At 41.4% G+C, this 121,896-nt stretch overlaps 2 protein-coding genes across 2 annotated transcripts; one reads left to right on the forward strand and one right to left on the reverse strand.

Annotated features, from left to right (window-relative positions):
• The first annotated feature begins 14,416 nt into the window (after nucleotides 1–14,416).
• Nucleotides 14,417–78,163, forward strand: TMEM255B (transmembrane protein 255B). Its single transcript, XM_034074580.1, has 10 exons — nucleotides 14,417–14,516; nucleotides 16,829–16,882; nucleotides 21,442–21,584; nucleotides 26,192–26,254; nucleotides 43,841–43,930; nucleotides 61,836–61,916; nucleotides 65,705–65,790; nucleotides 68,769–68,928; nucleotides 74,221–74,367; nucleotides 77,569–78,163. Exons 1-10 carry the CDS (start codon nucleotides 14,456–14,458, stop codon nucleotides 77,734–77,736), a joined length of 1,053 nt encoding a protein of 350 aa, XP_033930471.1. The 5' UTR covers nucleotides 14,417–14,455; the 3' UTR covers nucleotides 77,737–78,163.
• Nucleotides 78,164–82,919: 4,756 nt separating this feature from the next.
• On the reverse strand, nucleotides 82,920–121,503 carry GAS6 (growth arrest specific 6). Its single transcript, XM_034060170.1, has 15 exons — nucleotides 121,377–121,503; nucleotides 120,791–120,957; nucleotides 108,003–108,027; nucleotides 107,150–107,212; nucleotides 103,240–103,362; nucleotides 101,590–101,709; nucleotides 99,372–99,497; nucleotides 98,112–98,233; nucleotides 96,971–97,089; nucleotides 96,377–96,566; nucleotides 91,163–91,327; nucleotides 89,490–89,658; nucleotides 87,695–87,867; nucleotides 86,768–86,996; nucleotides 82,920–83,506 (listed from the first exon to the last, which is right to left on the reverse strand). The coding sequence occupies exons 1-15, from the start codon at nucleotides 121,444–121,446 to the stop codon at nucleotides 83,355–83,357; spliced, it is 2,013 nt and encodes a 670-aa protein (XP_033916061.1). The 5' UTR covers nucleotides 121,447–121,503; the 3' UTR covers nucleotides 82,920–83,354.
• Nucleotides 121,504–121,896: the final 393 nt, after the last annotated feature.

Consider the following 121,896-nt stretch of genomic DNA (forward strand, 5'->3'; position numbering starts at 1 on the left):
GCATACATGTGAGTTGTTTGCTGATAAATAGAAGTCTCTGAAGGCTGGGTTATATTAATGGTCAATACACGGCCACAATCTTCCAGACTGATAAGACAGTTTTGTTCAACTGCATGGAAGTCCTCTAGATTTATGAGGATTCACTATAGGACACTTTCACTATAGGAGGAATCTTGGTCTCAGCTCTTGTTTTACTCCCATTATTTATGCTGCTTTATTATATTTTTTTAAATTAAACATCCTTTACTTTTTTTTCCAGTGAGGTGGAAAGTGTTCCTGTTTCTGTGTTTATCATGAATAAATGCCATACACACAGGCAAGGCAGGAATCTGATAGATATGATATTTAAACTCTAGTTAAAGGCATACTAAAAAAGGCATACTAAAGGCATACTAAACAAGGGCATTTGCCTAGAAGCTGAAAATCCTGCAAGTTCTGTTCAAATTTAATTCAGATCTCTAAAACAGAGAGCCCAGGGACTGTTACGGAGAGTGTATGGAGTTTGACTGCCTCATATGGGATCTGAAGTCCTGAGCTTGTTGAGGAGGGACTGTGAAGGGTAGTTTATAGTAATCCTATACTGTAAGATTTAGATACATCCCAAAAGGTAACAGGTGGATGCCTCTCTATATTTAGTCTCCTTTATAGGGAAAATCCACCCTGCCTTTGCTTCCAAAGCATCAGTGGAGCTATCACTTTTCTATAAAGGCTTGGCTGAACATGTGGAGACTGTGGGAGAGATAGAGTACCTTGCAGCAGGTGTTTTAGTGATCAGAATACTTCCCTGACATAGGGCAGTTGAGTCTCATATGCCAAGAGCTATTTGTGCATTTTTCAGTAAATACTGTCAGGATAAGAAATGAAATCAGTGCCTCCTTTCTGACTGAAGCACTAACGACAGTCCACCTTCATTATCAAATGTTAAGAGCAGCAAATGTACTCCTCCCAGAGTACTGCTGGCCTAGTGAACGCAGGCTATCCTCAGACAGAGACTTCCCACTGCCTGAATGAGCGCAGTTGCCATGAAACTGTTAAATAAAACGTGGTTACAACCATATTTTCCAAAGGCACTTGGGCTGAGGAGAGGTGCTCAGCTGCTGAGCCTGGCAATGGCCCTGGAGGCTCGTGGAGCTGGCATGCTGCTGCTGGAGTCAAGGAGGGAGGTGCTTCCAGTATTATTTGGCAGCTGCATGGGGGTTTTTTTAGGTCACAGGTTTGACCATCAGCTAGCCTCAGTGCAATTTCAATTCCACCCCTTGAGCTGTTTCTTCACACCCTAAAAGACTGTGGCATCTCATACTGAGAATAAACACAACCTAAAATGGCCAAAGGAACAAAAAGAACTTGGCTTTGCAGGCTGGAGTTTGCAGTCACTGACTCAGATGTAGCATGTAACAGCCCCAGTGGTATTTCTCTTCTTTCATCCTACAAATGAACAGAAATGGGACAAAGTTTCAGCCCGGGGATATTTGTGCCAGACAGACGTTCCAAAGGCATACAGGAGAGGGAAGCTTTTGTATTTCTCTATCCCATCGTAGTCAAGGGAAGCTGAGGACCTGGATAAATGGTATGCCTGATGTTAATGGTGAATACAAGCCATAGCCCTGTGACACTTGGCTATCTGCTGCTAACAGCATAAGGTTTGAGGGAATAATTGGCAGTAACTTGTGGGGAGAGTTAATGTAGAGGTATGAAATGATGCCTGGCAAAAGGACTTTTTCCAATATTAGGTCTTTAAGGAAACTTTGTCCTATATGTTGATATCAAATAACTCTCATATTCATACTGAAGTTTGAATGAGTTCTGTTGGTGTTTCAGCTGGGTTCTATCCGAGTGTGCTCAGGAAACCTGTGTTCAGTTTGAACCTGGAATACCACCAATACTTCTCTTGTTTTGTTCTGAGCTGTGTGAAGTTCTGGTTTCCAAAGATTGTGACTTAGTTCATTCGACTGTGCTAAGTTGAACTATGCCAGATCCTGACATCATGTATAAAAGCTTCAGTACAGATGTAGGAGGGGCCAGGCTGAAAATCTTAAATTACCCTAAGCGTACTGTCAGGGCAGAAAGCCTTTGGGTCTGATGCCACTTACCTTATACATGCCAGCTTGTCATGATGCTTAGCAAAAATTTGGATGCAAAGGAAATACAAAATCAAGGTAATCCATAAAAGCTTATTTGGTTTAGGACATAAATGGTCCCGAGTGACTAAAAAGTGACACTGGAAATGTGTATCTTTAATCTGCTCAGAAAGCCTTCCAGGGGCAACAGCCAAGTAGACCAGTAAACTTAGTCATTACTAAAGGTGTTATTTAAGAGAAGAATGCCTTTATTTGAACCTAAATCAAAATGTAACAGCCAAATGAAGGCCTTTTTTTGAAAGTTCTATTAAAGGATAAAGCAGTAAGTACCTGTAAGCACGCAAAACAAGCTACTATATACTACCAGCTGTGGTCTCATCTACTGACTCATTTGGACCTTGGGGTAAGTAGTATTTAAAAAGAAAGACAGACATAGTGTGTGCACAGCTGATTATTCAAATGCAGAAACCAGCTATTTTTAGCTACATCCTCTATCTCCTTTGTGTCTTGCGTAGCCCAACAAGTACAGGGAACCACAAAACTACTCCCTTGACCAAAGCCACGGCTCTCTTGTGAACATTGATCCAATTCAAATTTACCATGAAGTCCTGGTTTCAAGGTCTGTTGGTTTGGATTTACTATAATGAACCCAGTACTAAACTAGATTCACAAGCATATCTTCTTAATAACTGCTAAATGTGTAAATTTTGTTACATGTTGTTCATAACCTTTGTATGGATAAGGTTTTTTGTTTGCATAGATGCTCAAGAAATGGCCATTATATACTGATGAGCAAACAGTACTGTATGGAGTATGTAAAATTGTTATGCTAGTTTATCTTAAAAGGTTTGTTTTCCTCAGCAAGGTGCAGAGGCACTGGGACAGGACAGGTACATTTGTGCAATGAAGGTTGAAACCTTGTGTTTGGGAGCCATCAGGTCTCCCTCCATCATGGTGAGAAAGACTCATGTCTCCTTGTTCCTTGGTGGGCATAATGTGAGGCTGAGGGTATACAACAACACTGAGGGAGTATTCTGAGAGCAAATCCTTCATTTCTTCCCTCTGGGGAAATCCCATATCATGACGATAGGAAAGCCTTGGAGGTAGATGTCTGATTGCACACAAGAGAGAAACAACAAATAGACCAAGTGAACAGCTTATTTCTCATGTTATATTATGTCCTTAGGATTAATTACAATAACAAGTAAATGTGTAACTCTTAGCATCAATTCACAATGAGTCAAAGTAAATTCAAAGACTTACAATCAGCTAAAAAAGTTAAAAAAATGTTAAAAAAAGATAAATCCTACTGGTTCTGAGCCCCACTGAGGACTTATGGTATGGCTCATAAATTTATGAATCGGACAACATGTTTTAATGGGACACATCAGCATGTCTGTACACATATTTAAATAGGAATAGATATGCCTATATAAGGGAGTTATGGAAATGTTACAGCTTTAGCTATGTCAATTACATTTCATTCACTGGGCACTTTTTAAAGCCTCACCTGCACCTTGTCCTGCTAATTTGTATCTTTTGGGCCCAGTTTGCACACTATAAATCACTGATATTTTCAAACTGCTTCTGCCGCAGAGGATGAATAAGTGATGCCTCCCATTAGCATGAGCTCTTAGCAAATGTTCCCTTTCCAAAGATGGGTGTTTCACTGACTCCATCTCCACAGTGTTTCTATGCCTGTCCTCATACCCTTCGCTATCCTTCCCAGTGACCCAGGCAACAAGGCAATGAAGTATCTGTTCCTGAAGCAGCCAGGCTTAAAACTTAAAATCTCAACATGCAACAAAGCCAGGACTGAAGGCTTTGTGCAAATTAAAATGGAGATTCACACCTTTATAGCTGATCTCCTGACAGATAGCCCAGCTCCTAAAACTGATGTATTATTGCAAATTGAAAAGCAGTTTTAAATAACAGTCAGAGAAGCCAGAAACTTACTAGTTAGCTTCTCACTCTCTTTTGAGTCTGGTACCTCTGCAGGGCAGATGGATACAGAGTCATGTGAAAACTGTCAGCAGTGCTGTTTTTTAAATATCTTTGCAAAGAAGTACCTACATCAAGTTTTCTACTTTGGCGTGATATACATCTTGTACCCTTTAGGTACTGCTTAGAGGTGGTATGTGTTCTGAATGGCCTAAATCCTTCAGGCCTTTACCATATAGCAGTTGCTCAGGCAACAGAATAATCTTTATTACTGCACTTCTATTAGTTATTTCTCTATATCTTAGGAAAATATAAGCTTATAAGTTTAGAGGACCCAATCCTGCACTTACTGTGTGCAAAGGGCATTTATATGTTTTAAAGACCCTCTGAAGCTCACAGGCCACGCAGAAGTTAGAATTTGCCTGTGGGTTTGTAGGATCTATCTGCTTCATGGCAGGACCACAGTAGAGGTCCTGAGAATGACTATGGAAGCCAAAAGGATGAATTATAGAGCAGGATATTAATCAGATGTCTTCTAGGTTGCTGCATCATGATTTTCATTATCTATTTCAATGGCTTCATTGCTAACAACAATTATTTTTTAAAAAAAACACTTTCAGATGTGATCTGGAAAAAAAGAAAAAAGGAAATCAAGATGTTACAGAACTGTGCTAAGAGGTATTTTCCATTTTATCTACTGGAAGTTTCACAGAAGACGGGAAAATGCAGCTAAGCATAAAGACATGCTGTTGACATGGCACTTGTGACTTGGTTATAATAACTGGATAATATCAAGGTTGATCTTGGAAAAGGAAAGAGAAGTGAATATTCGCATAAATAAATATTCAATATTGTTTTTTTGTTGGAAGTAGCCAGCACCTTTTTCTAAAAGTTCCTTGTATTATTTGAATAACACATCCATTGAGAAAAACACAGGCATTTGAAGATTGTTTATGAAAAAAATAGGTTTATTACATCTTCATTTATCTTATCAACATAAATGAATGCTCAATTTGCAGATAACTGATCACAGTCTCATAGATCCCCAAGAAAAAAGGCCAGGAATTCGTGAATCATCTGTTGCTGTTGCATCTGTGTGGAACCATGTAGATGCTGTGAATAAAGGGAGCAACCTGAAAAATAGTGTCTTGATCAGAATCTGGAAAGGAACTGTAAGAGACCTTGGAAGCAAACCTGTAACAATTACTTACCACTTTAGGTCTACAATTGTTCAAATAAACAGTGATGCAAGAGGACAAAATTAATGTAATATCAGATGTAAATCATCATTCATAGTCTGCGAGGCAAAAGAATGGCTTCATTTATCAAGGTATCTGTTTACCATGAACATTTAGCTCATCTCTAAATATAACCTATTTTTGTTTCTAAAAGCCTATGAAATGAAGAATGATGCTGGGCTCCATTTGCACATTTACCTCCATAGCTGTTTCAGTGCATGCCGCCTACAGAAGCTGATTGATTTCACCTCTCACACTACTTTTTCCCCACCCATAGTTCAGTGACATTTATTTTTTGCTGTCACTGAAAAAGTGCATGACACGGAGACTGTTTTCCTGCTCTCATTCTAATTCTCTTACCTACCTGCTTTCATCTGTGCATAGGCAATGAGCATGTTTCTGGTTTTGCTATCCAGGGTTGTAGCTTGTGCTGCCTTCAGTGCCTGCACTTCAGGAGTCTGAAACACTTCTTGTGTAACTGCATTTTGTCATCTTTTTAAGTGCTTCCTTGGGCTGCCACACTTCAAATCCCCTGTACCACTGCCAACATCAGCAGGGCTTTCTTCCAGGGTAGCAGGCAGTTCTGCATGAAGGAGAACTAGAAAGACAGAAGGGCTTTGATTTTGTCCTACTCCTGAAGCACCCTCTTCATCTCTGCACAACTTGCATCGTGCAATTTAAGGCTCTGTCTGTCGGGTTCCACAGACAGGAAAGACAGAGGTTTAGTACCAGGCATGCGGTCCTTGCAAATACCAGCCTGACACATGGTTGTCTTAATCCAGCCTCAACATTTATTCATGGCTTGAATCTTTTCAGCCTAGAGAGATTTCTCTTGGGTTCTTGTGGATGTTGTCCTTCACTGTGGAAAAAATGGTGTCAAGGCACAAGAATTCTGCTGCTTAAGTGACAGCTTTGAGGTCAGGAGAAATGTCTATGACTGATAACTAAAGGGAACAATAGTTAGGACAGGAGAAACCTAAAAGTGATGTGTGCTTCCTAGACTGAGTTTATTGCTATCATTAGCATCAGAATATGATGACTTCACAGAACACTTTGTTTGGTCAATGAGGTTGGAGGGAAAAAGAACAACATGTAATGTGTTCCCCTTAACCACTATGCATATGAGGGCCTCAAAGCTGAAAAACACAGGGGGGCGGGGACTAGTAAAACACATTTTAAAATCTCCAAATGTAGTTTTCTTCTGTACACTTCTTCCTTTGTGAAACACTTCGGGCTACAGTGGCTCTGCATCTTTTGTCTTCTACTTGGATATCTAAATCTTCGTGGCAGCAAGCCATAGTCCATCTCTTGATGGTTAAACCTTCCCATAAGGAAGCTGTGGTCCACCAGCTACTTTTAATGCTTTTTCCATTATTGCCAATTTGATATTTTACAAAACAAAGTGCCTGTAAGACTCTAAACTACTGCTGAAAGTGCCTTGGCCCTGAGGGTAGAGAATGCATTTTAAAACCTGTCACCTTTCTTTATTTCAACCCTATATCTCCTTTTTATCTCTCCAAGTAGCCCATGTCACCACATGCACCATTAATTCTGGTACTTTCAAATCAAGTAGAAGAAATAAACCAGGCTATAACCCTTCCTTTGTGCTACCATAATGAGCCAAGCTAGGAATTTGGAAGATAAAGTGCTGACATTTTAACTTTTAATTGAAGAATTTCTTCCCCACAGAGCTATCAGCAGTGAATGGAGCATCATCCTCCCTTTTAAAATCAAAGGCCAAGTTCCCCAGCTGTTTTTGAACCAGTATAGACACAGCTACAAGTGGGATGGTGTAAAGGCAACCCCTTCTAGGGCTGAAAGGTGCAGCTGGCCTAAAGTGGTGGCCACTAGTGAGCTAGTGCTAGTTAGTGAGACTTGGTGGAGAGCCAACTCACTTGCTGCTTGCACATCCTGTGCTGTCTACAGCTAAATGTGATTTACCCTGTTCACTGCCTTATTCTGCCAAGTAGCCAGGAATCCTTATTTATCCAGCATCACACAACATCCTGCAGGAGGACCCAGCCTTTAAGCCAGGTTTTACAGCCTTCTTTCTGTTACACCTTCACATCTTTATGGAATCCTAAACACAAGCTTTTAAGAATTGGCAAGCTGCTTCTCTCCTGTGTGAAATAAATGTTGCAGTTGTGATATTTTCAATGGCTGTGAGCATTGTAAAACTGATGAGACACTGTACTACAGTAAGAGCCCATGGTCTTACCTCTCTTTAAACACCAGGGTGGTTCCTAAGGCATGTTTTGGGGGGCAGAAAGAGACCTGCTCTATATTACTGGGACACCTCTCTATGACTGGTGCACTGACACACTTGTCTCTGTTCACCTTCTTCTTCTGCTCCGTTCTTCCAGTTGAGCCACTTTGCCGTACCGCTTACTAACACATTTTTGATGTAGGAGAAATGGCAGTGCATGTCAGAATATTATTCTAATTTCATATTTTGTTGTTCAGAGTTTCTGAAGAGTACTGTAAGTTATTTAAGGAGTACATCAGTAAATACTGTTAATAGTAAAACTATTAGAAGATCAGTCTGACAAATGTTGCCATAGATTACAACTCTCGAGGGGGTTCTCAGCGTGGAATTTGGCTCTTGACTCTCCTTAGTTTCCATTAAGCTGTAAATTAGTCTGTCAAGGGAAAGGAAGAAAACCTCATGACTAAGACTTTGAACTCAGCAAAGGTGGTCAGCATACACTGAGGAAACAACATTGCATGGGGAGAGAGAGGTGCAAAGAACTCCCACCTCACAGAGACTGTCCTTGACTTCAACAGTGTCCAGTAGAGCAGACGTGAAGGGCACCTGAGTAAATTAGGAAGCAGCTGATGTGTGGAAAGGTACAGGATGCCTCACTTATTTCTGGGCTTTAAAAAAAAATTATAATTTAAATGGTGGGTATAATTCACTCTGCTACCAAAGGAATTTCTGAAGATGCCTTCAGGTGGGCAAACTAACCAAACTTTATGTTTACTGCTTAGAAGTGTAACTGAAATTATGCTTGGTGTAATAATATCATTACCACATCTGTATTTCAGGTTGATAGCATATTTTTGAAATTCAAGCTCCATTTTCCAGAGCAGTTTCCTCATGCATTCCAAAACCTGACAACCTGTTCTTGTTTGGACTAGTATAAATAGCTCTGTATATACATTTTTTCTTATGTAAAAGTTAATGTTACCAGTTCACAACACAAATAGGGGTTGGGTTTTTTTGTTCAGTCACACTACTGATGTATTATTGTTGATGCATTTCAATGCACCCAGAAGAACACATACAGTTTATATAGACTTAGCTCTATCAATGTAAGAATACTTCAAAATAACTAAAAAAAAACCAAACCTTTTTTTACTTTAGTTTTCAGAGTAGTTTGGGTTTTTTTTTTCAATAAAAAGGCTTTCTGCTGTACAGTCTGCACTGTAACACTAGCTAATTCCTACCAATGGGAACGTCCTGACAAAGGTCGGATATGTTATTTCTTTATGTCTCAGTCGTTGACCTACGTCTACATGAAGAAAGTCACATTAATCTATCAAAGGAAGAATTCTATTTTCAGCGATTTTGTTTCTATATTGGAAGGCACCTCTGAAAAAGCAGACATTCTCGTGCTTTACTAAGACTATGGTTACTGTTCCATGAAGTAAGGTTAAGGTACAGTGACTTCATTTAGTTGTTACAGATTTATGCAAATCCTAAGCATGTTTTCTTTCTGTAATAGCACATTCACATCATGGGTTGTACATCTTCTGATATTTCATGTCTTCATAGTCTGTGTTAATGGAGACATAATTAATAGGACTGTGAATCCTTTATATCTGACATATTAATTTTTTATACCTGTCTCCAAACTTCTGCTGAAGACTTTCATCTCTGCCTTTTGGTTACCCCTTGAATTTTGTTTTGTCTTCCTTTCTGAGATCCTTTGAAAGCAATAAATTCGTTTCTTTGTCTGAGTGATAAGATTTTCCTGAAGGAAGCAACGTTGCCATCAGCCCAGCTAAAATACACTTTCAGTCTTCAGCAAAGTCAAGCCCATTTCTCACAATACCGCTTCCTTGACATAGTTATCAGCTACACCACAAGAATGATCTCCAGAGCACTGTACATAGGACTTATTATCTAGCTTTATTAAGAGATAAGTAACATGATGACTTTTGAGATCATATAGCAATTGTGGTGCTTTTTAACAGCATGTACATTTCTGCAGATGTCTTATCCTAAATGTACCTGACATTTAACTTGACTTTTGGCTTGCTCTTTTCAGTTTGCCTCTTGCTCCCCCTGGGATATCCCACTTCTTCACATGGCACACAGGTATCCCTGGAGCTCCTTGTCACAACATGTTGAGACTCCTTAAAGTCTGTAGAGTAAAAAAACTGACTACACAAATTAATGGGTGAAAAGTCTACTGAAGTCAATTAAGGACTTTAAACCTGATTTTAGCAAATATGTGCCTGTGTGTCATTCATTTCTCTTGGATGCCTCTGAGCAATGTTATGTATCTTCTCATGTCCCCTTTTAAGCTGGCAGACAGTGTCTTTTAAATCTTCTGCTAATAAAACCACACCACACCTTGGAAACTGGCTGGCGCCAGGAAGGAGAATTTTTGAAGTGAATTGTCCAGCAATTGTCTTTTAATAGCCAAGCAGTCAGTGGCCATTAACCTCAACCTCATGACTACTCTTGTTCCTTTCACTTCCTGCATGATTTCCTTATAAGGCCCAGCTGTACTAAGGCAGTGTATTCCTAGGGGGATTGTACCAGTAACCATGCCAATAAATACTGTTTATAAATTACGAACAAAGGAAATCTAATTACCTCATTGTCATGACCTTGTGTGACTGGGCAAGCTTGCTCAGTTCTTCTATTAAGAATCCCAAGCTTATCCTCAGTAGTGACTAGGTTATCTTTCTGTTGGGGGCTCAAATACTGGGAGAAGAAGATCCAAACTTTTTGTGGAATACAAAAGCAGTTCAAACACTATGGTGAAGAGCTAAGAGCATTGGGGCCATTCAAGCTGCTTCACACTGACAGTCTCTGTGACTGCATCTCTGCGCCTGGGCGTGGAAAACAAACCACTGCTGAGAGCAGGTGCCATGGAGAAGGGCTGGAAAGAATGGTGATTTTGCTTTGAATTTTACTAAAAGTAAACAACCCACCTTCCCCCAAAGACAACATCACCACCACTGAAATCCCACGATGGATGCCCAAAAGGCGTTGCTGAGAAAATAACTCTTGCAAGGGAATGAAGCCAGTATAGCAGGACTTAGTGCCAGACCTGACCCTTCCACAGAGAGACAGTGTAAATGACAATACAATAGAAAGGATGAAAAAGGTAACTGGAGAGTCACGCATATCAATGGTCCTGGAAGACAAAGTGCTGAGGTTCTACCATTGCCTGGTACATTGTCACTGGTGGCCTTGGGGTATAAAGTGTATTAAATTTGCTTAGGACATAATGTTGGGAGAAACTGTTGAGTAACTTGGAGTATGTATGCTGGTAGACAGACTACGATTTCAAAATAACTGCATATTGCCCAGCCACTGGTTATCACCCTTTAAGAAAGATGTGGCCCATGCAGAGTGCAATGACACAGTGATGAGAGGGAGGCCATGGGAATATCCACTAGCCCAGAAAACACAGCCTTTGAGGAATGACCAAACATATCGGTCTTGTTTAAAACAAAGAAAAAAAGACTTCAGGGACACACAGGATACAAATTTCACATGTGATCAACCTCAGCTCCAAAGCATTCACCACCACAATGGTGACCTGTAGGACAAAATACAAACCCTTCAAAGCTGCAGTGTGCCCTAGGAAAGGAACAAGAGAGATCGAAAGAGCACCATGGAGGCCTTAAAGCCCAGTGCTGACAGGGGACTTTTCAGGTGAGAATACAAAGATTATCCTGACATACACCATGTTCCATGCAACACTCACAGTTAACAGTCTTGTCAGCCTAACTTAGAATGTGGGGACTCCTGGGCACAAATCTAGCAAATGATTTAATTTTTACACATGAGCAAGGTACATGAACCAAGCATCTGAGAAGCAAAGGCCTCAAAAATATTAAGAAAATTTAGATTCAAGTTACACATCAAAATGGTCAAAAAAAATCCTTGTGGCTTTAGAGAAAATAAAAAACATAAATATAAAATGAAGTTCTACCAGACTTACAATGCATTGAGCTAATTATCAAGTATTAAATAATGCATCCTAGAACACATCTGTTCAGCAGTCTTTGCGCTGGCATTGCGCAAGCACTGCCTGTGATACACAGATCCCTTCTCAATGACACTGAACTGGGAAGGCTCCAAAGTTACAATAAGAAACCTCACTGTTAGTTTTTAAGCGTACAAGCTCCACCTCAATCCATTTCTAATATGCTAGTATGCTCCTGCTCCTGTAGTAATAGCAATGTCTACCAGCTCTGTGATGGTCACACACTTCATAACCAGACATACACACCTTAAACACAGCACCACTGGTGATGGTGCCTCCAGACTGGTCCCTGAGGTGTACCTCAGCCTGCCTCATTCAGTATCTTGGCTTCCGTTTATCAATCTCCACACCTGATGGTGACCCATACTTGCAGCTGTCTGCTCCATGTTAAGTAATTTTCTCTGAAGAACTCTATTAAATGTGTAGCATAATCCAGACAGATTTGCTTCACTGCACTGCTTTTGCTCAGGAATCACCTTACCTGTCAAAGATCTTGATAGTCTGACGTGATCTAGCTTTGATGAACCACACTGTAGTTGAACCTATTTTTCACTTACCTCTAAAACTTTCCACAGCTAACTTAATGGAGCAAGGAGCTGCCATTCCACTTACTCCCTCTCCCTTTTGAAGACAGGTTGCCTATTTTCCAGTAGTAGCTCTTTGCCTCCAACATGGCTGATATGTCGAAAACATTGCTCAGGACTTAAAAGACAGCTACTAATTCCTTCAACATTTGGGGTGTAATTTTCCTGGGCCTGACACAAGAAACATTATAAGTTATGCTTCCACGTCACATCTGCTATGGTCATCCTCACTTGCTTTAGGTACTCTGCCAATACACTCATATAAATTCTTCTTTTAGTGAAAACTGAGGCAATGTATTCATTCAAGATTTGGAGCAGTCTCAATCTTTATCCCATCCCTGGCATTTATCTTCCTTCTTTGAATTATTTTAACTCATATAGTCTAAGAATTCTACCTGTTATCCTTTTCTTCGCCACGTCTGCCTTGGCTATATTTGTATCCATCCTTTCTCTCTGGTCCTGCAGTTTCTCACCCTGCAAACTGTGGCTCTCCTTTCCCATAGGGTTACTCCCTACTTTAATATCCTCTTTCAGGTTGCTACTTATTCACTATGTCTACATTTGTTCTTGACCTATTCTAATATCTTTTAGGGGATGAAAGTGCTATACAGGTTTTTTAAATTTTGGACTTAAAGTAAATCCATGATTTTTCAACATCCAAATGCTTGGGTTTTTAGGTCCAGGAAGCCTCACCAATCATTTTTCCATAGTTTCTTAATGCTTACCCTCTCATATCCAGGACTGTAGGACCAGGTCTACTTTTTACTCTACTGAAATTTGCAGTAAAAAATGAGTCATACATCAAAGGTTATTTTCTATAATAAACTTAGTTTTAAAAGGACTTACAACTTCCTTTTTGTTTACTGAAAAGAAATCCAGAGCAGTTTCCCTTTGTCCTGTAATGTCTGTTTGGTGGCTGCTGGTAGAAAAAAGTTATTGCCCATCATACCCAAGAATACATGCTGCATATGGTATTTGTTTTCCAAATGGTCTGAGGGACTAAAAGTCTTCTTCAGCCCTCCCTGTCCATTACAATTGATGGAAGTCTTTGTCTATAGCTATTCCTGAACCTGAGGCTCTATACCAGATTTTGAGGCTTTTTTAGCACACCTATCTATTGTCACTTTTGAATAAATGTTTTATTTGTACCATCACCTTGTCTGTCTTCTCAATCTACTACATAATTAAATTATGTTAATAATTAGTAATTAATAGTACAGAAACTACCTCCATTGTCATTTGTCTCTTCAACCCCTCCAGGTTAAAGGCTGCAAAGACAAAAAAGTGTCTTTGTGCTTGGCCTTACATCCTGGCTTACTTTGCTTCATAAACTAGAGCTGGTATTGGAGAGAGTGGTCTCTTTCCATTTTCTACTATCCTATCAATCTTACAATTTTCTGGGGAAATCAACCAAAGACTAAAGAAATTATTATGAAAGTTAAATACATACACATGTATCCACTTGCAGGTTTGAGCAAAAGAGAAATAAGAATGTGAAATAAGAGTTGTATTTGTCACAAATAGGACAAGACACTCCAGTTTACATGAAGTGCTTGGCAGCCTATCAAAAACATTGTCCACAAAAAAATGTTCTTCTGCTCTTTGTATAGAGAAGCCTGCAAAAGGAACAGCAGGCACCAAACCAGCATACCTGTTGACTGTTGGTTGTTTCTTCTTGGTCGTTCCCAGACTCAGACAGAAGTCACATATCCAGGCAGCTGGTAGCACTAGCAGCTCCAGGGTAGCAGCAAGACAAGTGGCAGGATCTGCTGTGGGAATGAAAACTGAGACAGGAGAGAGAAATAGTGAGGTTGAGAAACTGATAGACACCACACAAGAAAAACAATGGCCCTACGGAATCTCCTGAGTATTGATGCTGCCTGTCATAGCCCTTGCATTCCATAACCTATGTCTCTGAGATGCCTGGCTTTGCTACAAATTTTATTAGTATTTCTGGTTGTGGTAGCATTTGACTTCTGATTGGTATCGATATTTTAAAAAAAGGGGAAGCAGAAAGCTGAAAGGAAAGCTTCATCTCCACCGGGTGACGAATTGGTCCCCTGCCTTAGGCCAAGAACAGATCAAGAAGACAAACCAAACCCGGAACGTAAAATGAATGAAGCTATTGATCACTGGGCAAACAGTGACCTAGGCTGTGCTCCTCCGTCCCCCCACCCGCCCAAAGGTCAGCCTGGAGATGACAGCACAAGCAGAACGAGCTGCCGGTCCGGCGCCACGAAGCGATCGCCGCCGCGGGCAGCGCCGCTCGCCCCGCCCCGGCCCCAGCTGAGCTCCCCCGCGGGGCGGACCCGCCGGCAGCCCGCACCCCGCGGCCAGCACCGGCCGTGGTGAGGCGCGCAGCGGCGCGGAGGTGTCCGCGGACGATGATGGCGCCGCAGCCCGCAGCCGCGGTGTCGGGTCCGCTGGCAGCGCTGGACCCTACAGGTGAGCCCCGACACCTGCCCCGCGGCAACTTCCCTGCCCCGCCGAGGGCGTGAGCACCCGGGATGCGGCGGCAGAGCGAGAGCCGGCTGCGGGGGGCGGGCGGGAGAGGCTGCAGGGGAGCAGTGGCTTCACCCGCCCCGGGAGGCGAAGCTGCCGCGGGTCCGGCTGCTGGGCTGGAAAGGCGCAAGCGGGGACTTTGCCCGGGCTGTGTCCTCAGAGTGGGACACTGGGAGGTTTCAGATCGAGATTGCTAGTGCGGGTCGTGCTGTCTCTCTGACTCACTGGGGTGTTTTTAAACACCAGCTCTCTGGAGCTGTCTGCCACGCTTTATGAGCTGCTGTGCTGATGGTTTAACGATAGTACGAATAACCGCACATGGGGCGTTAACAGAAAAATTAATGTGAGAGATGCCCTTATGTGCTGGATAAGAAAGGGCAGGTGCTGTGCTGGAGCAGGTGGCAGTGTGAGCAGGTGCAGAACTGGCTGGGTCAGGCAGGGGCTGTCGAGGGGCTGTAGCCCTTCAGTGGGTTCTCATCCGGCTTGGGTTTCTTTCCTCCTGCTTGTACTCATGTAGTGGTTTGCTGCTAAAGCGGTGTGCTGGTTGTATTTACAGTGTACCGCCTGGAAAATAAAGACATGCGCAAAAGAAAGGACAAGTATTTCATTTTTCCAATGAAATTCATTAAAGTTGAAAAATACAAAGTTTATTGATAGGAATTACTCTGTGTAGTGTTTGGAAGGATAAACACAGACTTTGCCATGTACCCAAGTATCTTTACAGCCAGTTAAGATAATGCATTAGGTCTTACCTTTTTCCCTTCCAAGTTTAAGAAAAAAAAAGTATTGATGTTGAAAAGGTAGCAGTGGAAGATATGCTTTTAAAATACAGTCAGCAGAAAAAGAAGAATCTGTATGCTAGCTTTAAACTAGTAATTAGCTGCTCTTTCAATTATTTATTAGAGAAACAATTGCTGCCGAAGCAATGAAGTCATAGTGATACTCCACAGTATCACTTACTATGGCTACACTACGTAACAAGGCTTGGGGAATTAGTTTTTTGTTTGGTTGGGTTGTTTGGGTTTTTTTAAATGGAGTTGTGAAAGAGCACAGTAGTGTTTCCTATGGTCTTGAATGTGTAACACACTCATAGATTCTTCATCAACAAATTCATAATAAAGATAAGACATGGGCCTGATAAAACCTGTGGTCTTGTGGCTTGAAACAAATGCTGTTGCATCTGGTGTAATTAGTTCAGCACTCTGGACAAGTCAGGCATTTAATCAGAAAAGTGAAACCAGTCACCACCAGCAGGTATGAATATCTCTTTCAAATACCTCAGTCCATCACATTTAATTTTGGGATGCAATGTAGGATTAATTAAATCTTGCTGGCATAAACCATTTTTGAAAATACACAATGAAAACTGTAGCTGAGAGAGGTGGCACTGAAGTGAGCACTGCAGCAATAAAAAATTATTAATTTAGCTCCAAAGATCTTCCCTTAAATATTTTTCTCAATAGAAGCAAAGCAATGGATGCTTTTTGTACTACACTCCTCTGTTTATAGTGAATTACGGCTGAAATTGTCTTATATGTGGTTAATGCCACTCCTTGAAATATGTCAATACTTTCAAATAATATTCATTAGGTAATAAAAATGCACTGTGCTTTCTGCTACAAAACTTTCCTCCCTCTTCTCATATTAGGATGCTAATTTACATTGGGCTGGGGCACTTATTTGAAATGAGTGTTTCCATTTAGATCACCTTAACTAGATCAAAGAGGAAGGTATGAAACTGTGTGGTGTTATTATTCAGCAAATGTGATTGTGATCCCTGCAAACTGCTACACCCTGCAACAATTCTTTCCTTGTCAAACATCATTCCACACTTTTTAACAAACTTTATGATGTTTAAAGCTGGATTTTAAAAGGAGTGGTGAAGTTAGCAAAGCATAGTTGCCTTGGTTTAAATGTAGACCTTTTTTTTACTTAAATTGCAGGCCATAATGTAAGTTTTTCTCCAAGGCTGAGAGATGCTCATTCACTCTATTCTTTCTTTCCCTTGAACCCTGGATGCATTCCATACCATGTTTCACCATGAACTTGTTCATTCTCCTTTTAAATTCACCCTTTGCTTCATTCAAATCCAGGCCCTACCATTCATCATTAGATCCACCACTTTGCTTTTTACCAGCAGTCTGATCTGTCCCCTCCCCACAAAACCATTCATTTTCCATAGTCTTCCTACAAATTGAATTTATCCCCCAGCTATCATGAACAGAGCATTGTAAATGTAATTTTGTCTCCTGCAGCTGATGAGCGAACACGAGATTTTGCTGAGTCCAGCAGAACTTGGTCTTCAGCAGGTATTTTTTTTCTTTTTTACTCTCTAGAGGGTGATCTCAGTGTCTCTCCTCATGTGCCTTTCTCTGTCCCAAGGAGGCAGCAGTCTGGTGTCTCCTTGTTCTAACAGTATTCTCTTTCCTTTCTTTGGGGTAGCAGGGCTGAGTGGGTTGAGCAGGTACTTTGCCTGACAAAAGCAAAGCAGGGAGTGTTTCTGTGACTGTTCTTTTTCATGCACAATTTAAGTCTATGCCACGCACAGCACAAGCCAGTGATGTGGAAGCAACTTTACCTCTCTAATTTATCTCCCAGTTTTTACTGTAGTGCCCATTGCTACCGCATCAAAACTCAGTTAATACTTTACTGACAAAACTGCTGAAGAATATTGCCAATAGAAGGTAATAGCATGTTCACATCCTCTGCTGACCTCAGCCTCAAGCTAATGCTAATAAGGGTATGACAAGAAGTTTTCTTCCTACATGCTTGATTTTTGGCATGCTAGAGATAAGAATTTGAAGCTATAACTAAACTGGATTAAGGTCCAAACTAGAAGTTTATAATGTTCATCCTGAATCATTATTAAAGAAGTTAAGGGGCATAAATGTCAAAATTATTCAGAGACACACTTCAGTATTGAAAAATTGGAAAGTCAATAGCCTGCATTAACTGTTGCCTGCATTACAGAAGCATCAGCCTACAGGAAGGAAATTCAGCCTAGAAATACTGACAGCAACATTTCCTCTGTTCTTAATTTAACTGCTATTCTTGTGTATGGTCAGCCTTCTGTCCAAGCCCTGTCACAGGGAGTGTCAGGGAAAAAGGTTGGGCCAGCCCCCCCGGCCTGTGCTGTCAAGAGGGCTCCTGAGGGAATAGTCTGGCATTGGGTTTTGGATGGGAGATGTATTAAAAACAAATCTAAAAAGCTGCATGGCAACTGCTACAAACATCAGTAAACAAAGACTGGACAGATCTTGGGAGCCAACATGACCAAAATAGCAGAAGGAAGCTAGTAGCAGGAACGCTTTGCAGCTGTAGCCTTTTTCATCTGATTTACAAATATTCCTTAGGCCTCGCAATATACTGGTGACGTATGTAAATGCAATTATACACAGTTTGATACACAGCAAAGATTTTTATTGACATGATTAAGGAAAGTCTGACAGCTAGAGCAGAAATCAATTTAGTCCCAGTTTCTACTGTCTTCTCAAGAATATGGCAACCCTTGAGAGCAAGGTCTTGCGTTTGCTCCAGAAGGGGCCTTTTCTACACTCCTGCCTGTAAGTTATCTCTCCTAAGGGTGGAGTTTATAGCTAACTACATGTAGCTATGAGTTTCCAAATGAGTATGAAAAAGAAGAGATGTGGTTTGATGTTTGCCTCTGATTTGAGATGCAGGTGGTAAAACACTGTTGAATGTAAGAACTGAAGGGTATCACATACATAAACGTCTTCTGGCATGGTTAAATTTCAAAATCAAAATGTAGTTCAGTAAAAAAAAATTACCCTATAAATAATGACTTTCTTTTCTGGTCTAGCTCACTAAATCCACATCTGATTTACTCCAGTTATATACTAAGAACATGCTTTATCCAAGATAATTTGAAGCAAACTCAGTCTGGGCAATCAGACTCATGTCTTTCTTTTCTACACATCATTGCTGATAATCAAAACTCTAGAGGACAGGTTGCACCCTTAATCTATCTCCATGCAATCTGATTAACATTTTCCAGTACAGGTGTTAATTTGAGAAAGATGTGGAGGCTTAGCTCCTCCAGCACTTTTCATAAAAACATTCAGTGGTTTCAGAAACGCTTGGCTGAGAATCATCTGTCCCATTGGCTTTCAGAAGGTTTGTGTTCCTACTTCCTTTTAGAGTATGTCTACACTGCAGTTGTAGTTTCATAATCAATATGAGCATACATACCCAAGCCACCTCTAGCCTAACCTTGATTATCATAGAACCCTAGAGTCTTAGAATAATTAGGGTGGGAAGGTTCCTCAGGAGGTTGCTCAAAGCAAGGTTGACTGTGAAGTCAGACCAGGTTTCTTGGGGCTTTTTTGATTGATCAAGGATGGAGACAGCACAACCTCTTTGGGCTCCCTGTTCCAATGCTCGACTGTCCTCATGTTGATTTTTAATTTTTTTCTCCTCCTATAACCAGTCTGAAGTTCTTTGTATTTCAGTTTATGTCACTGTCTTCTGTCTTCCTGCCGTGCACTACTGTGAAAAGCCTGAGTCTGTCTTGACAGCCACCTCTGGTAGCCCAGCCAAAAGCCCTATCATCTCCAGGCTGAGCAAACCCTGTTCCTTCAGCCTCTTGCCATACAGGGAGTGCACCAGGCCCTGACCTTTTCTGATGTCCTCTGTTGAATTTGCTTCACTTGATTTCCCTCTGAACCCAGCAATCTAGCTAATTTTTTTAACCATGTGCTTGTCCGCCCATCCAGGCCATGATATCCCAACTGGTTTATGAGAATGTTATGGCATAGCACGTTAAAAACGTGGCTACATTTAAAATAAAAGACATCCATGGCTCCAAAAGTCCAGTCATTTTGTCATAGCGGGCAGCTGGGTTGATCAGACATGATTTTGCTCTATTAAATCCATGGTGATTGTTGCTAGTCACCTTTCCCTTATGTGCCCAGAAATATCTTACAAGAGAATTTGCTCCATGTTTTTGGTTCCAGCTTCCCAGGATCCAAAGTGAGGTTGATAGGGTTGTAATTCCCCAAAATATCATTTGGGCTTCTTTTAAAGATAGGTAGAGCATTTGCCCTTCTTCAGTTATTGGGGATTTTCTGATCTCCATGAATTTTCAAAGATGATAGTGTGGTAAGTGCGTCAGATTTTACTTAAAGTTCCGTAGAGATATTGAATGAATCTTTTTAGGCTTTGGGAAGGGCAACTGATCTGTGGAGTTACAAGTCTGAAGTCTGCTTTCCCCTCTTGGCCGTGTGAACTGGCTTCTTTGAAAGAACTGCCTTTAACCCCATACACTTGATGAACTGATTAATAATGATGATCCTCTCTGTTTCCATGTCCCAAGTGACCTTCCATGGATTAACAGGGAATTGCCAGAGGCAGACAGCTGGGACACAGGCTAGAGGGGAGATGTCTGGAGAGTCTTATGAATTATTTCTTGATCTTTAGCTGGAAGACTTTGTACATTACTTGCATAAGCTCAACATATGATATTTATCTTCAGCAAAGATGCTTGCATTTCACACTGAAAGACTGGAATCATTTTGTTTGGTTGTTCTACTGGGGAAATGTCAACAAATAGAGATTTTTATTATAAATGCATTTATTAATTGAAATTACTTGAGTTGGTTTGCAAATATGACTAATCTAGCCTGGCTTTTGAACTGTAACAAAGTTACCTGACTTTAAACTCAAGTGACTCATTGCAAATGGTTTGTGCTTGCTTTTTTACTTTCCTGCATTGCCCCTGCTTTTGGTTACAGCAGCACCCTCAGAGTCTGATCCACACAAGGCTGCCTTCCCCTGTCACCTACTGCTCCCTGGTGAGGGCTGTTCCCTCCAGGATTCAGTGTAGCATCACAGCCTCTGCCTCATCCTGAGATATACCCTCAGCTTCATGAGGCCACAAAGGGGAGAGACATTGCCACTGTTCTCTTGTGTTCTTTATGGAGCTCCATGCTGCCCACTTACAGCCTGGGGTGGGATGGATCCCATGGCCCAGTGCTCCAGGGGTGATCCTGCACACTCCTGCCTTACCATTCAAAGCAAAAACACCAGAAAGGGGGACTATAGTTTGAGTCATTGGGTGCCTGTTGTTAGTTAGGGTCATGTAGCATAGAATCACAGAATGTTTTTGGGTTAGAAGAGAACTTAAAGCTCATCCAGTTCCAACCCCCCTGCCACGGGCAGGGATACCTTCCGCTAGACCAAGTTGCACAAAGCCCTGTCCAGCCTGGCCTTGAACACTGCCAAGATTCTGTTTTGGATATCTGAATCCAAATCCCACTGATACTGAATGTATTTCACTAAGCAGCTACTGGTTTTAAAAGGTCATCCCATGTATCACTCCCTGGTCAAATTTGTTACAGCTTTCCCTCAGAGATAGATTGGCTTGCTTACTTCAGTGAGTATGAAGATCACGTTCGTTTTCATGAGGGTGTGCAGAGCTTCTACTCATCTTGTCTAAAATATGAATTTTTATGTTCTGTCCAGGCAGAGTCACATTGGTGCTTCATGTAGGTAACCACCTAGGGCCTGCAGGATCTGACTTACGGATGTGAGCAATACTTAATTATAGATGTTGCTGAAGATAAGGTGTAATTATCATTGTCACTGACTTTCAGTTCAGCTTAATAAAATCTCTTCTCATGCATGTACTCGATGCGTGTGCATTAAGCTATGCTGAGCTCTATCTAACTGTGTTTTTTAATTCCTTCTGTTGTCTGCCAGCAATTTTCCTTAGTGGGAGAACAAAAGCAGGTTACCAACAGAAAAGATTAAAAAAGGAGATCTTTTGGTATTTTGTATTTATTCTGCCATGATCACAATGAAAATCTCTTCTATTTTTTTTTATTTCTTTTTTCCTCCCCACTTCCTACAGGACAATTTGCAAAAAGGAAGAAGACTTCGCTTTGGTTCACAGTCTCTCTGCTGGTAGTGTCTGTTTTCATACTGACCATAGGTCTGGCAGCTACTACAAGAACAGAAAACGTTACTGTGGGAGGCTACTACCCAGGCATTGTTGTGAGTACAGAAACCTATTTTAGATTATTATGTACAGAGATAATAGGTAATAATTCAGAGAAATTATTATCAGTTAGATATGGGAAGCTCTGATAAAAAAGACCAAATCAACAACCAAACAAAAACCCCAACCCTGAACAGTCCTGTTGCATTTCACAGGAGAGACATGTGTCTCTGTTTTGATCTCTTTCTAGTGTGTGTGATAAGGTAGGGGGTTAAAGTCTGTTCTTTTGAAGTGCCAGAGGGGGAAGGCTGTTAAGGGGCAGAAGTGGGGCAAGGCTGCACTGCACAGCAGTATGCTTGGTACAGCGTACCTGTGCTTGACTTCCCACTGGTCTCTATTGGGTGTATAATTTACTGGGCAGGAGGCATGGGATAAATTCAAACAACCTTTTAGAGGTTTACTGTTTTGATTGCAGAAAGATCCACTGTGCTCTCTTGTCCATTTGCCCAGAATTTTGCTGGGTTTATCACAGGGAAAGCCCTGTGGATGGACATGTGGAAACTTCTCCCTGGAGCCTGCCTAACATCCTCTTGCACAGTCTTGCTGCTAGTCCTCTTGTACAAGATCCTCTTTCAAAATCTTTAGTCTTGGTTTTGCCTCGGGAACTGGCCATTTAAACATGTTCCTTCACTGGGCACAAGATATGAGTTGCATCTACTTTGCCCTGTGGTGCCTCTATGACTTCTGATGAGGGCTAGCCCTGTCAGATTCTTGTCAATTCAACCCCCATGGCCCATTTTGATCTCAGAACAAGGGACTGTTCATATCCAAAAGCATGAAACCCCCCAGAATCAAAACCCCCAACATTTTAAATACCCAGGCAGTGATGTGAAAAAGACAGTATGGGCAGCAAATTAAGAAAGGCCCATCTGCATCATTTGGTCTCCCCAAGCTAGCCAAGAGGCAGAGTGCAAGGGGAAGAAAGAAATTAGTGTAGTTAGGAGCCTGCTTAGGTATGTGACTTTACCACTACCAAAGAGTGTTGTAAAGTACTGTTATGTCTTGTTCTCTCTGGAATGAAATGCACAGAGAAGATGGATATGTGTATTTTAATACTGTGCATACATTTTGCATTTCCATTAATAACTGGTGAGTTACAACTGTTCCTCTTGAGCAAGTCCTCTTCTATCTTAGTGTCATGTTAGAACTGTTCCTCCTAAGCAAGTTCTCTTATATCTTAGTGTCATGCTGAGAATAGGTCTTTCAGAAAGATAATTTTGGAATAATGATCTATAAGGAGTCGTGTTTTAAAAATAGAACAAGAAGTAGTTCCAAGAATAAAACCTTGAAAGAATGAATTTTCCTTTCATTAAGCTAAAATAGATTAATTTGAATTAAAATCATTTAGAAGACTGTACTACCTGCATTTGTTCCCTAGAAAGAAGTTTGGTTTTTAAACTGTTGCCTTTAATAAGTGTAATAGGTAATAAACCCATGTGCACAGACCAGGTTATTTCAGCATTTAACTTCTTTTAGGAATAACAAAATGTCATTAATAACCAGATAGAATAGCTAGAATGTATCGGAATGCTTTGAAAACAAAACCTTTTCTTAATCATCCCCCCTCAAAAGATTGTGAGGGCTAAATAATTTTCATGCAATTCAGAATGTTTGTGCACATGAGGGGTTATTGAAGTAACTGAGAAAGGGTGATGGGTGTTGTCAGTTTAAACTTCATTAATCCACTAATACTACAAACCTTTAGCAGGAGTTAAAGGTGCTATGCAGACCTTGCATGATATCTTGCCAAAAGCCTTGACAATGGTCTCTGACGGCACTGCTACGTTCGTGCCTCATTGCATGTGGCCTCCAACGCAGCGTTGGCAGATGGACCATGGGATGACCTCTCCTTTGCCAGTCAGCAATCAGCCGCCTCTTTCGGGATGAGCTGACCCTCAAAAGGTGCTTCTCTTTGCTGGTGACAGCAGGGGGAGCTTAGAAAAGCAAGACAGAGCTGATCACGCACTTTCAGATACCTAAAGCTGGGGGCGAGAATGTGACACTATATATTTAACTACTGGGCTCAAAGAAAGGAAAGATGATGAGGTCAGACTGTTAATTACAGTTGAAAATAAGATCTAGTTCTCATGGAATCCAGTAGCAAAATATTAACTTCAGGGGTGGCAGGTGAGATCTAAATCACCACTGACCTTAGGTAAAGGATCTTTGTCTTAAAACCCATGCAGAATTAGGGTGTACCTTGCAAAGCCCTACACAGGTGAATAAGACTATCCACTTGCATAGATTTACTTGCATGTAGAAGCATTTGCAGAGCAGGGCTTCAGGGCTACGTCCATAATATAATTTGGGCTTCTGCTTCCTTCCCACTGGCTTTAAGAAATAGGTGCCTTAATTTCTTTGCATACGTGGTCACTTGCTATTTGTTTTGGAAAAGCCATTTTTATAAATGCATCTTTATAGTGCTAGGTATTATCTGCATTTATGCATCTAAAATAATTGAACATAAAATATTTCTGTGTGTAGATGAGTTAGTGTAATGTTCCGCTTGGGAAAGTGTCTGCATTTAGTAGGTTATTGCTTGATCATCTGTTTGGGTTTAGGAATGTCTTTGTGGAATGGACTGCAAAGCCAGACAGAGTTGGATCTTCTTCAGCCTCACTTCCTTATAAATATTGTTTATACTTTCATGTCACTTCTCTATGACCACTGCTTTTATTATTTTCATTTGCTATTTTTATAGTGCTTCAACCAGGAGTCTACAGGGTCCAGTTGTCCTAGTCACCATACTGATCTGGACTCCCATTCCCAACCCGAATAGCCTATTGTCTAAACAGACAAAAAAAGGAGTGCACATGACTCTAAACCAATCTCAGCAATGCCATGGCTTACATTGTGATCTCTATGGTTCTGTTTCTTCTGATTTAATTGTCATTGTTCAGAATTTTCTCATTTTTTCTTCACATAGGTAATATTAACCTGTTCTGTGTCCCCTGCATCAGCCATAAATGGGGCTTTATGGATTGCTCCCATTGGCATGAGAAATGGGGCTTAGAACCACGTGTCATTTTGATGTAGTTATCTTAATTTACAAAGTTGCTGTCCCCTGAACAAAGTGGCCTTCTTCATAGTTCCAAGTGTCTCTCTTATTCAGCTGTCAGCATGGATATTCTTGCTCACTCTTTCAAAGTCTCTGATTTTAGTCCTTGTGCCTCCCTTTCACATAAATCTTCCCAAAGCATTCAAAAGCAGCTCTCTTTTCCCTTCATTTGCTTTCTTGAGAGGGTATGATGGATTCCTGTTGTGATACTGAGCAAGTAAAGTGCTTCCAGAGGATGTTCTTTCTGCTGTGAGCAGTTGTGCATAACAGCAAGGAGTTACAGACATTGCTTAAGCCCTTGGCTGGGACATGTTGTCCTTAAAAACTTAACTTGTACTTGGAGGAAAGGTTCTGAACCATACTTGGGGATCTTGTTCCAGAAAGGGCCTTAGGTTCCTCAGCCCCATCATGCCCCATCCATGGATAGGTTGGGTGGGAGCTGAGGAGGTGACTAGGAGTGAGTCTGGGAATGTCAGCCCTAGTGAAGAGCACAGCAAGGAGTGTGGAAGTGAAGTGTGGCTGATACTGAGGTTACCGTGGGGCACTGTGTGGCCAGATAAGTCAATGTTTTTTCCTGTTGACGCCTGCGCTCCTGCTGCGGCTGTTTCTGAGTCTGTGGCCAGTCACCTCTCAGGTGTGTGGCACCAGGAAGACCCTTTTTCTCCAGCCCACATACGCCTAGTGGGAGTGCTGTCTGCAGGAAAGTCTAATGAATGGCTGGTCTTGTCTGTTGCCAATTTACCTCATGTTAACCATGAGTCCAAGGAGTTTCTACCTCTTCCAGCTTTCATGGGCCCATCATAAGGAGGGCACTTTTCCTGTCAGCGTGGTGCTGAAGCAGTACTTGTAGGAACAACAAGGCCAGCTTACTCCAGTGTCCCTTCCTTTCCTCTCTCCTGTGGCTGTTGGTGCTGCAGCTGACTCATGCTGAAATTAACTGTACCAGTCCTTTTGCCATTGTAGTGAGGACTTTTGCTGGAATATGTGATAGTGTTTAGTCATTAAAGTCAAACAAAAACAGTCCTAAGGGTCTGAACTTGGGTTACCTGCATGACAGAAACATGTACATTTTTCGAGGAAAACACGTTGCCTCCGGTTGCCTAAAGCTTTTCAATTTTCCAAAATAATGATATATGGGCTAAATGTAAGTGTTCTTTTCTCTCACCTTGCTTAATTTTTAAAAAGAGCTTAAAACTATGTGACTATGGTTAACAGTAGACAGGTTATAGAAACATGTCTCTGCAGGCTTCTGTTTAGTTCATGGAATCATAGAATAGTTAGAGTCAGAAAAGACCATAAGAACCTCTAGTTCCAACCCCGCTGCCATGGGCATGATGAGTTTTGCTCTGAATTAAAGAGCTGCAGTTGTGGTCATTCCCCATTACATTACATGATTTATGTCCTGCAGTAACTTCCACCCGTTCCCTTGACTCACCCAAGTTATCTCATCTGTATGATGCATCAGCTCAGATATCAACGTAATGCATTTGTATCTTGACCAGATAAGCTGACCTCATGTTTCTGTTGGTTTTGTTCTTGCCTTAGCTTGGCTTTGGATCTTTCCTAGGGATTGTTGGCATCTACCTGGTAGAGAACAGACGACAAATAGTAAGTAACAGCACTTTTCATTTTCTTTTTTTTTTTCATGTCAGCATGCCTTGAAAAGGACAAAAGCAGGGATTTCCCGTTGACTAAAAACGGCTGTATCTGACTTAAAATGTTAGTTTTTGTTTCACCATTTCTGAGACGTTTCAGAGAAGTATGAGTTGCCCACTGACTACATCTGTACAAGGCAAGGGATAGTCTGACTGCTGACAGAAGCAGCCTGCTCTTTTTTACTGAAGTACTTTGCTGCTGGCTTAGTGAGTTGAATCAACCAGGCAGGATCACATGTACCAGAGCTTGGCCAGGACCATGTAGCTGGGAAAAAGATGGAGAGAGAGACATAGAGCGCAGGTCATGTCAATTTTGGCAGGAACAAGCCCAACACAATCATATCAACAGTAACAGGTGACCTCTTCCTCTGCAATTTTAAGTCCGTAACACTTTCCTGAAACTGTATGTGTCAAAAAGAACTAAAAACCTGACAGCTCTGGCTGTCAAGATTCCCTGGCTAGGTCAGACATGATCTGACAATGCTGTGTAATTTGTATTTAGATTTAGCTTGGCTTTGCAAACCCCTTGCTTTTATTTATGTGAGGAAGTCTTTCTTGTGATTTCCAGTATTCTTCTTCATGAATGCAGCCTTATTCTCACTATTTGTAGACAGGTTTCTTTCATAATACCACTTTTTTTTGCATTGCCTTTAACTTTCAGCAATGTATTAGCAAGGATTCCCCTCTTCTAATATTTGTTTCTAGCTGGGTTTCCCAGAGGAATGATATTAAAAAAAGCCATGATGTTTGTGTCTTTCTCTGTTCCCTCTTCCATTTTTTGAATGTGTTGACCAGTGTCAGGTGAATTCAGCAGGGCAACAGGTTGTTCAAAGGTGTGCAATCCCTTCAAATTTCATGAAAATTCATAGGTGGATAGAGCAGAGACTAATTAATTAGTTGTCATATGGTGGTAAAGGCTGCAATGTCAGCTCACCTCTTATTAAACACTACAGAATCCAAATGGGACATGACCTGTGAGACAAAAATCTGCATCAGGCCAGGCCTCATTAATTTTGCTACTGACAAAACAGCTTACTTATTTTTAGGAATTATTGCCCTGATGTCTACATCAGAGACCAGGACAAACAGCAGGCTTTAAGTCGCAGACCCAGTGGTGGGCAGATGAAAATAGCTTTGTTTTTCACATCATTCATGCTACTTTACTAACAGGCATAACATTTTAGGGTTGTTTTATCTTTCAGCTTTCTTCTACTCAGCTTTAGTTTTCTATCACTTCTGTCCTTAGCAGAAAGTAAAATGACTGAAAAACACGTTAGGTGGGTAAGCAGTGGTTAAACTATGTAATACTCAATATTTTGTGTCATTTACACAAGGACTATGGAGAAATACGTGCCTGGTATGTTTGGTATTAGTACCTGTTTGCACATCCCAGCATGAAACAAGGAAAACTGCTTCCTACTAATTACACTTAGTGATGATCTGACTATTGAAAGATTGAGTTTCTAGGGAACAGACCAAGAAAATAACTAGAAAGCTTAATTGTGTGTCTTGCCTTGAGTACTATCCACAATGGGCTAAGCTTTTTAACACTGTCTTTGCAGAGGCTAAGCTGCTTGTTCTCAAAAGTTACAGAAATTAGATTGAAAGGGTTCATGTCATACTGAACTGAGGGCGGTAATTATTCCCTGGGGTGTAACTCTGTATATTTGCTTGAAAGGGTTTAGGGCAGCTTTACAAATTTGCAGTCATCAATAAGATTGTAAAGATTTATAGAAGCACAGAAATGTAACAGGAATATTGTAGTCCTGTAACTAAAAATTCTATGCACTGCAGCAGGACAAAAGAGGGTGGGAAGGAAAGGAAATTGTTTATTCAGTTGCTTCTATTTTAATGTGACTTTCTTTGAATAGTTACTGCAACATAATTTGAGTTTAACCCAGTGTAGCTCTGACAATTTTCTGGCTTTTTTTTCTTTTTTTTTTTTTTAATTTAAGATGAATGTAGATTCAGTTGCACTGGAAAAATATCTATTTTAAATTGACCTTTTCTTCCTTAAATATATTTATCTTTTTTGTCTTGAAGTTCTGTTTCCTTGTCACCTGTCCTCTGTAAATCCAGATATGTTTGTGGGTGATGAAATGCAAAGTGCAATATCAAATATGTAATGACTAGAAGAACTAGTACAGCAAAACCCCAGCACTCAATAAATGCGGGTACATGGTTTGAGAAAGAACAACAGCACAGTTAGGCAGAATGGACAATGTTCTGTTCTTAAAACACAACATTAATAATATTGCACCTCTTTGACCTCATTCTTGGCATCCTAGGGCCCACCTTGGAAGTTCAATGTGCTGACCAAGGTATAACCCTTAATTCAAAGGAACTTCTGCTTGCAGAAGCAGGCTCTGCCTCATTGACTAGCATGATTTCACTTCAGCTCTTAGCATTTGTGCTTTGCTCTGCTATGCAAAACTTGGCACCAGAAGAACAAAATTTCCCCTTGATTAAAGATTTGCACTGATTTGGTATGTTTTTAACTGGCAAACAGCAAAAATTGAAGAATTATATGTTGTTGTCCCTTTTTGCTTCCCTGTTTCCTGCAAAGCAGGTCATGGATTGAAGAACAGAGTACATATGCTGTTTTGTTCCAAAAGCACACTTAGTGCTAGATGGGTGGAAAATGTGATACTGCTCAAATTAAATAGATTTCATTGTAAAACATGAAGTGTCCTTGCTTGTTTCCTTGCTTGCCATCTCTTTACATTACAGTAAAAAGTATCTCCAATTAGAAAATGAGATGCTGAATATAAGTATAAAGGGGACAGAGAGGACAGGGAGGGGTTAGAGAAGCAGAAGTGACCCCTCAAAAGGTGTGAGTTAGCTCAGTGAGTTAGCTCACTATTTAGGATGAAGACAGTGGTCTGTAAAAGGTCTGAGACCTGAATTCATCCATTGCTGAGTCTTACTTGTTTTTTCTTCGTGCTAAGACACAGATAATTTTCTTTCTGACATATCTAGGAGATACTAGGATAAAAATCTACTGCTTAACTGGCTCAAACTGGTCCTTGACTTGTTTAGAGAGATGACTGTTGTGATTTTAGCGGAGAAGACACTGCATCTGACAAAAACAGAATGTGAAGACATGAGCGAAGTTAAAACATGGAGCTCTGCACACAAACAGAAAAGGCAAAGCTATTTCTTCAGACTTCTCAAGGGATGCTAAGCCTACATGCCTAAGTTTGCTTGCTTCCTTATCCCTGTCAACAATAATTGGATTTCAAATTAAGTGCTGAAAACCAACTATAGCAGAAGTTGGAGAAATACAGCAGTAATTTCCCCTCCTGTTTTTAATGGTAGACTTCCCTGACAGTGCATGCATTCCTACCCTGTGTTGAAAGGTGTGTGAGGTAGTATTTCAGTATTATCTCTGATTATTTTCTTGCCACTAGACTTTCATCTGTTTCTGAAGAAAAGCCTTGTTTTTAAAGGAGTTACATGTGTGAGCCAGTTTTCAGAAAAGCCAAACCCCTTTTTCTTTTCAAAATAGAAAATCTTATAAATAGATTAAGTCCATCATAAAGCGCCCAATGGACATTTTGTGTAAAGATAGGTGTTATTAATATGTACACCAAAAAAGGATACTGGTATGTATATACCTGTTCAAATTGTGTGCTTCATCTACCTCTCTAGGCAAATCAAACATCTGGAAGAAACTGAATTTAGTGCAGATTTTGATCAGAGATGCTAATTGCTGATGGATTCCATATTGCATATTAAGCTAATTAAATCAGCTTGTTCACATGGAGAGAAAAAACATTGAAATTCTGTAGATCTCCTGAGACTATCTTTGATGTTCTTGCACAAATAAATGGTGGAAGTCTTTACTGTAGTGCAGGGGAGATGCAGATAAAGTAAAGGCAATCTTGTCATTACCAAAGTAATGGTATTTCTCCTGTGAATTCAAGTGTCTGAGAAAGTCAACATCACTTCTTTTTTCCAATGAGTATCTTCTGTGTGCTCATATTTCATATAGTTCAGAAGAAAACAACACTGATGTAAAAATGATAATAATGGAACAAATGAGCAGTCATCCTTGTCTTTTTTAACACCTTTAACATCATTAAAATTGAAAAGACCTGCTACTGTATTTTCAGTCATAAATGTATGCTAGATTTTGTGGTGTGATCTAACTGCGCATTTCAGAAACAGACAAGGAGATTTATATAAAAATAATTCATAGGTTGACACACATGCTTAACTGAGGTTAAGATTGCCTCTTGTTTAGGTATTTGCATTCCTTTCAAAATACAACAGAATCTTATTAGCTGGTGTGATCAAGCAGCTTATTCTTTGAAAGTATCTTCCTGGTCTCTTATGCCTACTTCTCAGATCTCTGTAATGCGATGCCCTTTGGAGACAGTTCTTTCCTTAGGCTCTGGAGGGAGCCTTGAAGGGTGTTTTAGACTAGATTCTGGAGTTTCAGATAGCTAAAGTGTAGTAAGGAGAATCCTGTGTAAAGTGATTATTATATTGTTCTTTAATACTGAGGAGATTATAAAAGAGATCATACTATAACTCTCTGACTGTGAGTTTAGAGCAGAGCAGCCTATGTGTAGACTGTCTAGTCTCCTTTTGCGCTGTAAACATGGAGCAGTCTTTGTAATTAGCTGCCTTATTTGGCAGGAATCAGCTTTGTGATCCCTTTTTAATCCTTTTTGGGAAGGATTTTGAATGTGGTCTACCCATGGTATGGCTGGGAATTCTGAGTTATTCCTTGTAATGCAGGACAGCATTTAGCAAAAGTCATAGGTAGAAGTGAGATGAATAACTGGAGATGTTTTGAAGGCTGAGTTATTTCAGCTGAAGAGGAGGACAGGTGTACGTCTGTAGGTGTGAAAGCACCATCCAAAGTGAAAGCAAGTGAAATTCAAAGAAGAAAGTTTTATGGACAATAAAAATGTCAATGGTTGAAAAGTTTTTTGCTTTGTTTAATTATTTTACTGGGTATAACATTATGAGAGACATTTTACTTTTATTAGTATTACATATTCCATGAATGAAGGACTAAGTAAAATGTTTTGGAATTTCTTTTATGCAGTTCTTTGACCTTTTGGATTTAAAGTGAGGATTTTCAGTTTATAATAAATATGAATATGAATATCCACTGACACAGAGAAATCTTCCTTTCTCCTCTTCCCTCCTTTCCTTCTTCTTCTGTCTTGCCTGTTCCTCCTTCTCCTCTTCCTTGCCCCAGCCAAAACCAGTTTGTACTGGATTAGTGAGTTGAAATATTCATAGCAAAGTGAGCATCAGGCACAGCAAAAGTAACTGGGGGGGCTGCATGGCTGAGAGAGCAGTTTGTGGGAGGAGGGAACAAGACTTATCTCTTTTGCTAGGAATAAAGTGTTACATCAACTCACTATGCCATGACAACATTGTCTAAATGCTGTCAGTGAGTTAAATGCTGGAAGTATAAGTTTCCCCACAGTGTCTTGAGGGCTTTAAAGTTCAGGGTCTCAAAGACAAAAATAAATGCTCTCACTGTGTGAAGAAGGAAGTCTGAGGGATATTTCAGCTCCTGTCTGCCTCGTTCTTTATGGATCAGTATTTCGTATCACATATCTACAGGTCTATGCTTTCAGGTTTTAACGGTGCAGATTCATCACCTAGTCATGCAAATATATATATGTAAATATTATAACACATAAAAGTACTATGACATAACCATGTGTATATAACATGTAATATATGCTTACACACACATATATGTGCTTACAGCTGACATGAGCTGGCAAATAACCTGTCATAATGACAAAAACAACTATGCCACTATGCCACTCACACTATGCTGTATTGTGCAAAGTGCATTTTGCACTCCTTATAGGTGTGTCTATCAGGATGGTTTAGTTAGTAAAGCTATGATGGGAAATACAGTCATGTCTGTAGTGTTCTTTCTATTCCATTGTCAAGGCTGTGTCTTTTTTACATACCTAGACTGATGCCACCAACTTCATCCAGCTGTAGCCTAGCACAGTAGCTCTTTTCCTCTCATGCAATGCTATGCTGGTCTATTGGTTGTACCAGTCCCAGGTCTTACCTAGCCCAGGCTCTCCAGCCTGTGGCCTAACACAGCATTAGCCCAATCTTGGATGAGAAACTACCATGTTTTCATTGTCATCACTGGTAGAAAGAAATGGAGAATTTATTACAAAGGGAAAAAATAGGACAGAGAGTTTGGCTCCTATTTGAAGAGTTTTCTTGGCAAGCAGAATGGCTTTTTTTTTTTTGCTTCTGGAAGCTTAAATCCTATAGAAACAGAAGGTGTATGTGTGTGTGTATATATATATATGTATATATATACACATACACACACATATGTATGTGTGTGCATATATGAAAACACTCATGCACCAGCACAGCTTATTTTTGACACTCCATTTTTGTAAAGGCTGACACTGTTCTTTTGAGCCAGAGACTAGAGCCACAGATTCAATTTAAGTAAGTCCTCTCTCATAGTAAGTGGAAGTCTTTTGGGATGTGGTTCCTTTAAGATTTGTGTTTGGAAACAGCACGCAGAATTAAGTGCATAATAGGACGCTTTTTAACTGCCAGTTTGTTTTCTTGTGCTGTTTATGTAATGAAAGCATTACTGTCACAAGGCTGAAAAAAAAAGTAAACTTTATGACCCATGAAATGTGTTTGTGGAACAATAAAGAAATTTGATTACTCTTCCTAGCAAGCAGGAATAGGGGATAGAAAGTATTGGTAAGGAATTTAGGATAAGTGCTTATGTGTGCCTGGTGGAGAAGGTGAAGCAAGGGCTGTCCTATAAAAGGACAGGCAGTTTTGATCCTCTTGTTGAAGAATTTGATCAAGTTAAACAGATGAGTATCCCTGTTGGTCAAATACAGGCTTCCAGACTCTGCAGGTAGAACTTTGCTACATGGAAGTTTATAATTTAATGGTAATGTGTTTCTGATAAAGAGCATGAGTTTTTGTGTCTTGAGAAACCAGTGCAGTCACTGCAACCTGAAAAAGGATTTGTAAAGACACTAGCAGACTTTGGTGTAAAAAAAGTTCCTGCTGCTGAAGCAGTCAGCCACAGCAGTCTTGATCTATGTCAATTCCACCATTTTTTACCAGGAAGCATAAACTTCTATGACACATTATATGCTACTTATTTCTGGTTTATTGTTCTCATGCTGCTCTGAGCAGCTACCTCTGTCTAAGTGATGAAACGAGCTTGTTCCATTTTCATCAATAAAAGATGGATCCTTATAATGTCAGCACTGCTGATCAGTGCATTTAGATTTATGTTTCACTTTTGTCTGCTTTCCTTTTAATGCTGTATTTAGGTTTTGCTTCCTGACTATTTGATATCCTTAAATCCATAATCTTTTTTAACCGTTCTTAGATAAGTGCTTTTGTTGATGTTTGCAAGAGGGAATTTTTACTAGTTTAAAGTGCCTGCTGGACTAAGGCTTGTCTAGGCTGGTTCCAAGACCATTAACATTTCTCCAGCTGTTAAATCCAGATGACTTTTTTTTTCCTGGATAGCGTCACTCTCAGTCTTCATCAAATCCCAGGCACCCTTCTCTCCTTCCACATTACTCCCTTCCCTCCCTTGCAAATCCCTGTCAGATGACTGAAGGAAAGTTCTGAAGTGAGAAAGCACAAATCTGCACAGCTAACATCAAGGGAATGAGAGGAGTGTTGACAGGATGTTAGTTTTCGCAGCACTGATACTTCCTCATCTATGGTCCATCTGTAGCCAGTGCAAAAAAGACAAATGCCATCAGCAGGTAATTCATCCCATTCTACTGTGGATATAGAAGGTATCTGGAAGTGTCTGGATCTCCATTAACTACAGAGGAGCACAGATAACCACCTAAGACAAAGACTTATATTTTTTTAAGTAGCTAGAGTTATGTATGATTAGGTCTTCCCCTTAAGAGAATTTCCTTATCAGCTTCACCACATACAAGTCACCACAGTTGGTACCACCCAGCAGCCTGGATGAGAAGTACTGCTTCACTTTCGATGGAGCACCACAACATTCCTGTTTCAGAAATACATACTGGGGCATGCATAATTTTGTCTCAAAAGTCATCTGGAATCAGTTCATGTGATTTACCATGGAGTATGGAAACACACCTCTGTGAATTAAAAAGCTAAAACCCATATAGATTTAAAAAATATGAAAATGAATGAAAAATTGCATTGCCAAAAGACAGCCCTTGAAACAAAGTGCTAATCTGGGGGTGCCAACTCTGATTCTGAAAGTAATTTTGGAATAGGTGACAAGGAGAAAAATAAGGAGAAGATGGCCCAGGAGCGGTGTTGCCTGTAAAAATACAGTATACCTGAACTGCCCTTGGGAAACTCCATGTTCCTCTACCTAGCAGTAGGAACCTGAAGCAGGGGGAAAGGGTGTGATCATATAACTAATGCCTTATTTAATGGGCTGAAAGAAAAGTAGAGCAGCTATTTAAACAAATCTCTTTAAAAGCAGCTAAAACATGTATAGAACAGAGCTTGTATATTGCACCTGCTTGAACTAGAGAGGCTCAGTAATTAGAGCTGTGGTATCAGCTTAGACAAAGGAGAAAATACAGCAGTACTGGTTGAAACATCTGAGTGAAGCTAAGATTTCCTTCTAGCATTGCTGCTAGAAGGAAATCAGTAACTGTGGTATATTGTTACTGGGATATGAACAGGGGTGCTCAGATGCTGTGGGGGCTTAAAAGAGCACCAATGGTGAAACTAACCCTGCCCCAGGAAGGATGCCTTCTCTTTCTTGTCGTGGAGAATGTGAACCAAGTACAGTTCAGTGTTTCTGCCAGCTGTTTCAGTAACATCTGCTGTGGTCTAGTGGCAGGAACTCCTAAGACTCTCCCAAACTCCCAGGAGACCTGATAGTGTGTCATAAGTGGTGACATTTTTAACTGAGTCAAGACAAGCATTTACTCATCAGTGAATGAATTATATAAACTTTATATGTGTTCATTTACGCATATCTCAAATTTATTCTCTGATTGCAGTCTAACATTGGCTCCAGTTTGGAAGCTTGAGTGCACAGAAACTGCTTGATATAGGTTATTTCCTTCAGTAGATTGGTCATTCTAGTAAAAATTTGCTTATAAAAAAATGTTAAATAATTTCCTGGCTGTTTTAGGTCTGGTTTTGTAGCTGATATTAGATTATGAGAGAAGAAATAATATATTAATCAGGTAACCCTTCTCAATAACTTTGTCTCAAGTTTCATAATAGTTATTGGTTTAATTTCCGCTATTCTTTCATTGCTTTAAGATAAAAATACAGGAAAATTAATCTTTATTTCATACAGCAGCTTTCACAGAACCTACATCTTCAAATGCCTTAGCAGGTTAGAAAGAAAGACAAGTTACAGAAAGAGCAGTGCAAAGTGGATTGGTATAAATTACGGATTAATGCTCAAGGCAGCATTTCTAGAGGGTGAAATCAACTTCAAGTGAGAGACCTAGACAAGGGAACTGTCAGAGTTAACATACGAGGTTTTTATTTGAACAGTACAATGTTAAGGAAAAAATTTTCCATGCCACTTTTCTAGATAACTGGGGTTGTAATAGAGTTAAGTCACTGTGCTCAGCATCTGTGAGAACAGCACAGTCACTGCTAGCTGACAGGCAGAGGGAGAGGAGAGATGCTTTAGTGTGGATGGCTGTGGAAAACCTTTGAAGAGCTTAACAACAAGGGTACTAAGGAGTAGTTTTGAACCAGGGGCTTTCATCCACTAAAGAGAAAAGTGAAGCAAAGATGGCCATGTGAGCCATCTCCTGTTGTGGGACCCAGCACACACGTCACGCAACCCTAGGCATGTCTCAATATGGTCAGATGCTCATTTCCCCCATCTCCATAACTGACTGTCACAACAAACGGCACAAATAAAGTTCCAGATAACTCAGTAAGTCTATTTATCTGACCAGTAATGAAACAGTCCCTGTTCTGAAGATCTCCATGTGTGCCTGGGGGAGCTGGAGCAAGCAGGCTCAGAACCTGTGCTCCCTTTCTTGTCTTAACTGTGCTGCATAAGCCCTCTTGGGCTGGAAGAGAGCTGGGACCATTAAGTCCCCTTGCACATTTTCTGTTCATGGGCACTTCTGCAGTCCCTTGCCCTTGTAAACAGCCTAATTGTTGATTTATATGCAAAAGTTGAGCATCAGCACCACAGGAAAAGGAGGAAGCAATATGTGTTAACCATGCCTACATATGATATAAATTAACTGTATCTAAGGCATAGCAAAAGATATTGCAAATTCTGACCTTTATCATTCTGCCCTTCAGGATGTGGGGCAAGAAAAGAGATTTTCTGAATGAAAATACCACCTTTATTTTGAAAATTGATTTGATCTTGTTCTTTCTCCTTGGCATCATAATTGATACCTCTCACGGTTTCTGTGTTCTTTCCCAACATTTGTTTATCTAATTCTGCCTTTTTATGCATGTGAGGTTGCTTAAATTTCCCATGAGACCTCTTCCCTGCTTGTGTTAACACCAACTGGCCTTTTCATGTTGCTATTTTTATTAATTATCCCTGACACAATATTGGAAAAGAGCAGCCTTCTTCACAGGCAGTAAACCAAAATTCTCCTTGACCACAAAGAGCAAAATAACCCAGTCCATATAATTTATTCATTATAGCTAAGACCTAGCTTTTACTTCGATAATCCCTAGGAGTGCAAAGAATGTGAAACAGGTGAGACAGCCTAACAGCTGCTGCCAGCATTTCTACCTCCTTCCTCTTTTATCTTGGCCATATGGACTCATCCTCTCTTTTGCAATGGTTCTAGTGCTTGTCTCTCCCTAAAGTTGCCAGATTTAATTCATTTGGTGGAACAATTAGTTTTCTGCCTAGTGAGTGAATTGCACTGGCTTGCTGTGCACTTGGGCAAACACAGGAGCTGGTATGCAGGGATGCAACTCCTGGGGAGAGGGTCCAAGAGAGAGGGCTGGACAGCAGGGAACCAAACTAAGACAGGACAGTAAGGTGCCATTTCAGATGGCAGTGAGCAGTCACATAGGCTCAGCTCTGTGCCCTGAAGTGCTTTTAACAACAGTGAGAGGGAAGAAAATCTGAGTCAAAGATCTGTGTTGTTGCTGATAATATTCAAAAACATGTAACTGGACCTGCTGAATTCAGCAGTGATGGTACTGTGGAAAGGCTTTAGATTTCTAACTTGGTCACTTGATCTAAGCACAAAACTTGAGCTGAACACCTGGCAGCATCATGTGTGTAGCATCTTTGTGTGAAGGCCTTCCTGGTAATATAGGTATCTGTCATGGGCATTGGCTACATTATTAGGTAGTCATTAAGTGTATTACAGTCAGAAGCAAGTTACATGTTTATGCATGTGTCCTGGTTTGAGCAGTAGCAGTCATTTTTCTCCTTCTTGGTAGCTGGTGCAGTGCTGTGTTTTGACTTTCGGGCTGAGAACGTTTGCTGATAGCAAGTATGTTTTGAGTTACTGCTCAAATGTTTGGTTTGTCCAAGGCCTTTTCTGAGCTCATGCTCTGCCAGGGAGGAGGGGAGGCCAGGAGGAAGGAGAGACAGGACACCTGACCCAGGCTAGCCAAAGAGGTATTCCATACCATAGCACGTCATGTAACCGGGAGAGACCTGGAAGGGCTGGAGCTCTGGGGGGGACAGAGGAGGTATCAGTCGGTGCTCGGTCAGGCAGGGTGGGGTGAGTTATGCGTCAGTGGCTGGTGAGGTGTTGTATTCGCTTCGCTTGTTGTTTGCTTTATCATTATTATTTGTAGTAGTAGTAGCAGGAGTGATTTCTGTTATACCTTAGCAATTAAACCGTTCTTATCTCAATCCGTGGGGGCCACACTCTTTGGATTCTCCTTCCTAACTCTCCGGGAGTTGGGGGAGCAAGGGGGGGAGTGAGTGAGCGAACTGTGCAGATTTGGTTTAAACCACGACAGCATGGGATCCCAGTCCTTCTCTTTCTGAGCTGTACCAAAACTGGTGTTCTTAAAACAGGAGACATTTTGTGCTTATTTTTCTTCCCTCCTTCACCTAAAAGCCAGTCTAGGATGCAGTTTTTCAGGCCTAGGTTGGGTAGTCATAGAAGTCTTCCATCATTACGAATTTGTGTCATTGTGACTAGTGCTACGACTGGAATTGGCATTAATGAATTATGAATGTGACATAATCCCATCTCCAGTGCGACAACAGAGCCGCAGTTACAGCAGTGAAGAACTAACATTTGGAAAGAGTAAGTTGGCAGGCCATATATTGTGAAGCACATAACCTGGTGTAGTGAGAAACCCCGTAATTAGCCCAGTTGTGAAAACCTATATAGTAGGAGCCTTGCCTGAGCTGAATTTTCATCACAGCAGCAGAACTACAGTCCCAGGGGCAGGGGAAAAAAGTGGCCCCTGTGGGAGGAGATGGGGCCACACAGGAGAGGGCTTTACAAAGTAGAGAAAATTAACTCACAATTAAAAGTACTTTTATAGCATCCCACCTCACAAGACAGGCAGTGCTTAGTTGATAACAACATCTGGAATGCAGTGCAATGAGTTTATTTGCGTTAATTTTGCAGGCTCTTAATCTACAGCCCTGCTGAGGTGCCATGGTAACAGATGCAGCTCCTGGCTGAGATTGTGCCAAGGGTGGAAAATCATTCTCTGTTTTGGATTTGTGATGTACTTTTTGTAAACTTCTGCTCTCACAGCTTCATCCCCAGCATACTGGAAAACCGCAGCAGATTTATTTAAGCCTATTTTAATTTCTGAACTTGGAGACATAGGGATGTCAAACCAGTAGAAAGGCACAAAGAATTAAAATGTAGTTTGGAGAATGCAATATAAGGGGCAGCCTACAGCAAACTGCTCCATGAATTTCTTTTCCAAATATGTTTAGTTGAACCTGCGTGGGGATAAAAAGGCTTTACATACCTGTGGCATAACATTTACACAGCCTTTTGCAAAGCCTTTGCTTTACAGAGCCAAAGGTATTGGATGACAGTGTTTCTCAGTTTACATTGATGAGGGTAATAGTGATTCTTCCTCTGTCTGGAAAAAAAAATCCCAGACTTGATGAGCAGCACAATAGCTGGAGACATTGGAGGCTGTGCAATGCAAAAGTAGCCATTTAGCATGAGCTAGATGGGTCTGTTAGATATAATGGAATTTACATCTGATACTGAAGTGATTTCGAGAACAAAAATCCATGTGTTTTCCAAAGTCTTAGAGCTACTTAGTCTAAATCAGGAGAATGAGGCATCTTACACAGCATCTGGTGCTGGAAATGACTGTCATTATCTGAACAGTTGTGCCTCTTGACTGAGAGCAGGTAATGGCTAAATTAGAGCTATGAGGTATGTGTGAGAATGCAGACCAGGAGCCTAGTGAGCTTGACAGAGGAGTTTCACAGCAATGTTGGAAACAGCCAGAGAGATATCAGCCTGTAGCGAGCAGCTGCTTATGCTTGGGAGCAATGTGAGTTTCTGTGCCTGCTGGCAAACACTGGCTGCACGTCTCCATGTGTCACAGAGCAGGGACAGTGACAGCAGCGTGTGATACAGCCCGCAGAGTACCCGGGGACCTGCGGTGTGGTGGTTGCATGAGAGCATGACTGCAGCCAGGGTGGCTGTGTCACACACCCCATTGGATTGGGTCTGTGGCCAGCTCTTGGTTTCAAAAGCATTCCTGGGAATCGTTGTGGGAGATGGTGTTTGCCAAGTACTCGTGCCAGGTGTATGTACAGCACCAGCTTTTCCTGGCCACAGGATGCCCCCAGCTCTGTTGCCTTCACCAGGCTCACTTGCACAGGGAGGGTGGCGCAGTACAGCCAGCGGTGCTGCATACCTGTTGAAGGACAAGAGGCTGTCTAAGGCAGGTGGATTCTGCAATAAAATGCATGCATTTTCTCAAAGAAGGAGTATGCAAGAATTTAGGATTCCATCCTTTCAGTAGTTTTGCATTTTTTAGTGTTTTCATAGCTCTGTGTTATGACTAAGCCGGGTAACAACTCTTCATTTAGTACTATGTGGAAAAGTCTCTCATTCAAAGTGTTACTTCCTCTCCCTTTTGTTAAAATACCTCTGTTGAACAACTGGCTTTTGGGGTTTATTTTGATAGGCCCACACAGTACAGTTTTCAGTGTTTGTTAACTGGCTTTCTGGTGCCCTTGTAAATAACCAAAGTATTATATTCTGTACCAGAACAAGGAGTAAATGTGTTCTGTTACCATAGGCTGCAGAGAAGCCTGGCTGCACAGCAATGAAAAGGCAAAAGCAAAACAATTTCTTGAATAACTGTTAAATACATTTATAACATAAATACATGTTATAAACAATGCATAATTCTCTTGACAATGCATAATTCTCTTGACAGACCATAGTGCTATTAAAAATGGAGATGAGATGATGTGATGGATCCATTTTTTTTTAAGTGCTGCTGCTTTTACCTGTCAACAAAAATCCTCTATGTTTAAATGAACAGCGTGGCTTTTCTTTCCTGACAGTGCTAGGCTCATAAACTCACAACTGCAGCAATCACCTACCACTCAGGGAAAAGAGCTTTTGAATTTACAACAGCTCTTCATTTGGCTGTCTTGGCTGCAATTTAAAGAAGTAATTAATTCTGTACTTTGTTTACGTGTCTCTCAGATTCTCAATAAGCAGTGGGAGTTTTGAGAGAGAATATGAATCTGCGATTTTATTTTAAGGACTTTTTCTTGTTGTTCTTGCATTATTACTCCTTTTATCATTTGAATACACGTATTAAGTCATAAGAACCTCTGAGTGTCACATTTTTCCACTTCAGCATTGTCATAAATATTACTTCAGTCAAGACATTATCTTCTCAGTTTCAAAGGAACTACTCACTGAAGTAGTTGCTTATAGGCATGGATAAGAACAGCAGACTGTGGCTGAATGGGTAAATGATCACCAATATGACTGAGGAGTGCTATGCCAACTCCATTGTTCCTGTCTATCTATGCTACAACTCACTGTGCACCTTTATATGTGATCTCTTATAGCACCATGGTAAAATGAAAGGCCAGGTGTACATTAGGGGATTTCAGCTATCTCCATGAGTGGGCAACATTGGTTTGGGGACTGTAGATCATCAATAAATTGCTCATGTGTGAAATGAAAAGCCACCTTGGGGTCAGCTTCCAGTAAATTCATCCTGAACTCAGGCAATTTGGAAACACCTGGCTACGCTTACTAATTGTCTGATTGACTGCTATGACTTGAAAAACAAGACAGAAGTGTCAGACAATAATGACTTAATCTGAACTTTTAAACACTGCCTCTTTTTCCAATAAAGAGATCAGGTCTGTAGCAAATGCAGCTGCCACAGGGCAGCACATCCTTCTGGTCTGCAGTGATAATAGGTCTCTACAACAAGCTCACAGTCTTCTTGGTCTGATGAGTTGCATGCTAAGATCTTTAGACATGACCCACCATAGTGGAGAGCCAAGGGATAGTGATGGTTAAAGGGTGATGCAGCCAACTGTGTTTTCTTAGGATTTCTGCCTCCTTGCTGCAGGGTGGAGCTGGCTGCAAGGGCAATGCAGGGGTGATCAGCCAGTACCATCAGCCTCAGCCACTTCTATGTGCCCCTTTTCTCCCCACGCTGAGGATTCTGATTACACAGCAATCCTGTGGTGGTGCTGGCTCGCCTCTGATTACATGATCTGAGAGCCATGAGCTACTGAGCGATTAAGAGAGTGTATCAGAAAGCATTTGTGATTCTGCTTCTTTTAAGTGGTACTTTTTGCTGATTTACTGAGAACTCTTATTTCCGAATGTTTGGTATTGCTTTGACCTGTGTGTCTGTAAGCTATGGGTTTATATAGCTGGAATTTCTTACTTGCCCAATATACATTTTTTTGACAACAGTTGTGTCCCCTATTGATGCTATTGACATTGTACTTTTCCTAGGTTAGCATAAGCTAAAAAGTCAATTTTTCAAGTGGGTTTGGGATGCCTTACAGATTTTACACATGTGAAAACAGTATTTAGGTAATGCAGATATGGATTTGATACAGGCAGAAGGGATATGTGGACTGTAATTTTGATAATTATACCTGAGCCTTTCTGAAATACATGTTGTGAAGGAGCAATTAATAATTACTAAATAACAAAGAGGTCCCAAGTTTGTAACTGAAACCTGGTTCATGTGCTCTATCAAGTGTGAATGCTGCTCTGTCAGGTTTCAAGGAAATTTTTTTACCTGTTGCAGTTATTGACTATAAATTAATACTGTTGTATATTAAAATAAACCTATCATATAGGGCACTTTGAAGGGTTCCTCTTTTGACTTTGAGAAATGCAGAGACATGAAAGCTGTATGTTACATTAAAAACATAGCCAGAATGTGCGTGTTAGATTCACCCTCTATCCTGCAATTACCCACTCTTCCAAACTCAAGGTGCAGGATCTTCCAAGTCACAAAAAACTTTTAATCTGAGAGAGGAAGGAGTGACAGCATCTCTCCCTCATCTGATGGCACTGGGGCTAATAAGCCCAAGGAGAGCATCTTGCTTAGGCATACACAGAGCTTCTCCTCAAGACTTAGTTCATCTCACCTTGCTCACAGCACTGCATCCTTCAGACATGCCCTCAAAACAAGCTAGTGTCATCTCAAGAGTGTGTGCTAGCTGCACACTGATCTCTGATAGAGATGTGTACCAGTGCTTAGCCTTTTTGAGTCCTATTGCTCTTTTCAGAGTGAATTGGGCAGTAAGCTTGCCATAGCTGGGGTTCTGCTAGCCCTGCAGTTGCAGCTGGAGCTGCAGCTGTAGTCATCCTCAGAGATAAAGGGAGCATGGCTAGCAGTGGGCTCAGCATGCCCAGCCTGCACAGCCTTTTTCCCCAAGCTTCCCATCCCATCATCACTTTGTTGTGCTATTGGCAGTCCTGTTGATAAAGAATTAATAATGCTTAATGAAGGAAGCATCTTGGGAGGTAGAATGTGGCCTGAAGTTATGTCTGGTAGGCTAACAAAGGCAGCATGCTGTCTGTGCTGCATCTGGGACATGTACAGAGTTCTGCTGTGCTCTGCCATGCCCACTCTGAGACTGAGGGGGCAGCTGGGAGCCGCTTTTGTTGTGGCATAAGTTCTCATAAGCTATATGGGAAGATAGAAGCTTTCTGAGAGTTGATGGGTTAGTTATTAACTTCCTTTATCTGTATGTATGAAGTGGTACCACTGTCATAAGGCTGTAGAGATTGATGTGAGCCAAAAGCAGTATGGCTTTTCATACTGTGGACACAACTGCTGTTTATTAAATGAGTTGATTTAAAAGAAGTCACCATTGAACTTAATAACTCTTACAGCTGACATGTTTTTCTCTAGAAAGATTTAGGCTTTTCTAGTACACTTGATAGTATGTCAACTCAGCATCAAGAATTTCTGCCCTTTTCCTTGTGCATGACTGGCATCCTGCCACACTGATCTTTAGTGAATTACAGCAGGGGGAACTGTTGTTTAAGAATACTAGATAATGAGTGTAATTGTTTTACTTAAAGAAATATATTGAGAACATTACTCAATCTGTTTTTTCTCTTCTCAGTTAGTAGCCTCCATCGTGTTTATCAGCTTTGGCGTGGTAGCAGCATTCTGTTGTGCAATAGTTGATGGAGTATTTGCAGCACGACACATAGTAAGTATAGAAATTTTCTGTCACCTTCCATTCTTGATTGCTTATGTCATTTATAGCAGGAAAGCATTTTCTTTTTTGTTTATGTCTTGCAGTATGTTAGGTTTTTTGATGGTTCTCCTATCCTTGGAAATCATCAGGAAAGCCCATCATGCCAATGCCTAGACATGGTACCAGCTGCTTATTCATATCTTAGGGAGTTCCAAATGTAGAAGTGATGCAAAGTGATGTAATGACAAGTGTGATAAATGCATACCTACTTAGGAAAGAGAAGATTCTTCAGCCACCACCAGCATTTGCTCCCTTTTGCACAAAGGCTTTGTGGGCATGGTAAGCATTTGGAACCACCAGATGGTAATGAGCACCAGAAGTCCAGAGGAGATCTTTAGAGGGAAGTGGATTGCAACAGCACAAAAAGAACATTTTGTTGGAGCAAAGAGAGCAAGAGGAAATGGCAGGCTTTGATTAGATGTGGCATGAAGGGGTCACTGAGTGACAAACAACCCAAAATTCACAATCTGCCTGCCTTCAAGAGGTGGGGAGTTCACTTAACCAGAGTGTTTCACTTAACCAGAGTATTTCCAGTGTGTCTTCAAAACCCAGCCTTCCTTCTTCCACCAAACCTATTGCCATCTCTTCTTCAAAAGGACATTTATAGGCTTTCACAGTACTGCAGTTGCAGTAGTGATACTAGTAGTTCATTACTGTCTATGAGCGCCTGGGAGTCTTTCTCATGACCTTTTTGTGTAAGCACTACACAAACACAGAACAAAGTTGATTTTGTTTTTATTTTGGCTCACAGATTTCAAGTTAAAATATTAGGCAAAAAGAATAAATAGAAGTACAAGACAGACTGGATTGTGGGGTCATTTGAATACACCAGTTTATATATTAGATATGTGTTGTTTGCTGTTCTATCTTTTGTGGTAGAATACCTAAAAATCAATCTAAACCCAATCTTTTAATTGAGCTTTGATTTCCAAAAGCACCAGAAAATAATTAATTATATGTTTTAATAGTCACTAGAACTCAGATGTAGTGTGCTACATAATACAGCAAGTATGATGGTGTGTGATCCCCTCACTGCTACAAAATATCATGGGCCTGTTTGCCTTTCTGCTTTATGTTCATTGAGGGGCAGCATAACACCACTGGCATCAGGAGAGCTCTATTTAATTTTCTGTTAGCAAATGCATCAGAATATTGGGTTTTGGATTAAAGCTGTAAAGTGATTTCTTTTTTATTATTGAGGTGGCCTCTAAACCAAATGTGGGCTTCGGAACCCCACTGCATTTGAAATGAAGGTATAATATTGATATAAACAACAGAGTTGTACAATAAGAACATGAATAAACACTCTGGATTTTAATGATGTATTGTGCTATATAGACCCTGCATGATGCTGAGACAGCCTGCTTCTGCTTGGATTTGCCCTGCTGTGGGTTGACACCTGGTATAATTTTGTCTCTTGTTGCTGCTTTGGCCTCCTCCTTTGGGGAATAACTGCTGGAGAATTGGACTAACTCCTGGCCTGTCAGAGAGGTGTCCAGATCTACAGTAAAACCATAAAGTTTTCATGAGGGGGAACTGGGCAGCATTCACTTTTCTGTATCCAGTGTCAGGGTGCTGATAGCAAGGCTCCAGGTTCCTTTTCTCCTGAAGGGAGAAGTACTAGGTGAAGACAAGCAGGCTTCAATCCAACAACAAATGCAGCATTCTTCACATTAATTTTGAATCAGAAATGTCCCCTGTTTTTCATTTTATTTTTAACTTCATCTGAGTTTGGAGGGATATGAATAGGACAAATCACATTACTATAGATTTTTCTTAGTGTGTGCCAGCTGTAGAATGGAGACTATTATTGTTGCACATTTTCTCCTGCTCTTGTAAAACTGTAGATAGCATAATAAAATGCTTCTTCTGTTTTATTTTCTTCCCAACAACAAATAAAATTGACAAAAAGTCTTCTAGGAAAGGGATGTAATTCAGAAAAGAGGTATTTAAATTATATAAGGCTAATTTTAAAACACTTTGCTTATAGAAAGTTCTGGAGCACAGCAATTACAAAATGAAGAGCACCAAATGAAAAGCAGTCTGATTTAAGATAGCAATAACTTATTTAAAATATAAGGTACAGATACAATTTATTATTTTAAGTTAATTTCTTCATTGGTCCCTTCAGCTGCAGTTTCCAGCAGTTTCCTTAAAACAACAACAAAAAGAAAACAACAAAAAAACCCAAACAAATTAAAAAAAAAACAACCAAACAACAAAACCAAAACCCCAACAGAATCACATGAAGGAAATCAAAGTTGGAATTACTGTGCAGTGATGTTATTCCAGAAAAAATATGGTGGTCACAGGAATCCATTAACTGCATTTTGCTTGCTTGAAACATTTTTGTTATTTAGCAGATGAGAATAGCCCAGTTGTGCAGCAGCTAATAGAGATACAGCCTCCTCTCACCACACAGAGAAACCCCCTGTCCCACTTCACATACACATTCTCTGAAGTACTTACTACCCTCCTATTCATGTTTGTAAGCCTATCCATGGCCATTGCCATGTGATCCTTAGCTTTGTAGTTATCCTCCAGGCAGAACCTAAAATAGCTACATCAAGAAATCCAGATATGAAGTGAGGAGATTGCATGAAACATCTTCCTGAGAAGGTTAGGAATATGTCAGGTAGCAAAAGCCTGGGACAAATGCTTTGTATTATGTTTTCGCATGCTCAGCTGCAACCATGGAACATTGGTACTGACATATGGCCAGTTGCATTTTCCTGAAGTGTGGGATAAAAAGAGAGCTGGGCATGCCTAAAAGCTCTAGGAGAAATGAAGGGCTCAGGCAGGGGAAATCCTCTCTGCTTGACTCTAAGAACTGCTTTTTGATCTTGTTGAGTGGAAATCACAGACCACATCCAGGCAGATTTATCAGAGGGGATCCAATAAAAAGAAAAATTAAAGCTGAAGAACTTGGCTTAATGCCAGTGAGAGCACCAGAAGATACAGCAGTAAAATTGCATCTCAGCCAAGAACTGCAGCAAGGGTGCAGCAACTTCAGTGACAGTCACTGCATTTTAGGACAGGGTGACTTCATAACACAGCTTAACATCACACCCCAAAGCCTTCCACACTTCAGGCCAGATGTCCTAAAAAGCCACTTGACGATGTTATGAGCAAGCATGTTGGTCTTTCCTTTGAAGAAGAAAACAGATAGCTGTATTCCTGTCTAATGAAGTTGTAACCTTTATGACTGGTAATAGAAAACACAAGTCAAAAAAGTAATTTCTCCTTGCAATTCAGTTAACTACCTTCTCTGGAGAAGAACACTAAATGCATTTTACTTTCTTGATGCTTCTACACAAGACAAAATTACAGCTAATTGCTTTAAGTTCCATTTCTATCCTGTATGACTCATTAATATAGTAGGCATGGCATAGCATGTACCACAAAAGGTTTCGGTGTTTGCTGTGTCACAGCAGAGTGAGCACTAAGCATTTATAACTGAAAACTAGCACTAGTTTAGTAGTGATTTTTGTATTGATGGTCCCCCAAAGTGAAAAATGTTTTATTGATGAACTTTTTAAATACAAAGCTTGCAAGCAATACATTTTGAAGCCAATGGTCAAGTATCCCACAGTTCTGATACTAGTATTAGGCCTTGCATCTGACACTAAGATGGGGAGCACAGACTGCATTCCTACGGTACTAATTAATTACAGGGGAGTTTTAATTCTTTTTTTATTAATTTAATTTAGGGGTTGGAGAACTCTTGCAACCATTTTATGCCAATCTGCTAAGATTTCCCTTTTGTACTATCAGATGACCGCAGTCAGGTAGCAGTTATCTTCACGCATCCAAGCACAGCTGAGTATATACTTTGAACTGAAGAACGAATACTCTTCTCTGAACATCACAACTCAGATGGTAGAAGAGCTCCTTATCCTAGACAGGTCTCCAGCCTGACTAGGAGCCCTGGAAAGAGTAACAGATGCCTTGTGATTCCAGCCACATCAGGGCTTGGAAGCTCTGTGTTGCTATCTGCCCTGGCACATACTCAGCCAAAACCACTTCCTTTCAGGTGAAGGTCTGCTCTGCAGTAACCACAGTTATATTGATGCTGTTGTAAATTATTGTGGTTTTGCCAGAAGAAGTTTCCTGGGCCAAAGGAGGGTTTTTCAGATGCCTTTTTCTTTTATACTAGTGTTTCCTGGTGCATAAGGAGCAGAACAGAGAAAAAGGACATCCTAGCTCTAGTATGGAGCCCCTGTGTTTTAGAAAGTATCAAGTCTGAGGAGGGATGAAAATCAGTGTGGTAAAAAACGTGAACATGATCTTCCAGGGAGATATTGTAGCTAATCGAGCTAACATAACCCATAAATTACTGTCCAGTAGTGTCTAACAGCAAGATGACACTGAGGTACCTATCCTGACAGGTATTTTGTAAGGTATCAGTGGCCATGTCTAGTCTGCTGCTGTGGAATAAACTCAAGCATCAGCCCTCTGTCTACTGGTTAGCTGCCACTTATGTTCACTCTCAGAGCACCCCTGACCCTTTTAAAACAAATATTAACAAGAGGGATAACACTGATCTGTGTGGGTGCGAGCAATGTGAACGGGACCATGTGGCCTCAGGACTAGAGATTGGTCTCTGGCTTTTAGTGGGCAATACAGGCATAGACTATGGGATCATTGCTAGGTTACTGACTCCAGCTCTGGTGTTTGTGCTTTGCAAAGGATATTGCCGTCTTGGAAGGAGTTCATAGAAGAAAAATCTGAAATTTGGGGTGACAGCTTTTAGCAACAAGACTCGGAAGTTTGATTTATTTTATTTATCAAAGAAAAGGTTGAGAGGTGGATTGATCTTGGTCTCTCTAAGGTATCTACATAATCAAAGGTTATCCGATAGCAGAGGGCTTTTAGTCTCTCACACAAAAGCACAAATGCAGTGAATTGAAGTCAGTGCTGAACAGATTGAAACCATGAAGCAGACACAGTCTTGACAATAATGAATTACAAGAACAGCTTTGTTAAGGACATGGATAACTCCTTGTAACTGAAATACTTAAATTCCAAACTTCTTTTGGATGATCTCATGAAGCTTATTCAGAAATTATGAGCTCAATGCAGATGTCCTGGAGTGAAATTATTTAACCTGTATTATTTGGAAGGTCATTCTAGAGCAGGGTCTTCAAAGAAGGGTCCTGTGAACTATTTTTATGGTCAGATAGAAACTCTATTGCCTCTTGTCAGCAGGTCTCTGTGTGTGGTGCCAGGACCTGTTCCCTACTGCAAAATGCTTAGGGGTTCACAGATTTAAAACCAGTCAAAAACCATTTATAAAGATTTGTGATTCAGGTTTGCTGGTTTTCAAATCTACAAAGAAAATACAAACTTTAACATGAACATAACTGAAATAATGCCTCTACTAAAAACAGTATGCCTCAGATACTGGATAACACACAAGACAACCCAATGATGAATATATTGGATGTATCAAAGGTCTTGTCAGCAAATCAGTCATCTCACTAATGTTTTCTGGACCAGAATGCAGAGACGGGGAGAGCTTTGGGGTAGTTTTTCTCACAGATCTGCAGTCTGATACTCTGTTTCTGAGCAGGTAAGTACTATGCAAACAGCATTGACAACAGAGGAGATGGTATGGTGCTTTAGTTTGGTTGCCAGGTATTTTCCAGTCAGAAAAATAATGGCAACCCGTTTTTTTTTTTTTTTTTTTTGGAGAATGCCTTAAGATCCCCCCCTCCAGTTTGCAGAGCCTCTCACATTGGCAGGAACAAAGCCTGCTGGTTATACAGCTCCAATCTTTTTTTTTTCATTGAAATTCCTTTTGAGTTTAGCCAATTGCAAATTCTTTAAAATCCCTTTTTTCTTCCCTGCTGTGACTTGTTTTCCTGAGGGAAAAGGGCTGGTATTCTGCCAACCAAACAAATGTCTAAACCAGTAGGCAGCACACACATTGTATTTGGATGCTAAAGAGCAGTTCACTCGATGGAAAGTACAAAGAGAGATTCCCCTTTCCTTTCCCAGCAGCATGTCTCTATATCTACCACATGGTCTCCTGTTGTTGTGGAGCCCCAGGACACAGGCAGAGATAAGGCTGTCTCAGGCAGTCCCGGCTCTTCATCTGCAGCACTGTGCAGAACAAAAGCCTGCACTGCTGGGAAAAACAAGTATTGGTCCAGCCTTCCCTATCCCAATGACAGAAGCATTGGTCCATTGGCTTCCCTCGCTGAGATGTAATCACCCACATTGAGATCACTCTTCAGCATCATTATTTTAGTCATTCAAGCTGCAGTAATCCTTCTTTGAAGTAAAAATTCCCTGAAGATGAATAAGGGACATTTTACTACAATTGCATGCATAGGAGGGAGGAAAACACATTTGAGGATATGAAAGCTAGTGGCTAAGTAGCACTGAAGTTTAATTACACAGTCCTGTCTCACAGAGAGCAGAATGTCAATCCACAACAAATTCTAGGTAGGTTCAGTAAAAAACAAAAATACAAAAAGGCAGAATTTTTAGTGTACTGGGTAACAACAAATCTGGCTCTTCCAATTTCTTTGGCTCCAAAAATTAAAATCATTTTCTTTTAGCTTTGCTTCCATTTTAATTAGATAGGTGTGAAGTTCTCTGAGTATATTGTAAATCAAATCCAGAGATATGGAGGGAAATCCTACACATTTTACCAACATTAATTATCATATTAATAATTACATTAATAACACATTTGACATTATACATATGACATTAATAACATTAATAATCATATTATTAATGTGATAAATAATATGAAAGGTGACAAAGTGTGCAGGATTTGATCCATGTTTAAAATTACATTGGTGTTCAAGTTTCCATAGGTCTTTTGTGTTTGTACATAGGTTACAGTCTTCTATAATCTGCATCTCTTTCCATAGATTATAGTCTTCTGCATCTGTGTGACTCCTATACATCCAAAACTCAGTACCTGGGGGAATTTATTTAGCAATGTATCATAGCAGCTTGGATCATGGGAGATTGACTGTCTCCTTCCATCTTTACCTTTACCTTACAAAGCAGTAGCCATGATGGAATTTATGCAAAGCATACAAAGCAAGTTAATTACAGTTTTATCCTAAGAAAGGTGAGTAACTTGGGCAAAGGGCTTGCAGTCTCCTCTGAAAAGTGTAATCTTCTTTCCTCTAATGTGCTGCCAGCATAAGATAATTTCCTTGATTGCTTCCTATTCTCAGAAATGTTTCTAGATTATCAACAGATGTTTTTGTTCTGTGAAAAATATTCAAAGCTGGTACGCAGCTACATAGAAGAGGGAGGAATCACCTGCAGGCTACAGATTACAGCAAAAATACTTAGCAACTTTTTCCCATCATTTCTCAAAGGAAAACCGGTGCTTTGAGTTGCCCTGTGCAGAATCATCTCTGATGATTATTCAGTTGCAAATAATGTCCATGAAAAATATGTTCCCAGGTACGGAATAAAGTTTTGATTGATAAGCATTTATGGCTTTATTAAGAGCCTATTAACATGTGTTCACCAGATAGATTATGAAGGTTCACAGTTGTAATGTATTTAGTCTGATGAGGGATTACAAGTTTAAAAAAAATGTTTTTAAGATATCACAGCTTACTTATTTTTGTTTACTGAACCTGCCTAGAATTTTGTGGTGTGTAAACCTTGGTGCAGTTCTCTTCACACTCCCAGCCAGCAGTACATCAAGTGGCTTTTTTGCCTCTGGAGCACTGAACACTATGTATTTGAGCAACTCTGATCTTCAGAAATGCACATGAGCTTCAAAATGACAAGCTAGTGTAATGGGGAAAAGTTTATTGTACCTGAGCAACCAGGGTATGCATGAATCATCTCACTAATTGTTTAGACTACCTTAATTTTGTAACTTATGTCTTCCTTGGGGCTACTCTTATGAGTTTTTACTCTTATTATTTGTGGCCTAGTCCTGCAGTCCCTTCCATTTGGGTGAGTTCTGTCAGCCTAGCTTCCTGTGTGCTGTGATGTGTCTCCGTAGAGGTCTTCCCTTTACAGGGGTGATAGAGAGCTTTCATGGCAAATAGCTGGGCATAAACACTGACCTTCTGTGTGTTTTCTGCTCAATGCCATTAAAAAATTATACATTGAGTTGTTATTACATTACTTAGATCTTAAAGGGTCAGTATGTGCGCCATGCCCTGAAAATTGAAATCAACACTCCAACATTAAGCCTCTAGTATTTCATCTGTATGTGTAGATATTCAGTATAGATATATATATCGTTCAACTGGATTCATGTAATGCAGCCTCTTTTCCTTCTCTTTAATGTAAAATTAATACAAAAGAGTAAAATGTAAATACCCTACATTTCAGTCAGCAGGATATTCAGTATTTCAGATGTGTAAAGGCTAGTTTCTTGCAAAATGGCATTTCTTGCAGTAGCATATGAACAGACTTCCATGTTTCTTACATGTTCTGATAGCATTAAAGCAAAAGGGAGGATATGGGTTTTATTTCATGTATTTGAGTTATATTACCAGAAGCAGAATAAACAGTTCTTGTATTCTTGTGGAAAAGTTAATTACTCACATGGCACAACATCATTATAATCAAGACAGAGCAATCAGTTCAGAAAACAAACCCTATAATCAAGGTAATGTAATCAAAGTAAGTAATCATCTATAACAAGCAATTAAATATCTAAATGCATCAAGCAATAACTAAAATTACAGCCTTGAATAATATCAGCTAATTGCATCATTAGAAACTTGTATAAAAGCCAATGGCAAATCTAAGTTTTTAACTACACAAAACAGCTGTTGCAGGTTTCATAGGAAGATCTACAGCCTCATCCCGAAAGACATTAGCTTGCAAAACTTGACTGAAGAAAAGTGGTTGTATTCCAGTTCCAAGATTTGCCAGAGGTCTGGGGTGTTAAGGTGGGAGCAGGCTTCCTCATTGGAGCCTTGTGTGGCTCCCTTGTACAGCCAGAGTAACCGCTTCTGATGACAAACTGTTTTGCAGTACAGCAGCACCTGAGCAGACAGACGTGGAGTCAGTCAGCAGCTCTTGCACACACCTCTTTTCTCCCTGCTAACCTAAGCCTCCATCAGCTGAAGGCACCCAGGCTGCTGAGCCTCCATGGGGATGTGCAGGGCAGTCAGCTGCCATTTCTTTTACTTGTCCCACTGCACTGTATATGCTGGAGAAGGCTGATGGCCTTCCTGCCTTCCTGCCAGTGAGAGTGTGTACAAAAGTCATTGAAAGAAAAAAATACTATTTGAAGATGATTTAACCACTCCTAATAGAACTACATCCATATGAAACAGACCTGCCTGTACACATCATAGAATCATAGAATCAACTAGGATGGAAAAAAACCTTCACCATCATTGTCTAGCAATGGGGCAGCTCCAGCATCTGGAGGCTTTTCATTTGACCATGGCAGTACTACGAGCTCACGAATCTCCCCCAGATAAAGGAGAGTGAGACTGAGGCTACCACTACAAAATGTTTTAAATGGAAGAAAAATCAATGAGGAATTACAAAGTTAGACAGATTCATGTATGTGTGTTTGTTAGCCATGACAGTATACAGATACTCTAAGTACTTGCTGGTTTGAAAGACCTGAAATGCATACTTACTGTTCCCAAGCATTAAGAGAAGAGGGTTCTGTAGGATCTAGTCTTTCAAATTAAATAGAAATCTTAAAAAGAGCCCCTGGAAAGCCCAATGTGAAGTAAAGCTGGTTTGTGGCATTTAAGCCACACCAACTGCTTTTCCTATTTTCAGCATTGGAGTTGGTTTATTTCAGCGTAGCAGACAAGAGAGGGAGGGTCCCTAGGCTGGAGCCCAGAATTTCTGGAAGAAGATTAGCTCCTAAATTCATGCAGGGCAGATTGAGAAGCACAAGAAGGAATAAGTGCTGACTGCAGTCTAGAGTGAAATGTTCAGCATTGCTCTCATGGCATAACCTCCCCCAGAGCACTCAAACAAATACTGTTGGGACTGCCTTCTAAGTATTTAAACAAAACTGGGAAGGTATAATTTGCACTAGGGGATTGCTAATGTGTGGTAGTTATGATGTGAGTGTGGCATGGACAGAAACATCCTGTCTCTCTGTCTCACTCTATATCACTTTGAAGGATTTGTTCAGCTGTACATTTGGGAACCCTTGACGGGCAATACACGCAGGAACTGAATCAGCACACACTAGCCAAGTCTGCAGCTTAAATAAGTCAAAAGTATATGTGAAAGCCTAATTCTAGGACTTATGGTTTCTTAATATAGTTTGCTAATTATTATCTGAATTTTGAAAAAATGGGGAAAAAAAAGGAAAAAAGAAAAAAGTGGAAACATTCTGTTTCTGAAGGTCCAGTCTATGGCAGCCCTTGGCAGCAGCATAACCTCAGGGCTAGGCTGCTGCGCAGACATAGGGACTGTGAGAGTCCAGAAGTGGCTTGTTCTTTTATTTTAGCACTGTCTTCCAAATCCCAGCCAGCATGCACTATGCACTCTCCCTTCAGCCCAGGACTTCCTGTGTTGTTAGTCAAGGTGATGCTTTCAAGAGGATGAAACACAGAAGAGAAAGTAGGAAGCAAACACTAGTATCACAGGGGAGGAAAAATGCAGAAATGCAGAAATGGAAAGACTTGGAGGCCGACTTGATAAAGTAAAACCAAACTGACATTTGGATTCAAAAGCTGATGATGAGCTTGGTGTAAATGAGATAAAAGCTGTTAATAACTAAAAAGACTCTCTTGATGCATGGCAGGAATTATCATAGGATCATAGAATCATTTAGGTTGGAAAAGACCTTTAAGATCATAAAGTCTAACAGTAAAATTAACACTGCCAAGTCCACCAGTACAGTTCATTTTATTCCCATAACTGTACTTTCCCAACTTCCTTAATTTCAAATAAAATTCAGATTGTCCTTTATTTTTTTAACAATTCCTGTCTTTCAAGCATCTCTCCATAGTATTCAGGACTTTATTTTCTAGTATCTGGACTTCCTTTCAGGTTTTGTAGCAACCACAGCGTTCCAGGTTGCTGTCAGCCAAATGCTTACAGCCAGTTTATTATGTGTTCTGAGTTTCCTAGTGAATGAGAGAGACAGAGATGCAGTGGCTGGTTCAAGTAATAGTCTCTTCAGCATCCCTGGCACAGACTAAAGGAGCACATCTGCTCAAACAAGTGCAAGTAAAGGCAAGGATGTGGTGCCTGGCACTCCCATAAGAGCAGTCCTTGATGTTGAAGGATAAGAAGAGAAACCCACTGAGCCCATGGTGGTGGTGGGCAGCCCCAGGGCATCTGCCTGTCCAAGGAGGCACCTTTTCCTGTGGGAGGTGTACTGCCCAGAGGTTCCTGCAGTTGAGCAATGACTCCTCTAATTCCAGCTGCTCTCTGAAATGCAAAAGTTATTAAAATAATGCCATTATTTAACAGAAATAAATTTCAGTGAGGCAAATGAGCAGCAGTGTTTTTAAAACTACCAGTAAACTATGGGTACAAATATTTAACATATTGTGAATTATGGGTAGGGCATTCTGGTGATCTGCCAGGAGGTTGAAAGCTCTTTGTCAGCAGAAGAGGAGATACAGGTCTGTAAGGGGCTAGCCAGTTTAAAACGGTTGTTGTGATTAGCTTATTTTCTTTTCCATCAGTTCATGTGTGTTCAATATTTTAAATCTGGAATTGTATAGCTCAGGGGGATATTATTGCTGTTCTTTTCTCAAAATAGTAAAATGATGCAAGATAAACTGATATCTAAAATCCTCTTCTGCTCCAGAAATTGAATTCTGAAAACTGAATTACTCTCTTATCTGCCAGTGACTGAAAATCCCAAGTTCCAAACAGAATGAAAGCCCCAAACAATTGTCCAAAAAACCCACTGTTGTTTCTGATTCCAGAAGATGTTTTGTGTGGGAGATGCAAGGCCGGGGAGCAAACAGAAGTATGATGTTTCATTTCTTAAAACTGATACCCTCTCACTGCAGTATTGAGGATACTGACTTGTACCTTAAGCTCAGATGTTCCTTAATACCTGTCTTATCACAGCCAATATGGAAGGAAGCTCTTCATAAAATTCTGAAAATCCACTTTTTGGGTGGTTTTGGGATTTTTTTGGTTTTGAGTGAAGGAACAAAGATGTCTGTATTAATCACTCCTATGAATCCCTGGGATCTCCTAGGTCTTCCTCAGGAGAGGCCATCTCATTGAGCATGCTGTTGAAAAAGGCTGAGAAACAGCTCTTGGTCAGAGAGACAGGAATGACAAAAGGTCTGTAGCATTTCCTCTCATTATTTGTCCAGGGGAGGATGCAGTCAGATTTAGCTCAGGTCCCCAGACAGTGATCCAGTCTGCTTGCTTTCCCAGATTCCTAATAGGCTGGCACTTTCTTTCATGAGATGCTTCTGTCTCTGGTCTGAAAGCTCTTGGGGTCTGTATGTTCCCATGTCCCATGTGGTCTCAGAAGGTCAGGGTGAAGCAGACAGGTATCTGTGCTCCACCTAGCCCTCCAGAAAAGCACAAAAGTTAGTTGCTAGTAACATCTGTCTGTTCTTGTCTGTGTGCCTGCTTTCAGGAAGCTACCAGAAGGCCTGATCTTGAAGGAAGTGATAATCTCTACAGCACCCAGGTGCTGGCACAAGGCTGAGCTGGCACTGAAGGGTTATGTTCTACTTTACTTTTAGGCTTAAACTTGAAAAATATTGGCCTCTCACTCTCCTATTTGTTGCTAGCTATGCTGTAGATGAAAGGGACCTACAAATATGTTGTAGGAAGAAAAAGAAAAAATGAGAAACTTCAGGTTAATGAGACACTAAAAAATTAGTCTGGTTTTGGACTCTTCAATTTTATCTATATTCCTCATGCGCCCAGTACTTTTCTGTGGTCCCCAGGCCAGCTGGCATGGTGAAGTCCATGCCCTTACTCTTAAAGTCTCTTAGAGTCACAGGCAGTATGGCAGCATGCAGATTACTCACTGGGAATGGTTCCTGGCCCATGCAAAATTCTAAGCCATGCCCAGGAATGATTTTGGAAGAGTAATAGTTTACCCTGGCCAAATCCATCACAGGCACAGTTCTAACAATTTAATGGGCTAGATGATTGAGTTTCAGGCCTGGGAACATTCCCTGGCACTGATTAATCTACAATTCTATCAATGCAGTCATGGAAGCTAAGACTAAATAAATACTGTAATTGGAAAAAAATAGCACTCACTATATAATTATTTCAATAAATTAATAGCCATATTTTGTGTCTGTAAAGTATGGCAGAAATTTCAGTCAATACAAGTTATGGTATATCTCAGTTTTCTGAAAGTAGACTTAACACATAACGGAGATGGAATTTTCTCTGTTATCCAAAATACATGTGTTCTCCAAGGAAACAAAAACTGGAATAGAAAAATCTACTTTCCATACCTCAGTTAAGAGCCATATAATCTCCTCCCCACAGGCGTTGTATCAAATCCACCAAAGATACTGTTGAAAGAATAATTTCCTTACACGAATGATGTATTGTAATGCTCTCACCATCAAAGAGAATGTGGGGTTTTTATTGTATGCTCTTAAAATAAAGCAACCAAACAAACCAAAACTCTGTATTTGGATCAAATCCTCTCTTCCTTGGCATAAAGCCTTCGCTTTTAGCCACCTGTTCATCACTCCCAGCTTCTAATACATATGCAAGGACAATATCAAAATTGGAAGAACAGGGAGAGCTTAGGTTTGCTCTACTGGGTTCAAGGCTGAGCCATTCTGATTTGATTGAAATTAAAAAGAATTACTGGGTGACCAGGCTTCTTTTTGACACCTCTGAAAAAATTCTAAGCTTAAATTGATGGCAGTCTGACTGTATCTGCCCATTATTCACACAGTCTCATATGTAATTATGTAAGAAATAATCTTTTCTAGTGCCCCATTTTTCCTTTACACCATTAAAGAAACCCAAGCATGCAACTACTTTTTTATACAGAATTCTCCCTGGTTTTGCCACCCTGCTGGTGTTTGTCCTCTTCATATATCAGCAGAGCTCCAATCAACAGATCTTTACCGCTGGCCTGTTTCCAGTTAAAGAGAGTTTCTCAAAGAAGCAGAGAAGAGGAATGCATCATTTTTTCTATATTAATATATTACTATTACATTAGTAGTGCAGTGAGAGGTATTGCATAGCTCTGCTCCAATAACAATGTTTGAGGAAGTTCCTTATATCAAAGGTTATCAAATTAGTTAAACAGAACATTGCTGCCATAAAGCAACTCTTAATAGATGAAATATATATACTTACATATATCATATTTAAATTAGCTTTGTCTCTACCAGTATTGCTTTAACCTGTAGAATCTAGTAGAATCAAGGACCTGTAGGTATCCTATATTCATACACAGTCTGCAGTGGGCAATGTGAAAATATAAAGTATTTTATGAACAGTCTGTCAGGAATACTTTTATCGCTTTGAAGTATGTCTCATTTGCCTTTGTTATTAGAGAGGCCTATAAAATCCAATGGGCATTAATGCAGTGTGACTTTCTGTTGGATAATTTAAAAACACTTTTTAACGTCTCTCTGGTACTTTATTCATATAAACACCTTAGTAGACAGACAGAGCACAGCACTTCTGTAGCATTAAAATCTAATTCAAATGGAAGCTTTCACCAAGGCAACCTTTCAGCATCCCCAGTGTACCTCTACTTGAAGCTTGCATGCTTTAGGTTTTGGGTTCTGTGGGTGCCTGCATAAAGTTGATGTTACCTAATTTTTGTTATTTTTATGCACTCAATTATCATTCATTTATTTGCTGTGGGGACTTCCTTTTTATGTTTGAGTTATATCAGGAACTCCTTGTTCATCACTGCAGGCATTCATCTGCCTTTGATCAATCTCCTGTTAGCTGGGATGAACTGTTCTCAAGTTTGGAGAAGGTAATCCTTGAATATCAACCAGCTCTTCTGGACCTTGCTGCTTTTCAGAACTATCCCATTGGGATTCTTCCAAGCAGATCACTGAATTGGCCAAAGTCTCCTTTCCTGAAGTCCAGGGCTGGAATTCTGCTTTTTTACCTGCTCCCTCCTCTCCAGATTCTGAACTCCAGCATGTCATTCTCAGGGGCAAGAGTGCCCCTGAAACATCCCTGAGCAATCCTTCCTGTTCATGCATATGAGGTCCAGCAGAGCTCCTCTCTCCTCATCAACTTGATCACCCATGTTAAGAAGTGGTTGCTAATGCACTGCAGAACCCTCCTGAATTACTTAAGTCCTGCTGTGTTGTCCCTCCAGCAGATACACTGTGCTTCGCTCAGATTCTGGGGTAAAGTCCTTTATTACTTTTTGGTAGTTAAAATACTTTGCATGAACAGTCTCCAGTTGTCTAAATGATCCTCACCTACTTTTTCATGATTGGGCAGTCTATAGCAGACACCCACCACAATGTTGCCCATCCTGGTCTGGCCACTAATACTGACATGTAAGCTCTCAGCTGGCTTCTCATCTGTCCCTAAGCAGATTTCCATGTATTCTTGCTGGTTTCTTTCATAAAGAGCAACTCTCCTTTCTTGTCCTTCCTAAAAAGCCTGTGTCCATCCATACCAGCACTCCAGTCCTGTGAGCTATCTTAGCATGTTTCTGTGATCGCAGTGAGATCATTGCCTTGTGACTGCACACAGAACCTCAAACAGACTGTTCTCAAACTGACTGTGGTGTGTTAGTGTACAGATACTTCAAAGAGTGCTAAGCGTCCTAGAAAAGGGATGAGAGCTTTCCTGGTGCTGTCCTGTCGGTGCTTACTTATTCATGTGCATACATCTGAAGTGGGCTATATGCAGCCTGTTAAGTTGATGATGAGATTTATTTTGTTCACATCACCCTGTTCACTTCACTTGTCTCATTGGTCAGCTACTTCCTCACTTGATTATTGTTCCTCATCTCCCACCTTGTTCCGAAGTTAAAGCTCCTGTTGCCAACTGACTAGACTGCAGGTAAAAATGCAATTCCCCCAATTAATCAGGTGAATCCCATGTCTTCCAAGAAGTCCTTGATCATGAAAGATATTGTCATAAAAGCCAAATTCCTCTGGCTGACACCAGATGCATAGCCACTTCTTAATCCACTGGATCTGCCCAGTCCTCGAGCCATTTCTCCTCACCAGCAGGACTGAGACCACTTGAGCTCCATGCACTTGAGCATTTTCCCCTTCCATAATCCTCCCATATCTGAAACTTGTTATTGTTGTGAATAAGATGGACAGAAGTTTTTCATGGATTTACTTCTCATGGCAGAAAAAGCCACTTTTACTCATCAATTCCCTTCTCTCCCATTTCATCCCCGTGCAACTGATGAAATCAAGGTTGGATTACGATGCTCTGTGAAAGAAGAGCTCCTTTGACTGATACTGTGTTCCCTGGGCTACCAGAGGAGCTACAATCCTGTTAGTCCTCCAAACCAGATCTGTCCCTGGAAATCGTGGCTAACGGCTAACGCTTTCCCAGGCCTATGGAAGAATGTTGTCCTAGTTCAGGACATGGAATGCTGTTTGTATAGTATTTGCTTTTCCTCTAGAGAAAAAAAAAATACTGATGACTTTTTACACTTGTGTAATATAAATAAGTATTTTTGGATGCAGCAAGCTAACCTTTCCCTAACCCTTGGGAGCTGGTGTCCAAACTTGCTTGGGTTTGCCAGAGTAATCAGAAAGGCAAACAAACTGACGGATGAGCCTTATTCATTGACCTTTCTGCTTTCCTGCATAGCTCTGCGTTTTAACTGATTATGTATTTTGGGTCAGCAGATTTATACAGTTCACACTTCATTATCCAACACGCATAGAATACCCAGAAGTGGTCTTAAGCAGTGCAGATCTTTCTGCAGTTTCTGGGTGGGTCATAAAGCTTTAAAATGCAGTGAAATTTAACCAGCACAGATTTCTGCTAACAACTTAAGTAGTCTTTTGCTTCTAAGTTAGCATGGTAAGAGGGGATGGCAAATAGTGGGTTCCATCTGCTCTCTTGGAAGTAGTCTGACAATATATAGGGGAGCACCTGAGTGCTTTTGAAAGCACAGATAAGGACTAGATAAGTGACAGGAAGACAACAAACCCCTTTTATATTTTTTCCAACGTAAGTCATTCCCACACTTTGCTTTGGGGTAGACATCTGATCACAGAGGACTCTTCAGCTGTCAAGTTGTCTAGTCCTGAAACTGAGATGTGCAGCCTCTAGCCTTCAAAGTGGCCATTTGCCATGTTCAGAAACACACATCTTCCATCTGGACATGGAGATTTCACTGTGTTCTTTTATAACAGCTTGTGGGAACTGTTACAAGCGAAATACAAAATATGAGCAGTGAATGCATCTTTTGTAATAAGCATAAATGTAAGATAAGGCAAAAACTTCCCCTTTATTTGTTCGTTTCTTCATTATTCTTTTTTTTGCTTTGGGGAGTTGAATTGTGTGTAGTAGGTGGAATGCTTCAAAGAATTAGCTATTTTACTTTGTTTTCAGTATGGGCATTGTTGATATGCTTTAAAAATAAAGACCCAAAGTAATTCCTTGCATTAGGAAAGAAACTGTACCAGGAAAAAGAGCAACTGGACCATTCTCATAGAGCAATACTATTTGACATCAAGTAAGGAAATGGTTAAATGCCAGGGGTGATGTCTTCTTAAAAGAGGTGACTGGTACAGAGAAAAATAAATGGTACTCACATGCAGAGTAAGGAAGGAAACCCTGAGGAGAGCCATTCTGGAAAGAAAGCCAATGCTGGGTGTGTGTTTCCTACTTATCCAAGTGTCTGCATTGGTTTCAGCTCCACAGCACTGTAAGCATCTGGCATGGAGACATGGGACATGGTGCCTTCACACTTCCTCTTGACTGAATATGGTTTTGGCTATTTTTCTCTTTACAGGAACCCAGGCCTTTGTATAACAAAAGGTGCCAGTTTTATTCAAGTGGAATAGGATTCCTATATGATGCCTACCAGACAGAGGTAAACAAACTCACCTTATCACATGTTTGTTTCTGCTGTGCTTTGAGGGGAGGAGGGATGCAGGTGTTTGAGAGCATGTCTGTGCATTTAGGTCAAGGGTTGGTAGAAATCCTACAGGTTTTACTGTTTTTTTAATCCCACACGTAACTAACCACTTGTCCAAGCCTCTGATGATTGCAAATCATTACAATCAGTGGGGTTTTGACTCATCGTCAATGTTTCTATCCAGTACATTGCTCTGGGACTGGAATGAATTTCCTAGTCTATCTATACTGTCTGGAATGTATCTGTCACATTGGCACCTTTCTCTAAGGGTATTTTTGTAGCCTTTGAGTGGAATAGGAAATACCTAAATGAATCCATTTGCATTGCCCAGAAGACTTCAAATCTTTTCTGTATCCAGCACAGGTCAAGAATGTCAGCAGTGTGAATGCAGCTTTTTTATTTTCTCAATGACATTAACATGGTCAGAAAAGAGCCCATACCCAAGTGGCTAGCTCCTGAGAAGTCCAGATTTAGTTTCTTTTCCTATATTTCATTGTATTATTGTGGTAAATTGGTGGGAGAGTAAAGAAATCAAGCAGGGCAGGACTGAGAACAACAAAACAGTGGTATAACTTTCAAGAAGCCAGATGTCCTTCATTACCATTCCTCCCCTAAGAAAAAGTGTATGGGGAATGTTACCGTTAATAATTCTAGACAGCTTAGCAAGTATATTACCAGGTTAAGAAGCTAATACTCCTTAAATCTTGCTGCTAGGGCACCCCATTGTTGATTCCAGAAAATGTATGAGAAAAATATTTCACTGCCCTCCTTGCCTAAAGACCTATCCAGGCAAACTTACAATGTGTGACAACACCCTTTCCCGTAATCTCTTCTAAAGTGTGCCTGCACCTACAGACATGGCCTGAGAAATGCTTCTGATTCCTGTAATAAGCGTGTAGCTGGCATCACACTGACCACAAATGACTCCCTGCAGATGACCCCAGCCTTGGGGTTCTGGCCAGGCAGGTTTCCCCAGCAATGCAGATTCTGGGTATGTCTAAAAATGGGGCACCCACAGCTCAGTGCTCTATTCTGGCAAAACCCCCATGTCTTTTAAAAGTGTAGTTAGTTTGCAATAACATTCTCGTCTGGTTGTCTGCTGATCTAGACTCAGCATGAGCTAATTCAGAATTAATGATCTGTGGCATTTGAACTTGGATTTTGCTTTTCCAAAGTTAGCCAGCTAGTGAGCAGGGGACATGCTCTGCATGCCAGGCAAACACTTAATTAGGAAGGCAGATTGTTTACCGAGTGCAGGTTTCCTTTGGCTTGCCATCTGTAGCCTGTGAGTGGCCTCCAGCTCATGTAGTTTGCTGTGTTGGTTCTTCAATTTCCTCAAAGCAGAAAGAATTTGATTTTCTAGCAATTGTCATGAGGAAAGAACATCTCTTCAGTTGGTGCTGAAATGACAGACAGGCCCAAACAGCCAGAATATGAAAAAGCTAAGTGATTGGTCACTAAAATGAAATAACAGGTCTTGACATACGCAATAACCACAAAGGGCCTGTTTCCACCACCCCTGTGCACACCACACAGTAGTTTCTTTATTTTGGTTTACTCACTGTTCTCCTAAAAAGGAGTGTTTTGCTCTTTGCATATTTTAAACTTGCAATGATAAAAATAGACAACTACAGTAACTTTGGCCAATAAAATGTTTTGTAACCCAGAAGCAAGCAAAACCCATGTGTAAGGTCTTGCCATTCTCCGTCTTTTGTACTTCTAGCTTTCTACAGTATAAAGGAGCAAACTAGCCTTCTAAATGCTCAGAGGGGGAAAACAACTTTGATTTCCTATCAGAAGTGGTCCCCAAAGACATGCATTGGAATAAACCACCTTTTTAGCAGCCCACTCCATCTTATGAATCCCTCTACTCTCAATCATGCATATGTAATGGAAAAGGGTTGTTTAACTACTCAGGTCCTAGGCCAATTTGACTGCATACAGGGGGTCAAAACCAAAGTCTTAAGTTCCCCTCAATCCATGAACACCAGGGCATTCCAACAAAATAGCTGTGGTAGCGGATGCATTGGTACAGTCTGCTCCAGGATTAGTTTTCAAGCTGCTCTGAGAAGGAGCCAGATGTGAAGTTTCAGTCACTTCTGAGCAGGATCTTGAGTAAGCCTACCCTGTCGTTGATGGTAGATACTCCTCTTATGCAGTAAATCGCAGCTCAGGCTGACGACTGCTGTGGATCAATGTGACTTCAGTCTGACAAGCCCTTATGTGAAACTCCAGTAAGTTCAGACACCACAGAACAAGGCTGGTGAAACAAGGTCCTGTCTCAGGGTGAGATATTCTTGTGACAAGTGCAATAGGTCTGTACCAGGCTGTAAGCTCCATTTCCAGACTGCAACCTAGACTGAGACCATCATTTTATAACCAAACTTTCATTTTGGGTTAGAAGAGCTCATTTGTATGAGACACTAACCACAGGTGCAGCCTTGCTCTGGGCAACAAAGCAATCCAAAGGCATCATTTTGACTTTAGCTTTGTCACCCGACTTGCACGGCTCGAGAAAATTCTGCTAAGGACAAGTGCGGCCAGTACAAGACCAACTACAAGATGAACTTTCTTTGGTGCTGAGTGTATGTGTCTAAGGCTTTTCTTTTGTTGGGAACAATCACATGAGGAGCTCATGAGGAGCACATGAGGAGCACATGAGACTCATCAACAGTGGCAGTTCATGTTCATGGCAAAGCAGAACTGTCTGACAGAAGCTTTTCAAAAGCAGGCATGTATTCATAAGCATGCTCCTTTTACTTTCTCATTACAGGAAATTTTCCATTCAATAAGAAATTTTATTTGCATTTTGAGAACAAAATACTCAGTGATTACAGTGGTTACAGCACATTTTTTTTCTATCAAAAACTATAGGAAGAATGTCTTTTCTGACCTGCTACCTTTTAAAACCTGGCAGTTTTCCAGGATTTCACAGTCAATAAGCTAAAAATCTCATGGAAAAAAAAGGCTTACATATAAAATATTTCAATTGGTCTGGAGTGTGAAACAAAATTGATTAATGCTTACCATACTTAAGAAGTCATTAAAATGATTCCTTGTCTGGATGGAGAGTGAGTTACCTGTGCCTGCCTTTATTGTTCTAACATCTGTCCACCCCTGCAATTCCTGCTCACGCAAATACACCTTTTCAATTTTCTGCTCAAGAGCCTACAGTAAATGGTACTTATTTCCTGAAGTGCTCAGATCTTTTCTAAGCAGTTTTGTTTATGGATTTGGAGACTTTTACTGTTGTTCCTAATTCTTTCCTTCTACTGAAAGGACAGAACTCCCATTTACTGGGAGCTGTTCAGATAAATTGGCCATTTCTTTGCCTGTTGCCCCACTATAATGGAGTGTCACTCTTGCCCACTTCAGTAGCTTGCTTTGGTGTATCTTCCAAGACCCATGGTCCCTGTGTCACAGCCAAAAGGCATCTGTATCTCACAGCTGCAGACCCTGGGACTCAGCAAAACAGCACCAGGCAGCACAGCAAAGGGTTTGAGAACACTGTCAGCCCTGGCTGCAGATTGTTGCTGGACCCTCTGGGCTCCATACTGCAAATGCCAGGGCTGATGTCCCAAATGAAACTCCTGGGAGCTCAGGGAGGTCCTCCTGCCATCATGGATTTTGGAATCTCAGGATCTCCCTGTACAACATGACTGCAGCTACTGCACGCCTGACACTGCAGTAACTGCGTCTTTGTGGTATCTGAGGATAAAAGTCAGTCTCTTTTCTTTTGGCAGGTGACATGTTATACCTTAAACAGCAGGTGCCAGCTGAAAGTAAAGAGTAACACGTGCTACTGCTGTGACCTGTACAACTGTGAGAAGTAAGTATCTGTGTGCAGACAATCGCCTCCGAGAAATCCTTGATTTTTTTGTCCCTCTTAAATGATTGTGGCGGTTGCCCTTAGGGCTGGAGAAGCAACACAAGGGTCTTGTATGCTGAGCAATCCAGTTCCTCTGAGACTGAGGTCCTGATGCCAGCAGAGAAGTCAGGAGCTGAGTATGAGTGTTGGCGTTATTTCAGTTTCTTTTTCTTTAAATATGTCCATAAGCTCTTTGCTGTGTCATCAAAATCGACCATTTAGTCATAGCCGTGTCAAGATTTACTGTTCATCTTACAATGCAATTTCCCCATCAGATTTAATGATTTTTTTTTTTTCCCCAACCAAACTGGGGGAAAAAATAGGAACATAGGTGTCCATAAGCAGAGACCATGTTGTAGGTATGTGGAGAGCTCTTTTGCTAGCTCTGTAGGTGTGGGATTTTGCTAAATTATCATAGGTTAGATAGAGAGGGTCTTGGGTTTTCTGAAGCTGTTCGTTTGATTTCGTCATTGCCAAAGCATGACCTGTCAGAATATACGAAAGGAAATGTCTGGACATGCTTATGAAGATCAGGTGAAGGTGAGCACAGGGCTGCCAAGCAGTGACTTAACAGAAGTAAAAGAGGTGGTACGGAAAAACTACATCACAAAGTGCAAGGGTTTATGGTGTGGAAGACAGATGAAATGAACTCGCACAACTGACCGGCCACCTGGAACATAGAAATTTCAACTATGTCTTGTCTATGGCAAGCAGCCATAGACAAGAAACTGAAGAGAATTTCCCTGAGCAGATCTGCCTGACTCATCCTCTGTGCACCTCAGTATCATCTTACCATGCATTCTCATGCAACCTCTGCAACCCTCTACAGTTCACCCACAGCCACTCTTCTTTCTTTCCCTTTTATGTATTTCTCACCTTTCTTCCTTCCTACATCTCCTGTTTTGTTTTGGTTTTGCCTCCTTTTCACATGCTAGCAGCCCTGAATAAGCCCCATCCTCTGTAAGTCTTGGCCAGCATGCTGCCAGACATGAACATTTAAAGTGTAGGGCAATAAGGCTGGCACAGTGAGACTTCCACACAAGGCTACCTCAACTAGAGAAGCACAATGAAGTCTCGTACGAGACGGAAGTCATCTATGCATGCATATATCTCATGCACATAAGCGACATAGTGAGTGTAGAACTATGGAATGGATTAAAATCCACTGTTAGAAAGTTAGTCTTTTGCTTGTGTAAGAAGTGCTAAATCTGGGTTTGGTGGAAGTATACAAAACAAATGAAATGGGAAAGGTAGAGTATGTACAACACTGGTACATTTTCTGTGATAGACAAATGATGGAATATCATAGTTGCAATGCAGTATGTTTACACTGAGAATGCTTTCTTCCATGGTACACAACTAACTGCTGTATGTTAACACTGAATTGAAAAGCCCAACTCAATATAGAAAAGAACAGGGGTATTAAAGGGGTGAAAGCATTCAGAGTTATCAAATAAAGTGACGGGAACTCTATTGCTTAAAACATAAGGTGAGAAGGGGACATCAGGAATACCATTTGGTACCATTTTTCTAGCACATTGGGTTTGTCTGAAACACCCGAGACTGATCACTGCTGTGACAGTATTGGATGATATAATTAAACATGCCACTGTCAACAATCCACAGTGGGCAGCAAGATCTTATGGCACTGGCATAGACAAATCCAGAGTAAAAAAGCGGTCACACTGCTCCACAGTCCTGGCAATTCCAGTTCACAGGACAGCTAGAGAGAAGTAGGAGACACAGTCACACAAAGTGACGTGGTGTCACCCATGCAACAGATCAGTACACAGGCAGGATCATAAGTCAGATTTCCTCAGATTCATGGCAGCTGAAGCTACAGGCTCCATAATGAGCCTATTTAGTTAAGGTCAGCTCATCATAGGGCCCAAGTGAATTCAACAGTAGCGGATTCACCATGCCAGAACCATGCCCCAGAACAATTGATTGGACATTTCCAGGAACTACTGTGCTTGGCTTGGTTCTTCCCAGAAATGTTATTACAGGTTTCTCCATGTGCTACCTTCCTCTACAGAGCTTTCCCTAACCACCATCTCCACTGCTGCCCCATGCACTGTGGATGGAGGAACAAAAGAGTGAGCACAAACTGCTCACTTCTGTTTTTCCCATGATCTGATGTCAAGTTCCTAACAGTGCAAAAACTTGGCATTTAAAAAATCTTTCCAACTCACATGGCTGCTCTAGGAGCCCATTAGTGGGATAGCATTAAGGCAAGTACTGGAAAGAGCTGCAGGAAACTGTGGTTTCAAATTTTGCAGTAGGACACTTCTGACTTTCGTCAAGACAGTGAGGATTAACTTCACAACATGCCTGATTTACAGTAACCAGTGCAGTGTAGAAATATAAGCAAGAAAGATTTCTGGATAGTACGATCCATAGTGTAAGTGCACATCTTTATACTGTACCATGTTGCATCTGTTAATTCGGAACTACAGACACCATAAGCAAATGTAGCCAGCTGGCAAAATCTCCCTTCCTGTGGTTGAATTAATGCTTAAGCAACTTGCCTTCCTCAGTTTCAGAGATGCCAGCAAATTTCCAGGTGAGCTTGGGGAAAAAAAGCAATGCTAAGCATGCTTTAGCTGGTACCTAAATGGCAAGGGCAGCATCCATAGGCCAGGACTGTGCTTGTGTTCAGAGACCCTAAGCAAAAAGAAGAGAGTCCCTGCTGGTACATCACATCCGTCAGCCAAGCTAGTGTTATTATTAAAAGCTGGACTACTTTTAATGCTGGCATTAGTAGAGCCAAATTTTTTCTACAGTAGAGCTTTCTCCAGTTCATCTGAGGAGTGTTTGGTGGGAGCATGAATTAATGACTTCACCAAAAAGTAAAGTAAACAGGAGAGATTCACATTCTCTGGTGTTCTCCATTACATCAAAACCGTTCCTACTGCAATGATGTCTGTATTCCCTTTCAGCTCTGAGCAGTCCTCCAGCTACTATGAATTTCTTGGTGTGAACAGCTGCCAGGATGTGATTCACCTGTACAGGCTGCTGTGGTCCTCCACAGTTCTCAACATCATTGGGTTGTTCCTGGGGATCATTACAGCAGCCATTCTTGGGGCATTTAAAGACATGGTAAGGCCCACAGTCTTTTTCCTTATGTGGGGATTTACGTGCTCGTTGATGTTGTCAAATGGGTTAAAAACAAGGAAGTGTAACTGCACAAAGGAGGCACTTTAAACATGCTTCCTCTGTGATCTGGGATTCTGGAGTAATATCTTTAGGCTAAGCTGCTGCCAGATGCTCACAGCTGAGTAGGTCAAGCCTGGTCAAATTCATGAATGAAAGAGAAAAGATAGGTGTCTGTGTGCAGGGATGCTGACGATTCACTTAGTGGCATCTATTTTTCCTTCAAATTCAGAACTGAATGTGTGGGCCAGCACAGAATTTGAGGATACAAGTCTGTAGCTGACACGTAAAACTCACGTCCTAGGTGTGACTATTTAACCTAATGTAGTTCTTTTCCTGAGAATGGGGATTAATTCTGAAGTACCACTCAAGTTCTTATTTAAACAGTCTTATTTAGGTCACATTAACCTAAAGAATGGCACGCTCTAACTGCTCCCTGTGGTACACCACCACCTTACTAGCTGATGTGCACCACTGCATTCAGAAGAGGCTGCGTGCTGGGTGGGATTCTGTAATACACTGGCTCATCTGCCTAGATTTTCTGATATGTTAAAATGGTGAAAGTAGCTGTTCTTGGGATTATCAATGGTAGCAGTCATGTTAGCTAAAGCAGTGCCTAAAGACCAACCAAGTAGCTCATGATTTACTAGGCACTTGGAAGAGTAGATGGTCCCTGCCCAAAGAGCTTCCAAACAGGCAGAGATGTGGGGATGGGGGTGAAATGCAGGAGCCAAAGGGAGGTGTGAAAGCAGCACGGGTCATCTTACATTCATAGTATTTTGTGGTAACTATTCCAAGGGGAACATAAAGACAGGTGAAAGGAAAGAAGAGGGGGATGGAGCAGGAAAGAGAAAGCAAGATATAGGGGTGAGATGTTCACCAGGGAGGACAAACTAGAAGGAATGGGCTGCTCAGAGCTGGCAGCCAGTGAGCCAAGGCTCTGCTCTGACAACCCAGTGTCCCTTAGCAAGCATGTCCATGCTATCTACAATGTGTTGTGTGCTTAAAACTACAGAGCAGGGCCATATGAATTACTTGAAATTCACCTTTTCTAAGAGTCACAAAATGTTTGCTCTTTACCTTAAGGCAAACAAGCACACTGAGCCTTCACATCTGAGAAATGTGCAGCTGAACTGTCCTTTATGTGAGGCTATTCTTGCAAGGAGCTGATAACAAACTGGAGCAAACCAGTGAAGAGTTGTGGCTGCCTGATGTTACAGGAGTGAAAGCACCATTCCCAGCTTAATTCATCCCCTCCCTGTGAGAGAAGCAATGGCAGAAGTGAAGCAGAAACAACCAGAATGGGAAACATGGGGAAGTGCAGCTACATGAGGAGGGGAAGGCAGGCATCCTTTACACAAAATCCTTGGTACAGCACTGCACTTTTCCAGTGCTGCTTAGTACTTTCCCCTGCCTCGCAGATGGGTGCAAGTATCTCCACTGAGGGCACCTGAGGGAACTGATAGTGCTCCCCGGAGATGGGAAAGGGTGCAGAAAGCCAACCTGAGTCCAATCTATTTTGCACAAACAAAGGCTTATGTAGGATTTGGGTTGATGCTTTGTATCAGGGTGAGCTCCAGCACAGACACACCTCTGTCACAGGGGCCATCACTGCACTGTCTGTGCCAGGGATACCAAGCTAAGGAGACATTCCTGGAAGAACTGGGGTCACGATGACCTTGAGCATTCCCTTGCTAAGAGTCAAAGCCTGGGTCATGGTCTGGGTCCTCTGACTGAGTGGCATAAAGCTGTGCAAGGAAATAGCAGCAACTCTTAGATTTGCAGCTTCCCCCAAGGCTCTGTTGCTCAGTCTGTGGGGCTTCAGCCAAAACCCTGACCTGAATAAGCTGTTTAACATCTTCTCTGCAGTGGGAGAAGAAAAAAAGCTCTCATAGCTTAAAGGAAAGATGAGTTTGTGTCAGTTACCTTAGCACAGGAGCCGTGCTGTGCTTGTGGAAGTCTTACTAAAGCAGCAATCCAAAATGCAATGACTGCTCCTTCCTCTTGCCTGTGCTTTTTCAGGGTCCTTTTGAGTGACTTACCAGAGCTGGTTTGCTCATCTGTTGCTCGCTTTTGTTACTAAAGGAGTAATGCTTGGGAGAAGACAAGGACCAAGAGAATGTTAAGCAGAAGAGGGAGAGAAAGGGTCATGAGACCGAAATACAAAAAGCTACAACTTCAGAATATGTGGGAGAACAATTTTCTTTTTCGGGATGTCACCTTCCCACAGAAATGCTCACTGACATTTTGCAAGGAGAGCTGCAAAGCCCACTCCGAAACGCCTCAGGGCATTGCTCCAAGGTTGACTTCCAGAAAACACAGGGCCAGGCTCAGTAGTCAAACAAAAAAACATCGTGTTTATCTCTGGGGAACGCTGGCAGCCAAAACATGTTACAAAGGGGAGAGCTTGCAAAACAGCGCTGTTGCTTCTAAACCCGTCGTATTTCCTGGACAGAAAAAAGATGAAGTGTTGTTTTGGTTATTGCGGGTTTTCTTCCTTGCGACAAATTCCTTGCAGACCCTGGCACGCTCCCCATGCTGCCTGCCAGAGGGCTGTGCTGGCTCACTGAGAAACGTTTCAGGCTCCCCTGGCCCCCAGGGTGTCAGCTCTCAGTGGCCCCTGCCTCCTTTGTGGGGCTGCCTGCCGTGATCTGCTGGGTGCTGGGGAGCTGCAGATGGTACCCTCCTTCTCAGATCTACAGTATGCTTGGATATAGAATGGTGGCTAGGTAGTTACCTTTAATAAAAAGCAGACTACCATATAATGTAAATGGAAGTATGCACTTGCAATAACCAAAATGGGAAAGCACCATGATTATTTCTTACCAGAAGACAGAGGTAAAGAAATGCATGGGGAACTCCACTTACTGGTACTAAGAGTTAATCTACTTCCCTGCCCCAGTATTCATCTGATGACTTGTAGATGTTTTCCTGACACACCTTGCCAAGGAATCTGCCTGCCCTGGGTTTAGGGTTGCATCAGTCAAAGCTATCGATGGTCCTGGGGGGTGGTTGCTGGCTTTTTCAGTTAGTCTACTTCTCAGAGTCCTCAAGGGAATCTAAACAGTTTAAATATCATTCCCTTATCTGTCTCCTCATCCCTGCTCTAAAAAATGAAAGCAAAATGAACCCCTAGCTGCTGAGCTACATGCCATGTGTTCATGTCTTAGCACTCATGCAACTACAGGTGCAGCCTGACGTTAAAAGTGGTTGTAGCTCAGAAATAAATGCTTTGGCAGGGTTGTGTCATATCAGTGAGCTGACCTGCCTTGCTCTGCAGCGCACAACGCAGCACAAAGTGAGCAGCAGCTCAGCCCCTCTGGCCACAGCCTGGTTTCCCCATGCTCAAAGTGTTGCCAGCTCTCTCTGGCCAGTTCATAGCTCCTTATCTCTTTGACTTGGGTGGTGTTTCAGTTTAAAATGCCTCCACCTACCCTTGTATTTTATGTGACTGATTTAACATAGTGCTGTTACTGGAATACTTGATAAAAGCACCTAACCAGCTTCACTATCTGCAAATCACTGCTGGCTCCAGGCTGAGGCCAGGTAGCCTGATAATAAGGTGCTTTATTCAGCGGATTTGGGGCATCTTCTAGGGCTGTTGTGGCATTCATCCTTAGCAATTAGAGTGTTGCTACTGTGAGTGCAGACAACATAAGAGGTTCCTGGGAGGACAGCAGCACCCAAACCAGAAAGTTGGTGACAGATGCCAAACAGGCATCTATGTTTCACTCTGGTCAAAACAAGTGTTTCTTACTGTGTTTATGTCCATAGTGAGAAGGATCTGATTACACCAGGGCCTCACTTGCCTGAAGAAGGTAATGCTCCGAGTGTGAGTTCAGCCCCAGCTGGGATTAGCTATGTTGCTGACCTGAAACCTTTCCCTCTGAGGCAAACCCATTAGCAGCCTCTTGCTACTCTGTTCTGAAACACAATGTCCCTTTCTTTCTTCCCACCCCTCAGGGTTGGTAGAAAGGAGATGTTTTGAGCAGGGTACCTTGAAGATGACAGACATGCCTTCTCACATAAAATAGGCTCTCTGCTTTTGAGCCCAGCCTTTCTCTGCACTAGCTCCTGGGGGGCTAAGTTTCTCCAGAGAGCTAAAGCCTAGATTGTCAGGTAACCTCATGTGGTACATCAGTGACCTCGATGATGTTTTCCATGTACAAACACAATTAATATACCTCTTTCTCAATCACAGAGATATCTCACACTGTCTCCAGAGGATACAGTGGTTTATGTCTCTCACTGAAAAATCTGACAGGAAATGCCAAAAAAGAGAAAAAAAAAATCCTGGCTGCTGCTTTTAGCACTTGTCTGGCAAACACCATATTTTATTATTCAGTAAAAAGAAAATTCCATGCTCTCACATGTAGAGGAATCTGCTAATAAAAACAAAGGAGAGTAAAGAAACCACTGGATTTGTCTTGCTTTGCAAAGCAAAAGCACATGAAAATCTTTCACAGAGAGCTCCGTTGTCCTTCACAAATAGTTATGTAGCACAAGGGGTTAGGGTTTGACACAAGCCCACTTTCCTATTCAACTTTTCTCTTTTTTCCCCAAGTTGTATTAGCAGGTTTAACATGAGCTATAACTTCTTCCTGCAAACCTTATATTGCATTGTAGTTAAATGACATGCCAATAAAGCTGCAAGATATGATGAAGGATTTTATGAAGCACAAATGAGATATGCACATGGTGGGATGATAATGGACAGCCAGCAGCAAACTCTATGTCACAAGACAGGGAGCTGTGAAAACAGAGCAGGTGGTTTGGAAAAGGAAATCATTGTAGATCTGTGTAGGAAAGCACAGAGAAAATATACAAGGGCATCAAGTAGTTGCTGTTGGAAAGGGCCTGCAGCAAATCATGAAGGACTGGATGTTTGGTGCTGGAGTGAACAAGAGAGGTGGTCAAAGCTGCATGCTGTGCTCTTCAGGGTGTCTTAGGTTTGGAGTACTGCCAGTGCTTCCATAACTGGTGCTCGGGAAGCACTAGCAGTCTTTTTCCAAGGAAAAAAAGATTAAAATAGCTGTGTATTTCTGGTCAGAAAATTCACTCCAGATACACCTCCCTCTCATTCTGTCTGCTCCTTGGGTTTGTTTTTTTTTTGTAATACCAGTACTGTGTTTGAAAACAGAAAGTTGTTAAATTGCCTAGTTGCTGGTGTTAGGACGAGTTCCTGCTCCAGCCCCCTCTGCACTGTCCTGATATAATGTCATCTTCTGTGCTCAACAGGTACCTCTGTCCCAGATTGCTTTCAGTGCTACTGCACCTCCTCCTCAGATCCTGTACAATCCTGCCCAGCAGATCCTGACATACGCTGGGTTCTGTCCTTCTGCAGCAACTATATCTACATATCCATCCTACCCACTGCCTCTGCAGGTACAGTACAAAATGGCATCCTTCTTACTCCATCAGAAAAGCATAAGCTGCTACTCAGTACAAACGCTACAGTGATACATCTTGTCCTTGCCTCATTTCAAACCCTCAGGAGCCATGATGATGATCCACATCAGTGAATTGTTAGCATGTTCCTGGTGTGGGTTTGGCCCAGACCATCTAACAGTCTCCCAGCAGCACACAGGAAGGGCTCAGAAGATGGCAAAAGCAATGGGCCATTCCCAGTAGACAGTGTGCATACAGACTGTATGGTAAGAGGTGATAACAGGAATGCATTTGACAAGGATTTAACCAGTATTTCTTTTGTTTACTATGGCATGTGCTAACAAAAACCCAGCATACTGTTTTCATGGTAAAAGTTCAGCTGTAGGGATGAGATATGTACTGTGCCAGTTGGCTTCACAGCCAGAGAACAGTCCTTGGCATGTCTTACTTATTAACATAAATGGGGTCAGATGCTTTTGGAGACCATGGGTTGAGAGGAAAAATAGAACATTTCTTTTTGTTTGCTTTTAGTTAAAAGCTGTGCTGTTCTGCAGAGTTCAGTTAGCACATAGCCAAGAGCAGCGAGAGAAGGGGATAGAAATAAATGAAAGTAAACAATTGAGTTGAAAAGATGCGTATAAGTAGTCATGAGGATCAATTGTAACTGTTCAGCCCTCTGTCCACTGAGAAAATGAAATGTTTCCAGTATCATGTTTATCCCAGATTCTCAGCTGCATTCCAAAATAAACACAATTCTTCACCTAGATTTCTACTTATCCTAAAAACTGTGTTCAGTTGTTTTTTCTCACCTTCAAAACATTCAGAGGCAGGCACCACCAGCTGTCTCCATGTCAGGAGAGGTAGCAAGATGCACTGGGCTCCAGAAGGGAAAGCATTTAATCCTTTTTGTGCGGTAGGGAGAAGGAGGGAGCAAGCTGCCTTCCTGCATATATGAGCTCATTACATTGGAGTTTGGAGAGAAATAATTTCTGCATCAGTATATATAAGTTAAAAAAAAATCAAAATAAACTTACTCAAGAGCCAGAAATGGTGAATGTTAGAAGTAGGCCTGATGAGAAACAGCCAGAACCATAATCATCTTCTGCTTCCATTACTTGCAAGCTGAGTGCTCCAAGCAGTGCCCAGCTCCTAGATTCAGGTTTTCACAAGCCCTACTCAGCTGGTCCTAGTCCTTAAAGCAACTACAGGCCCTAGGGCTCGAATTCATTTGGCTATTGGCATGTAAGCATCTAGTGATGCCTGATAATGAGATCAGGTAGTTACCTGATTTGTGAGTTAATGAAGTAAAGCTGTCAGCAATTAATTACCAACTAACAACTGGAGTTTGAACCTTTCCCTCAACCAGAAGAAATCTATAGCCATAGTTCTTTCTCCTAGGGATACACCTAGCCTCAGATTAGTCTGGCAAGCAACACACCTAGCATGAGTGCTGCTCTGCTTGCAAGGGCTGAAACTCCATTAGCTCAAAGGCTATAAACCTCAGTTCACCTGTGGCTCCCACATTGCGCAGATTATTCCAGGTCCTCTGCTGAATCCAGTGTCTCACTGAATAAACATTTGCTGGAGAGGAAAAGCCTTTTAAAAAAGCACAACCTGAGCTGCTGGTAAATGCTTCTCCATTCACCTCATGCTTCCTTGTCTACAAGCAGAAATCAGCCAAGTTCAGAAAAGACAGGATGATAACAGGAATGTATTTGACAAGGATTTAACCAGCGTTTCTTTTGTTTACCATGGCATGTGCTAACAAAATCATTCATCCCTTACTAGTGCAGTTCACTCACTACTAGTCTTGGTAACAGGCTTGCCAACTGGTCAGGTAAATGATTAGCTGTGCAGCGACTGGTAGTGATGACAGCAGTAAGGGTTGTTGTGCCAGTCATTCCTGCCAGAGAGCTCATTACAGAAGCTATTCCAGGCAGACAGATGGAAATGGTCACTGCAGTTTGAGGGAATAGGGAAGCAACAACTCCAAAATAAATAAATAAACTTAAAAAAAACCCCAAACTACCCCAAAATGCCACAACTGGAGCTGATCTAGCTAATGAGTTTGTCAGTATATCTGCACTGCCTCCTGTTAAAGGGCACAATCAGCCTTCCTGTCAGGACATCCCCATTTTCACTCACCAATCACTCTGTGGTATAAATGCAGAACAGCATTCTCCTCTCCTGCTTACCTGGAGCCCAGTGAAGAAACTGTACACTATGACATGGGTTCTGCTGGCCCTGGACAGCTTTGAGATGCCATTGTTCAAGTGCCAACCCTTATACTGGCTTCTAGGTGGTGATTATTAATTTTTATATTATTTTTTAGGAGCAGGGAGCATTTGCCTGGATTTTTCATTTCCCTGAAAAAGATTGATGACTGCTATTGTTTTGGTTTGTTTTTTAAAATTCTGGGCTCTTTAGGCCTGAACCTGAGGAAAGCTGAGTATAGCTCTTCTGGTGAAGCCCATGGACTGCCATGTGCTGGCATATGAGAGGAAGAGCAAAATCCTGACCCTCTTGGAATCAATAACAGAACTTGGTTTAAAGTAGTGTTAGGTTTTTATCCAGAGCATTAGTCCCTACGTGCATCCTTTTGTTTTAACAAAGTGTTTATTCCTGAACACAGGCTGCTTCTTATGCTCTATTTTTTGTGACTCTTTCACCCAAAGCCCCATTATAGCTGAGACAGCCAAAGCGAAAGACCTACAGGGAGACCCACCTCTAAAATTTTCTTTCACAACGACTCTGCATTTGGCACAAGAATAAGACCTTGCTTTTATGCAAGTATTATAGCTGAGATTAATTACCTCTGAGATAACTGAAATTGCAGAGTGATGCCTGGAGACAAGCACCTACATGTAACCTAATCAGCCAGTCAGGTGCAGTGCCTCACCCAGGAAGCCAGGGCATCTTTTCCTGCAGAAATTCCTGTTCTGCTCTAGTGCCTAGCTGTATGTGCAATGTCTATTAAAAAAGCCTTCAGTTACAGATGGAATCTGTGTTTCACTAGACACCATCACTGGTATACTTAAACTGTACTTGGAAAGTGAAGTGAGTGTTGTGCTGCAGTGCATGAGAAATTTAATCATGGGGCTTATTATATAACACTTACATGGCAAACTCTTCACACAGACCTGAAAATGGGGTTGTAATCCTTTACTGAAGAAGGCGTTTTTCTTTGTCTATATACAGCCTGCCAGCAATTTTCCAGGAACATCATCTACTGATATTTCTTTATCAGAAGAAACACAGCCTCCATCTCAGTCCAGCTCCAGCTATGGTCTTCCCCCCAATGCTCCAGCCCTCTACACACCGACCTACTTGTTGCCTGGTGAAAAGCCTCCACCATATGTACCATAGAATAATTTATTTGAGGTAGCTGGTAGGCTTTTATTTGATTTTTAAGAAACTTCTGGAAACTCTGCTGTACATGCACTTGACCTCCCAAGGAACCCAGCACAGAGTGTGTTACGGCCACTCTGCTTTTACCCACATCTCACTGTGAGCAGTGCAGAAACCTGGAAACCTAAGGGCAGGCACATCACAGCGGGGTGACCCGTCACCACCCAGTCTGCCTGCAGTCAAATGCAGTGTTGCTTCCTGGCATGAAAAGTTTCTCAGTACACTGCAGAGTAACTTGTCTTCAAGAGGAGAAATGAAGATACCCTCTGGATACACGTTCTGCTTTCGTAAACCGATATAGAAGAGTTTAGCCTGTGTTGTCTGAGTGGGTAGTCGGGTGCTCTCTGAGGCAATCATTTCAAGTAGGAAGAGACCAGTTTTTTGTTTGCTTGTAGTATTTATTTAATAACCCTTTTTGGTGAAAGATGTGTGGCAATTATTTTCCAATAAAATTGACTGTGTATATTTATATCGAACCTAAGATTGTGTATATATGTAAGGACAGGAAAACAAGAGAGGAAAAAGTACCATATAGTTTCAAGTTCCAAACAGAAAGAACTTTGGGCCAGTCTAGCTGCCTAGTAAAAGGTCGTGTCAGTGTGCTAAAGGTGCAGTTTCCAGAGAGTTATTTTAGGCTGCATGTTAGTGTTCGATTTAATTCCTTTCTAGTCAAAATAGGAACCAAACCAACTCTATGTTCAACCTCAGTTATTTATTTTTAAACTGATCAAGACCTGTTCCAGGTGTTTTAGAATGACTGAAGCAGAACACATGGAGGGTCAGAATTCCTTCCTCTTTTTTTTTTATGTTTTCTCCTTTAGTGTAGAGACAAAACCACATTGACAGGGCTAAGCAGCAATACCTGTGGCAGTGCCATTGACAGAACAAAATCTTGTCCCTGCTGTGTGCACCGTGCCCCCTCACTGTGCATCACATTAGCTGGGATCCCTCTTAGCACACAGCTGCAGTGTTTTGGGGAAGGAGTGACTACACCAGCAGGAAAACCTATCAGACTGCTGCATCTCTTCACTGCATTTTGCTCCTGCAGGAAGGGTGGTGGTGCTGCTTGCTATATAGTTCTTACAGTCTAGACAACAATGAAGCCATAGAAATTTCCTGAAAGACCAAAGAGCAGAGCAGGGAAAGAAATTTATTTCTCATTAACTTTCTAAGTGTCTGCTTCATATTATGAAAATATTAAAAAACCCTACATAAACAAAACCAGCTTACTTAAGAGTTTCTTTTGAGAGGAAGTGACACCATCAGACCAGCTGAAAGTAGAACTAAGAGTGATCATCCTTCGACATAATACTTTCCACCTTTCAATAAATTTCTGTGAATTTATGTGCTGTACCTCTACGTATAGCAAGCAGATTCAGTACTAATACACATGAGACTAGAGGTTAATTTATATGGACCATAAAAGCCATATTTTATTCAATTAAGAAGTTTTTTCTGAGATGCACAGTTTTAGGCCAGTGGTATTAATTAACACCAGGACCATGGTGCCTTATGCGTACTGTTGACAAAGGTGAGTTACGTGAACCTGGTTGAGAGGAACAGAAGTCAGAAAGGAGACTATTATTTTTCTTTTTCTTTTAAGCATCTATTTAACACATCCAAAATGCTCAGTCCTTGTGCAAATGCATGCTGTGAAGAGCACAGTCACCCTAGCCTTTACATAATTGGAACTACACGGTTTACTTGCTATGAATGCTAACAGGGGAACCACCTGGGTTCATTCTGGTGTCTCAAAGCCCAGAACATACTTGCTCCCTTTGAGCTGATCACCTAGCCTGGTAACAGAACACAAAGGAAACCAGTGTTTGCCTTGGGTTGAAGCACAGTGACTGAGAAGGAACAAAGGAATGTTTATCATTTTCTTCTTTCCAATGGTCTATAGAAGCAGCTACCTCTTCTTCCAGCACGATCTGCTGTAGAGTATCAAAACCAATCCATCTTGACACAAAATAACATCTCTTTTCTGTTATTGTCCAGATTTACAAATTCTGTCTTTCTCTTATAAACCACATTTTGGGTCAGGGTACATTTTGGTCTATGCAAATTATCCTCACATACATGCATATAAATACAAAGTCTTGGAGAAATTTTTGCTCTGAATTTGATTGATTTAGAAAATGGAGTTACAGTCTTGTTCACATAATATTACATCTGAAACTGCAAAGTACTGTACTCTACCACAGTATTCATGTTTCCAGGATCCAAAATAATTCTGGCCTCATAAATAGTACCACTAACACAAAGGTCAGACATGTTTGTGATTCATTCATGCCACATGGTAGTTTTTTTTGGGAACTACCACAGAAATTAGACAAAATTATCAGCCACAAGACTATTTTGCTAACATGCTTCCTTTGAAAAGAACAAAGTGAAGCAGGGTTTGTTTCGTTTACTTGCTTTAAAAAATAGGCGTCTTCTAAGTTTGTACTGTTTTCTTTAGAGCTACTCCAAGTTAAAAAGATGGAAGATTGTCATCGCTTAACCCCAGCCAGCAGCTCAGGCCCACACAGCCACTTGCTTACTACCCTCTGGTGGGATGGGGGGAGAATCAGTAAAGTGAGAAAACTCAGGGCTTCAAATAAACAGTTTAATAGGGAAAGCTGAAGATGTGCATGTGAACAAAGCAAAACAAGGAATTCATTCAGTATTGCCCATCAGCAGGCAGGGGTTCAGCCATCTGCGGGACAGGGCTCTATCCCATGAGATGGCTACTTGGGAAGACAAACGCTATCACCTCAAACATCCCCCTTCCCTCCATTTCCCCCAGGTGTACATGCTGAGCAAGATCCCATGTGGTCTGGGATATCCCTCTGGTCAGCTGGGGTCACCTGTCCCACCTGTGTCCCCTCCCAACCTCTTGTGCACCCCCAGCCTGCTCACTGGTGGGGTGAGAGGCAGAAAAGGCTTCAACTCTGTGTAAGCACTGCTCAGCAGTAACTGAAACATCCCTGTGTTACTGACACTGTTTACAAAATACAGCCCCATACGAGCTACTATGAAGAACATTAAGACTATCCTAAGCAAAACCAGCACAGGGATATATTTTGGTAAAGGACTAAAATAACCATAGAAAAACCCATACAAAACAAAACACTGCAGTGTGGAAGTGCTATTAACCACAGCATCTTCAGGATTCCCAGCTCTCACTGGAGATGCTAAACTAATGCTGTTTGGGTTCTCCATCATACTACAAGTGATCAGGAGCCATCTACTCTAAAAGAAGGCACTCTCAGGAACAATGTGTTTTCCCTTGCTCAATTAAAAAGAAGCAAAAACACAGAACTACTTAGAATCATAGAATAGTTAGGGCTGGAAAGAACCATCAACTTCCAAACCCCCTGCCATGGGCAAGTACACCTCATACTAATCCATGTCACCCAAGGCTCTGTCTAACCTGGACTTGAACACCACCAGGGATGGAGCATTCACAACTTCCCTGGGCAACCCATTCCAGTGCCTCACAGTAAAGAACATCTTCCCTATATCCAATCTAAACTTCACTTGTTTAAGTTTTAACCCATTACTCCTTGTCCTATCACTACAGTCTCTAATGAATAGTTCATCCCCACCATCATTATAGCCCCCTTCAGATACTGGAAGGCTGCTATGAGGTCTCCACGCAGCCTTCTCTTCTCCAGGCTGAACAGACCCAACTTTCTCAGCCTCTCTTCATATAGGAGGTGCTCCAGTCCCCTGATCATCCTCGTGGCCTCCTCTGGACTTATTCCAACAGTTCCATGTCCTTTTTATGTTGAGGACACCAGAACTGTACACAATACTCCAAGTGAGATCTCATGAGAGCAGAGTAGAGGGGCAGGATCACAGTAAGTTACTACTGTCTAGTGAGCAACTATCCTTTCAAACTTGCATCTGGTCACACCTGAGTGTAAAGAGTCTTTAGACATGTCCTTCCGTAAGTGTAAACGAGTTGAAAGTGATAAAGCTCTGATCTTGTCTGCCTTACTGCATTACTGCTGGCAGATTTGCTCACAATACAAAGCTATGATGTCATGCTGGCTAATGGCTAATAGAGTACCATCCTCTTCTCTGGTAAATAAAGCAGGGATCCTTACCAGGAATATATTTGGAATAGTCTTCCCCCTCTTCCATCCTTTCTTCTGGGACACATATGTCCATAGCTTGCTCACAGATGATGTCACACATTTGGATTATTAGGGTAATCTGTCATCTCTGTATTTGATGAGGCACAACATGATGTAGAATGACCAGGAAAAATTTATAAAAGACCTTGTAGAATTAGACCTTTTCTATGTTAGTCCTCTGAAGCATGGGATAAACTTATCAACCCAGTATTCAAATTCCCAACACAGCATATGCCCACCTGTCTCAGCTCATTGATCTAATGCAAGACAAGGATCAAACAAAGCAAGACTTAAGGGACTCAAAGCAGGCTAGGCAAATCTTACCCCAGCTTTACAAGGATAGCTTAAAATGTGAATGCACTTTGACTCTACAGCCTCTCCTGAGTAAACCCCCACGCATACTCTCAGCACACTGCAATCTGGCCTGGCTAACTCTCACGCTCTCAAGCCTCTCTGCTCCCACTAGGTTCACAGTGAATGAGCCAACCAAAAAAATTGAGCAGCAAAAATATGTCATCACCAGATAATATTTTCCAATTCTTGACACCTCATCATTTGCTTCAGCAGCTATTGACACAAAAGCCATATGGCTTTCAACTTATTGAGTCTTTTCTACTAATTGTTTCCTGATGGCATAACTGTTTTCCATTTTCTGTTGACCAATAGTTTTTCTAAAGGTCACAAGTGGGTTTTCTATCTGTGGCACCAGAAAGAGGCAGTAAGCTATATAGCCTCTTTTTTGCTCAATAAGCAAAATAGGAAAAAGAACAGCAGTAACCATCTGCTCTCCAGCCCAGAATATAGCTAATACTGACATAAACACAAAAAGACCCCCCTCTAAACAAAAACCTAAACCAGCGTAACAGAACCAACCACCCAGTGCAATCTCCACATCATAGAATCACAGAATCATAGAATAGTTAGTGTTGGAAAGGACCTTAAGATCATCTAGATCCAACCTCCCTGGCCTGAGTCATTATGTCCAAATAACAGAATATAGAATAATCTCAGTACAGATATATTAAAAACTTGTATGTAAATATTTTATTCTCTCATATTTTGCAAATCAGAAAGCAGTGTTTGTTAATAAAAAATAATACAGAATTATTATTTTTCTTCCAGTCCACACTCATATATTACCAGGTTTTCCACATTACAGATAAAACTGTCTCTTACAGACTAAAGATAACATTCACTTTTGGTATATTCTATACTTTTGACTTATTTAACATTAGTCTTCTGAAATATTTACAAATATATTACAACCTTTAAACCTCAAAGCAAAGGAGTATTTCAATAATCAATCTGACACAAGGATCAGTAGCTCCTACATAACTTCAGTGTTTAAGAGAAACTATACACGCAGTGCAGTAGGTCAGAATAATTTATATCTTTAAAAAAAGAAAAGCACTGAAAGTTTCTGAATATAAAACTTTTGCATTGTAGTGGTACCTACTGACCCGCCTCGACTGGAGGACAGGAATGTGAGGTGATGTCATTGTGCTTGTAGAGAGCCTCGTCTAAGTCCAGTGCCTTGTTGCTCAGCTTGACGGTCATGCAGCCGTGGTAGGATGCGGTGACCGGAGTGGAAGTGACAGGAACATCTGTGTGAAAGAGAAGACACACATCTCTGATGGCTACTTTTGAATAAATATCTGCCCTACCTATGCTCAGATGACTGTCACTTCAATGGTTTCAAGCTCTCCTCCACTCTGGAATTTCTACCTCCCCCCCATCCCTCTCACTAAAAGGCAAGAGCACATTGCCAGACGTGTGGAAATGTCATCTGCTCTTGTGCTCAGAAGCCCTTCCCCAGGCTAAAGCCTTCCTCAGCTGCTCTGTGTCTCTGTAAGTCCTCTAGTCCTGATAAAACCATGTGCTGCACTGCAGCAAGGCTTCACTCCAGTTGCACACTGTATTCATGATGCTTTCTGTCTCTGTTTCTCCCCCCTCCATCTCTGGGTCCTTTTCTTTGTCATCAGTGCAATCATTATACCTTCCCCTAATCCTCTGTCTATCTCTCCAAAATACCTGCCAAAAATTATTGGAAGAACTTCATGACAGGAAGGCTTTTCCTATACACAGCCTCTACCACTCACCAGACTCATCTTTACTGTGATTATGCTATGTATCAGCACAAGGAGGTTGCTGGCATTCATCAGAAAGTTTCTGGAATACATCAGTTGAGTTGGTAAGACTAATGAGACTAATTTTTCTTAAGGAGATCCACCAGTGACATACTTTTAATCAGTTTATCATAGGCAGAAAAACAAATAGGAAGGAAGACATTAAATACAATCCAACAGACTAGAGGAAATTAGTAAATCTTATTACCAACTCCTGTAATGTCATATTCACATTGAATTTAACAAAACAAAAAATCCAACACAGTAACATAGTAACACAAAAATTTACACGAACTGTGTCCTCTACACTTCCCCAAAGGTTATTAGTTTATTTACAACCCAAAACCCAATCCAATCAAGCTGGTTGTGCAATGGAAACCAATGAACGTCTCAAAGATTATTGAACTTCACAGTGATGCAGGTAGCTAAGTAAACCCCTTATCTTTACCCTGAAGCAAGGACAACTGGAACAATAGATTGTCTTATTGACCTGAGATTATGTGCAATTTAAAGGGCTCTGCCGCGAGACATACAGGGCCAAGTTTGAAGCTGATGTGATCAAACACAGCTCAGGCAGACCCTAGGACTGAGTGAGAGAAAGAAATTTGCATGGGATCCATAAGACACAGATACTACACATGTTCCACTTGATGGCTCAAAAGTACCATTGCTCGGTAGGTGCTTAAACTAGTAATTTCAGCCATTTCTTATTCCTCCCCTTTTACCAAATTTCATCTGTGAAGTCTGCTTAAGAGAAGGGGACATCTCTGCTGGAGTATTCACATGAATGTAAACTGAATTTTGACTCAAGAAGTTGAAGTGTTGGCTTGAAGACTCATCTAAGGAATCATGCAGATTGCTGTTACATGTGTGGGCTTTCAGAAGGATATGTAAGATACTACCAAAAATAATTAAAAGAAAAAAGACTCAGAAGCCTTTTTTACAGGCTCCTTCCCCCAGTGGTATAAATATTACCTGGAAAAACACCTATGCATCATGTAAATTATATAATTTAGGATTTACCAGAAGTGAAAATACCACAGAAAAGGTAATAAATGTGTATACGTTCCCTCTTATCTCTTAAAACTCTAACTGATTTCTTCCACATCTGCAATGTTACCTGTACTTAAGATGGGACACAGTCTATCTTTCTTTATTTGTGGCAAATGGAATAAAGACATTAAGTGTCACCACTATAGTTTGTTTTGCCACAGGGTACAGGAGCAGGAAAAAGCCAAAACCAACATAATGTTTTCAAAATCTTAGTAAGCCAAACTCACTCAGATTTGACCATTTGGTATAGTTATTTAACCCAGAGTGATGAATCCAACCAAAGTGCTGAAATATTTATTTGTTTGGCAAGTTAAAATGTTTCTTGATGCAAGTGTTGGGTTTCTCTCAATGACAAAAGCAGACCACAGGCAGAAATTCCTGTTGCTGAGCAGAACAGTTTGAAAGGGAGCAGTAGCTAAGGCTACAGAAGTCAGCTGTGATATCTTGCACCTAGTTCTGGCTAATTAAAACCTGTGCTTCACCCAGCATGGTTAAACTGAGCCAACCACAGAGAACTTGGAACAGTGATAGAGTGAGATTGTCTTCTGAGCTGTGAAAGTATCTGCTGTGCACATATTGTGCAATGGTCAGCTCAGACAGTTCAATCTGACATAGGAAAATGGCACATCTGGGGATTAAGCCTTGCTCTGGCCAGGGTGTGAACATCCCAGAGTGTGTGGCCTCCCCTTTTTAGGTGTGACTAGATGCCACTTACATTATTGGCATGAATGCTGTGTAAACTCTTGTTCATGGTGGGAAAGTCATGCCATGTGTCGAAGCAGACGTGGCACCTCAGCAACCCTTTTCCAGCCTGGCTGCTTCAGTGCCTACCAAGAGACCAACACTGCTGCCTCTCCCTTGCTTGGGCAAGTAGGGGCAAGATTTTGCTTAGCTGCTTTCAACAAAATAGGATGTACTGCTTGCTGTTCATCAGAGATACAAGTGTTTCCGTAATTGTATTCTCAGCAGCAGAGACTGATAAACCAGTTCACCCAGAAGAAGAAACAAACCCCCAGACTTTGCTAAAATTCATGATTCAGATGAAAGTTTGATCTTCCAGCTTCAGAACAGAAGAGCAAACTGGCCTCTCACAAGAAGCCCTGTTGCTGCTGCAAAGCCAAAGCTTTAAATGGTGGTAAGCCCTTTGCTTGTGCTCTACATACCCTCTCATGAGAGGAAATCTGTTAATTGTGCAGTGCTGTGATCAGTTCAAACAGAACATCAGCCAGGGAGAATCACCACACTGGGCTTCCCACATTTCACTCAAAACAATGTGAGGCCTTAGTACTCGCCACAGGGAGCCCTCACACATGTTCATTACATTACTGAAGCACTGCAGGAGCCTGTGATCTAGCTCCTATGAGTTTTATCAGATTTAGGATAATGAACCTGCTTACAACTATTCTTCAGATAAACTATTCCTATCGCTGATGAGGCAAAACCTCCTCTTTCTGTTTTGGCTCCAGATGTCCACAGAAGGATATCCTCATTCAAGTTAAAAAGATAATTGCCAAGTGCACCCTCACACCTGTTAAGAACATGTCCCTGAATTGCAGACAAAGCCTGCTCAAGCAGAAACAGAGAAGGAGGTTCCCAGCTTGAATGAATCAAGAGAGTTTTCCTGATTGCCAGCTCAGCAAGGTGGGTTGGGAGTTTGTAGTCCATGCTACAAAACTGGATGCTCACCTGGCAATCCTCCCAAGTATGTCTTCACCGTTGATTGCAAAGAGTTCTCCAAGATGGACAGACTATCCTCTAACTCAGTGATGCTTAGTTCACCCTCTCCTGCTATCCCATCTACCCTCAGGGATAAGTGATCTTTCTTGACGAAGATGTCCACAGAGTGTTCCTTCTTGTCACAAAGATTTATTGCCAATCTGGACACAACTGTATTCTCCAAGGCCACAATGATATACTGGACAGCAGGGAAAAGAAGGAAGAAGAAGCAGTGAGCAGAAATATACCTAACCATGCATATCCAAGAGCAGGATGGCCCCACTGTGGCCTTGTTTACAAAGATTTTGCAGAGCCACTAGAGAATTAGTCTGATTAATATTGCTGACTGTGTTCTGAACTCATTTGTATAGATGAAAAAACCCAATGTTCCAGTGGGACTGTTAAGACATGACCAACTGTCTTCTCAGAAAGAATTCTTAGTGGGTCTTATAAATTGCTATATTGCACTGGAGCCAAATACACTAGAGCTGCTGTACTACAAATGAGAAGTTGGCTTATGGGTTTCAGTGGACTCATTTCTGGTTTACACTTGTCTAATGCCAGAATCTAGCCCTTTATTATGAGTATCAGTAGCTTCAGCACTCCATCATAACTGGCCTGTCACAGCACCTGGAGTGGCACTAAAGCCTGTCTTTTGGAAATTTTGGGACTGTAACTGATTTTGGAGCTCTGGATGAGCTCCAGAGAATAGTATTTCTTCGCTTATGGCATTAAACAGGTCAGTGCCAGAAAAACAAAATATGCCTGCATGCAAGAGACCAGTTCCACCCAAGAGACCTAGACCACATTTGCAACCAACAGCTGTTTTTTGAAAATGACTTTTGATTCCCAGGATGCAATAAGGAACCCTCTCTAGAAAAATGCTTACGTCTGTACCTGTTGTTTCAGTTTCTTTGTGGAGTGGTAGTCAACCAGAGACAGCGATAAAGGGACAGATGCTTCTTCTGTAACAAGAGCGAATAGTACACCGGTATCTGTTGCTGGTTGAATCACAGCATTTACTTCTATTTCCCAACTTGTCTTGGTTTCATTTCCTGAAATAGGTTGCACTGCAGAAAAAGAAATGTGCAGCATGACAAACACAGGACAAACAAGTCAAATGGATAGGCTGTGCAGTTTCTGCTTGGAGAGGAGCTCCAAGTTTGGATGAGTGTATGGAGGGATAGCCACATTTCTTTTACTTTAAAAATATATATAAATAAATAAAAAAACTCCAAAGCACCTGAACATAAAATCAGAGAAGAAAATGGCATCAGTTTCTTCTTGTTACGTTCTGCATTCTGCTGCCTTTCAGAACATCAAAAGACAAGGTTAAGCTTTTCTAATACAAGAGATTCAAAATTCCGTGGCTGTCAATACAACACATCCAAAAGCATGTTAAAAGACAGAGCACCCAATCTTTTAATTGTTCTTGACTGTCCAAATATCACTGAGGGATCTAAGTGCAAATCTGACACAGAGGAAACAAACGGAAAAAGGATATAGGCCCACTACACTGATTATGTGCCTAATAAATTCCTGATCACCAGCCCCCTCAGAAGCTAAACACGGGATGTTTTAACTTATCTGGCTGAACTCTGAATTAAACTCTCTGGCATCCTTCTTGCTGCCGCAATGCCCTTGTAGTTTAAAAGGTGATGCTCACTACAAAGAAAGTGTTTAATCCTGCTTCTGCAACCTCCCTTCGTTGGAGTATTAGCTTTGCTCATTCACCACATCTTGAAATACAAAACAATGAGTTCTTACCATTACAAAGCCCCAAATAGAGGACTGTGTTTGTAGAAACAAAAATATGAAAATGCAGGTGCTGAGGCCTCATTTCTGCTGAGTGCTGTCATCTGCGCTTTAGATGCCACCTTGTCTTTACTTTGCAACTTTTGAATCCATGTGTTAAGTGAGATGACAAACACCCGATACTCCCTAATTTACAATGGCACAGCAGAAAAATCCACATAATGATGCACAGAAAGCTTCTGCACAGGAGAATTTACATGCCAAACTAAAATATATGGTTGGCATTTGTATGGATTTCAAAATACTGACAGCTGATTGCACATATAAACAACCAGAATGATCTAGAACAAAGAAAAGGCACCTTTCTGAGTGTTTTCTGTGTATGACTAAGTTTGGTTTGAAACTTGTTATTACTGTATCTAGGCCAATTTTATTCAGCTTCTATCAGCTTTGTGTTTGTCCCAGATGTAACTAATACCACACAATGATTAAAAGTGAGTCCAATCCTAAGACATTTTGCTACAGGCAATGATGATTTTCTGTCCATCAGAAACTCAAGGTACAGCACCGGAGCTTGCAGCCCTCCCTGTTTAGCAGAAAATGGTGAATAGGGCTGGAACCACCTGCACTGCTGACAGAGATGTGAAGGCCCTAATGTTAAGGATGAGCTGGAACCAGGCTGGATATGAAATGCATTACTGGAGCTACACAGAGAGAACCTAATCCATGCTAGGTGCATTCATACTGGCTGTAGCCATCATTTATAGGTCATCCTTTGCTATGAACCACAAGTTTAGTTATTACTCTCCATCCACAGCTGCCAGTCTTTTCTGCATTGATCAACACTGAGTCTGGCATATGCGTAGGTTTTAAACTACTTATTAACCAAGTATTGTTAATGGCAGAACAATAGGTCAGAAAAATATAACATACTTACCGTAAGTAAGATTAAACACAGCAAAACTTCGGCCAGGATAGAAAGACCCTCGTCCTGCTACAGCAAAGCACTGCATCTTTTCATTCATCTTTATGGTCTCTAGGATAGTGAAGTCCTCCCCATTCAGCCAGTTCCATGCCTGCATGCAACCATCCAGCCGAGGGTTTATCTAGGAAGACAAAGCAATATACCATATCTCAAACTACTGTTCAGTGAATAATAAGTGATTTTGGGTGCAGAGGAATACTGAACAGCAGAAATCATTTTGATGTGTTATGCTCATGTATAACAATTGAAGGCAATCCCAATCCTGCAAACCCAAGCAAGTAAGTGGTCAGCATTTCCCAGGAAACTCCCCAAGCTCAGCTTGCCTCTGCAGGTCAGAAGGGCACTAGCTAACGCAGGTGATGATTCCATTGTATTGGTTCTGCTAGGTCCTCTATGTGATGCACATCATTAGGGTGATTAACTTCTAAAACTCTGTGGCCAAAGCTATATAACTCCTGTAATTCTGCATTGTGAATGCTGGAGGCTAACTTGAAGTTAAAAAACCCAGTCCTTTGTGTCACAGCAAACAGCCTTCATGACACACAAGATGTTGGACCTGATCACAGCATAAGTTAGCTTCTGGCTTAACGGAGGGGTGCTTGAGCCACAAGACATGCTCATCACTCTGTACACACTTGTTCCTTACAGCTTCTAGTTATGTTATCCTGTACCAAATGCCAGCATTAAAATGTGAGACAGTATGTAAAGAAAAGGCTCCTTGCAAAGCATCTAAATCAGGACCATTACTGCCAATTAACTGAAGCAAAGAGAGAAGTAAGTGCCTGAGCCAGGATAAAAACCTCAGGAGTTTTTGGCTCTCAATCCCCTATGCAGACCACACCTCAAGTTTAGTGTTTTAGGCAACCAGTGGCCCTGAATGACTTCTTGAGAGGAACAGGAGCCTTCCTCAGGGGCTGCACTTCCAATCAGAGCTGCAAGCTTCTCACCTCATTTAGAAATAACGAGATGCCAATTTGGGTTTCAAGGTGCCAACTCTATGTGTTGTGGACATTCAAAACAGCCTGAGCAGTAGCTATTTCAGAAACACAGCAATCATCCAATCTCACCCAAAGAGAGCCTTAGCTTTTATTCCTATGCCCTGTCTCCTTGAGTTAGGAGGAAATAAAAAAAATTAGGCTTCTCTTTCTCCTTGGGTCTTACTAAATTGAAACAGCAAATGCAAGCAGCAAACCTGCAATACAATATATGTGAAGCACAAACATTGATCACAACACAGAAAGTGTTCCAGCATTGTTTTCAGACTTTGTACGTACAGTGGTACCATCACACAGCTGTGTGTCCACTGACCACCCCAGCACCACTCAGGGTCTCCAAGCCAGCATGACCATGGGTGATTCTGTGATGTGTTCCAGTTTTGTGCATCCTAATTCTGCAGGCAAAGGGTGAGAAACATCTAACCCAAACTTAACAACCAAAAAACAGGAGTCTCACCTTTGCTACTGCCTTAGGCTCCCCCTATAGTCAATGGAGACAAAGTTGTATCCAGAAGGTGATAATTCCACCTGTTTCAGGGCAGGCTGAACTGCTCTCAGGAAGGACCTATATTACCCCAAGAGAAGATGAAGTCAAGCCCTTCAGGAGTGCAAAACAAGTGCTATACTTACTGGTAGAATAAGGTCCTTTGTTTTGAAAGGAATGCCTCCTACTGTCAAATTCAGCTGATACAGCCCTTTTTCTAGAGTAAACAGATCCCCTGAGACAGCTATTTTCATAACTGCATCCCTGTTGACCTTTATAACCAAACTTCTTTCGAGTTCTTCAACAGATATCTGAAAAAATGAAATTGCAAATAGAATAATTCAGTATAAAAAGAACTTAATATCTGCAGCCTCAACTAAAGGACAGACACCACCAGTGAAATGCCCAAGATGGAGAAATATTTTCTGTCCCCAAGCCTCTTTGTCTACCTTTTAAGTTACATCCCACATTGATATGTAAATCTTTACTCTAGAAAGCAGCCTGGAGTTGCTGTAATGGTGAAGACAGCCCAGCTACTTCAAAACAGACACACAAAAACATGAGAGGATTAACTACAAGACATTTGGAGGCTGCTTTACACAAAATGTAAATGGAATAAGGAGTTATTAAAGAGAATTTTCCTATTGCAAGTGCATGTGAAAGGAAAAGCTGGAAAGACAGATATCTTTTATTGGATCAGTGGAAGATAATGCAGAAGCCTTCCAGCCACAGTCTTTGAATATTAACCTCTGAAAAAAGAATGACAGAAGATGCCATTTTTGAGAGGGTAATAAAATGTGTAATAGGCAGTAATTTTTCTCTCAAAAGGTCACTGTAAGTTTTAGTTCCCTGTCTCTAAGGGCTACTTCCAGGAAGATCCCATCACCACTGAAATTTCAAAAAAGAAAAAATTATCATTTTAATTATGATGAGGCTGCACAGAGAAGCACTATATGGCAGCCCACTCCGCAATGGGTGAGGAGGTGAAGCACAAAGCTGACATACAGCAAGATGCTCTCCCTGCCTTGGGACCTGGGTCCTGCTACTGACAGGGTATTCTGCAGCTCTAGCAGAAGACAACCACTTTCTTCCTGTAGAGAAGAAAGGAGTGCACCTCTGCTATACCATAACCTTCAGCGCAGCACTCCCTCCCACCTACTCACTCTTCACCTGTACAGCTTTGTTTCGTGGGACACGAAGATGCTGCCTCCATCACTGAGCCACTGTATGGAACCAAGTATCTACTTGAGTGGCTGTTTAGATTTGTTGTTCCCCCTCTCTGCTAGTAGGCCATGACATGATCGTGTCTTTCTCTTTACATTTTGAAAGCAGCTGTTCCCAAAGTGTTTCTCTCAATCAGCCATGCTGAGCTCTCACTCTGTGGCTGTAACAAAGGATGGCAGCATTGAGCAGGTTTATACCTGGACAGTCTGGACTGCAGTCTTCAGTAATGAAGATTAAGTGAATTTGGTAGTTGAAAAGATTATTCAAACTGTCAAACATTTTCTTCTCCTGTGGATTCTAGTACCATATGGTTTACATTGCTAAAACACTGTTTACACCTGGCATGTTGCTCTCTGCTGTATCCTCCAGGACATGAATTTACTTGTCGGAAGCTTCCTTGTTTTAAGTGGCAAATACACCTCCTGACTGCATTCCATGGAGTCACACAGGCCATTCTCAAACAGGCTTTTTTGGGCATTGGCAGGCTGTAATGTCCACTCAGTGGGTGGGAGCAGAAGACCACAGGTCCTGGCAGCCACAGCCCAGCCACACTGGCTACCTCACTTGGATGTCTCTCATCAGTGGCACTGTCACCACTGCCCTAATTCACTGGGGTATGAAGTGCCACAAGGAGCTGGCACAGACCATCATCTCCCTGCTCCTCCTGCAGCGGTGGGGCAAACAGGAATGGGGAAAAGCTGGCTGCAGCAATGCCCATACTGTGCTTGCCTGTGAAGAAATCCTGCAACTTTCAGGGCCACAAAATTCAGGGCCCTCTGAAATTTTATTAGATTGTATAGAAAGTAGTAACATGGAAATTTAACAAATTAGGCCAAGCTCTTAGCTGCTTCTGATCATCAATATAAACAATGCCAAAACAATGGAAACTTCCATAGGAGAAGTGGTTAATCCCTATGGAAACTCTTAACTCATTCCAGTTTAGGAAACTGCATTCTGTCTGTTTCACACTGCCCTCTGGCAGTTTCAGCTTGGGTTCCTTATATTCAATTATATTTAATTGCTGGTGCACCACCATCACCTACAAACCAAGAGAGGAAGCAATTCAGTAGTTAGCAGATTCCTCTAATTCCCTCCTTTTGTTGTAAGGAGAAGTCTGCCACAGTGCGCTTGGGGAAATCCACACAAGTTCTTGTAGCTAAGGGTTCCCATATAGTTAGCCATAAGGGCAGTCAGCTTTGTCATTCGGGTTCATGCCCTGGATAACTCATAGCACACAGCCAGCCTGTCTGCTCCTTGCTGAAAGGCAAGTGGGAAGCACTGAAAAGGTATGGAACTACTGGCAGCCACAGGGTTAATCCCAAGGACGAATCTGCTGCTGATTGCTTAACCTTCAATTCTGACATTTAGCAGCACAGGTAAGTTACTATTTTTGCTAACCATACTGTCCTCAGAGCAATACTGAACTAACCATTGAAAATAAGACAAAATTATGACTTTTTTGGAAATACAAAACAGAAGGCCAATGCTGCATTCTCTGCAATCATGAGTTCATATGTACCACTTCACCCAGCTGGATTACACATGAATAACTACATTAGAAGGTCTTCCCAAGGCTTGCTTGTTTCTGTTTTCAATGCTGGGAATGATCATTTTAAAATAGACTAGGAAGGATCAACATCAGAGAGAATACCAAGGTAGAAATACTGGCCTGAAGTTTTGCAAATGCCTTCATCTTTCTATAAAAGTATACAACTATTGCTCAAAAGACCGAAATATGTACACTGCTGGTGGTTTTTCTCACGTTTTGCTTTTAGATAGCTATTGTTTTTTCATCTGCTGAAAGTTAAATCGTAAAATTACTATTTTCTCACAACTGTTATAAAGTTGTCCCAAGCATCCAAACTCCATTGTTCCAGGTATAATCAAAACTAAGTACTTAATCTTGTGCATACTGAAGTCCAGACTAAGATTCACAAACTGTGAGTCTGGACTGTGACCTCTAAAGGTTCTTGGGGTTGTGCTTCACAGAAGGTGAAGCTGAAAAGTATGCACAAGTCTATACTGAAAATGAAATGTGTGGCTACATGTTTTATGAAAGGAGACAGGTAAAAAAAGAGCTACCCCTCCCCACAGGACTTCCCAAATTAAAAGCCATACTGGATGGAGGAAAAAGTTAAAATGAGGGAGGGGGCAAAATGGAGACTGGTGGATCTCTCAGCCATATAGTTTAAATGGCATTTAGAGACAGGAGTGACACTGGATGTTAAGCAGAAGGAAACAAAGAACCTGCAAGACAGAGTCAAGGGACAAGAAACTAGAACAGAGAAAGGAGAAATCACCCCAGCAAGAGAGAAAGCACCCCAGTAATGCAAGCAGCATCCCAGGTCTTTGAGGTGAGTCAACCATGAAGACAAGAGATTAAAGACTCCTTCGGCCTGCTGCATTCCCCTGTGAGTAAATTCTTCTGCCTTTGGCCACTATCAGACACAGCATTAGCAGCATTAACTCAGAGTGTGCTGCTGCCCCAACTCAGCCAGGCAATTTCTTGGTTATGGTAGTACCTAGGGATAAAAGCCCTGATACTGATGGCTGACAGGAGACAAATAATTCTTGCCTAAAAATTATAGTTACTTTTATCATACTGCTTTCTCTCCCAGCAGTAAACAAGCACAGCCTTTGTTTACCCCATTACATCTGTGTGTTTGAACATTTTTTGTATTGCTTGATAAAAAAAAAATAATACATTTCAGCTGTCTCCTTAAAACTAACATTGGAAAGTCTGTAATTACTTCCTAATGAGGTCTGGCACTTAGCAAGTATGTTATGCTCCCATGTTAAATGGTTTACCTTGGTAATGACTGGTTTTTGTCACCCCAGTGTCATCAGTGCTGCTTTTCACAATTTTCATCTCCATCCTCTCTGTGCAGGCAATCAGAATTGCCATATCTCAAATTAGCAGAACAAATCTTACAACAAATTTAGTAAGAGTGGCTTGAGGCTATTCCTACCTGTAGAGATCCAGCATGTCATACATTTTATCTACAGCTTTGCTGAACCTTTATAGCTCTCCGTTTGGAATCTAAATTTGTTTCACTGACAGCAAAGGAACTGAATTAAACATCACCTCATTTGCTGAAAATATTACCAAATGTCAGCAGTTGAGAGTGAGTTCACTCAAGGACTTCTTTACTTATTCATTAGGAATAAAATTTTCCCACCTTGCTCTTTTACTTAATGCATAATTCTGATTTTTTATATACTTTATTTTTTTACACAGAAAAACTTCAGTTACCAGTATCTGTATTTGTCTCTCATGTGAGTTTACTCAGAATTTCCCACCCATTCCCCAAGACGTACATCAGTTTAAAAGTCAAAAGATCTAATCTAATTAAGTAAAACAAATGAAAGGAAATGAAATGGCAGAACTGAAGAGGCATATATAAATTGCTAATCTACTGTAGTTCATACTACAGGATGCTTTTCATGATCCTGTCACAAATGGTAGCACCCATGATGGTTCCAGAATCACCAGGAAATGTTCTGCGAGAGTGTCAAAGAGCATGAATCCTTACAAGCTCCAAGATGCACAGCATCACGAGATTGCTGGAATTATGTTATTAGTAAATAGAGAGGTTCTAATAGACCTCAGATCTCTCTAACAAGGGAAATAGTCTATTTTGTGTATAACAAGCCTAAAGACTTTGAAAAAGGATAGGGTAGGTTAAGAGACTTGCCAAGTCTAAGCCCTGTGACTAAACAAACAAACAGATGAATAAACAAAAGCAACCACACATACATCAAACACCCTTTGAAACTTCCTTAAAACATCTGGAGTTCCTTCCCTCTTACTTTCTTTCAGCACTCACACAGAGGGCATCTTCTCAAACTCATGTGAAGTCAGCTGAGCGTTGCAGCATCTCAAAGGCACTGCATCTGCTATGGTTGTGCAAATTAGTGATGCACTCTAGTTTGTAATGCATATAAAGTGTAATCCAATTTATTAAGAAAAATATCCCACTCTCACATTAGAATGTATAATGTACTGGCATGCATTGAATGGGTAGGTAGGTTGGAAAAGCATCTCCTCAAGAATACACAAAGTCTAGCTGCACTTCACAGAGCCTATCAGGAACAAGCCAAGAAAGGGTAAGATCTCAGCAGTGGTCTGGACTCACCGTCTGCCACATGCCATGGTTGATAACCGGTCCACTGCTGGTCACGCGGCCTATCCCGTTGTATTTCAGCTGCAGCTCTAGCCGTCCTTTGCGCAAAGCCAACACTATCCATGTACTGTCTTGATGGCCTCCAGCAAAGAAAAGGATACCTTCAGGATCAAAGGTTCTAAAGTCGAACTCAGCCACAAGTCTGACCGCACAGGTGCCAAGAAATAAATTAGTTATGCAGAGTTCAAAAACCACAAAGTACTTTCCATACAGATAGCATCAACTCTAGCAGTTATAAAGCTCTGTTAAAACACACTAGCTTTTAATGCACTCCTGAAAGACTTAAGTTGTGAAGTCGGGTTTTAAAATAGTGTCAACAATAAAGAATACATTACTATACTGCAGTAATTATCCTAGGAGCTCTGCGGTCAAGGCTACCTTTCTCAATTACTAGTTTGAATAATGTTTTGCCTTACAGGACTCCATAATCCAAGCAAATAATGATGATGACAGGACTAATTGTTACTGTACTCCAGTACAACTTAACTCCATTGCATGCATTAAAGCCAGATGGCACATTTGACTGTCATTCTAAATTGTCCTCACCTCGTCAGTTGTTTTCTTTTGAAGCGCAGCCTGATGACAGGAGCGCCACTGAACATCCTCCCCAGGTACATAGATTTAGCGCTCTTTCCAACAGCAAAAGGCACACATGGTATTATGTTCTATAATCAAAACATATTTTTGAGTTTTCTCCTCACACAGTAGAAACAGAATCACAGAGTATGCCTCCGCTTATTTTCTCATGTAGTCGCTATTCACATAGTAGGTTAGGGCATTTTAATGTTTATACTCTCAAAATACAGTTGTTTTGGTACTGAGAACATTTCCTCTTTCCTTTCCTCCTCCCCCCTATCTGCCTTGGAGGAATGTTTTCCTGCTGCAAAATGAAATCATACTCATAAGGTACTGCATAAAGTTTTTACTGCAGCATCTTGCCTGCAACAAAACATATGCTAAGAACTTGCTGTTGGTTGTTTTGTGTGGAGGCAGCCTGTGCCACTGAAGCCCATCCACCCCAAATGCCTGGAGGAGAATCACAGAATCCCAAGGGTTGGAAGGGACCTCGAAAGATCATCTAGTCCAACCCCCCTGCAAGAGCAGGGTAACCTAGAGTACATCACACAGGAACTTGTCCAGGCGGGCCTTGAATATCTCCAATGTAGGAGACTCCACAACCCTCCTGGGCAACCTGTTCCAGTCACTCTTACAGTAAAGAAGTTCTTCCTGATGTTAACGTGGAATCTCCTATGCTCCAGTTTACACCCCTTGCCCCTTGTCCTATCACTGGATATCACTGAAAAAACCCTAGCTCCATCATCCTGACACCCACAAGTGCCAAGTGTTGATCCATAACTTACACCATCCACCCTGAGACCTTCGCACTGTCCTACCGGGTCTAAAACAGAAAAGCTTGTGCAGCCATAGCCAAACAGAGGGTGGCAGGGCTATCACTGGCATTTTCTTTCTGGAATGGGGACAGGAGGAGCCTGAGAAGCGAGACTTTCAGAAGGAAATTTCTTTTCAGGAGAACTACTGTCACCAGCTCACAGGACTTTGCCAATATGATACTCTCCTGCTGGTTACTCAGCTTAGATGGCTTTGGTCCAGAGCTTCATCTGTTATTCTTAACTGCAATGTAAAATAAAGGGCTGCTCTGCAGTTACAGCAATGTAGACCAACATACCTCACAGGTATTCATGTCCTGGGAAAGTTTTACTCCCCCTCTGCCATCGCAATGACAGGTATAACTCCCTGGCAAGTTGACACAGGTCTGTTCACAGAGCTTCTCTTCACATTCATTTATATCTACACAAAACCAGCAAGTAAGAGAGGAGAAAACACCAACTGAGTTTGTTTAAACATGAATCATCTGACCGAAAAAAACATTATCAGTGCTGTTTTGTAGCACCTGTCATTTGAGCATGGCCAAGTGCTCTGTAGCCAGTACTTACCCTATGCTGTATCTTTATAGGAGGGAAGGGTTAGAATTAGCATCTGCACAAATTTATTTTCACAGACAGATTCCAGCTGCCCAAATACACACAACAAGTCAGTGGGAAGGCTGGAAGCAGAGCTCAACTCCCTGTCTGCTGGTGCAGAGCCGTGGCCTCTAACTTCTAGACAAGACCTCCTCCCCTCATGTCCCTCATGCCCCTTCTGGTATGCCTGTGCTGAATGGTTCCTGCTCCTTCAACTCAGGTTCAACTTAAGGACTGCTTGCTTCATTGCTACTCAGCAGCTGGATCCTCAGCAAAGTAAAAGGTGAATTTCTCATTTGTTATTTTCTCTTTTTCCTTTTTTGTGTGTGTGTGTGTGTTTGGCTTGTTTCTATCCTCTCACAAACAAATGCAGGAAAACAAATGGTGATGGCCCACAGGGATCTCTTCAGGCAGAGATAAACACTTACAGCCTGGTAGGGCTGTGTGCCTTGTGATTCAAGTCATTATATTAACTTAGACAAAAGGCAGGGAACAATGCTAGTTTTGGAACACTTTCAAAACTTACTCGGTTGAGAAAGCTTGCAGGCAGTGTAGCCAGCAGAACTGTGCATGGTTCCAATGCATATTAAAGTCCTAGTTCAGTGAAATATCACAAGACAGGTTTTGAAAGAACAACAGCTACTGCTCTGTAACATTTCTTGTCCTACAAAGAGAGACAGCAACACGCACAGATGCTTCTGAGCTTCTACCAGGTCTTGTACTTGTAAATTCAAGAAACCTCAGTGCTCTGGCTCACACAGCTTCATTCAAGTCATCAAAGATGACTGTAAACTCAATGAACTAGGATGACTGCAAACTCACAGCTACAGAAAGGGAACAGAAAACCAGTGTATAAGCAAGATTTTTATTAGAAGTTTTTACTGAAGTCTGAAATTAAATTTCTGGGGTCTTACAGCTTTGAATCGTGCAATAAATGCTAACATGGTGTTATGCCATGACCTTACCTTGACAAGTCTTTTTCACATCATTGTACTTGTAGCCTGCGTCACAAAGACATTCATATGAACTTATTAAATTTTTACAATGAGCTTCTCCACAGATGTCTGCTGATGCTGCACATTCATCTATGTCTGCAAAACAAGCAATTAAATAACATGACTTTAGAGGAGTGTAATCACACTGTGTTCACACACTGGAGTGTGCTCAGGGTCAAGAGAGCCCTTTGTTATTTTGATAACTAAAAAAGAGAGTATCTGTAAGACTCTACCTTTAGGGTTAGCTAGCTATAAGAAGTGACTTTCAGGCTTTCAAAACTAGTTGGTCTTTCTTTCTTTAAGCCATTAACCACTACTTGAAAAATCAATGCAAAGCAAGCCAGGAGAAAAGCTGTAAAACAGAACAACTCCCACAAAGCAAAAAACCCCACTCCACTCAGGGGGCAGAAAATAAAGAGATTGGAAAAGCAGCAAACAGAAAAAAAAACAGGAACTGAGGAATAGCGAGTATGCATTTTACCTAAACACAGAAGGAACATGCAGCCTGTGGAGCATCACAGATTTCTCTTCTCCTTCCTCAGACAGGCAAATAGTAATTTTTCATGTATTCACAAAACTAAGGTCTAAATCTTCTGATCTGTAGTGGCAAAGGGGAATTGAAGCAGCCCAATTTGTCAGAGAGAACAAGTCATGATCTTAAGGTCCTTTCCAACCCTAACTGTTCTATGATTCTATGTCTGAGAGATGTTGTGGGCTTTCATCATGAAGGCAGGCAGCAGGCTGGAACTGGAGGACCATAAAAACAAATAAGTGTTTTTCTAACATTTTAACTAATACCCAGCAAAATCCTGGTGTTGAGAAAACATTTGCAGTGTACTGACAGTATAATATTTACTTTTGCTTTCTAGGACTTGTTAAAACTACAATTACATGTTCCATGCATGAGTGAACTGGCCGACGGTAGTCTACTTAGTATGCTATGTAACATAGTCTAAAAATCAACAGACAAACCCTAACTTTTTGGTATGTGCACATAATGACAGGAGTAAATCTGAAAGAAAACTGAAATGCAATGATAAATCTCAGCTAGCATCAACCACAGCTGACAGTAACCTCACAAACAGAGGGTCACATGCTGAAGCTGCAGAATGCTTATACACTAGGTTTACAGTGCTCTAGTAGACAGTACTAGGGTATTATACAAATATATATACATATAAAAGCAAATGTAATTGTGAGCCCACTCTCTGTCCACCTGTCCATGCCAACTGGCACCAGAGGACAATTCTGAAATGAGGCTAGCTCTTCTAAGTGGCTGCTGCCATTAGAAAGGAATACCATGTAATCTACAGAGTTGTCACTTTTCACAGTGGAAGTGACAGAAATAAAATAAATAACATTTATTTATATAAAGTGACAGAAAAAACTGATTTTCGTGTTTTTGCTGGTAGTGTTAATGATGTTGTTCAGATCGGGTATGCAAACTGTTTACAAATGTGTCATCACATCCATCTGTAGAAGGTACATACACAGACTTGCCTCTTTCTTCATGAGATACACATACCTTCAACAGCCACCTGTGATCATTAACAAGTCTGCCTCAGCATGCAGTTTCTTAACACTTTTAAAATCTCAGTTGCTTAAGTTTTGGTTATGTAAATGCATTCTGCAGTTTCAATCAAATACTTCAGATCCTCACTTTCTGTTCTCAGCTGCTATGTAAAATAGCTGCCAACCTTCACTAGGGCCTTTCTACAGATATTAATATTCAGTTGCAGTGAATTTATCCATCTGCACTATCTGAATTCATTAGCTGCTGCACATATCCAAATTTAGAAAGTAAAATAAGAAACACACAAATGGCTCATATACTACAACAGCATGAGATTGGAAAGAATCATAACAACACATCTGGCCAGGCCTTCCCTCTCTCAATGTCAGGATATGAGGACCGATCGGCTAAACCAATTTAGCAAAATCCAAGCCACAAATCCTCTGTGAATCATGCCTGTGTTATGATATTGGCAAGGAGCATGGTGTGACTGCTGACAAGCCCAGGCATGTACCATTGGCTGGAACACCCGGCTAAGAGGAGCTACCAACTAGTCTCTGGTAGCTGGGCTAGGAATTAGAATAGGGCTGCTCAGTCCTACCCAGCTCTCAGAAATGAGAGTCACAAGTCACTAAGCATCCACTGAAGCAAGCTGAGAGGCTCATCAAAGCTTACCTTCACAGGTTTTGCTGTCTTTAAGAGTGTAACCACTGAGGCATGAACAACGGTAGCTGCCAAGCTTGTTGAGGCAGAGTTGGTTACAGCCACCATTCTGTGTTCTGCATTCATCAATATCTACATCAAAAAAAAGTGTCACAGTCAGCTTTTCACCTCTGTAAATCATCTGCAGGGTGAGAATGGGATAGGTGTTGGGGAAGAGAAAGACCAAACAAGAAACACTGTTACAGTTGCAACACGATGGTTACAAAAAGCACAGAGATTTCATTCAATCGCTTCAAGAAAGTTAGCTTGACATTCATTTAACAAAAACAAAGACAGAAGGAACTGTAACTGAGTATCTCCTTCACAGCTCTAAGAATGCAGAAGAGTATCTTCAGTCACTGTTTAGAAAAGGAAACTAATTATAACTAATGTATTTTATATCATAACTAACTTTTGAAATTATACTCTGACTAATAACTTCAGGATTAAAGTTTTAAATAAAACAAGAACACTAAATCCTTACTACTACAGAACTCATGAGAAGACAAAAAACTTCAAGTTCACAGCTATTGAGCACTGTCATCTAAACCATGCTCCAGAGGAATTCACAGCAAAAGCCTGTTAGATCCAGGAGAGCCTGGATTACACCACTGATCTGCCTTACCTGCTCATTATATCCTGCTTGTATATGGGACTCAGGAGATAGCTGATAGGTAGAACAACACATTTTGTGGCATTTTATAAAAAAAAAAGGGGAAATGCTTCAGACTAATCAGCTGCTGAGCTCTCAAAGCTGACTGTATACTGATCAGCCAACTGTCTCAAATGCTTAAATATACTGCTCATGAGGGATGCTATAATCTCCCCACAATATTTACATCAGAAGGAAAGGCTTTGGCTCTCCTGCTGTTTTGGTTGCCACAATTCTGTACTGGCTGAATGTGATTTCTGGCAATAACTTCATATTGGCAGGCAGAAAAGCAGTGGCCCTAACAGGAAACCCTGCAGGCAGAGAATTAGAAAAGGAACCAGAAAACAAAGGGAGGGAAGATAACTTCAGTATTTCATAAGGGAATACAGAAAATCCCTCTGGGGACCTGGAACTTCTTGCACAAATAGTTTCTGCCTGAACATTCTCTTTGGAGGTGATCCAAGTACGCACTGGAATTAAGCAGATGTGGAATAAGGTCCTATTAGCAAGGAGGCTTTAACAGATTAATTCCACTGGTTTGTGTATCATCAGACTCAGACCCCAACTTGACTGCTGAAAGTCACCATTCCCACTGCAGGCATGATAGAAAGGAAGATGGGCCAGCTTCTCCGTCTCTGCAGTTTGTGATCTGTTACATTAGGGTTCACAGCAGCAGCTGCTGCAGTTTTGCTTGAAAAGCCACTCCAACTCTACTTCTTCTGCCTCTTTCAGAGGGGTGACACAGAAAGTTGGAGCATAACTTCTTAGAGTACCTTGCCGAGACCAAGCTGAGATCTATTAATGTCTAAAAATGTTGATGTGAAAGTTACCTGATTCACACACGATAAAAACATGCAATCCAGGTTCAACTCTGTGACTTTCAAATTGTGCAGTATCAGTGACTATTGGAGAATATAACAAAACCCAATACATGTTTATTACAAGTATAAAAGATAATGAAACCCGATTACCTTTGTCACATGTTTTTCCCTGCCAGCCATGCTTGCATTCACAATAGAAGTCCCCCTTGAGATCTTCACATTTGACAGTCCCCTCTTTGTGACAAGGATCAGGAGAACACTGGTTTGGCAAATCTGATTTATACAAGGAATAAAAAACACAAATAAACAAAATGAGAACAATACATTGAAGTTACTAACAACTAGGTGTTTCACTCTCATTAAAAGTCAGGAAGCTTAAACAGTAAAGGGGAATCACTACCAGAAATGCTCACACCTGGCAAAACTAGAAGCTAATTCTTAGTGCTTACACACTGAACAAGTTGTGCCAGGAATTTTGTAGAGCACATGCAGTGGAATTCATTTCATTGCAAAAGGGAATGAGCTACCACCCCATATCTGAAGGGCACACCCTGAAAGAAGCAATTCAAAGTAGCTTATTTTTAAGAAAGTTAATTTCACACTCCCTACTTTGGAGAAAATACAAAGCAGGTAGCAACTAAAGTAATAAGTACTCAAGGAAGGATGAGTTTGCTTTTAAAGTACTCCCAGTAGTTCAACTGAGGATCTTACCAGGGCTGATAGATTTGTGGCTAGCAAAGGTTTATACCTGAAAATTTTGTCAGAGCTGCCCAATTTAGGCTTTTTTCATTGCACATAATGAGAATAAAAAAAGAAATACCAATGTGTTAACAGCATAAAAATGGCAAACCACTAATCCAGTTTACAGACAGCACACTGGATTTTGTCCATGGAAAAGCAGCAACAGGACAGTCACCACACTTTGGGGAGGACTGGAGGAACAAATATCAAATTATCAAGTAACTGTTTAACAAATGGACATCACCTGCCCAAATTTACCTACCCACCTATCTGCAAAAGACCCAGGCACAGTGCCTGGCAGAGATAGCTAAAGGAAGGATAAGGGAATACCCTTGTCCCAACAAAAAAGGGGCCAGGCCACACAAAAGAAAACACAGCTACAGAGGCTGTCTGAACATACACCTGCTGGAATACCTCCCAATAAATCACTGCCCAGACAACACACTGCTGGAAGTGGAGAAGTCAGGCAAGGAGAGGAAAGGTTAAGGCAGAGTAAGCTCTAATTAGCATCTTTCTTTTCCTAGACAGACCAAAATTTGTATACAGTAAACAGAATGGTTTAGGTATAGTAAACCAAATCTCGAAGCAGCACAATCTAAGCCTCCCAGACATGGCAGTGTTTTCAAAGTCACTTGATAAGCAAAACAAGTCAATAAGGTTATGCATGACTTATCTGGTTTATCCTCAAGCTTCTGATTCTTTCTCTCAAACTGGATTCTGATGTGCCTTGCAGAGCCAGATGGAAATAATGCTGCCCAGCTGAATACCACTCTATGGCAACCCATGGTGAATGGCAGGAATAACCTCAGACATTTCTATCACAACAACACTGCACCAGTATAGTTTGCTCCTCTTATGAGAGCTTGAGAACATGAGGCACAGGCTTATACTCTCCTGGTGGCTTCATAGCTGTGTAATTCTGCCAGCTTTGCAGAAGGTGCTCCTCATTTAAATCACCACAAGAGAAAATTGGGCTTTTGTTTCCATTCATTTATGTGACAGATTTTAGAAGTAATTAAGAGTATGACCTTTTAATGTATTTTGAGCTATTTCTCATCGCACACATATAGCTAAGTGCAGACAGAGGATAGAACTACCAGCTCAATTTTTGAAGTCTGTGGAAACAAGGCTTTACCTAAGTACACAACTTGCTGCTTCCAGTTTATTACTCTGTGCTGCCAATTTACTTTTTGACAAAATAGTGCAAATTAAAACTTCATCAGGAAAATTACAAGTTGTGAAGATTATGGCACTCACTATTGAAAAGCAGACACTTATGATCTAACAAAAACTCCATTGTGCTTTTTAAGGTCACATGCAGCTTCATTTTAAAAAAATTCTGTGGAATTTTCCAGACAAATCCTTAATTCCTGGTTGACATCTTTGCAGATCTGCAGATGGAAGTACAGGTACCTGTGTGTAAGGTAAGCATCTATCTGCAAAGCAGTTGTTGTAGATTCTCATTGCAGTAAGTAGAGATCTAGTCAGTACAACAAACAAAGTCCATAGAACAATTCAGCTCTTCCCAGAGCAGACACAGTTTGGTCAATGAAATCCTTCTAGATTACCTCTCCACTGATTGTGATGGGAATACTGCTCATGTAGGCACCCATGCTGGAAACACCTGCATCTACCTCTCTGAATCCTGAGCTGAATCCTACCCATAACCCTGATCTAAAGATCTTATGAAACTGAGAATCCTCAAATACTCTGCTAAGCTATATAATTACTGTCACAGCTAAAATTTCTATCCTATTTCTAGTATAAACTAGTCTAGTTGATCACCCTCCAGCCCTTAGATTGTGCAATGCCTTTGCAATGCCAGATTAAAAAAGCCTTCCAGTATCCTATTTTGAGAGGAGAAAGGCTGTTAAGAGACAAAATTTAAATGTGTCTTGTAGGCACAGCCTCACAGCGCTGCAGACCCTTTTGGCAGCATCTGTGAAGAATTAAGAGGCACATTGGAGCTGGCCGAGCACAAAGCCTGTCATTCTTCCAAGTGTGTCTCAAGCTCCTTCTCCATTACTTCTCCCTTGAATTGACAATGGCTAGCCAAAACTCAGCCTTTTTAATACTTTAATGAGAGAAAATATTATAATTTTAGTTCCAAACCACTGCATCTGCAAAGGGCAAAAATCCCTAAAAACAATTATTTTGTTTTTATTTTTCATCACTATCATTTAGGCTTACATTTCTAAAACATTGATTAGCTGTTTGGAACAAGTGTTCCCAATTGATAATCTCATTTTCAGCAGAAACTCCTGCCTCTTCACTGTGCCACACACATGAAAAAAAGGAAGCATTCAGCCTTACGTCCCAATTTGAACTACCTGGCATGTTGCAGCTGACGTGACTACCATAGATCTTAGAATTCTTAGTTCGAAGGATGCGAACATCTGTCACTGATACAGCTGCATTATATGAGGGCAAGTCTTCACATACCACTTACAAACCTTGGAATTCACTCTTCAGAAACTGATGTAATGAAGTTTATAAACATGAGAGGTTGACTAAATCCTGATGCTCCTTTGGCAACACTGGCATGAAGACATGACTAATCAAGTTTGGTCACAATAAAGACTGAACAAGAGGGGTAAGAATGAAAATAAATGAACACGCATGTGATTTCCTCCCCATGTGAACTGATCTTCTCCCAGAACATTTTTAGAACATTTATGCAGCTTTATACCTTAGCACTGCTAAGCTTCAAGAGGGACCTGGGAAGGTATTAGAAGTGTTCATTACATTCTGATCTCTAGCGTTAGCAGTGAACAAATATACCCCTTTCCCCTCTACAAAGATAACAGTTTGATTTCCAAATTGATTTGAATTTGTAAAGGTTGCGGTATTTAAAGCAGTCACCTGATGCCTGAAACCAATATCCTTGTGAAGAAGCCTGACACAAGCCTGTGTTTGATATAAAGATTTTTTTTAAGGTTCCTTAACAGGGGTAAGCTATTAAGGTTCCTATAACAGGGGTACTATTTAATAGGAAAGACAACAAAAGGCCAAGCATAGTGTATAATGTTATGGTAAATCCTATTTTTCTTCCCTCTTGCTTCTCAGTTTATTCAGACCTTGCGAAATTAGTGGGAAAGAAATGTTGTGCATCATAAAATACCAAAGCACTGAAACACAGCAGTGAGGTGGTGACAGGTTTTGCTGCTCAAATAGGAGAAGTGATATGGAGTCTCATGCCTACAGAATAGGAAGACCACTACTAAAATACTATCAAAAATGGAGATGGCTGAGCTGGTCCCACTCCTTCAAGTAGAATGAAAGAATATTTAACTACAATATACAAAATGAAAGTGCTTACTATGAACGCATGTAAGGAAATCAGGACTCCTTGTATACGGCGACCCATATTTCTGAATACAAGCTGAAGAACAGAAAATGAAATTATTATTATTATAATGATGACATGGTAGCTGTTCAAAGTGTGTCAAATGATACCTGACCTGCTGATTCATTGAGCAAGGATTTGGAGAACGGAGGCAAAATCGATGCAATTTTATTATCTCCCAGATGCCTTAAAATTCTCAAGTTCACTAAAACATTTTAGCTCAGGTGTACAGTAGAGTTATAAGCCATCTGAAAAGGATGATCACTTAACCAGATGCTACTACGATTCTAAAAGCATGTTAGTAGCTCATCAAATCTGACCAACTAAATCTCTTAAAAAATCTCAAAAGCACATGGAGTTTTCTCAAACTGTCATAATTTGTGATCTTAAGTACCACATATTAAATGCAAACAAAAAACAGAATGGTGCCATGACTATGATACAGTCAATAGAGTAAGCCAATGGTTTAATAAGTAAACACATGTTTTTATTTTTAAGATAAGGAGATTAGTTAATAGCTGAGCTAAAAAGGGAAGATAGAAGAGCTAAAATTATTCACTAATGCTGCAAGCTACAGATATAAATGCAACATCAACATTTTAACATGCAGAAAACACGTAAGAATCTCTGCAAACCTATACATAAGTAAAACACACCTCAAAATCACATAAGGAACTTACAGTCTATCTTAAAAGTTATCAAAGCATGTTTACTGCAATCAGATTTCCATCACTTTCCTTAGCAGAGACTTCAGCTGTGACAAGCTCCAGTGTTAGGCACCAGATACCAGCACTGTCACAAAGTGCAAGTGAAAGCTCCAACTCACCCAAGTATTTCGGGTAAAAATATTCCTGTAGGAGGAAAAACAAAACAAAAATAAAGATTTGTTTAATAATATTTGCTTTTATCATCATACTTATTTAAGAGCTGCTGTTAGTTTGGTGGTCTTCGTGTGGTAGTTGTTTAACAAGGTCCAAACACCAACAATTTCTTGTTATTCAGAGCCAGAAGTAGCACAGTATCACCCATGCTTTTTGTCTTTTAAGAAGGAAAGAAATATTAGCTCTAGTCTCCATGTATGTTTTTGATGACGGCTGACCTGGTAAGTGGCAGAGCATGAAGCCACTTACCCACTATCCAAGAGGTAACTATGCTGATGATGGCATAAGGTAGGGGAAGGAAGAGGGATCTAGAGATAAAACCACAGAGGCAAAGTACATTTAGTCACTCAGTGCCTCCTCGGAGGCCCTCTGCTGATGCAGAACACAGGCAGCATCCTAACATCACTAAAATAAACAGTGCTGTTTGCTCTTACAACAAGCATCCTACAACTCTAGCAGCATCCATTGCCATACTGCTCACTCCATCACATCATGGAGTCAGACAGTCTGCTCACATCAGGGAATAATGGAAATGTGCAAGTGAAGGGAGACCTGACATTCATTAATCTCAAACTAGACTGGAGAAGGCATTCCCACTCCTCTCATGGTCCATGGCCATGTGCTACTCTTCCCTACCTTGTGTCAACAAAATGTAGCTGTACAAGGAGAGCAACAGTTTGCTGCCGTGATGTGGATCTAACTTTGCATGTTAGAAAAATATTCAGCTTGGTGAGGCCTTGCCAGTGGCACGATTGCTTGCACCAACGCGGAACAACAGCAGGAAAACACAACCGTGCTGTATGGAAGGGTGGGAGACTGGCCTGAGCTGATCATTAAACCACATTCTTAAAAAACATACAAAAATTCGTGGCCCGGAAAGAGCATTTCTTTCCAACTTCACTTCATACCAGATCTTGTAATGCAGAAACACTAGTTCAAGTGCTGTTAAAAGTGTCATTGGGAAATGCAGTGAGAGAAAACTTATGGATTCTATCAGTGTTTATGAGCTAATTGTGAAAGCATAATTCTCTTTCCTACAACATGAGGAAATTTCATATACTACTATCTGCAGTGAGATTGGAACAGTAAATACCCTGGATTCTACAAAATTAATTTGGTCTATACCATGTGCAAGATAAGAAACTATTTTATCTTCACCTCTTATTACAGATGTTTCGATAAGCTCATGCATGTACACAGGCATGTACACACAACAGAGACAGGCACACGCCGTGATTCAGTTTGACCCAGATTGTCTAATGCAATCAGTTGCTGTCATTCACCAGAAAAAGCAATTGCTTCTGGCAAATACGCTCCAGTTACTGAAATGCACCATGTAAATATTCAGCCGAAATCATGAAAGCATCAAGAAAGAAGTAGTTTACACTTATTCTGATTTTCAGTTCTGATATGAGGGTAACAGGCTTGGCAATTTCTGGGGTTAAGCTCTGTAGTATCTCTCTGGGTTAACGGACTGAGTGAGGAGCTCAGACCTCATTATGAGGCCCTCTCCCTCTTTTTTTTTAAGGTTTAGTTTCGGAAAAGACAAGTAAAAAAAAATACAGTCAAAATAGATGTAAATCTAAGCAGTCCAAATACTCAGATGAGTGCCCAGCTGTGCTACAACCACAAACTGAACTTCAGCCAGTACTCAGGGAGAAAAAGATAGCGGCATGTGATGAAATATTCCAAACATGTTTTTTACTATTTCCTCTTTATTCCGTATACAACACAAAAATGCGCAGATGTGTTTAACCACCAACAGGATAATCCAGACACTGGCAAGAGCAACTTTTTCTGTACTGACAAGAAATAGGAGCTTTCATATTCATGGCCACCAGCCTAATTGCTTCAAGTCAGTGATGGCAAAAGAATAAAACTTCATTTTTCACTTGACCTCTGATGAATGGGTTGAGTGCTAGAAAAGTTGTACAGAGTTTACTTTTGAATGAAATATTATGGTAACTCTTTATTTTAATTGCACAAATAACCTTCCAAATGCAAACTGACTGTATCTTGATTCAAAGACAGTTGAACAGCAGAAGAGTGAAATTCCAAAACACTACCACCACAAGCTTCATTTCACAAGATACATAACAGAGGCAACTGATTTAAACAGGAGGATAAATAATAGGAATTTAACCCAAACCTGCTTGCTGATCAGAAGCACTTCTCCAGGTCTACAGTTCCTGCTGATAATTCCATTCTAAAATAATGTAATATCATCGCAGGTTCTAACATAACTCATTCTTGTTTGATTAACTTTTCAGTTTTCTCCATAATTAGTTTTCCTTACAACAGGCGTCTGGAAATACAATGACAATGTATTTCCATTCAGGCAAAAGATGAAGCAAAAAAAAAAAAAACACTACCAAATTATACTGAGTGTCAAATTTTCAGCTTGGACTCTGGTAAAAAAGTCAACATTTAAATGTTGTCAGCCCTTCCTCTTTGGATTTGCTTCCCTAATTAGTGCTTAAAATAAAAGCAGAAGCAATGGGCTTTTTAAATAAAAAGCTATAAACAAACACATGTTGGACATAAACATCCTCTGTATAAGCTGCTGTACAGACACTGACCTCACCAGGCTTTCTATCCAATCTGTCCAGTAGCAATGTCCCAGTGCACGCAAGAGGAAGACAATACCTTGCACTTCAGTGATGTGGAAAGCACAGCACGAGGCCAGTCCCCCCAGGCAGGTGATGACTTGCTTATTTCAGTGCACTTCAGGGACCCTTCCCTTGCTGTCCAGGTGACAGAGCTGTACTTTACCAGGACAGATTTAAGCCCTACTGCCTGTGCCCCTTTCACACGAACACATCTACATGCTAGAAGCAAGGCTTTCAATGCCAGTGTTCAAGACAAGGTTGGATGAAGCCTTGGGTGATACAGTTTAGTGTGAGGTGTCCCTGCCCATGGCAGGGGGGTTGGAACTAGATGATCTTAAGGTCCTTTCCAACCCTAAGTATTCTATGATTCTATTAAACACAATTAGTGGTTTCCACAACTGTAGCACAAAACGTAAGAGCCCATACTTTTATCCAGGGTAAAATGACACCAAACACTTCTTCATGAGGTTAAGAAGTTCCTCTCCCACCTACATCCAGAATTTGTTCCTACCTTTATTTATTTATTCATTATTTATTCATACTTAGTACGAATGTCTAAAATTAAAAGAGAGCAGAAATTTAAAAATATCTTCAAAAAAATCCAACCCAAACAGCCCCAAAATTCCAGCATGTCCATTTTTATATTTGTTTTTTCTTCCAAATATTAATGGTTGCAGTGAAATAGTGAAGAACTGTTTGTGTGGAGCTACCCCCACAATACCCTGCACTGAAACAGCTGAGGAGAACAGCAACATGAAGGCAACAGTTCCTAGGAGAGCTGTGAAGTTGAAGGGACAGAAGTACCTACATCAGTTTCCCTGCCAAGGGAATCCTACAGAGTGGCAGGGGTCACCATCTGTTTTCAGCTCCATGGCCAAACTCTCTCTTAGAGGTAAAATCCAGAAGTTTGTGAAATTAGACTGAATATGCATTAGTCCTGCTTCATTTTTAAAGAAGGTGGCAGAACAACAAATCAGAACAGGCATTGACATGACTCACTGTATAAAAATAGCCCTTCTGAAAACATAACAATGACCCTGTCTACACCAGGAAAATGTACTCACTGTGACTCAAAGTAATTGACAACATTGGAAAACTCAGCCAAAAGGGCCTGCCAACTGCTTCTGTCTGTTTTGCCTAAGGACTAGGTCAGGTAAGCCTGATCAGCACTGAATCTAATCAAGATCACGTCTGAGCTGTAGTGGCAGCCCATAAAAGACACAGTTTACAGGACAGTTCATGTTCCTTGGCAGTAGGCTCTCAGTGGCCCTACTTGAGGAGGGGTGTTGGACCAGATGGCCTCCAGAGGTGCCTGCCAACCTCAACCAGCCTGTGGTTCTGTGACTGCGGCACTGCTAACACTGGAGGATCTCCCAGACTTGTGTTAGCACTGGTAATTTTTACAAAGCACTTTCTTAGTTACCTAGTTACCTCTTAGAGAGCAGCAACAACTCCCACATCATGCCCTTTTCTTGTTTCCACATAACAACTCTCCCTTTTCCTCTTTCCTTCAGGACTGAATGTTTGTCTTGGGCATGGCCAGTACTCCTTGTTTGTAAATGTACTTTGTGTTTCCACACTACGGTCCTGCACTATCCTTGCAAAGAAACAGCCGCTACCAACCATCATTTGCTATAACACAGTGTCTGACAGCTGTTCAACCATTATAACCTGAGAATGCAGATCTCAGTAATGCTCAAGAGCTCTCTGCATTTTTTGAAACTCAGCCCTAGGCTTTTGATTCATGGCAAACCTGATGCTAACAAGGCCTTCCTCCCATGCAATGTAATTAAGCAGTTCTGCAATTGAGATGATATGTAGGTAGAGCCTATAGTTCTAGAAGTTATGCTCAAATTAATGCCATGCTGCTTGAACAAGCTTTCCTTCTCATTATGAGGATACCTACACTCAGCCAGGTTAGATTGCTTCCTATTTTGCTTTGGCCCAATCTGCCCTCTCCATGCAAGGTGCTGAGAGAACTTCTCTACACAATTTGGCAAGTGAGGCTTTAAAGAAGCAAGCAGGTCATGGTACACTACAAAAGCACCCTCAAAGTCTCATCTCTTACTACCAAAGTTATAGCTGCTTAGGGTAGCTTTTAGATTTTGGGTCCATTTGCAAAGTATCCATGCTGTCCAGCTATTCTGGTGCACAAAGACTGTGACCGCCCCTTCCACCATCTCTCCAGACAAGAAACATTCAAGACCACCCTCTCCACCATCACCCATTTCATAGAGAGTAGGCACCTCTGCAGAATCCTGAAAGCTCGATAAAAAAGCATCTATTGTCACAGCTTCCCCTGCCCTGTTCTGAGCTGTAGGACTATTCCCCAACAGCTTATTGAGGTGCCACTTCAGCAGATGTTGCTCTGCAATAAGAAAATAAAGACCACCAGTGATGACAATGCACAATTACAAGAAAAAAAACCACAACACAGTAATAAAATGAAAAAATAAAAAAAAAGTTCCTGCATGTCCCAGCTGACAAAATCACAGATACTTTACATTTGTAAAGATGGAGGAGGGGCAGAGAGATGATTTCTGTATGTGGCCTGAGGTTTGATTGCACAGTAAGGATGTGAAATGGATGCAACTGGTTCCAAGGTCCAACTGGTTTCAAATATTCCAACAAAAATAATTTATAGTCATTCCAATGAGCTGGTTGCATGTGCTTTTAAGTTATCCTTCATGGATTCCAATCCCAAATGCCTTGAGGTTTCCTTCACTGCTTCAGAATTATAGAATCATAGAATCATAGAATAGTTAGGGTTGGAAAGGCTACTTTCCCTCCAGCTGTATTAATGTGCAATTTGAAAAGAAGATCTCAGTTCAGTAACAGATCTTCACTCAGCCCTGCTCATTCGAATCCTTATTTGTAGCAATAGTTACAGTCTTTTTGTGTGGTTAAACTAAAACTCACTTAGAAACTTCAGTCAAATTAAGCAAAACAGCATAGTAAATGGCTGTCTCCCTTCAGCATCCTATATGGTATCATTACTCTGCACTTATTTAAGCCATATTTCAAACAGAACAGATTATATATCCTGTCCAACATGATTTAAATGTTCATGACCTCTCTTATAGGCTCTGTAACATTTTATACACGGAAGTGAAGAAATACTGCATTTTTTCCCTTTTGTCAACATAATTTTATTTTCTTAAATGTTTCTTCAGATTTTGCTTAGCTGCAGAGGTTACAACTCACACTAACAGCTCTTGTCCACTTTAAGGAATTGCTGGATTTGGCTTCAGAGGGGACAGGCAAGTGAGGTATAGTGAAGTGACATCTGAGACAACTCTAGACCCTTGTGACAGAATCTGATCTCCTACTTCCCTATTCATTATTTTAATAACTAAGTAACTTTTGCTCATCTGTTCCTGTCCTAAATGTCTTCTGGAAGTGAACCAGAACTCCCTGTTCCAGGCATCAGCCAAATGTGGTAGCTCTCCAGATGCACAAGATTGTGTACAGTGCAAGCATGACCCATTCTCCTTTTACTTCTTCACCTATGTACCATTTGTTCTGACAGGTGTGCAGAGTGAAGACAACACCAGCACTTGTCCCCCCCCGAGTATCCTCCGTACTTTCCAATTTTGCTTTTCCTCCAGGCGTCACTCAAAAGAACAGGAAGAAAACCAAAAACAATAAATAAGGAAACTTCCCCACAGTCGTGCATTTGTGGAAAGCCTCTAGGACAGCAGGTCATAACAAAACAGTGATGAAGACAGAGACACAGAAGGGAGACTTGATGAAAAACTTCGATCAGATTCTCCAAGGCTTGGTTGCTCATTGGCTTGAGAATTTTTCTCTCCAGACTACTCTTCTTTAGATCAGTTACTCGCAGTGGTCCATGCAGTTGCACAAATCACTGTGCAGTAAGGATGAACAGAATAGACAAGGGAGTTACTTACTCCAACTACATCAGCTGAGCTCTCAGATGTGAAATCAAAGCCTGAAAAGTGATGTGAGCGGAGGAGAAGTAAAGCCTCTCCTCAGTCTCTTACCTGATTTCTTAGGCAGCTGCATTCCTCCAAAAAAACCTGCCTTACCTTAACTTCATCTGTTTTTCCATTACCGTTTCTTGATCCAAAGCTGTATAATACCCCTGCTTCAATTTACCATTCTTTGCATCTTTTTCCATTCTGTCTTAAACAGCTCCTCAATGTAATATTAGCCACTTTTGTCTTCTCTTGTTCCTTCTGTCCTGATGCACAAGGGGGTTAGCACATAGCACATTCATAATGTGGTGGTGTCTCAGTATTTCAAGGTCTATTCTGAACTTCTGGGCTTAACCCACATGAAGACCAAGTAGGATTGAGTCCAGCAAAGCTTTGTACACCGTTCTCAACTTTTGATAAAGCAGCATTTAGCTAATACATGCTTTCTAAAGCAGGCAGGGATATGTTAGTCACCCTCCTGCTACTGAACTCCATCACCACAAATGCTGTGTCTCTACTGCCAAGCAGATACACGCATCCTGCTCCACAGTCCCAATCTGTTTGCCTTCCAGATTAGTTAAACCCACTGGATTTTGGTACAATGCTCTCCTGTCCTGTGTTTCCTTTATAAGAAACTACATGGAGAAGAAAGAAAGGGAATGGAGAACACCTGGTCGACATGCAGATCTCATCCCAGCAGAGAGCTGGGATGGCACTATGGCGTGTATCTGGACACTCAAATTTTTCTACTTCCTTCTTCTCTCCTGTAGTACATTCCTGGGCAAAAGTCTAATCTCCCTGTATTTTCTTTTTCAAAATCTATGAAGTAGGTACCACTGTGCCTGGGAATCCATTTTTCCATATACTGAATCCAAGCAGGCTAAAGCACCAGTACAGAGATTTCCAGTAACTTCCTCCCTCTCTCAGATGAATTCTGCACTGACAAGAAAAGATACATCAATTTATACCAGCTATAAATCTAGTCCTTCTTCCACACTTCCAAAATGCCATAACAAGTCAACATATTGAGAAGGATTTTCACAACAGATAAAACTAGATTTTTGTTTGGTTCTAGAGAGGAATATTCTATACAGGGATGATGACATCTCTAGTTAAAGATGGTATCAGTATTTTTCATGTCTAGACTACACAACATTCACTAAATTACTCCAAGAAATTTTACACTCCTTAACATTCCCGGTAACTCCTCTCCTCCCCCTACATGCCTTCATACTTTTCCCGTTAGTATTTACAAGTGTGTATTTACCTTGCTATTCTTAGAAATAAGACCTAAATATTGTCTGCCAAGCACCCCTCCTAAAAGATCAAACTTTGGATGACTCTAGTCTATGCATGCAGCTCATCTGTGTTATCATGACCCTGTCACATAGTGGAACAAATGAAGAAACAAAACCAATGAACCACTAACATTATGAAAACCAACCAAACTGACCATTATCACACCCTGTACATTGTTTCATCTGCATTTTGGCAGATTAACCACGACACCCAGCCTAGCAGAAAGAATGCTGACATTGCTGGATGCTTTGTTAGGACCAGTAATTTTCAAGACATGACTGCAAAAAACCCTGAAAAGCCTTGTCTGGTCTCACTGCTGCTCTTGCCATTAAGCACCAAACTGGACTAGATGGCTGGACTAGAGACCTCTTCAGTCCCCTTAAAGTTACTTTGTGATTCTCTGCCCATATTTTATGCATAGCCATAGATTTTAACAGCAGTTTGGATGCAAGTCCCTCAAAAAGCATGAGAACTTTTCATGTCCCTGCCTGTCAATCAGATGTTCATTCTGCATGCATATGGAAACCAGCTAGCTTTTCAAGGTACTCTATTGAGGGACAAATCCATAAACAGTAAACAGAGGCAGCCAGGCTGACCTACATCATATTTTTCTGGTGGGCCTAGCACCTTTCAAAACATTCAGCATGGCAAATCTAATCGTGACCTGCAGGAAGACCAGTAATTCTTCAACAGTAGCAACAAGAAGCAAGATGTGCAGTGACAAATACTGTACTGATAATACTGTGATACCAAATTACAAGAGGCTGCATTTGAACACCTTCCCTATGCTGACCCTTTCAAAACAGAGAAACTGCTTGCACATTTTGTTGTATTTACTCTTCAGTGAAATCAGCGTTTCCAAGAACACCATTAACTATGATCCCTTCTGCCCCTTGGATGACCACATTTTTAGAACAGGTCAGTGAAATTCCAGGGCAGTTTATCAGTCAGTTAATAAGCTGTAATACCTTGACTGCATACCAAGGTTAAATATTTCTGCAGTACTGCTTTTTATAAGGCCCCATCAACATTTCAAGTAAGATAACATGCTTATCTCTATCACAAAGATATTTTGCAACTTCATCTCATCTATCACACCTAGCATATCTTTATAATAGATCACATTTAGAAACAGGCCTCATACCTCCCATGAACATGCTTCCCACCCTTCTTTTTTCACAACGTATTATTTTTTCATGTTTCTGTTTGGTACCTCAATCTAGCAAAACAGGAACCATCCCAGAATTCTGCTGTAATATCTAAGGATGTTATAATCAACATAATGAAAAAGATAGGCTGCAGGACTCATTAACCCAGGCTCACACTTGTTTTTACCATGTATAGTCATACAAATGGCACAGACTGAGTTTTGTTCTGCCCCCTAAAATAAGAATACAATCTAAAAATGTTTCAATTGATCTTCCTTCCTCCAGTCTGGGTGAGCTGATATTTATATTGTCCGTAACATAAAAGACAAAAGCTGCACTGGCCTGCAAATGAATGACTATTTAGCCCTGCCTAATACACTATTCTTAGCAGTTGATGTAAGTAATCACACATGTGGCAACACCCGAATTCAGGTTTCAGAGAATGTGTATCTCCTGCTGACTGCCTGCAGATGTTGCTTTGGAAAGCTGATCACTGAAACAATGGAAGGCATGCAAGAAGGGTATTATGAGATATATATAATATATATACATGTGTGTATATATATATATGCATCACAAGCTACACTACAGCCTTTCTTCATCTGTCTGATTGAATCAGTTAATGCACTTTCCAATCACATCTTTAAGTTAGCACTTTCCAATCACATCTTTAAGTTACAGATCTTGAAATTAGGCCTTCAAATTCTCTTCACACAACCATAGGAGAGTTAAGAATGGCAAGGTTTTTAAGGAAGACTCATACATTTCCTTTACATTAGATCATCTAATGGAGGGACAGGGAAGAGAAACAATACTTGTGCTCATATGGCAAGCTTTTCTTTAGGTCAGAGAAACAAAAAGCTATTAATGAATCTCAAATTAACCTTCAGCTGTCAAGGATGCAAGACCATTGCTTCCATGGGACAGAAAACAGCCAAATGTCTATATGCATGCTCACTTTATGCTTTAAAGCATAAAACCCGGGAGATACAGCAGCACAGATGAGCAGCGCACTGATGTGTTCCTCATAGCTTACCTACTACAAGGTTATCCACAGGGCTCAGTGCAGTACAAAAAGTAGCTGTAGCTGTTTCTGCTATGACCTAAGAAGTTACTGCACGTCACCAGGTTCAGCAGGCAGAAACAAAAGTTTCAGCCTTCCTAAACTACACGGAATCATTCCTGGTCAATAAAAACTCCTCTCTTTACCTGCATGGACCAGCTGCAGCCTGACAACACACTGAAGTGTGACTGCAGTAACTGTAATTCCTCAAACTGCAAGGCATTGTTTATCAACAGTTTTCATCTTTCCTGAGTCAAGTCTGCCTCAGCTAGCTTCCTTCGTCTGTCAGTCACCAGGATACAACACCCTGGTTGTATCCTATACAGCATCGGTGAAATGACAACATGGTATCTTCCATTACCTCAGGCATGCATTAATACTCAAAGCCACAGATACTGCCAGAGGAGCAGTCATCTAAGCCTTACAAAGCACTGGAGGCTTCCAGTGCGTAGAGTGATAACAGCCTACACACGTGAACTCTGCCACCATGCATTAGAAAACTGTTACTGAACAGCAGCTGCTGCCTTTATGCCGCATACTGATTGCAGAATGGATAGGAAGGGCCATAAAACCCCGATAGGCAGCACACTTGCTTCCCAGTCAAACTGAAGCAAAGTAACAGCAAGGAGTAGGACATACTGCACGTAACAGGCATGTTCACAGCTCTTGGGAGGTTTGTGTCTCAGAAAAGGTAGGCTCTTATGTCACTGCAGACCTTAAAGTACTATAAAATACAGTACTTTGGTGCAGAAGCGCATCTAAAGTAAGCAAGGGGCACAGACACTAGAAGCTCATCTACCTTGCTGATATTTCTTGAGAGGTCTTCAGAACTAGAGAGAGACCTAGCAGTAGTAACAAACCAAATACACCCCAAAAAATCAAAATCATTTGCAAAGACAGAAAATTTGCATTGTCCTGTAAAGCACACTTAAAAGCATGACTGGATCTTCTTAGACAATTTATATTACATGTTAAAAAAATGTAAATGAAAGTGATTTCACTGCTTTCATTACAGTAGGAGAGCTATATATTTTTTCCAATATACAAAATAAGTACTTAATATTGCTAAAGACTCCTGACATATTTACAGAGTCTACCACCCTCTAAACTGATCTATCCATGCTTTGCCTTTGGCTGCCTTCATGGCCAGAAGCCTGTTAGCAAAACCAGTGACCTCAGATCACCTTTATTCCAGACTAATACAAAATCGTATTTGGGGTATTTTTCCCTGCATTCACTACTATATGGTGAATATTTATACTGAGCTTAAAGTTATGTTATTGAACAGGAATATGGAAATTGCTGTGTCAGCTATTCTCGCCACATTACAGTTATCCATACTCTGTATTAGCTCAGTTTTAGAGGACAAAAGCAAACACTGCTGCATGCAGATGCACACGTCCACATAAGAGGTGTACCATTAAACACTGCCTGGGCAAGTGCTCTGTATTAAGCTCTAAATTAAAGATTGTCAAAAACAAAAGCCAGCATCACAATGTTGTTGCTGTACTTACTACTGCCTTGTGACAGCAAGCTACTGCTCTGTATATCCAGCACTGAGCCTGCTAATGAAGCACACATGTCAAGACTTGTCTGACTGAAGCATAAAACATCTCAGTCCCTCCCTTGCCTGTGGTGTGTCTCTGTGTACACATGCACTCACAAACTCTGTCCCATCTTCTCCCTAGAGCATCATATTGTTAATAGGAACATGCTGTGCAATACCAAGCTTCAGTCTGAACACCAAGAAAATCCACTTCCCACTGCTAAATCAATGCCAGATAATCTTTGCAACAAGAACAGCCTATCCAAAACAGCGTAGAGAGGAGGTGTAAAATAATTGGAAGAGTAAGCCAAGCTTAATTAAGCAACACAAATGCAACCACATGCTGCCCAAAGTGAAAAGAAGACTGAAGGGAAAGTCAGCCTGGAGAAGGTTGGAAAAAGCTCTGTGTCCAGTGTACACACTGTAAAGGTGAATTCACACTTAGTATTAGATGTGCAGCAACACCACATTCTTGTACATATGCTCTCCTGCTGTTGCAGTGGTATGTCATGAACCTACTGATTCCAAAATGCTGACCAAGCTGAATATGGCCTGAAAGGATTACAGTGTGTTTATGACATACTTCTTCTGAGAAACCCCTATTCTGACATATGCCGCAACATTAAGGGGATTTTAAATACAGCTGAGATAGGAGGCTTAAGGAAAGAGGGATGGTAAGGTGTCCAGACAGAGAAGCCACAGCATTATGTTGCACTGGTCTTGCTGCATGGATTCACATCATGGGTGAGCAGGGACCTTCCACTCTCTGGAGAGAGCAGTCATACAGCAGGTGTCAGGCTGGGCTGCTCATCCAGACCATCCTCCTGGGAGCATTTTTAACCCTAACCAGACAGCACTGACACAGCCCTTGCACAGGCTGGGTGCTAGTTATGGTGGGTGACTTCCAGTCATCCACCTAATGGTTCCAGTTCCTCTTTCTCCTCTTTTTCCTCCTTCTCCTCCTCCCAGTGGCTTCACCAGCTGTGCAGGCAGCTGGCACCCAGCCACAGATGGATGGAGGGATGGAAGGATGGAGTGATAGAAGGATCGAGGGATGAAAGGATGGATGGTGGGAGGGAAGGCAGAGCGGACAAGCCACCCCAATCTTCACGGAGGCTCTGCGTCCTTACCGTCTCGGGGTCGTTCTCAAACACCTCCCGGGCCTCTTCCTTGCTGCAGTGCTCCTCCACGCACTCCCTCTCCAGGTGCCCTTGCTTGGTCTCCTCGAAGATCTGGTAGGCTCGCCGCTGCCTTTGCCTCAGGAACTGGGCAGCCTCCGGGGCGCGCAGCAGCACGGCTGGGCCGCCGGTCGCCGGGGATGTGCGGAGGACGAGGAGGACGAAGAGGAGGAGAGCAGCAGGAGGAAGGAGAGGCAGCGGTGAAGAGCTGCGCCTGCCCGGCCGCCTTGTTACCCCGGGCCCCGCACACCAAACCGGGGGCAGCAAGCACACCCCCCTCCCGCCCGGGGGTCGCTGCGGTGTCGCTCCGACCCCTCACACTGGTGACCCCGCCGCGGCACCGGCATTCCCTGCTGCTACCGCCGCCGCCTTCCCGCCCGCCGCAACCGTGAGGCTGTTCATCCCCCCCTCAACACACGCACCGCATCCCCAGTACCTCCCCAGCCCGCTCTCACGCACACACACACGGCGGTGGGGGATGCTCGGGATGCGGCGTGTGCCGCAGGGACGGTTCCCACCCCCCTCCCGCGGTACTCACTCTGCGAGGAGTCCGCCGCCAGCAGGACGAGCAGCAGGGCGGCTCCGAGGGGCGCCGAGGGATGCGGCATGGTGCGGCGGCGGCTGGGGCCGGGCCGGGCCGAGCCGAGCCGGGCTGGGCCGGGATGAGCCGGGCGCTGGAGGAGCAGAGCAGAGCCGAGCCGGGCGGGCGGGCGGCGGCGCAGCTGGGGAGCGCGCTGCTACTGCGGGAGCGCGGCGCCGGGGAGCCCAGCAGGGGAGCCGGGGAGCCGCTCGCCCGTCCTACCCAATCGCTCGCCAGGTCACCGCCAGCCAGGGACACACCTCGCGGCGGGGAAGAGCGGCCCCGCGTACCTGCCCGGCCACAGGGAAAGGCCGTGCTGAGCTGCGGGGAGGAATGTGAGCAGCGGGGCTGATGGGCGGGCAGCCGGCTCCGGGGAGCTGGAGGAAAGGCGGCTGGCTCCCGTACTGCCGGGTTCCTCGCTATAGAGGGAGAAGCTGGCACTAAACCCAATCCAGTGCTGCCTTACGGGAGAAGCTTG

This window comes from Melopsittacus undulatus, chromosome 2 (assembly GCF_012275295.1).
Source record: "Melopsittacus undulatus isolate bMelUnd1 chromosome 2, bMelUnd1.mat.Z, whole genome shotgun sequence".
Classification (NCBI taxonomy): Eukaryota; Metazoa; Chordata; class Aves; order Psittaciformes; family Psittaculidae; genus Melopsittacus; species Melopsittacus undulatus.

Coding starts and splice junctions, on each gene's coding strand:
- TMEM255B (XM_034074580.1), top strand. CDS start 14,456: ATGATGGCGCCGCAGCCCGCAGCCGCGGTGTCGGGTCCGCTGGCAGCG. Junction 14,517..16,828: donor GGCAGCGCTGGACCCTACAG/GTGAGCCCCGAC, acceptor TGTCTCCTGCAG/CTGATGAGCGAACACGAGAT. Junction 65,791..68,768: donor GACCTGTACAACTGTGAGAA/GTAAGTATCTGT, acceptor ATTCCCTTTCAG/CTCTGAGCAGTCCTCCAGCT.
- GAS6 (XM_034060170.1), bottom strand. CDS start 121,446: ATGCCGCATCCCTCGGCGCCCCTCGGAGCCGCCCTGCTGCTCGTCCTG. Junction 98,234..99,371: donor TGTGAAAAAGACTTGTCAAG/GTAAGGTCATGG, acceptor GGTTTTGTGTAG/ATATAAATGAATGTGAAGAG. Junction 91,328..96,376: donor ACCATGGCATGTGGCAGACG/GTGAGTCCAGAC, acceptor TCATTTTTTCAG/ATATCTGTTGAAGAACTCGA.